Source organism: Lupinus angustifolius, chromosome LG17 (assembly GCF_001865875.1).
Source record: "Lupinus angustifolius cultivar Tanjil chromosome LG17, LupAngTanjil_v1.0, whole genome shotgun sequence".
Lineage (NCBI taxonomy): Eukaryota > Viridiplantae > Streptophyta > Magnoliopsida > Fabales > Fabaceae > Lupinus > Lupinus angustifolius.
In genome coordinates, this window is record NC_032025.1 from 21,127,637 (window position 1) to 21,271,815 (window position 144,179).

A 144,179-nucleotide genomic window follows, 5' to 3' on the forward strand; every position below is an offset into this window, starting at 1 on the left:
AATATATTTATATTTTTGACGCAATTATTTATAACTAAATTTTAATTAAAATTAAATTTTTAATGTGTTATCAAGAACATTGATGAATTAAAGTTTTTTATAGGAATGGAGGTAGCAAGGTCAAGCAAAGGCATAACTCTATACCAGAGAAAATACACATTGAATCTTCTACAAGAGACTGAATTCCTTAGTGCCAAACTAGCCTCTACACCCATGGAGTACAACAACAATCTCCACTCTCAATTTGGAACTCCCCTTCAAGACATTACATCCTACAAAAGATTGATGGGCAAAATACTCTACCTAATCCACACTCGACTGACATATCATGTATAGTGGGTTCTCTCGGCCAATTCTTAGCTTGTCCAACCAATTTGCACTATAAAGTTGTCACAAGAATCCTCAAATATTTGAAAGCATCCCATGGACAAGGAATCTTATTTCAACTAACAATACAACAGTATACAAGGGTATTCAGATTTTGATTGGGCAAAATGTATAAACACAAGAAGGTCAATAACTGGTTGGTATTTCTTCTTGGGCAATGCTTTGATATCTTAGAAAAGCAAAAAACAAAACACTATAGCTTGATCATCTTTAGAAGCTGAGTATAGAGCTCTTGCCATGGCTGCTTGTGAAGCTTAATGGCTGCTCTTTCTATTCAGAGATCTTTGCATTAACCATTCTAAATCTGTGAGCAACTTCTGTGACAACAATTCAGCATTACATATACCTGCAAATTCGGTTTTCCATATAAAGAACAAAGCACATTGACATAGATTGTCATGTCATTTGTGAGAGAGTGCAAAACAACACTATTCATCTTCTTCAAATTCATACATCTCTACAAGTTGCTGACGTTTTCACCAAATCTCTTTCACATTCACCATATCACAATATCATGTCCAAACTTGGCATTACTAACATCCATATGTTTAGTTTACGGGGGTCTGTTGAAAACAATAATCATTCAGCAAAACCCAATGATCATAGCCCAAAAGCAAAATAAAAATTTTGAAGTTTTTAGAATTCTTTCCCTTTTCATAATATTTTCAAAAGTTTTCTGTTGCTGAAATAGTTTCTGTTTTTTTAGTAACTTGTAGTTTTTGTTTTTTTGTTTTTCTGTTTTCAAAAGCTTTGATTCTTCAACTTGTATAAATATATGATTCTTTCATTTTGTTTTGGTAAATTTGTTTTGGTAAGGAAGATATTGAATCACCTTTCATTCATTCAATCAAAGAAGTTCCATTATCGTTTTTGCTCATCTTCTATATTGCAAGATTTCAAGCTTTTCTTTTGGCTATAGAATACCACTTTTCACACATTCCATTGGCATATATGTTTTAGATAAATTAAAATCAAATCATATGAATAAATAAAAATCAAATCATATGAATAAATAAAAATCAAATCAACATATAATTTTGGTCAGTGCTTGAATTCTCAACTAGAAGGTAAATCTCAACAAAAGGTTAAAAAAATTGTACTATTAAGAATATCTCACGTGTTTTGGGCAAGGAATAATTATTTTTGGAGTTTGTGGTTATCCTTCCCAATAAGTGTCACTCTTAAAAATCAAATAGTTGACATTTTAATTTTTACGGGATCTAACAGATCCTTATCCCACTAAATCAATATCTTGTTGGTCCAATAAAAGGTAAATAAATTTTATTGGAACTCAACAATTAGATCAATTGAGGAGAAATGGATTAGGTTAGACTATGTTTATCGTTTTGATAATTCAAGTAATGTTTGTAATATAATGGCTTGAGTGTTTCCAATAAGCACATATAGATGATATATTGTTTCTTTAAAAAACTTTACTTTAATCATACTTAATATTAATGCCTAATATTAAAGTCATTATTTTTAGCTTAGATAAGTTACATTTGACTTATTTAATAGACAGAAGATTTTCAATAAAGTCTTCACCCACGGATTTAACCTTATCCCCACATTATCTCACCACCAACTTCTAATAATATTCCATCAAGTCCAATGGATCAAATCTGGTTTGAGTTAATATAAATAGAGTAAATTATATTATAGTTACACCTTATCATTTTCTTATAGTTACATAAATCTTTTATTTATATATTTACATTATATTGGCTCCCTTTAATAGTAGAGATATCTATAATATTTTAAACGGTGATAAGTACAATTAGTTAAACAAAATATGGTATATTGTGAATATAAGTTTAAATAGTATACGAGTCAATATCTCTTCATAATTTTTAGTTTGTTACAATGTAGTATAAGAATGATTTAAAAATATCTTATTGGAATTGTAACGAACCAAAAATAATAAAAACACATTGACTTTTATATTATTGGGAGTTATATCCATAATATATTATATTTTATTTAACTTAATCACATTCACCATCATTTTGTTTAAAAGGTCACACTTATTTTCCGTAGAGGGCTAATTAGTGTAAAGTATATGCATAAATTAAATATGAGTGGTTTGTGTAGTTACAAAAAAGGGACAAGTCATTTGTGTAATTTCGTTAAAAATCAGGGATACTGGTGTAATTTACTCATACGTGTATATATATATATATAAGTGTAACATCTTTGCACTGTCAGTGTAAAGATGTATATAAAGACACTACATCTTTTAACATTTCATTTGTATTACTTTGTTTGAAGAGTCGATAATGATTAAACATGAATGATCGATAATACACAAACCATTTATAAAAGTCATATACTGTCAATGCACATATGTTAAATTTTACGGAAATTGTTGACTGCACTTTAAAACGTCTCTGATAGGGGTGAGCAAGACCTGACCCACCCGTAGACCCGTCTCAACCCAATGACTTAGGGACGGGTCTCACCAGTCCAAATAAATAAGAAAGGACAGACCCGATTAAAAGGGACAGACCCATCGTCAAAAATGACGGATTCAGATCTATGTCCGGGTGACCCGACCTGTCCCTTATAGTTATATATCAAGAATAGTTGAATAAATACGTATCATTATCTATTATGTTCAACCCACATAACTCAAATACCTACAAGCCCACACAACATATCCATACTAGTTAAAGATGAGCATGCAATCATGAATCTTGATCAATAGAAAACCAGTTAATTTTTAGTTTTTATGTACTTTGTGTGAACTTTAATTTAAGTTTTATTTTTTCAGTTAATAGCTAGTTATTGTATTCACTTTTGCATGAACTTTTGAGTATTGACATGTTGTTGTCATTTCAGTTCTCATGTGTTTTTTTTTATTTACAAGAATACTTCAACTTATGTCGACACTTGACAGTTTAAGTTGTCCTAAAATTTTCAACGTATTCTATAATTTTCAGTCACTTGATTGTGATAGTTTTTAATTTGAATGATACAATTTATTGTTTGTAATTTATATACCGATGGATGTGAGATGCATATTTTAGTTGGGTTTATATACAGATTGCGATAATTTTAAAGATTTTATAAAAAAATCTACATTTGTCATTTTGTCATTTTTCAATCCAGACATGTCCCTCTATTCACCCGTCTTATTTTGGACCTGTCACTCACGCGTCCCATCCTAATTAGGGACGAGTTCAGGTGTAAAAATTGACCCATCAATATTTAGAAATGGGTAGAGATATGTTTAACCCGTCCCAACTCAGTTGAACTGGAATAACTTCGGCCGGTTCACATAAAATTAAAAAAATAGAACATTATTCTAATGTTTTGTTTTACTTCGTCCAAAAAATGACGAGACTTCAATGTAATTATACATAATTATTAACTATATAAAGTTTTATATTTATATATAATTATAAATAAAAATCATTAATTATATATAAAATCACCCGATTTCACCAGATAATTTAATAATCTAAACCTACTCTCTTTTTGGTTTCCCGCAGGTATCCTCGTACTGGAGGCAATCCTGCCCGAGCCGGGAACCTTCACAGGTACATGAGGCTAACTCTTCCAACGAGTATATTTTTAAAATATAGGACTCGAACCCGGTACTTTAATCTAAACCTAGGTTTCACATTATTACAAATATTACATTAAAAAAATGATGAGGTGATATTTCCAATTTCTCCTAGGCGCGAAAACAATGTGAACAGCTATATGAACAGATCAAAAAGTGTTACTAATAATTAAGAAAATAAATATATAAAAAAAAGGAAAAGAAAAAGAAAAAGACAAACATGAAGTGGTTCCTTAGATAAAACCATTGTTTTGTCTCTCTCTCTCTCTTTCTTAATCACTGTTATGTTAGTGAGAGAAGAAAACGTATGCATAGTTTGATGATAATGGCTCTTCTTACTTTCACTTTTCTACAATGAAGAAATCTTTCATTCTCATAAGAACATGTCTCTCATAGAACAACAATCCCAACATTCACAACAACGTTCTCCTTCAATCCTTGATACCCTTCTATGTGAAGAACAACATATATTTGAGGAAGGAGAAGATTTTGTGACAAAAAATGATGATGGGTCTTCATTATCAGTGACAAAGTTTCAATCTTTGCATTTAGTTTTGTTGGAGAATGATTTGTTATGGGAACATGAAGAGCTTGTGTCATTAATTTCAAGAGAGAGAGAAACCCATTTGACCCATTTGATTTTTGATGGATCCTTAAAGGAACATCGTGTTGAAGCTGTGAGTTGGATTTCTAAAGTGTGTGCACATTTTGGGTTCTATGCTTTGACCAATGTTCTTGCTGTGAACTACTTTGATAGGTTCATTACAAATCTCAGGTTTCAGAATGATAAACCATGGATGACACAACTTGTTGCTGTTACTTGTTTGTCTCTTGCTGCCAAAATGGAAGAAACCTATGTGCCACTCCTTTTGGACCTTCAAGTATGTTTTTTGATGAAGTCTAGTTGTTTGTTAATATGACAATGTTGTCTTGTTTCTTGTGTTTTCTGTACTTGTCTATAAATGTAGGGTTTTTTTTTGTGTGTGTCTTTGTTTTGAATTTTGATTTGGTGGAAGAATTAAGGTTTGTGTTTTAAGCAAAGATTATACAGATTGTGTTTGTGTACTAGTATAGGTGTTTAAAAGTAGGGTAATTTGTGTGTTCTTTATTTGGTTTAAGGAATTAAATTGTGTTTGAAGCATTTTCTGTGTAATCGAATCGGCTACTACCATCGGTGTTTAACTGTAGAGGGTTTTGTGTATGTTTTTCGTTAGATATGAGGATTAAGTTTTATGTTCGGAACGAAGACTACAGATTTGGTTTGTGTACTAGCATTGGCGTTTTAATGTAGGATGTTTGTGTTTTTCATTAGGTGGAAGAATCGAGATTTGTGTTTGAAGCGAAGACTATACAGAGAATGGAGTTGATAGTGTTGTCGACTCTTAAATGGAGGATGAGTCCAGTGACCCCAATTTCCTTCTTCGAACACATTGTCAGAAGACTTGGTTTAAAGAGCCGTTTGCATTGGGAGTTTCGGTGGCGTTGTGAGCGAATTCTTCTTAATGTCATAGCCGGTAAGAAATAGAATTTTATTGTTTCTATCAACGCTAATAAAAAAGACAGTTAATTATAGATATTCATACTTAAACGAATTGGAGTCATGCGACTAAGATTACTGATATATACAACGTCACAACTCACGTTGATTCTAGATTCAAGTGTTACGAGTTATCTCCCTTCTATGCTGGCTGCTGCTACAATGATCCATGTTATTAAGGAGATTGAACCATTTAATGCAACTCACTACATTGATCAACTTCTGGGTTTACTCAAGATTAGTGAGGTTTGTCTCTTAAATTTCATCGATTCCGTCTTTCTACCTTAACAATGTTTCTCGAATTTTCAAATCTGCTATTGGTTTGATTAATAATCGGAAAATGTTGCTGACATTACAGGAACAAGTGAGCCAGTGCCATAAACTCATACTGAAACTATTAGTTTGCAACGAACGCATTCACAACCTTCGCCAGAAACGCAAGCGCCTATCTGGACCAAGTAGCCCAGGTGGTGTCATTGATGCATCTTTCAGTTGCGGTAGCTCAAATGATTCATGGACCGACACATCGCCAGTCTCGCATTCACGGGAACCACTGTTCAAGAAGAGCAGAGCTCAGGAACAGAAGATGCGGTTGCCTTCTGTTAATCATGTGTCTATTGATGTTCGTAATATCCCCCGTAAATAAGGACCTTAGTGTTTACTGCAAACATGGTAGCTTTCTTTTGCGTAAATTGGTCAGTTATGTTATTGATATGCAACTATATTATGCTCATAGTTACATACATTTCTGGCCCAACAGTTGAAAATGAATGAGCCGATGAGCCGATGAGGCATAGACTGAGATTCTCTCTTCCACCTTGTCATCTGAGGTGAAGCTGTGATCTAAAGTTGAGTAAAAGATGAGTTGTAAACTTGTAATTCTATCTGTGATTTTTCTTTTCAGTATGATTTTTGTCACTAAGCAACATTAATAGGAAGTGGTATATAGATCGATAACCATGATTAAAGATGGGGGGATTGTCCTTACTCCATAGTGATACATTAGTTAGATCGATAAACGAAGCTTTTGTAAAAGATCAATTCACCGACCCAATAAGAAATAACGTCGGTTATCCCTCTACGTAACGAGTTGTTGTCTTGTGAGAGCTAGTTAGCCTACCTTCCCAATGCCTAACCAGGTGAGAGCTTCGTGCATTGACTTGTCGTTTTATCTGTTATCCGTCTCGGTCTATGTCATACTTATGGTTTCTTCTAGTAGTTCTTTGTGTTACTTTCTCTAAATAGGATTGTTGCTATTTTGGTCTCAATGTTCATTCTAAAATTCTCTTCAATTTGGCAATCTCAGTTCTATATTCTAGGTCACACATATACTATATTAGTGGGAAAAGGATTGCAATTTGTAGTCTTTTTAGTATTCCTATAGTCATAAAGAGCAACTTAGTATACCGGTTCCGACTTGTTAGGGTCTAGGAGAGTAAATATATGAAACTTTATTCTCGTGAGCGAGACAATTTCTAGTATTTAAACCTTGTTCTCTAGGTAACATTTCTATAAAAATTATACCTAAACTTTGTAACTATTGCCACAAGTATGAACACATTTGCGGTCTTTCTGGTAACAAATAATTTAATTCAATTTTTTTGTCGCGCCATATCTTAATTCAAGATGCATGTGTATTACAACAACCGAACCTTAATCCCTAGCTTTGATAATTGAAGATGCATGTCATTATGATAAAATCAATTTACATCTAAGTCGAAAATTTACTCAAGTTAATCTACCTAGAGATGAGATTTCATTCTAGCATGTTTTAATCTTATGTTGAATAATATAATATTTATGTACTGTCAGTATAAAAATTTATATATACTCAATATATGATTTATTATTCATTTGTATTACTTTTTTTTAAGAGTCAATGATAAAAAAGGAAATGCATTTAGCAAAGGGTTGTTTTAAGATAAATTTTGTTGCTGTTGGGTCACTTGACCTTAACAAATATAGGTAATGAGTGATTAAAAGAACACTTTTTTGGGTTGGTGAATTCTCTCTCAACCTTTAGGACTTTGTCTGAATATTGTGTTTAGAAACTCATAATTGAACAATGTTGACAATAGAGTTTGTCATTGGAAACAAGAGAAAATGAGTTTTCTTTAGTCAATAAAGACACTATACCTAAAAAAGATCAAAGGGTATAGACTAGTCAGCACTAAACCAATTTTCTGAAAATGACTACCCAAATATGAACAAACCTCTTGATTTTGGTGAGGTTGCTTTGTTCCTATTGTGGTCCTGTTTCTTTGCTTTTTCACTTTGAGTTGGTCATGGTTCCCTGTATGTTTCACATATACTATTTCACACACGTTGTGCTACTACATGCATCACTAACTTGTCATTAATTGAAAACTATATTTAAATTAATAATTAATTATTTGCATGATCAATCATAATTGATGACACATATGTGAAAGACTCATGTGAATATGTATATATGTAAAGACAATCGATAAAATCTTAACAACATATTAAAAATTTAATTTTAATTAAAATTTAGTCATAAATGATAGTACAAAAAACATAAATATACTTATCTTCAAATATGACGTGTTGAATATGTTTGCACACGAGTTTTTCTAGTGTTATGATGGCTTTGCTAGAAGCCACAATACGAGGAAAATTTCAAAGTGAGAGCAACATTCCTGTCAAACAATAGTTCTTGGTGATATGATGAGTGGAACTAAAGGGCTTTTTGGAAGTTGGATTTTGGAGGGAAAAGAAGAGAAAAGGAAGGCTTGAGAGTCATCTCACAAGTATATTTCATAGTTTTCAAGTCTTCCATTTCCCTTCCTTCCCCTCTAAGATCCGACTCCGAAACAAACCCTAAAGAGTCAAATTTGATGGTTACTTAGTGCTTTCTCAAATCTTTAGAAAGACTAAAATAAGTTAGAAAATATTTTGATTAAATGGTTATAAGATTATTTTTGGACCAATATTCCTAGTTTGGGCAAAATAATTATCTTTCACATATTTACCCAGGAACCCAAAATCTCACCAAAAAAATACTGTAAATAGTTTTCTAGGATATGTTAACAAGTATCATAAGACATTGTATAAGAAAAATAATAGAAGGAAACTAATGTTAGAAAACTAAATCCAACATTTCTCTTTATTAAACAATACTTATAGGTAACATGCACCATAGTTTTATTCTCAATTAGGATTGGAGGCAGGTAGGAATGGTAACATGCATGAGTATGCATGAGTAGTAGCTACCTACTACTTATTCTACACACATGAAAATTTACCAGTATCCGCTTGTACTCATGGATATTTACTTGTGGGTTTTAGCCGGTATCGATAGGTAGAACAAGTACTTACAAATATATGTTAGGTGCTTCGAAAATTAATTTTTTTATGGGGTTACTTTATAGATATTTTGTTATTTTGTAAGTCACATACTTGTTACCAACATAAAATGACAATGAAAATAATATTACTTGAGCAAAGTGTGCAATGTGCACTACTAAGTTAAACAATACAAATTTAAAACTTAAAATTCAATAAAATACCAAACAAATTTTCTATATTGTGGATGCTCGCTAGCACAAATATCACAATATCTGTACCTACCTATATATATTAAAGGTAATTTGAAAAAGCTATTTTTATAATCCGTAGGTACTCGTTTGTGACACATGTTCATATAGATTTTACTCGCAGGTATGTGAGTTTGTTTTTTTGGTAGGAGGTGATATAACTTAACATAAATCATGTATAAGTTGTTTGTGCTAGTATGTAGGGATCAAAGTAAGAATAATTGAATATGACCAACATACAAGTATATGCACTATGGTAAACATTGATAAGCATTTTGCTTATGCAAGTACTATTATGATCCTTGTGATTTACTTGGAAAATGCCAAATTCATGTAAACCAATGCTCTTTATATATTCATGCACCATCCAATTTATATCACCCTTGGTTGTACAAGCTATTCTATTGGCTTAATTTTGGTGGATAAATCTTTGAGGAACAAAGAACATGGGTGTAACTTCTAGCTTAGAACCTTAACTTTTTTATTTGGATTTAATATGTATATACCGTTAGCAAATCATCTACCATTAATTTATTAATTATCATTGACTTCTAAACAGAAGTAACAAATCAATGGTGGATGATGTAACAATCTTTGCACTGTTAGTGCACACATTTTAAACTCTTTTTATTTTATTTAATAGTTTAATATCTATATGTAAAAATTTATATACAGTCAGTATATAATCCACAATTTATATGCATTACTAAAGGATAATTGAGAAAAAATGATGAACATCTTTTCTCTTTATTTAATTGTGGGCTCAAATGGAAAACCTTAGTATGAAGAGGGGCAAGGGTATGGTACAAAAAAATATTGTCTATTATGTTGTGACTTACTATAATCTACATGGCTAAGATGGTAAGGTTTCAACCTAATGCCAAGGTTACAAATCAAAATTAGATCCACAAATAGAATTATTGATGACATTATTCCATGATTAGATGAATCCCCTTAATTATGTGTCTGTCTTAGTCTCTTTAGGTTGTCTTTTTTGTCTTCAACTATTCCTAATTGACAATTTTCCTTACAGGAAATAAGAAGTGTCAAGTATGCAACTACAAATATTAATCTTTTTAAATAGGGTGCAGACTGGTCTAAAAATAAAATAAAAAATCGATTCAAAATAAATTAAAACTACAAAAATTGAATATGATTGAATTGGTTTTTTGAAAACCGGTTCAATTTTTGGTTCAAACTCTAGGAACCAGACCGATCAAAATCGGACCACATTAATTTGGCTTATTAGGAATAAACATCAACAAAATTATGCGTTTAAATGTTTAACAGTTAACACATCAATTCACTGTACCAAGAAATGCAAATTCAACAACTAATTAGTCATATAGTAGATTGAATAAAGTTCATTTCATATGACTAAAAATGTTAGCTTGTTAAGTAATATATTCTCACACGTAAGTAAAATGTTCACACAATAGAGATGGTATTTATTTTGTTAAATATAATTAATTTGTTAGAGACAATCATAACTAAGGAAGAACATCTTATTTTGAATATAATGTTATTATCCATGACCCTAATTATGTTGTGGTATTTGATATAGTAACATTTTATATTTATACTAGAGTTATTTTTTTGTTTACATTAACATGGTGATAGGAACAAGGTTGTAAACTTGTGACATTACGTTTTATAGTGTATTTAAACATTACTGTGATAAAGTCATGACAAAATTAACATTAATGCATGTAAAATTGTCGCTTTATAAAGTACGTGACTTAATATTTTAGTCATGTTTATGAGCTTTGAAGTGTATGTGCAATGACAATATCAATATAATGCATGTAAACCATTTATATTATTTGAATCAGATTCAATGAAATGTCTTAATATAAACAACCTAAATTGGACCACAAATTAATTATGTGTTTGGATCAGATGATTTTTTTGGGTTACATCTAAACATTTTTTAATGTTTTGGTTAAAAACAATTCTTGGTTTCCCTGCATCCTAGAAATTTAACTATTCTTCTAACAAGGGCTTCTCCAAATCTTCTCTACATTTGTCTGAACTACATAAGCAATGATTTTATGATTATTTTTTATAAGAGGGGTTTTTTCAATTTTTACTTTAATGCATTCATTAAGAATGGTTAGTATAAGATTATGATATGATGCAAAAGTTAAAGATAGAGATTATCCAAGAAGAGCAACTATAGATCACATGTGAGGTACAAAGCTAAAAAGTGTGTACTAGTCTTTTGTTTTCTACACATTTAGACACCCAATCCATTCCAAAAACTGATCCATCCACCAGATGCTTGAGTTGAATTTCGAATCGAGTTTAATGTGATTTTTTTTGTTTAAGTATTTTTATTGGAGGCAATCCTGTCCGAGTCAGGAATATTTATAGGTATGTGAGATTAATTCTACTAGCGGATATTTTTTTCATTCATAAGACTCGAACCCGAGACCTTGCTTAAAGGGAATCAAGCATGTACCACTTGAACCAACACCTATTAAGGATACTTAGTTTAATGTTAATTAGTTTTAGGTTAAGGGTGACTCAATTTATATTTATGAACTTTAGAGCATGTGAAGAAGTAAAATTTATATTGTTAATCATCTAGAATGTGATTATCTCACCAACTTCTATTCTTATGAGCAATGCTTGTTGGGAGTGATAATCACGAGAGATTAGTTCATTATCCATAGGGTGAAGGGCTACCGGTAAAAAAAAACACCTCATCACCTTTGTTATAATTTCCATATTGCTTATTCTTTTAAGTTACCCTTCATTCTTGTATTTATTACTGATAATACATTTGCTGAAGGTGATATGTTGAATGGAACCTTTTGATAAAATATATATCAAATGTTAGATTATAAATATTGATCAAGCAAATAGTAAATGATAAATAAATTCTTGAAATGTAAAAGCACACACTTAAATAATCAAATCAACAATCAAAACATCATAGACATTATATTAGTCCATATTTGCTCATAATCATAGGTCAACTAGTAATAATAATAATAACACGATAAAAGATGGCGGACAAGAATCACCTATCTCATTCCCTGTTTTAAGCCTATCACATTTTGCCACATGAATAAAAGAAAAATTATATAACAAAAAAAATCATATTTTGATTAGCTTGGAACATGAAATGGGACAGCGTTCGAGATAGGTGATTCCAGTCCGAAAATGCCATACATTCCAAAAAATAACATTATTTTTTAGATATAGCATCTTTTGAGGCTTGAATAGTGGATGATACAGTAGCTATGGCACTAGCGAGAAGACCAACACCACCACCATCACTTTTGGAATGAGATTGGTGAATCACTTTCACATTCCTCTCTTCTTGCCCTTGTTTTCCTGCTGAAGATCTATAATCCATTGTTTCCACTTTTCTTTCCATTGTATCTTGTGCATTCATAGTATCATTCTAACATAAGAAAAATTCATACAATTTCATTCATAAAATACCAATAAAAAGGTATAATAATAAAAAATAAAAAACTAGGGTTACATTACCTCCTTAGCTTGTTCATTCATGTTAACCTAGCAAGTTAATATTGAGAGTGCTTTCTCTTAAGGTATTATGGAATTTAATTTATATGTTTAAGTTACAAAAGAGGTTATTTGTTCTTTTTCTTAAACTTCCTATGACACATAAAATTTTGGAGTTTATAACATGAGTAGGAAGTTGAATATAAGGTCTACAACAAACGATTATGTAGGCAGAGAAAAAGGGTCTTCATACAATAACAACACCACACATTTCACACCACAAAACCTACCCTTTTTTGTAGTACCAAGTTCCCTCATAATCTCTTTCGGGTATATAGTTGTCCCTCACAATAAGTATTACTCATAAAAATTGAACTCTTGATATTTTGATTATTTTAAAGATCTAGCCTGACCTTACCCCACAAAACCTACCCGTTGGATCAGTGGACCCAAATACCATAGTAGAAAAAAATAGTTGAGATGGTTATTGGATTTTTTTATCTAATATGGTAAATGTTATATTACTTCAAAATAATTATGAAATTTAAGTATAGTTAATTACTTCAAAATAATTATGAAATTTAAGTATAGTTAATTTATATTTCGGATTATTTTTCTTACAAAAATTAATTATTATACAAATTCCTTGAAAGACTTTTAGGTGCTTTACTTGACATTAAATTCTATTTCATTTGCATTTTGAATGTTTTATGCTTTATTGTATCATCTTAATGGTTGGGCATGTTTGTTTCACGTTGCAAATTATTATTGCATTTTTTTTGTATGTCAATTTATTTTATGCTTAACATATTTTCATGTTATTGTTAAGAATGATTCCTTTGTAATATGCAGATTGTTAGATATAAAAATATGGCAATTTTTATAAATGAATCTATTATAAGAAAATTACCACATGTCTTGGTTATTTATACGCTTTGTAATAATTATTATATATCATGCATAAGTGTTTTATTTTTATAAGAAATGAGTAACTGTTATAACTTTATTCATTCTTGTATTTATTTATTTGAATGACGTAGATTTATTAAATTATATTGGATATATAAAGAAGGTGAGTTTTCAAACCTTTTTCAAACTAATGACTACTTTACCATCACCTTATAAAGTTTATACGAGATCTCTTTTAAATTGATGTAATATTTCATTTTGTCACCTTAACATCATGAATAAACAGATGCAAACAATAAACACAATAACAATAAATATTCAATTAGTTTGAATTTTGTTTGAGTTCCTTATTACTTTAGAAATTGCCCATTCATATCGAAGGAAAACTTAGAAGTAGCTCATCTTACGAGGCTCTCACTTAGTGAAGTTTGAGGAGATTAAATGTATGCAACCTTATCATTCCTAGCAAAAAAAAAACTATTTCTAGAATTTGAACTCGTAGTTACTAACCAACAACCTTACCTCAAATAAACAAAAAAAAATGCAAAATAGTGAAGGGGAATGACAAAATAAACAAGCACCAATATGGAACAATAATCTACCTTACTGGAAATTCATGTTAAAGAAAGTAATTAAGAGTGTAAATAAACTATGGTATAAACATTAATTAAAGAATGAATTAGTCAACATTATTACAACAACAATAATTGAGTTTATGCCCTAGATTTTCCAGGGGAAATATAATATGTTCCATTTCCATATACTAATTGATCATATAAAATACAACAGATGAGAAAGATAAGGATTCAACATTACTTGCTATTTATCTCCCTCTTTGCATTTTCTGCCATAGACTTCGGTGCTATCTACTGAAATAAAGTATTCTCATTCTTCTTTCCCCTTACTTTTTCCTCTACAGATTTTGGTGGTATCATATGCTGAAAGAAAGTACTTTCATTTTTCTGCAAAAACCTGCAATGGATTTAATTGTCAAACAATCAGCAACAAATCCCTATACAGAAAAGGTTAAAGTAACTTCACCTTAAATAGAAAAGTAGATACTTCAATTTATTCACTTGCCAATGTTATATATTAGAGCATCCTCAGTGGTACAAATAGAGTTAAAATTGATTTTCTTCTTAATCTCTAGCAGGAAGTTATTTCAATGATGGTGCAATTGAATTTTGGAGGGTAATGGAGGGAAGAGAGAGACTTGAGAGTCATGACATACATTTGTTTAATGGATCTCAATCCTTTCCATTTTTTCCCCGATAAAAACCAACTCGCAAACAGACCCTTAATCTCTATTAGAATATTGCTTCACTTATAGTGCAACCATGAGCTTGTGCAAAAGGTTATGAAGACAAAATGTGTTAAGTACATTAGCTATTATATATAAGCAGTATATATCAGATCACTTTTTTTTTATATCAGAACATAAATAAGATTTCAGAAAGGATTCAGAACAATAGAAACTAATATTGCATATATGAGATAGGTTTGAGCTTTTACTTGAGAAAGTCGAGGAATATCTGCTGCAAGCTATTCAATGTTTCCTCTTCTATGTTTACATATGCCAAAAGTTCAGGTAACTTAACTGCAAATCCCAGAAATTCTATTAATGTTTTGCAGAACACAATATGAAAATTTCATCAGGCATGTGGATCATAAGTGCTGATCTAATACTCATAGTTGCAGTGGCCAACAGATACAAATACTCCATGGATTCTATATCTATCTATCTATATGAAGAAAGCATGTACATTTTGGCTATGGGGATTCTTGTTTGTACTTCCTGGAACTAGATAGCAACCATTAGATGATAAGAACTGTCAGAATTTCCGACGTACAGCAAAAGTTCGGGTAAACAAAGCAATCATCACAAAATGATTATGTAATTTTTTTTGTTAAAGATGAGAATCACCTAGATGGCACTACATCAAAAGTTCAGGTAACTTAACAAAGCAATCATCAGAAAGTTAACGATTATGTAATTAATTTTTTTTGTTAAAGCTGAGACCTACCTAGATGGTACGGGCCTATGGCGGATAGGGGATGGAGAGCATTGGTAGGGATCAAACCACCACAGACCTCTCAATGCATGTCCACCTCTTGCCAATTGAGCTACCAACAAGGGAGAAGTCTATGATTATTTAGTAGATAATAAATTCAATGCAACTAACCAGGAAACATTAAATCATAAGATGTCGAAATTTCATACTTCCATAAGATAAAGCTAACAAGCATTCTTGTAATATTAAATCAAGAGAATCGACAAAAGAAATGAGGACAAGAAAAGAAACATATCCCAAGACAAAATGCAAGTGCAGAACATGGGTGTTGCACATGCTTAGAAGCAGGAAAGAAGAATAAACATACCAAAGAGGCGTAACAAATGTTCAGCTCCATATATGCTTGATGGAGACACACCATCAACAATTGCTTCACTATATTGCTTGCGTTCCTTCTTGTATAGCAGCATTATAGGCAATGCTCTATCAAAATAACGTCTTATCCCTTTCAAGCTTTCTCCTATTGAATCAGCCACCCTGTATCAAAGGACACAGTACACCCCTTTATCATTAGTACAAGTATGGTACCAGGGTGTTCACCACCTAAAGTTAAGAACTACAACTAAATGCATGAGGAATAACAAATAAAAATAGATAGCTGGATTATAAAAGAGGATTAATTAATTATCAATAATTTCTTACATGTTATCCTTCTTTGTCTTGTAATCAAGGTACTTCGTTAGAATATCATCAATAGTTGGTGAACGAGGAAGTTTTACGAGCTGCAGTTGCAAATATCAACAAATTAACACATGTTGGGTGGCTTCATGTATTAAAATAGGGTATAGTTTTTAAGGATTTAGCTCCTCTGTAGAGAGGAGTGCACATAAGAGGAATAATTTGAGTGGCACGTTAAATTGTACTAGCACAATGTTACCCATTAATTTTAAAGGAAAAGAAACAGAATAACTCGAGGTTATCTCTTTCAGGTGAACAGTAACCTTTACATGAAGCATGCAACTAAATCTAACTCTACTGAAGTGTAATGTAGGCATGTATGAGATGACAGCAAATAGAAAGAGTGAATTTCATAGTTCCAATGTACCTTATCCTGCTGAGTAACGAAGGTCCAATCATCCATAAGCTGTTTCTTTAATGTTGTAGGAATTTGAATCTTCACAAGCTTTTCAACTGTCACACCGCCCTTCCGATAATTGACACCACTCTGAAAAGAATATTTTCAATTAAAGGGATAGTGACAAAAAGAAGAAATTCCAAACAATCAAATACCAAACAAACAAGAGCGTATTTTGAAGGAAATAAAGGTTTAAAATCTGACTTCTTCATAATCATATTACTCATAGCTTCAACCTTACTCCTTTAAAATACCTAAATTTATTGTGATATGTTGTCTTTATCATCATATGAAATGTGAAACAAGAAAAGGGAAGCAACACAATTAATTTATATAATCAACGATAAGGAGAAATTCAATGCAAATGGGAAACCTTCAAGGATATATTAGAATTTCAATATAAGAACATGTAAGCAGTATAACTAGACAATCATATAAATTGGACCTCAACTCCTGAATCGTGCTTTTGTTTCTTCACTTTTGAAACTGCAAAGTTTGACAAATAAGACTAATTAGAACAATCAAATTTGAATATTGAGGAAGCAGATATAACATCTGTTTGAAATTCAAGAAATTAACAACAATGTGTGAAGACAAGGAGTGAATTTGAGAAGTTCAACTTGTTAATCACCACATTCAAAAGCAGGGCTTAAGGAAAATAAAGACATCAATGTGCTCATTGTGTTGGGTTTTATCATAGAAAGAAACACCTATTGAGCTAGCCCAGGCCAGGCCTAAATAAAAGAAAGAGGCTGCCCAAGGCCTAATCATAAATTTCAAAAACAAAAAATTAAAATAAAATAAGGACCTTTTTCATAAAAATGCATATGAAAGTAATATGCAATGGGGACACCCAATGCACGAGGTTCTCACCTAGTAGGATCTAAGCAGGGTTGATGTGCGTAGCCTTGCACTCACAAAAGAAGAGGCTGTTCCATAGATATGAACTAATGACCTCCAGCTCACAAGGCAAAAAACCTTACCGTTGCCCCGAGGCTCACCACCAAAAAACAATACGCAATTGATGCAGCCAAAAAAGTTAAGTTTATGCGGGAACAGGTTTTCCATATCGGAAATTAAGGTAAGTTCGTACAGTATTTAATTTAATAATTAAATATTTCCAAATATCAATTATTATATGCTGGCTGGCCAGCGGGATTTTTTCGCAATTCGAGTGCCTAGCCCAAACATTAGTTGGGCTAAAAAGTGAGGCAAAATGGGTTTTTCTGGGCCAGAGCTGTGTTTTGCCTCAGGCTCTTCATAGACATCTAATGCAGGGTGATATCATTTATCAGTGGAATGCAGTTTTTAGGATGTGCAATCCTGGCTTCCATTGGTGATGCAAACGCACCAACTATTGTTGCAATAACAAAATATAATGCTAAAGCAATTATAGAAGCACTACTTGAAAGAGGTGAGCACAAATCAATCTCATATGAAGGCTTTCTTAGTCAAAATATGTTGTCTATGAAACAAGTTGCAATTGCCCTCTATTATTGAACTTTCTCAGGGATATATAGGTAATATGAATGTGTGTATGTATATTAGATTATAAGCAAGCAAAGTGACTACCTTATTTGGTAGGACATTAAAATCCAAGAGTAAAACCTGAAAAACTCTCAAGCCTCTTTTTACCCTAAATGTTCCAAACTTACTTCTTGAAACAATGCTTGCTTATGGAATCTAATATCTTATAGCTTCAAAAAGTGATAGAGATAGGATTTCAGTGATCATGAATAATAAAGACATCAGAAAAAATCCACAAAAAGGAAATGGAAGATGAAATTTGATGAATACCATTGCTCTTGATGTCCTCTTTATCCACTTTTGCATCTATAGAATCAAAGCAAATGTTAGCTAACAAATAAGTGTTCTAAGTATTGCCAAGTCCAATAGCTAAGGAAAAGGATGAGAGAATGAGGATTTGGTGCTTGCACAATAGTGTATGCATATTGTCCAGTATTTTTTTTATCAAATATTGTCTAGTATTTAAAACAGGGGTAAACTGATTTTAACTGAGTAAGTTACTATAGAAGGCTGCAGATTCTGAAAAAAATCAGGAACATGTTAAATGTTTTAGTGCCTTCTTGTGCATAAGGTCCAGAATTAATTTTTTGGACAAAAGTAACACTATTATTTTTCCCAAGAGTAGTTTTGAATCAATAGTACTTCTGAATGTTATCAGAACACACTATGTTGTTTAGACTTTATACTACACTTGACATCCAAGCACCTGATAGATATTGATGGGTTGATCCATAATCTGGTACTTTGTTTCCTATTGAACAGTTTAGATGTCATTTTCCCAATAAAAAATTAACCAATAAAGAAAATATTGACCAATATTTTCAGAGGTTAGTTGAAAAAGGCACTTTTGAGAACTTCATTACTTACTCGTCACTCACTAAGAACTTAAAACTGATATTAATCTAATGGCAAATGCCACTTCCAGAAAAGGAAAAATTGGCTTAAGGTATACACATCAGGAATGTATATATAATAGTAGATATCAGCAAAGAGCCTTTGCTAAAGCGAGATTCAACATTTAATGCACAACCCAAATCTAGAAAGAGTAATGAATTAGAAAATGCTTTATATTTTCAATCATGATCCCCTTGCAAAAAGAGAGATTTCTTATGCACAAACTATATAAGCAAATGTTCCAAAAAACTGTCATAATACATTATCACTATTTGAAAGGGAGCATTGCTTACCCACAGAAGTTTTGGCCTTTGGTTGACCTGAACGCCCGGACTTCACATTTTTATCTACATTTTGCTTTTTGTTTAGGGCTCTCCGTTTCATGACATTCTCTTCAGTATATTTCATTAGACGATCCCCACCTACCCATTCATCCCAACTGTATGAAATATGTTAATGATTCTGTGTAACCTTTATGAATGTTATATATAAACATACCAAATATTTATGGGAAAGTAATAACAATCAAAAGAATTCTCTATAAAAAAGACTATAGATCAAGAAATTAAAAGACCCTATAAACATATTGTTAAAAAAGTTCTGACAAGCACCTCCTTTTGCATCAACTTCATTGCCATTTAACATAAGATACCGACTTTGGAATTTCTCAACATAGTATCTTAGGTTTTTTTACTTAAACCTTTTTACCAACTTTGGATCATAACACGGTACACAAGAACAACCATAATACTTCAGAATACGTACTGTGAACTGAAAGGTTGAAGCATCTTGATTAATATGATACGATTTCTACTTCAGTATTTTAATTACTAAGACAGTTGAAAACTGAACCTGATGATGAAATGAAACAGAGGAAAGAGATAAGAAACTCGCCTTTTATTCCAACCCTGCAAAACAAAATACAGAAAAGCAAACAGAAGTCAATAGCATATCAAGGCATCAATATAAAGTTTCACATGCTAAGTGATTCAAGATTTCAAATCAGTCCAGCAAAAAACCAATTTCAAAAGTTTAAAAAAAAGATGGCCCAATTCACGATGCTCCCACATAGTGGGGCGGATTTGAAACACATGACCTTCAGGTTACAAGGCAAGCAATCACCCTTTTGCCGAGGCTTGCCCTCTTATTTGAAAAAAGTTAAAACTAAGCAAAAATACTGAGATGAAGTAACAAACACTAATGGGAGAGAAACATTATGGTTGAACTTACAAGGTAGTGAACAAAGTATCTCCATCCATTCTTTCTGATTTCAGCCTTTTGAACCTGATGATCAAAGCATAAAGTAAATAATATTTACAAGAATCTGAAAAAAACACTTATAAAACAATAGAAAATTATTAAACAAAAACTATCGAAAAACATTTTAAGCATCTTACAAGTACCAGTGCTACATTATCAAGGGTTAACAATTCTGTGAAAACGATTAACTAACATGAAACTTAAATCAAAAGAACCCTAAATGTACTTTCAATTCAGCAACTTACACGAATTCTGCTTACTAGAATTGAAAATCGTTAATCACAATTCATTAAAAAATTACACGATCACGAAAAAAAACCAAATCCCTATCACGAAAAAGAAATATAGAAAAAAAGAGAGAGGCTAGCATGAAATGAGTACAATGCAGTGAATGAGTAAGAAACTGCGTAATTACGTTTATTAACAATAACAGAGAAAAAAACACAGAAAAAAAATGAAAAGTGAGAAATGAGAAAAAACACAATGAAATTGAGAAACCTTGGCTTCATAGATTCGAGGACCGTGATATGCGAGGATTTTATCGCCGGAAGAATAGAGTTTGGAATCGGCGGCAGAAGCGTCGCCGGAAGTGGTTGAATCATGTTTGGAGGAGTTTCTCATTGTTCTCAGAATGGGCGCGGGAACAACAAATTGTGTTTGATTATCACTTTTTTGGACCTATATATAGTTATATACACATACTAATGATGAGTTTCAGCAGAGTTAAGTTACATTATTTATGTTTAATCTTAATTATTTATTTTCTTAAATTCAACAAAAATGGGTGAAATCTAAATGTTGTTTCAGATTTTTTTCTCTCTCGTCACTTAAGAAAATAAATGTCTGAAATTGAATGTAACTTACTTTGAGTATAAAGAGATTTTCCTCTATACTAATAGATGAATGTAGATTCCACTTGATAAAAAAGTTAGCTATCGATTTATGTAAATATATTAAATCATAGTTTAAATCATTCAATTAGTAAATATAAAAACTGAATAGACTGTCGGTGAATCCATCAAATTGATATTCAATTTATTTAAAAATTATTTTTTAATTAGAACTGAAATACGGAAATTATAATTTCAATAAAGTGTTTTAAAAATTATTTTTATTAAAACAGTTTTTTAAACTTTTTTAGCAAACACTTTCATTTTTTTAATTTTCAATAGGCATATGATTTTCAAGTCTGATTTGGTGATACTTGGATCGAAGGCAATCTTCGAAAAAACTTGAGTATCCAAAAGCTCATCGAAAACTTCATCAATTATTAGTCGGAAAACAATTTTTAATTGTAATGGCATTTAAGTTGCGATAGTCTATGTAAAAACATCAAGTGCCATATTTTTTGCGAACTAGTAAAACCGGAGAGGAAAATGGGCTAGTACCACAAACAACTTGCCTTCTTGCAACATTTCTTCTAGTAGTGTTACCATGGCCTCTTGTTGGAAATGGGGGTAGGAGTATAGTTTGACAATATAAATGGCAAATGGGCAATAGTCGTGAGCGTGCTCGCATAGCTCGCAATTTTTGTGGGCATGACATACAAAATTTGTTGATTTGCCTGTTTCGCCTGCCAAGCCTGCAGACATTTCCTTTGAGAAATACGGGCGATCCATATATATAATTTAAGGAAAAATAAGAAAATTTCAAATAAGTTATGATGTAATGTGGTTTTTAATCTCTAAAAAATTGTAATCTAATGTGATTAGTTAAATTTCATATAAAAAAAAAGTTTTGTTAATTTTTTATCTTCAACTACTTTATTTAAATTAATTTTATTTATTATATAATTTTTTAATCATTCAACAATGTCCGCGGACCGCCCGCATGTCCGTTAGCCAATGTTGGCATGCTCGCGCCCGCTTAAACTTTTATGGGCATTTGTTGGCACGGGCAAAACTAGTCGGACAACTCGTTTTGCCATCTCTATTTAACAGTAACAAGGGATGTGTTTGGAAGGAGAATGATTTTGTAGTGATGAGGTCTAGTAGAGGTAGTCTTTTTGGTGCAGTGAATAAAACTGAAAAATCATCTAGTAAGGTTTGAATTTATTTTTATATGGTTTTTTTTTAGAGGTTTAGTAAGTAGTGAAGAGAAAGTGGGTTAGGTGTATGGGAGAGAGAAATGGGGTGAGAGAGACACAAAAAAATGTATGCAATAACATCTATGTGTGATAAATGCTGCAATTGATAAAAAATGGTTAGGGTTGGGGCAAAGGATGTTTTGCCCATTGAAGTTATAGGTTTTTGGTCATGAGTGAAGGTCATAGAGAGAATAACAAAGTTATAGGTAACCAGGTCCAAAGTACTCAGCCACTCCATACCCAAAACAACATCTGCTTCATGTGTGGATAAGAGATAGAATGGTATGTAGAATAATTGTTGTTGCATATAGATTAGAGTCTCTTTGCATAGGCCAGTGTAGTAAATGCGTTCATCATTCCCCACCATCACTAGAAATTTGAGTGTTGGGGAAGTAGGTAATTGTAGAAATAAAGTAATGTATGGCTGCATCATATTGTGAGAGCTTCCAATATTACATTATCCACCAAAACAATAATAATATAACCATAAACCTTGCCTTGAAACTTAAGAGTTTTAGGCAATGGATGACCTTGAAGTGCTTGGTTGGATAAATGGAAATGGATGACATCTGAATTATCATTGTCAATAGTGCCCATTGTTGGCTTAAGCATTTGAAATGAAGAACTTGACATATTGAAACCCTCAATAGGATCCTCAATCGAGAACAATAAAAACTTAGGCTCAAAGTGATGTCCAATGATGTATTTTTCATCACAATTGTAACGATATCCTTGGGAGCGACACTCCTGCATTTCAACTACTATCAAATGCTTGACAAGTAGCGGGGAGGGCTGCTGATAGATGTTTCCACTAGGAACAAACTTTGTGGGGTGCACTTGTGGTCATGGAAACCTACCATGGTTAGTGTGTGATGCTGCTAGTTTGTTCTCAACTAATTTAGCTAACCCAATTGCATGAATTATTGAAAAACATTGTTGAATGACTAATTCATGTCCAATTTCTAGGTTCAAACCATACATGTGACAATTTAACAACATTTCTGGTGTTAACCCCACAACCTGATTGGACAAACGTTCAAAATTGATCTGATATTTAGTAAATGTACTAGTTTTTCTAAACTTAAGTAATTCCACTTGAGGGTTGATAAAAGCAAATGGTCCAAAATGAATCAGTGTCCCTCAGTGAAACTCTCTCAACTAATAAGTTGATTAATGTGAAATATCCATTTATACGAATTTAATGCATTTCCTTTCATGGAAAATGCCACAAGTTCTAAACGTTGAAAATTGGATACTTTATATAAATTAAAATATTATTCATCTTGGAACAACCAGTCTTGTGTATCTGTACCATCAAAGGATTGTAATTGTAGTTTTGGGGGTTTAATCATACTTGAGGTGGAAAAAACCCGAAGCCATAAGATGGGGAAGGTAGTGGCTATGGTTGAGATCCAAGAGGAGGAGGCTATGGTGGTGGTAGTTGTGTTTTGTTTGTGGTTAAGCGAGTCAACTTATCCACTAACCTGATCAAAATTTTTTCTGGGGGGCTTCTATAGAAGTTTGTAGCAAATCTTGACGTTCAACGATGTGTTGTTGGATGAGAGGCTACTTTTTACAAAACTAGTAAGTTTAATGTTTGATCGGAGTGAGTGAAAGAAGAAGGAGAGATAAATTTAGGAGGTATGAGAACAATAATTAACTACTAAGAAATTAACTAAATAATTCTTTTCATTAATCCAATTGGAAACACTTCCCAAGTGAATGGTATCTGCAATACTAATAGAATATGGGCCTACTACTTATGGCCCGTTTAATTAGATAACAATAAAATAATGAACATTAAAGGGGAATTGTGATCCTTCATAATTACATAATATAATCTTAGAATTTGTTGGAAAGGTGAGTATTTCTTCTCAATCTCTCACTCTAGACTATAGTATTATTGGACTCAAATAATAAAGATACTTTGATTTGTATATTATTTGTAGTATTGGGCTCAAACAATCCATCAGAGTCACTGCACATATAACTATAAAAATAATTATTAATTTGAACTACACATTTACGATCTCCATAAATCCAAACTCATACTTTTAACATGACATCGAATATTGTGACACTAGGTTCTAAATAACTTTGCAATGTCACATACATAAGTCTCAAAATTATGGACAAAAAAAGTCACATGACCTAGGAAGCTTAATTAAACATAACAAATACAATTTCCATTGGAAAATAAGGAATTTGGGAGGGATTATTAAGTTTTATACATATTTGACATGGAGGGAATATCAAGGAATTGGAGGTAAAGAACAAAAGCAGGTGAAATTTAAAAAACCTCCACAAATTAAATAAAAAACCTAGTGATATGACAATGTTTTGTAAGATGTCACCTAATATTACATTAAGGATTTAAGCCCGAGGTGTTATAAATGGTTATATGTTCAAAGATATAAGATTAAGTGCACCCAAAAAGTAAAGTATTGAAAAATTATGAATTAGTATTTTTTAAACATTTGTACATTGTACAATACTCTTGTTTATAGGGATGATAATAAGTGTGAATCGATCGTGGTAGTGTATTATTTGCACCCATCCAGTTGTATTATTTTTGAATTAGACCCACCCAAATTTGTGCTTATACCCATTTAGTCGCGGGTTCTTAGGTACCTAGCGAATCTACGGGTATTCACAAATTCAAAAATATTAAAAAATAATTGTGAGTAATTTATGTAATTGTCTGTTTGTTTTCTACACTCTTATATTTTATTTAGGCAATCTATAAGAAAAAAAATTTAGAACATAATTTAATGTTTTAAAACAATTTAAATTGGCTATTAAATACAACTCATTTTACTTAAACAAACATAAAAAACAAAGTCTCTACTTCAACATTGTGATAGAAAATTGATTTAGGAAGAACTCTTTAGTCAATGTAACATTAGATTACTCTTGAATTAATAACATCACATCACATCAAACTCCTTAATAATATAACATCACTATTTAACAACATATCAATCACATTTATGAATTAATATAATATTACAATTATGGAGTAACAATATAGCATTACAATTATGATTAACATTATATTATAATTATACTGCTATGCATATAGATTCGGATACACATAGATCTCAATACCTCATTATCCAGACCTAGAACTATCCAACAGGAGTGTCAAAATCTCAGGTCTTAATTATCTATATGTCCAAAAACACGAACTTAGACTCGACTCGTTGTTGGTATTATTTGTGAGTATCCATTGCTGTCACTACTTGTACGTTGATACTTGGTAAAAGATATACCTTTTCAATTTATTAAAAATTTAAAATGTGCGCCAATTATAAAACATAATTTTCCTAAATTTAAATAAAAAATTATGAAGGATAAACATATTATTAAACATGATTACTTTTATTCTTTAAAAAGAATTTTATGTTTAAATCAACAATTCCAAAGGATAAACAAAATAATTACATTTTATAGAAAAAACAATTAAGTAAATATTGAAATGAATATTTTTTGGGGAAAGTAATTGAAATTTTATAATAGCACAATATGTTAGTCCAAAAGTTGTTATGTAATGAATATTATATAATTCTTGATCTTAATGAATAACAAATGAATAATATTAATTCTTGATAAGATCCAACTTTGAAGATATTATCTTTGTTTTAAGATAATAAGTTTTTTGCATGTTTAATGACTACTGTGTAGTCTCAATTTTTATTCAATGATCTTAAGCATTTATCACCTAATATTGCAACAATAGAAGTGAATTCTTAAAAAACTTAACAACTAATTTAGACAAGTGAAGAATATAACATGTAAAAATTTAGTTGAGTGAAAATTAGACTAGTGAAAATCTGACGAGTGAAAAATCAGAAGATTGTTATAATTAGATATTTGGTGTAAATTTGAGATATTTTTAAATAAATTCTAATCTAGTAACAAGACTAGTGAGTGAATTTTATAAAAATTGGAGAAAAACAACTAACTCAAGTAAATACAAAATTAAAGAGAACACACAATTGAATTAGGGATCAATGTGGTAAGTGATTGCTAATGTTTAGAATATATGATGAGTAATATTAAAATTAATTATGTCATTTCCTTCACTCAATTATAAAATAATCATGACATGACAAAGATTTAAGTGATTCTCACTTCACTCAAAACAAAACCTTATCCTCAATTTTAAAATATAAGCCTAAATAATTAAGCTCAAAATATATATTTATTTAGACAATTAAAGAATAATAACTAAGATCACATATATGGAATTCTTAACAGTTGAGAGCAGAACAATGAGAATGACTACACACACCCTAACAATTTTTACTAATGACAAATATAACAAAAGAAAGAAAATAAACTTGTCTTTTTTTAATTTTTTTGTTGGCCCATAATATAAACATCCCCATACAAAAGGCTATGAACTTTCTGAGGCACCTAAGTAGATTAAAAAAATGTACCTCAATTTTGGTAGACAAGGTTATTATTGTGGCCCGATTTTTTTATTGGAGATGACTCTACTACTTAGGAAGATGTGAACCAAATTTCGATCTTTCCCAAAATGTTTAGAGTCTCCATTATGTTTTTTTTATGGTTAAAATATAGAAAACTTACTTTTAAGTCCAAATTTGATAAAATGGTCTTTAAGTAAAAAATATGAGCTCATAAGTCAATTACGGACTGAGGAAGGTATTAGCACCACTTCCGCCTAACAACATGAACTTTGATACCATTAAACAAGTTTATTTATTAAAAAATATTTAATTTTCTATTGTGTATCTAACATGAGTTCATATTGCTCTACGTATTCATATATGCATTAGGGAATCAAAATTATATAGTCTACGTAAAGTATGTTTGACTGGTTTGATTTGCTTTCTTTTTTATTGATTCGAAAAATATTTATAAGATAAAATTATTTCAATTTAATGAAACTAATAGCGAAAAGGCAATGTTGATAGTAGAGTTTCTTCCATTTTCAGATAAGTTAGAGATGACGCAAAATATAACCGGACTATATAAGTTCCATCAAATTTATTTAATAATAAAATGGAAATATGGGTTATGAATTTTAAATGTAATTAATAGTGAAGAGAAGGTACTTGTCGTAGATGGAATCAATAGTAAATTGACGACCTTGGTCGTAGGTGTATTTTTCGCTTGAAACAAAAAGGTAGAGGCGACATTGACAATAATTAGGCTATTCAATTTTCTTAAATTAATTAGGCGATACATTTTTTAATTATTTTTAAAAATAAATAGAACCAATAGTAAAGAGAGGATATTGATTATAGACCAATTTTCTGCTAGAGGTAGAAATGAAGAGACGACACGGGTCACAATGACTATTTAAATTCCATAAATCATTTCTATCACTCTTAATTATTATTATTTTGGTCAAAGATATTTATTATTATTTTATATTTATGTTTTTTATTATTAATTTTTTTAGAAATAAATATATTAATTATCAAATATAGAAATATTTTTATTTGGAAATTTAAATAAATAAAAAAGAAAAAAATCAATCAGGAACTGAAATAAAATAAAATTAGATAGAGAATACATGTATGCCATGTGTTCGCATTTGATTGGTTGTGGATGGGAGACAGATGGCGTTGGTAGTGTACTCTTTCTTTTCATTTGAAATAAATTGATACATCATTTTCTAATTAGTGTGTTTATATAATAATTTGATTGAGATTGAAATCATTTATCACGAACCATATAATAATTTCTCATTTTTGAAATCCATCACAAAACATCACATATATAAGATGTCTTCTTATCATTGATCTATCATACACTAATCCAAAGTAACCACAATTATTTCCTCTCTCACATAGTCACCCACAAAAAAATGGCATATGAAAAAACTTTACAAGTTCTAATGGTGTCCATGCCTTTACAAGGCCACATCAACCCCATGCTAAATCTAGCTAAGCGCCTCATCTCAAATGGTGTTCATGTTACAATTGCTACTACAGAAGATGCTCGCCACCGCATGAAACAAAACCTACAAAACACAGAAGTCCAATTTGAGTTCTTCTCTGATGGTCTTGCCCTTGACTTTGATCGTTCAAATACCGAGGCGTTAGTCAATTCTCTCAAATTACAAGGTTCCAAAAACTTTTCAACTCTCCTTACCAATCTCACCAAAGTTCATAACTATTCTTGTGTCATTATCAACCCCTTTGTACCTTTTGCTATTGATGTTATTGCTGACCATGGCATCCCTTGTGCACTACTTTGGATCCAAGCTTCTGCTTTGTATTCCATTTATTATCGCTACTACAATAATATAGATTATTTCCCTAATTTGGAGGACCCAAATGACAAAGTGCATTTGCCTTCGTTGCCAGTGCTTGATGTTAGAGATCTTCCTTCTCTTATGCTTCCTTCAAGTCCTCGTCATTTCTATAATCTTCTGAATGATTTATTCAAATCTATCGATAAAGTAAAAACGGTTTTAGGTACTTCATTTTATGAAATTGAGGAAGACATAGTGAAGTCCATGTTTTTTATAACACCAATTTATCCTATTGGACCCTTGGTTTCACCATTTTTGTTGGGAGAAAAGGAAACTAATAACTTTAAACTTGATATTTTGAGTGCTGAAGATTCATGCATAGAGTGGCTTGATAATAAAACACCTTCCTCAGTTATATATGTATCATTTGGTAGCATAACAGTATTGTCACAAAAGCAAATGAATAATTTTGCTTCGGCTTTGATGAATAGTAAAAAATCATTCTTATGGGTGATTAGGTCACATGGTTCTAATAATTCTAATAGTCCTGATTTGCCACTTGAGTTTTTGGAAGAAACTAAAGGAAGAGGTTTGGTGGTGAAATGGTCTCCTCAAGAGAAGGTTCTAATGCACCCTGCTATTGCTTGTTTCATAAGTCATTGTGGGTGGAACTCTACAATTGAGACTTTGGTTACAGGAGTGCCTGTTATTTGTTATCCAGATTGGACTGACCAAAGAACAAATGCTGTGCTTATAGAGAATATGTTTCAAAATGGAGTAAATCTGAGATGCGATGAAGATAGGGTTGCAAGTACTGAAGAAATTGAAAGGTGTATTAGGGGAGTGATGGAAGGGCCAAGTGCTCTTAAGATAAAAAAGAGAGCAATTGAAATAAAAGAATCAGCAAGGAAATCATTACAAGAAGGTGGGACTTCCCATCAAAATTTAGATAAATTTATCAACGACTTGAAAGCTACCAATATAGTCAAGGCTTAAACATTTATATGTCCATCATTTCAGACATAAAATTATGGTATTTAAAGAATACAACAGGAAATAATGTCCTCCAAGGTAGTAGTTTTTTTTCATTTTGTAGGAGGAACTTGTCATAACATGTAGTGTGTTTGGAGTTCCATAAAAAATAATGATAATATTGATTCAAGTTACTTGTTTTTCTAATAAGGTTATCACTATGATTTGTAAGTAATGATATCTACTAAATACTAATATTACATTAGGCTTTATGCCCGAGCTAATTAGCCACAATTATAATCGCCAGAAATGTTTAGTGAAGGTTTTTAAAAGTCATACTATTATATTCTATAGTGATTTTAATGTGGAGGGTTTAAACCTATACACTTTGAGGGGATTTCAATAAAGGTCGAAACCCTCACTTAATAAATAGCATTGCCATGAAACATTTTCTTATGGAGACCTCATGTAATTTTCATAGTTGATGCAATTTTTATATTATTATATATTCGTAGAGAATTTTAAACTCAATTTAATTTTTTAACTTGAAATTTCGTAATTCTAAATTTAAATTGTAACATTTCAAAAATTACTATATTTTTGTAATTAATGCTTGAACCTCATATTATAGTTTTATTTTTTTTTGATAAATAAAGACAATGATATAATCAATTTAGTTGAAGAAGGTAGTTCAATGTTAAGATAAAAGATAATAATAGAATACTATTTTTATTGTTATGATTACAATTATTATTAATATACAATTATGTGTGTTAAGATATTATTTGATTTTGCATGATACAATTTGTATATACGTTATTTTATTTTATCTTTATGATTTTATATTTGTTTTCTTGTATAATCAATATTATTTTCTTAAGTTTATGTAATAATAGAAATTGATTGATATTTATCATTAAATTTTTAATTGAAATATGTGACTTGTGATAATATTTAGAAGTTGACAATTGTTATCAAGTTTTTAGATCAATTAGAATGAAAGATCTCAACTCTAATAAGAATAAGAATTATGATTAGTCGAGATTTAGGAAAGTATAAAAAGAAGGATATGAGAACATTTAGAATCTAACCTCCAACTTAGCATAAAAGATGGAGGAAGAGGAAGAGAGAAAAATAGAGGAGGCAAAATTAGGGAAAAGGTAGAGATTCTTGATCTTATAGGTAATATTACAACCCTAAAACTCTATAATTTGGTATTGGGAATTGTGAGTACATCTTTTCTACGTAATTTATGCCACTCTGTGTGCCATGAGTCTGTGATTGATTAAGAAAATACTTAATACTTAAATTTTAATTTAAATGCATTTTTCTAATCAATCACAAGCTCATGACACATAGAGTGACACATATTGTGAGACATCAGATGTACACCATGAGAATTAATGCCTTGATAAAATTAATTCTATATGTCCATTTATATTTCTTCAAACACGTTGAAGTGAGAAAATCTTATTGGTTCAATTGCCTTTGAACTATTAAGTGGAAACAAAGAATATCATACATAATTATTATATTGCATATTACACGATTAGAGTTCATAGGTGTATATATTAGTGATATGGATATATAGTTAGGATTAAAAATTATTTATTGGTTACATAATCACTTCTTTTAATTTCGATGGTGCAAAAACGATCCAACAATCCATATTAAATATTCTCATTTCTCACAATAATATTTTTTCTTAATTTAGTCAATTTAAATCCCAACAATCCATAATTGGTTGTAAGCATTATTTTGAAATATGAACCGAACATCAACCTGGAAGAAGTCTCGTATTAGGTTTGATAGGTTAAACCGTCTGCTCGGACCGGGAGATTTCATATATAATTAGAGTAAACAAATTTTATATAATTAATAATTATGTATAATTATTTTGAAATAATAACTTTCCATTTTCTTTCGATCGGAGTAAAACAAAACATTAGAGTAGTAATCTATTTTTTTAAAATTTTAAGTGAACCGTCCGGTTCACTTCCCGGGTCATCCCGGTTCAACCGGGTTTAACATTGTCGGAACATAATTTCTCCTGTTCAAAGCAGCACAACCTCTCATTTGGTTAAGACTACAAACTAGAGCTGTTTTCGACTCCGATCAGCGGTCGAACTGCTTGGATCGTTCGGTCTAGTTATCACAACACTGATTGTAAGACCCAATTTTAGTTGTATATTATTTTTATTTTTAAAATGAATTATAGTGGTTGGTGATTCTTAAGGGTATCTATGATCCAATTATGTTGACTCGTGATTATTGAGGGGATCTAGGATCCAATTTTAGTGGATAATGGTTATTGAGTGGGTTTATGACCTAATTGTGTTGAATCTTGATCGGATTTTCGGATCTATTGATTAACATGGACACATGCAAATGAATTCTCCATCGCGTGAAGACAAACTTAATTTTTAGAAATGAAGTAAGACATTTACTTTAAACACAAGGCGCTGGGTGATGGGTAGGCACCTCTACCAGGCTTGGTATGTGCACACCTTTAATCATGGACCGAGGATTTGACAATTGATGTCAAATATGTAAATTTGATATGTTATTATTTTTGCGTGACATATCTTCTAATTGATATTGTATAAGTTATGATTTATATTAAAAGATAATGTATTATGATTATTAATCTTTATTACTATTCTTTATGAATATTTTTCGTACTCGTGAATGCTAGCAATTTTAAAGTTTCAATGTTTTAAAAATAATGTTATTGAGATTTTTGTCTTACTATGTTTGAGTTTTCTGATATTTCTAGGTGACATGTCTAAGAAATTTGAGTTTAAACTATGTTGAAGATCAATTATCAGACAATCATGCCCAATTCTTTTATTTTTTATAAATTAGTCTTTATTTTATAAGTTATTTTAGATTATTTGTATTAAGTTAAAGATGAATTGTAGACTATGTCCTACCTTTTAGTTTAGTGTATAAAGTTATTATAAAAATTCAATGTATCTTTACAATATATTATTTAATTTAATATTTAATTAGATTTAAAGAAATATTTTTTATATATAATATGATAACTTTTAAGCTTTCAAATATTCCATTATTATTTATTTATTATGAAAATTAGGGTGTTATAAAAATACTCATAACAAAATTGATATTTAATTCTCTACTTATTTTGATTATGTCAAGCTATATTCTTCTTATTTAATCATTCAAACTTAGTACTTATTCTTTTGTCTAATATTGGTGGACCCTATATACTACTACTACTATTATTATTATTATTATTATTATTATTATTATTATTATTATATTTAGCCAATAGTGGCATCCTCTTTTCATGGGGAACAAAATTGGATTATAATCTTTAGTTGGTTCTAGTATATGAAGAGTTAAAAACATAACTCTCTATTTAAGAGTTATATTATTCAAAATAAAATAGTATATCCTTTTATATTATAAGAAACATTTTTACAAATAGACTATATTTGTGCATATTTTGATGTTGGTTGAAAACTTCAAATGAAAATACGATTATCATAATTGCTCAAATTTAAAACTAAAAAAAAGTTATATCATATGAGCTCAACGTGACTTGAAAAAAGTCACTTCCCTTTTTCATTGCTTTGATAACAATATGAATCCATCTGTATATTAAAAGAACAATTGTCCTTCTATCAATGTACATTGTATCCTCTAAATTAATTAACTTTTTCAATTGCATATTAATAATATATGTAATATAAGTTATATAACTTTAAAGTGCATTTATACATGCATATGTACTGCACTTTCTGTTTTTCTTTTATTTCATCTACATTATCATATGCTATATATATAATTAAGATATTTTATACATATAGATCTATATAAATACACTTTGATTGTTTGAGTTAATGAATTTAGTTTTTGCCTTTGTTTGTTATTGACATGTATATAACAAAAAATTATAAATTTTTAGAAGACAACCATAGAGCTAAATTGTTTATCGGAGAAGAAGCTTATATAAACCTAGGTGAGAGAGAAACAATAGACATGTGATATTAGAATGTAACATTATGGTCTCGAATAACAATAATAAGTCGGAGGGTCCTTTAACTAAAGTGATTAATGATGTGTCAATTGTCTAGAATGCTCTAAACCCCCTCATTTAAAACCTATGGGTTGAACCACCTGTATTTTAATTTTCCTGGAGACAAATGTAAGGGAGAGTTGTACAAATTTAGATTATTCATAAGCAACATCAAAAATTTAGATTAATGGTGACTTCTTGGTCCAAAAATGATGAACAAATAATGAACAAAAATGATGAAGTTAGGATTAAGGGTGAATTCTTGGTCATATAATGAGGAAAAAACCATTTTAACTGGAGTCAAACAATATTGTTATTATTTTTGATGAATTCGGGAACAAACTACATGTTATGACAACTTCCTCCTACAAAATAAAGAACAAAACTACTTTAGAGGCCATTATTTTCTGTATTCTTTAAATACCATTATTTTATGTGTGAAATGAAGAACATATAAATGTTTAAGCCTTGATTGTATTAGTTATAATGAAGTCGTTCACAAATTTATCTAAATTTTGATGAGAAGTCCCACCTTCTTGTAATGATTTCCTTGCTTATTCTTTTATTTCCATTGCTCTCTTTTTTATCTTAAGAGCACTTGACCCTTCCATCACTTCCCTAATGCACCTCTCAATTTCTTCAGTACTTGCCACCATATCTTCACCACGTTTCAGATTTACTCCATTTTGAAACACATTCTCTATAAGCATAGCATTTGTTCTTTGGTCAGTCCAATCTGGATAACAAATAATAGGCACTCCTGTAACCATAGCCTCCATCGTAGAGTTCCACCCACAATGACTTATGAAACAAGCAACAACAGGGTGCATTAGAACCTTATCTTGAGAAGACCATTTCACCACCAAACCTCTTCCTTTAGTGTCTTCCAAAATCTCACGTGGCAATTCAGAAGCATTATTAGAGTCATGTGGCCTGATCACCCACAAGAATGATTTGTTGCTATTCTTCAAAGCTGTAGCTAAATTATTCATATGTTGTTGTGACAATACTGTTATGCTACCGAATGATACATAGATAACCGAGGAAGGTGGTTTACTATCAAGCCACTCTATGCATGAATCTTCAGCATTCCACATATCAGCTCTAAAGTCATATGTTTCCTTTTCTCCCAATAAAAATGGTGAAACTAATGGTCCGATAGGGTAAATTGATTTTACTGAATCCATGGACTTCAATATCTCTTCCTCAATTTCATAAAATGATGTACCTAAAACCCACTTTAGTTTATCAAAAGCTTGGAATAAATCATTCATATAAACATTATAATGAGGAGGACCCGAAGGAAGCATGAAAGAGGGAAGATCTCTAACATCAAAAGCTGGAAACGAAGGCAAGTGCACCTTCTCTTTCGAGTCCTCCAAATTGGGGAAAGAATCAATATTCTTATAGTAGTGATAGTAAATGGAATACAAAGCAGAAGCTTGGATCCAAAGCATTGCACAAGGAATGCCATGGTGTGTGATAACGTCAATAGCAAAAAGTACAAAGGGGTTGACAATGACACAAAAATAGTTATGAACTTTGGTGAGACTGGTAAGAAGAGTAGACAAGTTTTTAGATCCTTGAACATTGAGAGACTTGATGTACGTGTCACCATTTGAACGATCAAAGTCAAGGCTAAGACCATCAGAGAAGAACTCAAATTGAACTTTTGAGTTCTGAATGTTTTGTTTCATGCGATGGCGACCCTCTTCTGTAGTAGCGAGTGTAACATGAACACCCTTTGAGACAAGGTGTTTACCTAGATTTAGCATGGGTTTAAGGTGGCCTTGAAAGGGCAATGTCACCATTAGAACTTCTACTATTATTTCTTTTGCCATTTTTCTTGGTGAGTAGGTAACAAGAGATAAATATTGTTGTGGTTACTATGGACTGGTGTCTGAATGATATATACTAGGAAGACATGTCTTATATGTCATGATTTGTAACGGTTTTCATAATTGAGGAAGTACTGTATGGTTCTTGATGAATGTTCGTTTTAATTGCACTCTAATCAATTAATACACAAAGTAAAAGATATATGAATTTATTATATTCCAAATTTAAATATTATATTCCAAATTTAAATATGATTACGTTCATGTTTGTTTTGTACAAGAATTCAATTACCATGTTGACTATTAAATATAAGCAAGAAACATGAATGATGAATGATGTTTTTTGTACAAGGATTTAATTATCATGTTGACTCTCAAATATAAGTAATAAACATGAATGTTGAATGATGTTTTTTGTACAAGAAATCTATTATCATGTTGACTCTTAAATATAAGTAATAAACATGAATGATGAATGATGTTTTTTTGTACAAGAATTCAATACATCGTTTCCTTAAAAAATATCGTTTCCTCAAAAACACCTTCATATTTAATTATGACGTTGACTCTTAAATATAAGTTATATACATGAATAATTGATGATGTAGTAACTCTGTATAAAAATTTATATTCTCAATACATAAATATTACACTTTTTCATCCAGTCATTTAAAAAAATATGATAATATCATTTGGTAAACTGATAAGAATATTTTAAATTGATTAAAATAAATAATTAATTATCTTTTTGTCATGTTGGGTTATTCATTAAAACCAAGTCAAAGTTAGGAGCAAAATCTTCTTCACAATATCTATTTTTAATTATTAAAAAAATATAGTGGAATTTTTATAGCCTGATTATGATTCACACTGTCTCCAACTTCTTGCCAAAAGCGGATAGAATGTCTATGTTCAATATCATCTCTTCGCTATTAATTAGTTCCACTAAATTGAAATAACTATTTTTAAGTCGAACAAAAAAATTAAATCAAACCAATTAATTAATATTTTATCTAGAACTACATATTTTTTATTCCAATTGCATTTAGGGATACTAGGAACAATATGAATTCTTACACACAAAATAAAAATTAAATATTTGATTTCTTATAATTTAATTTTTAATCCATGCAATTAGTTAAAATACTGTTTTATAATGAGCGAGTAGGATGCTAATACTTTCCTTGTTCCATAATCGACTCCTGAACATAGAACTCTTATTTTAAAGACCATTTCATCCTAAATTTGATATAAATAGAGTTTTATATGTTTTAACTGCAAACAAATATAGTAGCGACTTCGAAAAATCGTGTGACAAAAAATAGGAGCGCAACACCTTGGTTCTTCATATAGGATTTCATTAGCACCTAATGGTCGTAATACCATTTCATTATTGGCTTGATGTCTGTAATGCGTAAATGCATCTCTAATAGTGAAAGATTAAGATGACAAACTAAGGGGGAGGTGAATTTGTTTTCTCAACAAGATCAAACATTTCTTCACTAAAAATGTTAGATTATGTTGCAGTGGAAATGTTGTCGAAAATTAACCTAGTACATACTCTAACAATAAAGAGAGTAGGGAGAAGAGTAGAGATACACCAATAATTTAAACTGGTTCACCTTCTTATCTACAAGCGGAAAGACTATATAGTGGATAAATGAATGAAGTTTTATCTCCATAAGCGGAAAGACTATTTCAACGATTTGAAACTATAACTTCATGAATATTAGACAACATTTACGTTGTGCTATGCTCACCTCGAAAACTTAATAACTTGTGTTTTTTTGGTCAATTTATATTAACTTGAACAACATGAACAAAAATTCTTCCATTTTTTAAATTATTGTTTCTTTTTTGTTTAATATTTATGTGAGAACATTTTCAATCCTAAAATGTTTATCTCTTCATTTATCTTTCATTCTCATTGGTCAGAAAAATAGAAAACTAACATATATATAATTCAATTTTTTTCTCACCAATAAAAAAGAAGTAGTGCATGAAGTAATACACACTTTGGAACCGTAATTCTACTAAACTTAGAATTTGACTTTCACTAAACAAAACCATCCACCATTTTCCACCAGAAAATCATATAATCTTTAAGTTATCCTGAATAGAAGGCAATTCTACTATAACCAATTATATCCACTATATTTTGAAGAATATCTTTTTAGGCCATAAACAAATACATTTTACTTGATGCAACCAGTTATTTTCTCTAGGTTTGAAAAGTTTGAATATAAAAAAATAACACTTCATAATTTTCAACACTTAACTTTTTGGGTGTAGTTAATCTTATACCTTTCCAACTTTTTTAACCATTTGTAACAGCCAGAGCTTAAAGCTTATTGTAATATTATCATTAGCTACAAATCATAGTGATAACCTTCTTAAACAAAAAACAAAGAAGTAGAAACAACATTGTTATTATTTTTGATGAATTTGGAAACAAACTGCATGACAACTTCCTCCTATAAAATAAAGAAAAAAACTATCTTAGAGGCCATTATTTTATTGTATTCTTTAAATACCATTATTTTATGTGTTATACGAGGAACGTATAAATGTTTAAGCCTTGACTGTATTAGTTTCAGTGAGGTCGTTGACAAATTTATCTAAATTTTGATGAGAAGTCCCACCTTCTTGTAATGATTTCCTTGCCGATTCTTTTATTTCTATTGCTCTCTTTTTTATCTTAAGAGCACTTGGCCCTTCCATCACTTCCCTAATACACCTCTCAATTTCTTCGGTACTTGCAACCCTATCTTCATCACATTTTAGATTTACTCCATTTTGAAACACATTCTCTATAAGCTTAGCATTTGTTCTTTGGTCACTCCATTCTGGATAACAAATAACAGACACTCCTGTAATCAAAGTCTCAATCATAGAGTTCCATCCACAATGACTTACGAAACAAGCCACACCAGGGTGCATTAAAACCTTTTCTTGAGGAGACCATTTCACCACCAAACCTCTTCCTTTAGTTTCTTCCAAAAACTCAAGTGGCAAATCTGAAGCATTAGAATTATTAGAACCATGTGACCTAATCACCCACAAGAATGATTTATTGCTATTCTTCAAAGCTGTAGCTAAATTATTCATCTGTTTCTGTGACAATACTATTATACTACCAAATGATATATAGATAACTGAGGAAGGTGGTTTATTATCAAGTCATTCTATGCATGAATTTTCAGCATTCCACATATCAGCTCTAAAATCATTGGTTTCCTTTTCTCCCAACAAAAATGGTGAAACCAATGGTCCGATAGGGTAAATTGGTTTTAGTGAATCCATGGAATTCACTATCTCTTCCTCAATTTCATAAAATGATGTACCTAAAACCCATTTTACTTTATCTAATGCTTTGAATAAATCATTCATATAAACTGTGTAATAACGAGGACTTGAAGGAAGAATGAAAGAAGGAAGATCTCTAACATCAAAAACTGGCAACGAAGGCAAGTTGACCTTCTCATTCGGGTCCTCCAAATTGGGGAAATAATCTATATTCTTGTAGTAGCGATAGTAAATGGAATACACAGCAGAAGCTTGGATCCAAAGCATTGCACAAGGAATACCATGGTCCGCAATAACATCAATAGCAAAAGGTACAAATGGGTTGATAATGACACAAGAGTAGTTATGAACTTTGGTGAGAGTAGTAAGAAGAGTAGAAAAGTTTTTAGAACCTTTGACGTTGAGAGAATTTATTAATACATCGATATTTGAACGATCAAAGTCAAGGCTGAGACCATTGGAGAAGAACTCAAATTGAATTTTTGAGTTATGAAGGTTTTGTTTCATGTGGTGGCGACCATCTTCTGTAACAGCGAAGGTAACATGAACACCCTTTGAGATAAGGTGTTTACCTAGATTTAGCATGGGATTGAGATGGCCTTGAAAAGGCAATGACAAGATTAGAACTTCTAATGTGTTTTCTTCTGACATCTTCTCTTGGTTAGAGGTAAGAAGAGAGAAATATTATTATGGTTAATATGACGAGTGATCTATGCTAGGAAGACATGTCTTATATATGTCATGATTTGTAACAATTTTCAAAGTTGAGAAATTACTGTATGGTTCATGATGAATGTTATTTTTATTTGCACACGAATCTTTTAATACACACAAAGTAAAAGATATATGAATTTATTATATTCCAAATTTAAAGATTATATTTCAATTTTAAATATGATTATATTCATATCTTTTTGTACAAGAATTTAATTATCGTGTTGACTCTTAAATATAAGTAACACACATAAGTGATGAATGATGTTTTTTGTACAAGAAACCAATACATCGTTTCCTTAGAAAGCGTTGTTTCTTTAAAAACACCTTCATATTTAATTATCGGGTTGACTCTTAAATATAACTAATATACATGAATAATAGATGTACTAATTAGGTATAAACATTTACACTCATAATACATAAATATTACACTTATTCGTCTAATCATTTAAAAATATGATAGTATCATTTGGTAAACTAATAAGAATATTTTAAACTGATTACAAATAAATCATTTATAAGCTTGATTTTAAAATAAATCATCTAATAGACTTCGTTTTTCACACAGATTGTGGGTTTATTATAAATAATTTGAATATTATATTGTGATAGTATATATTTCCACTTATATAAGTATTATTTGTTAAAAAGAATATGACTGGAGGGATTATTCTTGTAATATAATAATTATTTTGGTTTAAGGGTAGAAAATAAAGCAAAAGAGTTAAATTAAATCTTTTTTTGTATATATTTATGGGAGAGTAAAGTACAAGGAAAGGGAAGAGGAAAATGTCGAGTTTCTTTCATTTGTTTATTTAGATAGAAATTTTGAAGAGAGTATGATTTTATTTTTTGATGAAAAAGTATACTAGAAGAAATTTGACATATAATGACTGTAAAAAACAAGTGATAGTAGACACAAAATCGTTGATATAGCCCTAACAATCTATATTTATGGACATTTTTCTGCATCCTCAATAAGTCACTATACCTTCATTTTTATTTTGGTAGGTGTAAGTTTTGGGCTATATCAATAGTTTATTTCCCTTGTTATAAGGTTTAGTAGCAAACATGGTTTAAGATATGAATGAACCATTGGAATGTAGATATGGGAGAAAAAATGGTGAAATATGAGACGAAAGGGGGAGAGAAAAGGATGGATATATGAAAGGATAATAGAGAGGGAGAAGTAAGTCAGATGTTAAAATGGATTCAGTTTAAAATGTTTAACGTGATTGACAAATCATTGATGGTGATTAAAAGGAATAATGATTGTATAACATAAATCATTGATATTTAATGTGTTTGATGAGCAAATCATGTATGGTGATCAAAAGGAATGTGTAAACTTTTTGGAGGGGAAAATTTTATTGAGGTGATAACATATATCTTAGATGACGTGATAATGATTTTTTTTTGTTAAATAGTAAATAGATTTGTATAGTCATTTGCTAAAGAGAAATGTTGAAATATAAGGTATAATTGACCCCAACTGCTATAAGAAGATTAGAACTAATTACCATTTTTAATATCTTGGACCATTTAGATTTTAATATGTCAGGATGCTCATGCCACATTTTCTGGAATGTAAAAGGAGACACTATGCTAACATCATTATTTGAGGATCAAAACAATATAGGGTGATAATCTGAAGCAATTCTAGGAAGAGTACAACATCTAACCATATTCCAAGTGTTGATCCAATCATCATTACACATGCTTCTGTCTAATCTCTTCTCAGTTAAGGCAAGACCACTTCTTTTATTGGACCATGTGAAATCAACCCATCTAGTATTTATGTGAACCAGGTTTGCACAATCAGAGAAATTTTTGAAATCTTCACAAGATAATCTAGAAGGAAGTCTAGCTCCCCTGCACTCATTAGCCCCCAAGACAACATTGAAATCGCCCAAGCAACACCAAGGACCAGAGTTGGCCACAATTAAATTCTAGACATCAAGCCAAAGCTGTCTTCTGTTCATATAATGAGTATGAGCATTAACAACACAAAAATTTATGCTTTTATTTTCTATTTTAAGAGAGAAAGATATTAGTTGGGATGTTATGACCATAGTTGTAGGAGACAGACCAAATTTACAAGCACCCCACAAAGAGGGAAATTGAGTCCCTTTGTCATTAAGAGCAAAGATGAAGAGACCTAAGCTATTCCAAAAAGAAGTCTTGATAGATTTCAGATCCACCACAGGCTCAGCTATAAACAAAATATCAGGCTTATTATTAAGGCAAAAGTTCTTCAAAACTAACCTAGTCTTGAAATTGCTCAAACCCCTGCAATTCCAGTACATGACTTTCATTAAGCAAGGCTTATGGATCCACCCTTTCGGGTATTATGAACTTTTTCAGATGACTTTTTCTTCTTCAATCTCTTTTTTTGAGATTTTGGTTAGAATAACAATGTAAATTTCTTCCTCTTCTTCCTTGTCCTCTGCCTATAATCGACCAAAAATTCTCATATCATTTGCAGCATTGGTGCTAGTAATTTCTTCAAATTCCTGAACCACAAAATTGTCACATTGAAATTCTCTAGAGTTACTAAATTAATATCACTCCTATTATCAATATCCAACTCAATGAAGAAGTCATTGTCTTTGCTCATCTTTGGTTCCTTGTCTTGGATGACATCTTTTCTAGCTTTTGTTTTAACTTTCTCCTCGTGAAGCACTTTCTTAATTCTTCTACATTGAGATTTTAGAAGACTGATAATGTTACATCCTGAGTAGAATTCATGTATATTTTCATATTCAATCCCCACAAAAAATGCAAAGCCTTCTCGTTCCACCAGTATCTGCTCAGGCATATCAGCTTTCAGATTAATCTCCACTAGAACCTTAGCAAAATGCCCGAAAGATATATTATGAGTAGCATCATCTAAAGATATGGGTGTTCCAACACCTCCAGCAATTGAGAATATGATTCTTGGACTCCAGTATTCTTGTGGCAGACCGAGAATTCTCACCCAGCATTGACTATGCGTTTGCTTTTGAATACTCGGATTGAAATCCAGAGTCCAAAGGAAAAGTTTAAGGAACCCTGGTTTGAGACTCCAAGAGCCTATAGCGCAAACCCTTCTCATGTCTTCTATAGAGGAAAATGAGAACTCATAGAAGCCTTTCCCTAAAGAAACCATGTTCCACTTACCCACCATGTTCATAAAGAGCCGAGTTTCATTTTCAGATATGTGAACTTCATTGGGTTGTCTCCTTTATCTAAAACCAGTCTTCCATGAAGGTGATTTTTGCACCTTTTAATCCATGCCCGATATTCCTCCTCAGGGATTTTTATTGCTATTACATCACCTTTGATGCAAGGTTGAGAAAGTTGAGATATTGAGATCTCACAAACCTACTTCACTGCTTGCAAAAAAAAAAAAAATTATTTTGTTCAAAGATTGTTGGAGGTTGAAGGACCAGATTCTCAGAATCTGTTAGGAAATTCCAAGGGACGAATGTTGTTGCTTGATTCATAATGATGAGGATTATTGGAGACCAGAAAACAAATAATGAAACCCTACCAAAGCATCTCTCTCTAACTTTCTCTCTCTTATTCTCTTTCCAAAATATATAGATGTAATTAATCTGAGATCACTTGAAATTGTCGTCAACTTTACTATGCATTACAAAAATTGGAGGAAGAAAAATTAATGATAATTGTAAATTACTGCATGCTTCATGATTATTATTGGTATCGATCACTTTCGAATCATTTAATGCACACAAAGAAAAAATATAGGAAATTTAAAAGTGATTAGAATTATGTCTCGCTTCTTGTAATCATTTTTATACAGAAATGTTCAATGCTTATTTTAATATTATCACTATTTTGAAATCCTAGTGATAACCTTATTAAACAATAATTAAGGAACTATAGAGGCAAGATTGTTCTTATTTTTGATGAATTTGGAAATAAACTACAAGCTATGACAACTTCCTCCTACAAAATAAAGAACAAAACTACCTTAGAGGCCATTATTTTGTGTATTCTTTAAATACCATTATTTTATATCTGAAATGAGGAACATATAAATGTTTAAGCCTTGACTGTATCACTTACAATGAAGTCGTTGAAAAATTTATCTAAATTTTGATGAGAAGTCCCACCTTCTTGTAATGATTTCCTAGCCAATTCCTTTATTTCCATTGCTCTCTTTTTTATCTTAAGAGAACTTGGCCCTTCCATAACTTCTCTAATACACCTCTCAATTTCTTGAGTACTTGCTACCCTATCTTCATCACATTTCAGATTTACTCCATTTTGAAACATATTATCTATAAGTATAGCATTTGTTCTTTGGTCAGTCCAATCTGGATAACAAATAATTGGCACTCCTGTAACAAAACTTTCAATCGTAGAGTTCCACCCACAATGACTTATGAAACAAGCCACAGCGGGGTGCATCAGAACCTTCTCTTGAGGAGACCATTTCACCACCAAACCTCTTCCTTTAGTTTCTTCCAAAAACTCAAGTGGCAAATAAGAAGCATCAGAATTATTAGAACCATGTGTTCTAATCACCCACAAGAATGATTTATTGCTATTCTTCAAAGCCGAAGCAAAATTATTCATCTGCTTTTGTGACAATACTGTTATGCTACCAAATGATATATAGATAACTGAGGAAGGTTGTTTATTATCTAGCCACTCTATGCATGAATCTTCAGCATTCCACATATCAGCTTTAAAGTCATTAGTTTCCTTTTCTCCCAATAAAAATGGTGAAACCGAAGGTCCGATAGGATAAATTGGTTTTAGTGAATCCATGGACTTCACTATCTCTTCCTCAATTTCATAAAACGATGTACCTAAAACACATTTTACTTTATCAAGAGCTTGGAATAAATCATTCATATAAACTCCGAAATGAGGGCGACTTAAAGGAAGCATGAAAGAAGGAAGATCTCTAACATAAAAAACAGGCAACGAAGGCAACTGCACCTTCTCATTCGGGTCCTCCAAATTGGGGAAAGAATCTATATTCTTGTAGTAGCGATAGTATATGGAATACAAAGCAGAAGCTTGGATCCAAAGCATTGCACAAGGAATGCCATGGTCTGCAATAACATCTATAGCAAAAGGTACAAAGGGGTTGACAATGACACAAGAATAGTTATGAACTTTGGTGAGTCTGGTTAGAAGAGTGGAGAAGATTTTAGAACCTTTAACATGGAGAGAATTGATTAATTCATTGATTTTGTTTGCACGATCAAAGTCAAGGCTAAGACCATCGGAGAAGAACTCAAATTGAACATTTGAGTTGTGAAGGTTCTGTTTCATGCGTTGGCGACCATCTTCTGTAGTAGCGAGTGTAACACGAACACCCTTTGAGACAAGGTGTTTACCTAGGTTTAACATGGGGTTAAGTTGGCCTTGAAAAGGTAATGACACCATTAGAACTTCTACTAGTTTTTCTTCTGACATTTTTTCTTGGTGAGTAGGTAATAGAGGAGAAATATTATTGTGATTACTATGGATTGGTGTATGAGTGATCTATCCTAGAAAGACATGTCTTATATATATGTCATTACTTGTAACAATTTTCTAAATTGTGGAATTACTGGAGGGTTCATATGAATGTAGGCGAGAAAACTTGATATATTATCTATAACTTTTTGAAGGACCGCACAAATTAAATAAGGTAAAAAATATTTGAAAAAAGTTTTCAACAATTATGATAATAAATTTATAAAACTCTAGGTGGCAGTTGTTATCAGGAGCACATCTGTTGTTCCACACTTTGTGTCACTCTATGTATCATGAGCTTATGATTGGTCAGAAAATATTTAATAATTAAATTTTAACTTAAATATATTTTTTCTGACCAATCACATGTACATAGGACATAGAGTGACATAAAGTATGAGACATCATATGTGTACCCATGCCCTCACTATGTTTACAAGAAGTCAATACATATTTTCTCTCCAAAATATATTTCCTTAAAATTACCTTATCAATATATAATAAAACATCTAAAGTTTTATAATCACAATACATATATGTTACAATCATTCGTGTAATCTTTTCAAAAATATGATACTATCATTTGGTAAACTAATAAGAATATTTTAAACTGATTGAAAATAAATCATTTATTAGGCTTCCATTTTTAAAAAATAATTTATTAGAAATAAATTGATTTTTATTAAAAAATTAACTACAAAATTATTAATTATAAATAATTGGCTATATTCATGTAATTTTGTTGATGAGCAAAATAATTTTATTAAAAAGTTACTGAATGTACTAAAAGTGGCACATGGACATTACAAACAAAAGGAAGAAAAGAAAGATAAATATGTTAATAAATATTCAAAAGATAACCTAAGCCATATTTTCACTCTTAGTGAGTCAATTGTATCCTTGATAAAAATATATCTTCCAACCGTGTAAAAATTAGTATCCAACATGATTAGACATATATACATGTGGTTTATCTTCATTGGTATCAGTTGAATTCACAAATAATATTTTTTTATTACAGAAGACTATTTGTAATTACGAATAATGTGAATAAAACTTGAATTTATATATTTTATGTTTAATTTAGTATATTTTTCTGAAATATTGACTAAATACTAAGCTAGATGTACAATAAAATAAATACATGAATCAAATAAAATAAAACTTCATTCATATTGAAAATTAACATTGTGTTTCAAATATACAATATTGTACAAGCTCACCTAAAATTAGAATACTAGCACGTAGTATTCAAAATTCTTTTAACTATCTAAAAAATTACAAATAAATCTTATCCTACATAATTGAAGCTACCAACTACCAATAAGATGGACTTGTGTCAAATTTAAATAGTTCAACATATTAAAAAATGGTAATTAAATACTTCTTATCATATGATAACAATAGCATTATTCCCCTAGTTGGAGAGGTCTTATATCTTGTACTTCAATATATTATTTATCAAATGGAAATTAACAAATAAATGGGATTAAATATTCATGATATCAAATTAATAGAAAAGATGTGACATCATGTTCAGATCGTTTGGAATGGTCTTGAACTCCACTAAGTATTTCAAAATTTGAAGGAAGAGAAATTGATGAGTTTTTTTATATTTCTCATTTAATACATGCAAAGAGAAATATAACTTTGTTGTAAATTTAAAAGTGATTAGAATCATGAGTAGCTTCCTACGTTCCTTTTGACACATTATATTTTGTGCAGGAATTCTATACATTCTTTCCCTCCAAAATGTGTCCTTAAAAAAAACTTTTCAATATATAATAAAATATCTAAAATAATATGGGTTTGATTTCAATATATTTCTTATAAACATGAACTCAATACACTTTCTAATAATAAGTACTTGTTAGAATTATTAGAATTCATCAAGAATATCTCTTTACATCATAGACAAATATATTTTACTTGATCCAATCAGTTATTTTCTCTTGGTTTAAAAGTTTTGAATATGAAAATTAAAATAGCACTTTCATAATTTTCAATACTTTACTTTATGCTTTATGCGTGTAGCTAACCTTTAAACTTTTCAAATTTTTGTAGCCATTTGAAACAGTTGGGGCTTAATGCTTATTGTAGTATTACCATTATTTATAAATCATAGTGATAACCTTATTAAACAAAAAATAAGGAAATAGAGAAACAATGATAGGCGAAAAAATTCAATAATCGGGCACAAGGGGTGCCAACCCAAATACAAATAAAAACGAACACAATTAAACAACACTTTTGATATGTGATATACAAGACCTAGGGTCTATGCACCACTGTGCAAAGTCATAAACAAAACGACCATTTGTGGAACAAAACCAAGTCCAAGATCGAATCTGAATCAAATCCACCACCTCGGTAAAGCTAATCTCTTTAGCCGATATGATTACGTCATTTATCATGAGCCAGATCAACCATACCACAATAAACCAAAGCATTCTCCAACAATTTCTACCTTTTGGAACTCTATAAAAAGAATCATGCATCACCAACATATCTGAAATAGAATTAGGTAGAAGAATTGTAATCTGTAACCAAGAGTAAAATCATTTCCACACTGAAGATAGAAATGAACAAGCTAGAAGAATATGATTAGTTGACTCTATGTGCTCCAAGCAAAAAACACAATTCAACTCCAGCCCATCCATAATATGCCTTCTTTGAAGCTCGACCTTAGTAGCCAAGCACCCTCTCATCGTTTTCCAAACAAAGCAGCACACCTTCATCGGAGCACAACTAATCCAACACCTGTTAAGAAAATCGTCCCTAGCAGATGTGTCATACTCTAATTGCGCCATGTATGCTAATTTGACTCTATAAACCCCAGAAGCATTTAGGAAACAAACTACATGCTATGACAACTTCCTCCTACAAAATAAAGAACAAAACTACTTTATAGGTTATTATTTTGTGTATTCTTTGAATACAATTATTTTATGTCTGAAATGAGGAACATATAAATGTTTAAGCCTCGACTATATCACAGTGAAGTTGTTGACAAAAACATATAAATTTTGATGAGAAGTCCCACCTTCATGTAATGATTTCCTTGTCAATTCTTTTATTTCTATTGCTCTCTTTTTTATCTTCAGAGCACTAGACCCTTCCATTACTTCCCTAATGCACCTCTCAATTTTTTGAGTACTTGCTACCCGATCTTCGTCACATTTCAGATTTACTCCTTTTTGAAACATGATCTCTATAAGCATAACATTTGTTCTTTGGCCAGTCCAATCTGGATAGCAAATAACATGCACTCCTGTCCCCAAACTCTTAATAGTAGAGTTCCATCGACAATGACTTGTAAAACAAGCCACAACGGGATGTATTAGAACCGTCTCTTGAGGAGACCATTTCACCACCAAACCTCTTCATTTAGTTTCTTCTAATAACTCAAGTAGCAAATCAGAAGCATTAGAATTATTAGAACCATGTGACCTAATCACCCACCAGAATGATTTGTTGCTATTCTTCAAAGCTGTAGCAAAATTATTCATATGTTTTTGTGACAATGCTACTATTCTACCAAATGATATATAGATAACTGAGGAAGGTGGTTTATTATTTAGGCACTATATGCATGAATCTTCAGCATTCAACATATCAACTTAAAGTCATTTGTTTCCTTTTCTCCCAACAAAAATGGCGAAACCGATGGTCCTATAGGGTAAATTGGTTTTAATAAATCCATGGACTTCACTATCTCTTCCTCAATTTCATAAAATGATGTACCTAAAACCCATTTACTTTATCAAGAGCTTGGAATAAATCATTCATATAAACTCCGAAATGAGGGGGACTTGAAGGAAACATGAAAGAGGGAAGATCTCTAACATCAAAAACTGGCAACGAAGGCAAGTTCACCTTTTCATTCGGGTCCTCCAAATTGGGGAAAGAATCTATATTCTTGTAGTAGCGATAGTAAATGGAATACAAAGCAGAAACTTGGATCCAAAACATTGCACAAGGAATGCCATGGTCCGCAATAACATCTATAGCAAAAGGTACAAAGGGGTTGACAATAACACAAGAACAATTACAAACTTTGGTGAGACTGGTTAGAAGAGTAGACAAGTTTTTAGAACCTTGAACGTTGAGAGAAATGATTAATTCATCGACTTTTTTTGCATGATCAAAGTCAAGGCTAAGACCATTGGAGAAGAACACAAATTGAACTTTTGAGCTGTGAAAGTCATGTTTCATGTGGTGGCACCATCTTCTGTAGTAAGGAGTGTAACATGAACACCCTTTAAAACAAGGTGTTTACCTAGAATTAACATGGGATTTAAGTGGCCTTGAAAAAGCAATGACACCATTAGAACTTCTATTATTTTTCTTCTATCATTTTTTCTTGGTAAGTAGGTAATAAGAGAGAAATATTATTGTGATTATTATGGATTGGTGTATGAATGATCTATTCTAGGAAGAAAATATAGCTCCATGGCATGAATATGGATTGGTGTATGAATGAGTTCAATATAATCCTTACAAACATGAATAATTTTTTTTTAAAAGAAAATATAGCTCCTGACCTTGGCACGATTAAGATGAAGACACTAAAATCGCAAAAAGAAAAAAAAGAAAGAAGACCATGAAGACATAAAAGATTCAAACTTCAAGATTTTTATAGATTAAGTCTTCATATAGGTACGTCTATCCTTGTACTCACTATTTATATTTAGTAGTAATGCTCAAAGAAATCGAAATCATTTTTAAAGAATTGGAAATGTCTAAAAGCAAATAAAAAATGTTAATGATGAGTTACTTGAGCTGAGTAACATGTTACCTGAACTATGTGGCAGTTTATAACAAGTTACTAGAACTGTGTAACATGTTTCTTGAATGAGAAAATAGTTACAAAAGCATAATTGATTGATGTAACCGATTAATTAAATGTATTAATCGATTATACCTTGGACAAAACGTTTGGTCAATCGATTACACCTTGTGACAATCGATTATACAGAGTTGTTTAAAACCAAATTTTCAAATTCAAATCAACAACTTTAATCCAAAGTGAATAGGTTTCATTCCAATTATGTCTCCTCTTCATGAAAAGTCATTTTGGCTGATTGAAAGCCTATTTAAAGGCATTATGACATCCAAATTCATAATACACCAAATACACAATCATACAAAAACTTTCACAACTTAGTAAACAAAATTCTACGCAATTGGTTAGCAACTTCATTCCTAAACTTTCAGATTTTCAGAAGTTGCTTCTAAATTGAATTTGCTATAAACTTTCAAAGATTAAGAGTGTTGTATACTAAGTATATGTATTGTGAGAATAAGGATTGTAAGTTCAAAGCAGTGACAAACTTGTAAAGGCAATCCTACCATTGTTATATTCTTCATCTTGATTGTAAAATTTTAATCACAAGGGTGTATTCAGAAGAGGAAAATAGTTCACTTAGAAAGGGAATTTTCCAAGGGTAGATAAGTTGTGAGTGTGTAAGGTACAAGGGTCTAAGGGATAGAATTTATAATTACAACTAAAATTATCTAGTGAAAAATCTCTTGTGTGCAAGAGTATTGAATGTAACATTTAGTGGACAAGAAGGTGATCCAATATAAAAAAAATTGTACTCTTCTTCTACCTTATTCTTGTGAATTACTTTTGCTTTACTCAGTTGAATTATGTATAACCAATCCGATGCACATATACTTTGATAACATAGCAGAAAAATCAGTCATTTCTTCCAATAACTAATTCACTCCCTCTTAGTTGGCATCTTGAACTAACAATTGGCACTAGAACTTATTTTGAGTAGTCTATTCTCAAATCTGATCATGTTTCGAAGATGACATCAAGATCATTTATGGGAGAAGGTTCCAACATCAATCGTTCTCCAAGCTTTGTTGGAGAATTTTATGAGTTCTGGAAAATCAGGAGGAGAATCTTTATAAAATCTCAAGACCTTGACATATGGAATGCAATTGAGGAAGGACTTTATAAACTTTTAACTGTTGTTAGTAGTGTAAGTTAAGTAAAGCCAAAATCCGCTTGGAATGATGAAGATAAAAAGAAAGTGCAATATGATCTCAAAGCAAAGAACATCATCATTTCAACACTTGACATTGACGAGTTCTTTAGAGTATCAAACTGCAAATCTGCTAAAGAAATGTGGGATACTCTAGAGACTACACATGAAGGAACTGAGGAGATAAAAAGGTCAAGACTGAATACTCTCTCCTAGGAATATGAAATGTTTCGTATGAAGCCTGGAGTGAAAATACTAGATCTCCAAACGAGATTTACTCAAATTACAAATCATCTAATTGCACTTGGTAAGATATTGTCAAATTGTGATTTGAACTTAAAAGTACTAAGATCACTTTCAAGATAATAGCAACCCGAGGTGACAACCATCTTAGAAAATAAAAGCTTATTTACGATGTCATTGGTTGCTCTCTTTGGAAAGTTGCAAGAACACGAGTTGGAATTGACCCAACTTGAATAACATAAAGAGCAAGAGAAGAAGAGAAAGAATATTTCTATCAAAGCTAAAGTTGATATGTATGAATCCTCAGTAGATGATTCAGAAAAGGAGCATATGGAAGACATGAGCAAGCTGGTGAAGAAGTTCAGTAAATTCCTGAAAATAAATAAAAATGGTAAGGCTAGACAACCAAAGAGATTCACCAAAGGCAATGAAGTTTCCACTTCAAATCAAAGCTTCAACAGTTTTGAATATGGAAAATATGGTCATATGAAGAAGAATTATCCTACATTGAAGATGAATCATTTCAAGGCAAAACCTAAAAGAAGACTGATAGACGGACTTACATTGCATGGGAGGATAATGAATCAAGTTCCACTTCAAAACCAAAAAATGAAGAGCATGCTCATCTCTCTCTGATGGCATCTTATCATTATGATGATGAGGAGGAGTATTTGGCAGTCGCAAGCGATTTATAATATTTGTATAGCGGTTGTTCAAAACATACGACAGACGATAAAAGAAAGTTCTTTGTCCTCACTCCAAGGAAATGATTAATTTTCATTAAGAATATCTCTTTACATCATAGACAAATATATTTTACTTGATCCAATCACTTATTTTCTCTTGGTTTGAAAATTTAGAATATGAAAAAAAATCACACTTTCATAATTTTCAATCCTTTACTTTTTTGTGTGTAGTGAAAGTTATACCTTTTTCAAATTTTTGTAGCCATTTGAAACTGTTGGGGCTTAATGCTTATTTTAATATTATCATTATTTACAAATCATAGTGATAAACCTATTAAAAAAATAAGGAACTAGACAAACATTATTGTTATTATTTTTGATGAATTTGGAAAAAATTACATACTATGACAACTTCCTCCTACAAAATAAAGAACAAAACTACCTTAGAGGCCATTATTTTGTGTATTCTTTAAATACCATTATTTTATATATGAAATAAGGAGCATATAAATGTTTAAGCCTTGACTGTATCAGTTATAGTTAAGTCGTTGACAAATTTATCTAAATTTTGACGAGAAGCCCCACCTTCTTGTAATGATTTCCTTGCCAATTCTTTTATTTCCCTTGCTCTCTTTTTTATCTTAAGAGCACTTGGCCCTTCCATCACTTCCCTAATACACCTCTCAATTTCTTGAGTACTTGCTACCCGATCTTCATCATATTTTAGATTTACTCCATTTTGAAACATATTCTCTATAAGCATAGCATTTGTTCTTTGGTCAGCCCAATGTGGATAACAAATAACAGACACTCCTGTAACCAAACTCTCAATCGTAGAGTTCCAACCACAATGACTTATGAAACAAGCCACAGCGGGGTGCATTAGAACCTTCTCTTGAGGAGACCATTTCACCACAAAACCTCTTCCTTTAGTTTCTTCCAAAAACTCAAGTGGCAAATCAGAAGCATTAGAATTATTAGAACCATGTGTTCTAATCACCCACAAGAATGATTTATTGCTATTCTTTAAAGCCAAAGCAACATTATTCATCTGCTTTTGTGACAATGCTATTATGCTACCAAATGATATATAGATAACTGAGGAAGGTGGTTTATTATCTAGCCACTCTATGCATGAATCTTCAACATTCCACATATCAACTTTAAAGTCATTAGTTTCCTTTTCTCCAAACAAAAATGGTGAAACCATTGACCCGATGGGGTAAATTGGTTTTAGTGAATCCATGGACTTCACTATCTCTTCCTCAATTTCATAAAATGATGTACCTAAAACCCATTTTACTTTATCAATAGCTTGGAATAAATCATTCATATAGACTCTTAAATGAGGGGGACATGAAGGGAGTATGAAAGGGGGAAGATCTCTAACATCAAAAATTGGCATCGAAGGCAAGTGCACCTTCTCATTCGGGTTCTCCAAATTGGGGAAAGAATCTATATTCTTATAGTAGCGATAGTAAATGGAATACAAAGCAGAAGCTTGGATCCAAAACATTGCACAAGGAATATTATGGTCCGCAATAACATCTATAGCAAAAGGTACAAAGGGGTTTACAATGACACAAGAATAGTTATGAACTTTGGTGAGACGGGTTAGAAGAGTAGAGAAGTTTTTAGAACCATGAACATGGACAGATTTGATTAATTCACTCATTTTGTTTGCACGATCAAAGTCAAAGCTAAGACCATCGGAGAAGAACTCAAATTGAATATCTGAGTTGTGAAGGTTTTGGTTCATGCGTAGGCGATCATCTTCTGTAGTAGCGAATGTAACACAAACACCCTTTGAGACAAGGTGTTTACCTAGGTTTAGCATGGGGTTAAGGTGGCCTTGTAAAGGCAATGACACCATTAGAACTTCTACTATTTTTTCTTCTGACATTTTTTCTTGGTGAGTAGGTAATAAGAGAGAAATATTATTGTGAGGTGTATGAGTGATCTATGTTAGGAAGACATGTCTTTTATATATATATATATATATATGTCATTATTTGTAACAATTTTCTAAATTGTGGAACTACCGTAGGGTTCATGATGAATGTAGGCGAGAGAACTTGATATATTATCTTTAACTTTTTGAAGGACCGCATAAATTAAATAAGGTAAAAAATATTTGAAAAAAGTTTTAAACAATTATGATAATAAATTTAAAAAAATCTAGGTGGCCGTGGCCCTCACTATGTTTACAACAACTCAATACTTATTTTCCCTCCAAAATATATTTCCTTAAAATTACCTTCTCAATATATAATAAAACATTAAAGTTTTACCATCACAATACATCTATGTTACAATCATTCATGTAATCATTTCAAAAATATGATAGGATCTTTTGGTAAACTAATAAGAATATTTTAAACTGATTGAAAATAAATCATTTATAAGGCTTCCATTTTTAAAAAAATTATCTATTAGAAATAAATTGATTTTTATTAATAAAAATGATTTAATTAAAAATTATTAATTATAAATAATTGGCTATACCCATGTAATTTTGTTGATGAGCAAAATTAATTTTATTAAAAAGTTACTGAATGTACTAAAAGTTGCACATAGGCATTACAAACGAAAGGAAGAAAAGGAAAGAAAGATAAATATGTTAATAAATATTGGAAAGATAACCTAGGGGATTTTTCAGTGAATCACCATAAACAATAGTTTGTTTGTACAATTTCTAATTGATTCAGAGCCATATTTTCACTCTTAGTGAGTCAATTATATCATTGATAAAAATATATCTTCCAACCGTATAAGAATTAGTATCGAACATGATTAGACATATATACATATGGTTTATCTTCATTGGTGTATCAGTTGAATTCACAAATCATATTTTTTTATACTTACTGTTACAGACGACTATTCGTAATCTATATCTATACTATATATAAAGGCAAAACATGGTATAACTTCCACCATGTATAATTTTCATTTCTTATTTTGCCCTTCACATTATTTAATTTTTATAGAAAACCATATATTCCTAATTAACCACCAACAACACATTAATTAACCACATCTCTCACCTTAAACTAGATATTACCATAAACACATAAAAATTATAATATAAACTACATCAAATACAACAAATATATTCTAATTATAAAAATGACATATATAAAAATTAAATACGTAGTATCATACAATATTGACCAATAGGCACGAAGTGCCCGTACACACTAGTTACAAATAATGTGAATAAAACCTGAATTTATATATTTTATGTTTAATTTAGTATATTTTTCTGAAATATTGACTAAATACTAAGCTAGATGTACATGGATCAAATAAAATAAAACTTCATTCATATTGAAAATTAACATTGTGTTTCAAATATACAATTTGATATATTATTTATAATTTTTTGAAGGACCACACAAATTAAATAAGATAAAAAATATTTGAAAAAAAAAGTTTGAATATAATATCTATATCTATACTATATATCTATACTATATATAAAGCCAAAACTTGAAATAACTTCCCTCATGATGTAATTTTCATTTCCTATATTGCCCTTAACATTATTTAATTTTTACAAAAAAAACTATATAATCCTAAGCAACTACCACCAATACATTAATTAACTACATATCTCACCTTAAATTAAACATTATCATAAACACATATAAAGTACACCAAACATAACAAATACATTTTAATTCAAAAAAATGAAATATATAAAATTGAATATGGAGTATCACACAATATTCGCCGGCAGGCACGTACACACTAGTGATAATAAATTTAAAACAAATTCATGGTGCAGTTGCCCTCACTATGTTCAAATCATGAACCACTTCCTCCAATAATTTTGACATGAATTTTTTTTGTAGAAGAACTCAATAAATATTTTACCTCCAAAATATATTTTCTTAAAATTACATTCTCAATATATAATAAAACATCTAAATTTTTATTGGTTTGAGTTCAATATAATTCTTATAAACATGAATAAAAAAACTTTTTAATTAAAAGTATTTGATATTGCAATATCGAATGTTCAAATTTAATCATCATTGACTCATACTTATAAATAATACACATGAATAATGAATTATGAGCTCATTATATATAAAACTTTATAATCACAATACATAAATGTTACAATTAAAAAATATGATACTATCATTTGGTAAACTAATAAGAATATTTTAAACTGATTGAAAATAAATCATTTATTAGGCTTCCTTTTTTACAAAAATAATTTATTACAAAAAATTGGATTTTAATTATAAAACCATTAATTAAAAAATAATTAATTAAGAAATTAATAATTGGAAATAATTGGCTATGCCCATGTAATTTTGTTGATGAGCAAAATAATTTTATTAAAAATGTACCAAATGTACTAAAAGTTACACATTGTTGGTGCAGCGGAAACGGTCATTGTCAGCATTGGTCACAAACAATCAAATAAAGACATAGGATAAATAGACGAGAATAAACAAGAGAATTTGTTAATGGGGTTCGACCAATCGTGCCTACGTCCCTGAGAGTTCTGAGCGGCTACCAAGATATTATTAGAGAATAAGGATTACAAACCCTAGCACACCCATGGGCCTACCTGCCCATGAGGTGTTTCTATTAGGTGCTTATATCCGGTGCACATTACAACAAGGGACCTGAGTCCAATATATAACATTGATATTCTACTTTATTCTAATGTAGGCAATGTGGGACTCATACACTAATATATTTCAAACATCCCCAACAATCTTCACCTTGATTAAAATAGATGAATATATCGGTCCTTAGGAAATCTACACAAGAATCTCCACCTTAGCGAATATATGAATCCACCTTGCTCAATGTCTAATTTTCTTTAATTACTCCCCTACAACATAAATTTATGAGTATCCTTGATGATGTTACCAAGAGCCTAGCTCTCCAAACTTGTACTGTAGCTTCACGTATCACCATCAAATGAAACATGCCGCCTAGCCACCTATTGCTAGGAAGTCTTTCGATATATATTAGAACCTCTACACAAAAGTTCACCAACAATCGTCCTATTCAATACTCAGTCAAACTGAACCTTGGAGCTTCCTTGGAAAGCCTCAACCGCTACCACCATTGTCTACTTCGACAATCCTAGTTCTTAAGAACTATCATACTCCACTATAAGGAGTATACCCACAACACACACCTTTGCGTCAATACTAGCTAATGTTTATGTCACATCTTTACATCCAAGCCAATGCCCATGTCACACCTCTACATCTCTACCAATGCTCGTGTTACAACCTGTATCAAAGTCAATGCCCATGTTACACCCTACATCAAAGTCAGTCAGCGCATCTGTGCTTTTATGGATCTGCTAACAATTAACATCCTTCACTATGATGTCTCAGACACGCCATTAGGATATTCCACTTCTCATCTCAAATGAGAATATTCTCTCAACATCTAGAGAGATATTGTCAGCATGTGTCTTTAGGTTAAACTCAACACATGAGTCCTTATCTCCACCTTGATCCTAACCCAATACATGAACTTATGGGGTTCTGGATCAACACATACATCGCCCACACCACAGTTCTGCCATGTTTCCTTCTCCTTCAACTCATTTACTCTATCTTTATCATTACCTTTGATGCACCTTGTCTAGCCATCACGCCTTCACCCTCTTTAGCCATTACCTGACGTCTAGGTTAAGAGACGTCTACCAATTGGCTCTGATACGAATTGTTGGTGCAACGGAAACGGTCGTTGTCAGCATTGGCCACAAACAATCAAATAAAGACATAGGATAAATAGAAGAGAAGAAACAAGAGAATTTGTTAATGGGTTCGGCCAATCGTTCCTACGTCCCCGAGAGCTTTGAGCGGCTACCAAGATATTATTAGAGAATAAGGATTACAAACCCTAGTACACCCGTGGGCCTACCTACTCATGAGGTGTTTCTATTAGGTGCTTATATCTGGTGCACATTACAACAAGGGACCTGAGTCCAATATATAACATTGATATTCTACTTTATTCTAATGATAGGCAATGTGAGACTAATACACTAATATATTTCAAACATCTCCAACACATAGACATTACAAATGAAAAGAAGAAAAAGAAAGAAAATTAAGTTAATAAATATCCGAAATACAATCCAATGGACGTTTAGTTGGTCACCATAAACAATAGATTGTTTGTGTAATTTCTCATTGATCCAGAGTCACATCTTCACCTTTATTGAGTCAATTGTATCCTTGATAAAAGTCTATCTTCCAATGGTATATATTTTTTTGGAAAGAGGTGAAACTACACCCCAAATATATTAATAATAAGACATGAAACCAAGAGCATTACAATGAAGTGAACCTATAGTTTGAAAGACCCAACCTATTCCTGAAAAAATCTTCCGAAAGAAAATTTGGAATAATTTTCCACCAATTAAAAATCTTATAATGAAGACCATAATTAGCAAGTTTATTAGCAGAACTATTACCCTCCCTATAAATATGAGTGATAATACAATCCATATAAGATAACAATGCTCTGCACATAGTTCATTTGTTTAGAAGCTTCTAAGGAACAATTGATTTGCCATTGAATATGTCTACTACTAAAGTATAGTCACATTCCAACCACACTGTAAACCAACACTTTTTGTGCGCAAATTGAATAGCCATGATAGCCGAATTGAGCTTAGCATAAAGAGCATCATGAATACCAAAGAAATCAGCAAAACCACCCATGAATTCCCTTTTGTGATTTCTGAAAAGCCCTCCCCCTATAGCATTGCCACGATTCCCTATAGCAGCTTCATCCGTATTGATTTTGATTCTTCCATGAAATGGAGGTTTCCAATTAACTTCCACAATCCTAGGAGCTTTGTTGTAATTTATAGGGATATTCAGGGACCTAAGAATGTGGAAGTCTTGAAGGGAGTTATTAGCATTTAGCTTTGAAATATTCTCAGACGTGGCTATAGCCATCTTGATTTTAGAGATAGCATTTGAGAGGCTAATTTTTGTATCCTGGAAATGATCTTGATTCCTACAGTATCAGATTGTGCTTATGGTGTGAACAATACTAGCAACCAGAACCAGATGAAGTTGAGGGCTCCATTGTCTATTACAAAAGGATAAAATGCTTGATAAAGATAATTTGTCTATTTGGATTGAGAAAATTGTACCCAACCAATTCCAAATGTTCACAGGAAAAGGACAAGTTATGAAAAGAGGACTCGTAATTACGAATAATGTGAATAAAACCCGAATTTATATATTTTGTTTAATTTAGTATATTGTTCAAAAATATTGACTAAATACTAAGCTAAATGTACAATAAAATATATACATGTATGAATCAAATAAAAGAAAACTTGAAAATTAATCACTACGCTAAAATTGATATTTAACAACGTCCAATCAACAATGCTTATATGTTGAACGTTGTTAAATGTAAGGCGGAAGAGAATTAACAACGCTTATTGAAGCTATCGATATTAAATGTGTTATCTTTAATAGCGCTTATTGAAGAATGCGCTATTAAAATGTCATACTTCATATATTTAACCACACTTCTTCGGTGAGAACTGTTAAATGTATTATTTTTAATAGCGTTTATTTAAACATGCGTTATTAAATGTGTTATCTTTAACATTGCTTATTGAAGTAAGCGTGGTTAAAGATCATAGATTCATATATTTAAAAACACTTCTTTGATAATCGTTGTTAAAGGTCATACATTCATTCATATATTTAATAGTACTTCTTTAGTGAGCGTTGTTAAACACTTGTTTTAGTGAGCAAAAATCTTTTCAAATTCAAAACAAAACCTCACACCCAATAATACACATATCACTCAGTTTATTATTTCTCTTACTTTTCTTCTCCTCCATGAGTTACATTTTATTCCTCTTTTGTTTTTAGTTTCTCTTCAAGCAAGTTATCGATTTTTAGTTTTTCGTAAATCGTTATCTTATTTTAGTTCATTTATTTCTTTTTGATTTAGTCTTCATGCTTGTATTTACACCATAAATAACAAGTCTTTGATGCATTTGAATCGTTATTTTTTAAATAATTAGTTTATTATGATTAATTTGGTGAAAACATTTCACTAATAGTGTGATCTTTGTTTATTGTGAAGTTATGCAACTATGATGTTCTAGGTTTTTAGCTATGCTTCAGTGATTTAGAACACATGGTTTGAGTATAATAGTAAATGTTATTTCTCAATTGCAGCTAATTTTGTACATTTTTTATAACTTTTGCAATTGTTCAGAGATATCATCTTATATTTGTATTTGCAGTTTACATTTATCATTGAGGAACACATGAATACTCTGTAAGGACTTGTACATTGGAGGAGAAAGAATGAACAATTTGCGTAAGATCTCATTACTCATATGTTATTTTATAATATTGGAAATTATTAAGGTTGAATGTAGCTAAAGTCGTTAGTGATTTAACAAATCTATTGTAAATGTGGTAGAGTTAAACATGTTTGTCATGTGTTTGATAGAATATCTGGGAGATATATTGTCTTATTTAAAAAGTAAACATTTAACGGCGCTTGATTTAGTAAGCGTCTTTTAATGTCCACTTTCTATAGCGCTTCAAAAAATGTTGTTAAATATAACTTGATATACTACTGTGCTCACATAGAAAGCGTCCCAAAAATGTTACAATAAAAACATGTCATATCAATTAAATTTTTTAACAATTCATTGTTATTTCTGTTTTTCCTTTATTATCATTGGTGTGAAATAAAATTTGGGACAAGACGTAGGATATTGAATATGTGTTCCTAACCATATTCCTCCTTTTGGGAGCTCAAAAATCTCATCCACTTTTATTAGAATGAGACTCATCTTCGCTACCGGAGAAACAAGTAATACCAAAAAACATAGAAAATATGATATACTAATCTAAGGAGTTCAAACATTGATTCTTGTGGGGGCCAATAGAACCACGTGTAACATTGTATGATTACTTAGCAGTAACGAATAGAGTTTAATATATATACATATTATCAGTGTGTGCAAAAAATTATAAATAGTTAATACATTATTACTATTCATTTGTATAAAAGTGTATGATAGATGATAGATTAAAAATGTATAAAATTCCGTGATTTTTCCGAACTCGGAAAACCCACAGGAATAAAAGCTGATGCCATAAGCTTTGGCAACACTTTCAATATAATAAAAAAGGTAGCTAATGATTTTGTGAAATTTGCATATTTTAAAATGGAAATTTATATTGAATATAGTTTTGAGTTTTCTAAGTTACCTGTAACACCTTGTTTTAAAATAAAGTTAGTATTCAATGTTTACAAATGTTGAACTTACCCAATAAAAAGTTCAAAAACATATTCATTTTCTCGTATCTTGAGCTTAAGTTTAAGTTTCTCTGAACTTCTGTGCCTTAATTTCATTAATACAATTTTGAATCTTTGCTTATGAATTCAAACAATTTCTATTTGTGAACTGTGAGACACATAATTATCAATAAGTAGATTAAATGATAAGTTCTTGTTGGTAAGAAATTGAGTGTAATATTTATGCACTTGTATAAAAATTTATACATAGTTAATGCATCATTCACTATTCATTAGTATTACTTTTTTGAGTTAATAATGATTAAATATAAATACTGGATGATATAGTGATAATGTATAAAAAAAAATTATAGCATTGGTGTATACATTTTTTTCCCCACTAGAGAGAGTTAGATCCCTTGTGAATGAAAACTCAACATTTTTTATTACTAAATTAACAAGGCAATTAGCAAATCTATCAGCAATTTGTTAGGGTTTGTTTGGGAGTTGGATTTTGGCGAGGAATGGAGGAAAATGAAAGGCTCGGGAGTCATCTCACAAGTGTATTTTATGGTTTACAAGTCTTCCTGTTCCTTTCTTTTCCCTCGAAAATCCAACTTTCAAACAAGCTCTTAAAAACATAAGAAATAGACCAAACATCATTGATGTTAGTCATATTTACATAATTCTTTCATCCATCCTATGTACCATATATCGAATTCATGGCACTTTGTACCACGTATTGGGTCGTCGTAAAGAAAATCTTATAAAATTAATATAAAAAGTGACAAACCGCGTAACAAGTATCTATGATCTTGGTTACAATTGCAGGGGAAAAACATAAGAGAATAATGTTTAAACAGAAAACCAAGCATTATCAAACAGAACCTGCTGCACTATCAGATTCATCACCCTTCACAATAGACATGTCTTCCACTTCACTTAGTGACGAAAGCGAAGGAAGAAGTCTCAAATTATGCAATTGGAGTGATGCCGAAGTGCTACTAGAACTATCCTCATGAGGCTCTCGCTGTACTGCGCCGCGCTGAAGCTGCAACGCATACTCTAAGTCCCACAGCACATCCCTCATGGTTGGCCTATCACAACCATCTTCTTGCAAGCATTTTTCGAATGTTTCGCTGAATTTACATAGCGAGTTTGGGTTTATCTGGCCCTTGATTGAAGGGTCGATGATATCTTCTAGTATCCCCTTGTTTTTGCAAAGGATTCCCCATTCGGCCAAGTTCGCTTGGTCCCTTGGAAGCAAAGGATCAATAGCTGATCTTGCACATAACACTTCTACAAGAACCACACCAAATGAATAGACATCAGATTTTTCTGTAAGCTGTTCTGACCTGAAATACTCGGGATCAAGATAGCCGAAAGTACCTTTAACACCTGTGCTAATATATGATTGATTTTCATCTAGAGGGCCTGTTTTCGAAAGGCCGAAATCAGCAACTTTAGCAACATAATTCTCATCAAGCAATATGTTAGACGACTTCACATCGCGGTGAATGATTCCCCCTGATGCTCCTTTGTGAAGGTAATGTAGGCCTCTTGCAGCTCCAATGCAAATTTCAAGCCTTTGCATCCAAGACAAGGTTGGTGAATTCGTGTTGTACAAATGATCTCTAACTGTCCCTTTTTCCATGTACTCATAAACCAGTATCATCTCGTTCCTTTCATCGCAATAACCGATCAACGAAACAAGGTGCCTATGACGAATCTTCGACAAAACCATGATCTCGGTCTGAAACTCAGGAAGGCCTTGACCTGACCCTGACTCACTTCTTTTCACAGCCACTTTCAGCCCATTCTTAAGAACTCCCTTATATACACTGCCGAACCCTCCCTTGCCAATTATCTCGTTGGCATCGAAGTTACTCGTAGCGGATTGAATATCGATCAATGAAATCTTCAGTCCAAGATTAATGTTGGGAAGAGGGGAGCCTTGGATGGTTCCTTCAGTCAATCTACTATGAGAACTCCCTACTGCAGTGACATGAATCGGTAACCAATCCGAATTCTCAGCCGCCTTTTGTTTCCTCGTTTTAAGACGCCATACAAATCCCACTACCACAACACCAACCAGAACTAAACCACCAAGAACTGCACCTATCACCACAGCAAGATGCTTATACTTATGCTTAGATTCAACCTCCAAGGGTACAGAATCTGATGAATTACTCAACTTCATTATTTCTAGTCCATTCAAAAAAGCACTTATTCGGTTTTCGGTTTTATCAGGCCCTACACTAATCTTCATTACACCAGAATCATCAGAGTGAACAACATAATCATAATAATAAGGAGAAGGCAATGGTTCAATCAGATTTCCATCACTATTATTATTTATCTGCATAACAAAGTTGTCATAAATGTATAGATTGAAATATGCAAGACCAAACTCTGAATTCCAAATGTCACAGAAATGAAGCCGAAGAAAATGATCGGTATCCTTATCGACCGCAAAACTCCAAGTTATGTTCAAATTAGAGCTATTGCTTATAATTTGCTTAGCAGTTTGGTACACAACATTTGGTGCAGTAAACTTATTAGAATTTGGACCCTCAGAATCATCACCAACATGGTATTTGATTAAACTATTATACGGGGTACTATTCTTCGCATTTTCGGGATTTAAAACATAAGCATCATCAGAAAACCAGTTTCTCCATAAATTATCAATACCCCTTGTCACATTTTCACCACCAACATTAATCCTGTATATAGTCTCCAACAATTGTGCCTGCATACTCCTAGGGTAACTAGTTAAGCCGCGATTAGTACCATAACCAAAAATCGCAACCTTATCCGGGACCAAATAGAGGGGCAGCATGAAGAATTCTATAGCATTCACAAAGGCAAATGATTGTAACAAAGGTGTGAAAGTGATTTTAAAGGTTCCATTAGGGACATGCAATAAAAACTCTTTTACTAAAGGCATGTTAGTATAATTTCGAGCATCGAAATTTCGTAGCAGCCAGAAATTAGGTACTGAAACATTGAACTTAGCTGAGGAAAGATTGCTTGTCGAAGAAGCAAACGCGAAGAAATGAAGCCGAATCATGTAAGTGCCTGTTGTGTCTATATTGAAGCCATACCAAGAATGATTTTGAGTGAAAATTCTTGCTGTTTGGTAAAGAGAAGAAAGGACTAATGATTGGTTAGTATATATTTTGCTTTTGCTGCTAAAACTAGCTTGAGAATATGATTCTCCAACAAAAACATGGTCACTTTCTGGTTCTGTAACATTGTTATTTGAGCCACAATTTATGAAGTAGTTGTTTGGAATAGTGTAACTGAGTGAGATGAATTGTAGTAATGATAATTGGATAAGGAAAAGAAGTGTGAATAGAAAGTGTTGAATTGTGTTGCAGATAAGAGTTGCCATGAAAATATGTGTGGTGCTTGAAAACTTGGTGATTTATTTTCAGATATGATTATTGATTCAATGAAAACTAGGTTTTGTACTACCAAGGTATCCCTTAACCTTTTTACTAAGCAACTAATCTCTTTCGGCGTGCGTGGTTACCTCTCCCAACAAATGTTGCTAACACGATTCGAACTTTCAGATCTAATGGATCTTACGCTATTAGACCGACACCTTGTTAGTAGGGGAAGTGTAGTTGAATGAATATATATGATTCCCACAAAGGGGAAGACTTTGAAGGGTCAAAGTCTTTGGCTTTGATTTTTCTTTCGTTTCTTCCTTTTATGAAAAACTCTTTTCTTATTTTATGTAAATGTGTTGCATTCATTTTATAGTATATAATTTCACGTGTATAAAAGTATAAATTTGTATGTACTCAGAAGGTAAAAGCATATCCAATTAATACATTATATTTAGATAATAAAGTTTCTTTATATACAGATAAGTTATCTCATTCAATCACTAAAATCACGACATGTGTAACATTTAATCATTTTCTATATTAATATTTCTAAACAATAAAAAAATAGTACATATATCATGATTTTAGTGGCCGTAGGAAATAACTTATTTTCTCATCGTACGAGAAAATATTTTATTATCTTATATTCATTTATGTTATAATCTCTATGTAGTTTATGAAGGGCAACTAAATACACGAGGCTACTACTTAGTGAAGTTTAGAAAGGATAAATGCACATAGCCTTACCTCACCAAACTCGCCCTCTTTATATATGTAGTTTATCAAATTAAGGTAAATATATTTTGATGGAAAATAGATAAATATGTTTTTATTTATTTATTTAAACAAACTTGTTATAGAAGAATATTCCTCCTCCTTATGTTTTGTTTTTATGTGTACAATCTCTTCCTTATATTAAACTTGGTGTTAAAAAAAAAGAAAATATTGTCTTGAAAGTTGATTTATCAACTACTAGTATTATTTTAGGCATGAAAATTGAAAAATGTTGCTCACGCTAAAAGTTGATTGGTTTAGAGAACAAGTTGGTAATAGAATCCAAACATGTCCCTCTATGAATGGATTTTTTATGAGACCAATAGGACAAAATTGTGATAAGTATAGAACTTCATACGAAAAGCCAAATTAAACAAAGAAATTGAGCATAATAATAGTTGGAACTTATTACAAATGATGCCTTGTTTTCAATGTTTTTCAGTGACAATTATGAATCTTCACATTCTAATAGGATAAACACTAAAGAGGATGAAAAAACTATAATTTTTATAATGAGATTCGGACGTCAAAGGCAAAAGAAGCCTTGAAAAGGATGGATAATAACAAAGTAGTTGGACTGAATAATATAAATATTGAGGTTGAGAAGGTTCTCAGAGAACGATATTAGTTTGTTTATAAAGTTGTATTAATGAGATTCTGAGGTCTTAAGAATATGCTTCTAAAGAATATGTTAAACATGTTAAGGAAAATCATTTTAATCTCTATTTTATCAGAACAAATGTAAAAATTATCATTTTATATGCAAATCCATATCTAACTTATGATTTTAATTAATCTATTTTGCATTATCACTTAGTTTAAATTAAATATGAGTTATTTGTTGTTTTGCACACACTTAATGAAAAGAGTTGGGATCAATATAATGAAAGAAATGGTTTGCATTATCTCTTATTATTTTGTACGAGTTAGTCATCAAAGTTATTTATATAAATAGATGTCGAATGTCCTCATGTAAATACACAATTTGGATGAGCAAAACACAAGCTACATTCATGCTTACATAGTATCATTTGTGTATTATTACCTTTGCTCTTCAATAAAAATATCTTCGTGATTCTCTATTATCGTGATAGAGTAGTTAGCTAATCAGACGCGAGCCCCTCCTCGGACAAATTCCTCCTTTTGCTCCTCAGCGAATTATTGAAACTATCATATTGGAAGATCAATCAGCCAAAATAACCATTAGCAGCTACAATATTATAGATTTCTTCCTCTTGACCAAATCTGTAACCTTCGTTAGCAAATTCATTTTCTGTGGTTTCCCTGATCAAACTAGAAGTACCAAGAAACCGTGCATAGCACTGAATAGGGAGTCGTCGAAGGCACATTAGCATGGCGTACTTCTCCTGTCCAAGTAAGGAATCTTATTGTTTCTTATACCACAAGAGTAGGTACAATCTCCAATCAAATACATCATTTGTATTTCGAGAGACAACTTAACCTTATCTTAGATAGCTAACCTTTACATATTTAATCATTTGTGATAACAAGGATCGATTAAAGTCAAATAGTAACCTTATCGAAAATGGTTTGCTTATCTTAAATCCATCATTTAAATTAAATGAGATAGTATTTAAAGAATAATTAATTAAGTATAATCAATAGATATTTCTGCTGGGATCGATCTTTTTATTACTTGACAACACATTCTTCTACTTATGATTTAAGTGCATTAAAGATACCATAAATTCTACATTCTCCTTCCCTCTTTTCTTGTCAACTACTCTCTCTCTCTTTGATTCTTTTCACCCTCATCATTTAATAATTCATATTAAACCCAAAACACTCTTTTTTTTTATCAGTAAAAGAAATAATTTTATTAACAATGTACCAAACGTACTAAAAATTGAATCCAAAACACATCTATTATTTATTCATGTCAGAAAACACATATTCCAAATATTGAAAAAAATAATATCTAACAATGTTATAAAAGAATGGTAAAATTGATAAACATTAACAAAAATATAAGTTAAATTGACACTTTACTTAAATAACCTAATTTTAAAACAAGGTATTATCCAATGATACAATTGATATTTAATTACGAGAAGTAACATATTGAGATGAATATCCACATACCTCGAAATTTATTAGTTTTTTATCGGTCGACCTAGTTCAAAGTTTTAAACCTAAAAATAAAATGAAGTAGAAAGAAATAAAACCTTTCAAAAATTGCTTAGCAAGAAAAAGTAGAAAACAGAAATGTTTATATGGCTGAGCTTCGCCGTCGTCACCACATAAATTCAAACACGTTAGTTGCATGTGTCTCTTTATCATTCAACTTTTCATTTCTTCAAAATCCTTCACTGTCTTAATACTCTGAAGAAACCTTCGTTTACGTTAATACGATGTTATTTTCTCGCTTATCAAAAAACCTCAGAGGAAGTTTCAACGGTTGCCGGTGGTTTCTGTCCGTTGGTGACCGGAACCACCACCGGTTGGTTTCGTCGCGTGATTATGAGTTATCTAGAAATTCGATTGAACAGGTATTGTATTTGTTTTAGTTATTAATGTTTTTTTTTATAAGTTTTGTTAATTAATATCTCGAATTTTATAATATAGTTTTTTGTTAATTAGAATTGTTTCGGTGATTTGACATTTGGAGACAATGCGTTATGAATTTTTATATTAATAAGTGTAGTTGTTGCGCCGAGTCTGTTGTTGCTCGAGAGAGAGACTCGGCGCGACAGTAAGGTTGCTGTTTAGTGACTGGTATAAATCCTATGAACTGCCTCTTGGCGCAATATATCTATCCTCTCCATATCTCACTAGGTGGTACTCAAGGTAGCTCTGTTAAGTATAGTTGTTGCTTGAGGGTCATACTCGGCGCGATGGTGAGGTTGCTGCTTAGTGACGAGAGGTACGAGTTCAAATCCTATGAACCGCCTCTTCGTGCTTGTGATACATCTATACTCTCCATATCTTACTAGGTGGGACCTTGAGTACTGGGAAGCTCTGTTAAGCATAGGTGTTTCCCACCAAATGTTTGAAGTTGAAGTGACATAATATAACCGATGCCTGCTTACAGAATTTCTTTTATCTCCGTCGATGTTTATAAGTTGATTGCTTTGAATCTCTGACCTTTCTTGAGGTTTATAGGTTGATTATGAGGTAATATGGGGTGTCACTGTAAGCTGCAAACAAAAAAGGGTATATGTGTATTTTGGATAAATGTTCAGGGAGTAAGTGTAATTTTTGCATTTCCTTTCGAAATAGTTGTTGGAATATTCTTCTGGTGAATTATGAATAGTGGGGAAAATAGTTGGTGTAATGTCTTAGTATAATAGAACTATGCTGTTAAATCACTCACGACATGATGAATTGTATATTGAGTTTTGGATTAAGTAAACATATAGCAGTAGGAGCAAGATCCTAGGAAATGGAGAGATGCAGTTCGGACAATCCCATTTCGGGATTGGTCAATCTCAATGCATCTATAAATGAACATTTCTCAACAATGTAAAAGTTGGCCCATCCCAGAATGGGATTAACCGAATTGCATCTTCCATCTCAGTATGTAGGATAACTCAGCATCCATTGTCTAGACACTAACAGTAATAAGGTTCCAGAAATATGGAAGAAATACACAAATAGAAGAAAGAAATAGAATTCGGAGAAGTAGAGAAGAAGAGTCCTGAAATTTCAGAGTAGGGATGAAAACTGATCAGTCCACAATGTGCCAATTCTCCTCTTCCTCTCTCCTTATATCATGTACTCATTTCATCACCTGACTCATTGCATGCAAACACATGAAGTTGTTTTGTGATCACTACACTAAGCCATGCTTGTAATTAGAGTAATTAGGCCTAATACCCTAACTCCACTCCAAAAGCTAGCTCATAGAGGGAGGATTGCCCGAATTATTATGAATGTTTCTTGGTTCGTATTCTCAACGTACAATGGATTTCATTGCTTTAACACTAGTCCTAGAAAACATTATTTATGCTCGGAATTTTTTTTGTTTCGAGGCCTGTTTAGGAGATTTAGAAGTACCAGAGAGTTCGATTTTTTTAATGGTTTAGTTGTGGACTTATTTTTGTGTTTTGCTTCGTCATTAGTTTGTCTGAAGAATTTTTTTATCCTTTGGTTTTGTATTCTTTTATTAAAAAGGGATTGCAACACTGAGTGTTGCCTGTGCATTATTCTTGTCTAGTGCAGGTCATGACAAGTTCAATTTTTTCAAAGGGTCTGCCAACATTGCATAGTAGTAGATATCATATCCATCATCAAAGCAGCTCCCTAATTGAGGTTAATTTTTATAATTATTTCTCCTCTTTCCTATGTGCAATGGTCGGAATCCCAATTTCTCGGAGAATGTGTTTGTTTTACTGATTTGAAGTCATATCATATGTAATTGTTTTTACATGTAAACTCCTATGGTAGTAGAATCTCTTACAGAGAATGTGTGAATCACAGTGTATAAACATTCCCCTAATCATGTTAGTACATGTTATTGTACCGGTGCACACATTTATTCAAAAGGAAAAATGCATTAATACAATAAGGATTTCAAACTGAATTATTTATCTACTGCTGTATTCATATACTGGTCCCGGCAATATCTAGGAACTTTTTTGATTTTGACCAAAACAGATAATTTTACTCAAGGAAATATTCAGAATCTAATCTAATGATTCTTATCTGAATTTTCACATTTCCCAATTATTTAGTCATTCATAATTCTCTATTAAGATTCATATACTGTTTTCAGGATGAACTTGATCCATTTTCACTGGTTGCTGATGAACTATCACTTGTCAGTAACAAGCTGCGAGCAATGGTAGTCGCTGAGGTATCACACTGTTTGGAGCTTACTTTATAATAACTGCATGGAGTTAATAACAGAGTTCTGGATGATTTGTTGTACAGAAATCAGGTGTAACTTATGGTGAAAATTGGGTATTATGTTACAGGTTCCTAAGCTTGCTTCAGCTGCTGAATATTTCTTCAAAATGGGGGTGGAAGGAAAAAGATTTCGTCCTACAGTAAGCATGTTCCCATTGATATGCAGGCAGATCTTGCTGTATGCTTTTGCAGAAATGTTTGCTTTAGTCTGTATTGATATTCATTTAATGTATTCTTGCAAAGTTGTGAATTTATCAACCATCACCTTGCCTTTTAAGTTTCCCTTTAGAATTACTATAAGTTGGTTACCACACCATACACACTGACACGTAAATTTAGGTCTAAACTGTTACAATCCATTGTAAAATGAATTTGCATTAAGTGGAGTTGCCCAACAAGTATATAAACCACATCCTAGGAATTGAAGCAGGCTCCACAGATGTTTGCCGGAACAGGTGTTAAATGATGAAACTACATAGAGACGTGAATTTATGAACCATCACCTGCCTTTGAAGTTTCCTTTGAAATTACTGCTAGCGTGTTACCGCATAATACGTAGCGACACATTATCTCTGTTCTATCACATGCTAATGTTTAGACAATTCTGTAAAATATGATGATTCTGACCCCACCTAGTGGGATCAAGGCTTGGTTGTTGTTGTATGTAGAATATCATCTTGTTGGGATCTGGCTCTAATGTCATGTTGAGCAATTGGGCCTAGCTCCTCCCTAAAACTAGCTTGTAGGGGGAGGGATGCCCGAGTTTTATAAATGACTATCTATTCATGTATTCAACGGATATCAAACATTTAGTAGAAACATTTAAAGTGGAATTTACAAATAGCTAGAATTTAACTTATGTTTTGCTTATTCTGGTATTTATGGGATCAGGATGCCTTCCAGACATACTATTTAGAAATTTGAGATGCACTTATTTACTCGAAAGTAAATTTTGAAGCACCATGTCAAACTGTGTTATAATTCACATACTGTTCTACACATTTATCTTTCATTTAAAATTGTATGTACTCCGTTGATATATTGTATTTGTGTTATGCACTCTTCTCTTATTAGGTCTGCCTTGTGCTCCTTGCGAATATTCTTCCAATAAAATGCACCCCCATATTAAGTTATTTTTTATTGGTTTTTATTCATAATCCTTCACTTTATGGTGATAATTAACTGATACTTAACGGTTAATATCTTTGAGTGTGCATATAGATATAGGCGAGGAAATGTACATTTCATGAGTTGACTCTGATGTATTCATATGATTTGTCCAGCTTAATTCTTTCATATACAGGATTTGGGTAATTGATGGATGCTTGTGCAGGTTTTATTGTTAATGTCAACTGCACTAAATCTACCAATACCCAATGCTTCTCCTCCTATTGAGCTAGACGATACTTTGGCTACTGATCTACGTTCAAGACAACAAAGCATAGCTGAAATAACAGAGATGATCCATGTTAGTCCTTCCAAAAATTCCGTTTATATATAATGCTTTCATGATACTACTGAATAATATATTTAAGAATACATATAAAGTAACTTTTCTTGTCTAGCACTCATTTAATTGGTGTCTTATGTTTGTACTTTGTTTAACTATATGGCTGATCGGTTGATGATAATTGCACACAATGAAGTACAAAGATGAATGCATGAAAATAAATTCTTACAATATTGACTCACATGTTCCTTTTTCATATCCTAGACTCCACCTACTACACTTCTTCCTACTTCATTTGACTTGTTTGATTCTGTTCAAGCTATGTTTACGATGGATTACTGTCTTCGCTTATTGTATCCTTTTTAATATTGCAATTTGTTGTTTCGGTTTCTTTCTGTCTCTCGCTTCTTACTTGTATCATGGCCCATTCTTTATTCAAACGTACATATGATATTCACATTTGATTGTGATTCCTTGGCTCTGGAATTCCTAAGAAAAAGAAACACATGCCTAATTGAAACTTGCCAAATTTATTAATTGGTAATCTGATTCTGAAGAAAGGACTTGTACTTGTCATAAGTCTGAAGAAAGCATAGGATTGCATTCATGGTCTCGATCTGTTTCTTATTATGATTGCTGCAGTAGATGAGCGAACACACAAGATTAGATCATTAATGAGGTATTTGGAAGAAAGTTAGAGTAGCGACAATTGAGATGACAGCAATTCACTTAGAGTGGCTTGGTCATGTGAGGGGAATGAACAGAGGAAGGTCAAAGAAGACTTCATGAGGAACAACTACTGAAACACATCTAACTGAAAATGGATTTCTTGAATTTTTGGTTTTTGAAAGAGCCCAATGGCACCATTTGACTTTGGTCCATGAATCCAACCTGACCAATGGGAATCTCCATTTTTCACATGGTTGGAAATGGGCTACAGAATTTGTAGTTACTCTTCCTCAAATTTAGATTTTCAGAACTGGGGCACTCTTTTGGCATCCCTGCCCATGTTTTTCTGGAGTTTCTATGGTAGACATTCAGAGGGATTGGCATGCTTTGTTGCATAGCTCTATCTCCTAGTTTTGCTGTTTCTTAATGTTCTTTGTGAAGATGTCTTATCCTCTCCTTTTGTACTAATTCTAATCTCATCTGATGTACTTCTTTGATTGTAAATGATAAATATCGTTTTGATAAACTCTAGTAGATGCTGTGCCTGACCTTTCACATTTTTGGAAATGATTATTTGGAGCTAGTTTATGTTTTCTTCTGTCTATGAGAAAGATCCTTATTGAAACACAGACTGATGTATAGATATCTTGCAATATTATGATTCCACTTTTGTGATGTTAATATCTTCCCATTTAGATTAAGAGGTTTAGATTGTTGATAGTAAAGTTCCAACAAGAGCATAAGGTAATCGTGGCTAAGATGAGTTGTTGTGCAGGTTAGTGACCATACGAAAAAAGATAAGATCAGGAATGAACGTATTGGAGGGGCAGTAAAAGACTAGGAGTGGTACCTATTAAGGAAAAGATGACACATAAGATGGTCTGAACATGTGAGAAGATGACCCATAGAAGCTCCTGTTAGAAGAGTTGATAAGATGGCAGATACCGCCATATATTTAGAGGGAGAGGAAGACCAAGAAAAACTCTAGATGAACCATTAGAAAAGATTGAGACCTAAATGGCTTAATGGAAGATTTATTCTTTTATATAACACGATGGCATCGTTAGATGCTATACATAACCGGTTCTAAGCTTGGATAAAAGGTGAAGGTTATGTTAGGTCTTCAGCGACCAACATAAAACTTTGTCGAATTTATGTGATATAGTGGCATCATTTGATTGATGTAGCTGACCCACCTAGCAGGAAAAGGTTTTGATTGCTGTTTTAAATTTGTCTCTGATCACTTAAAAGACAGACATTTATGATTAGTTATGTAAAAGAAAAATTGTAAAAGAAACTGTAGATTTATAGAAATAGAGAGAAGAGAGAACTGAAACTATAAACTGATTCTATTAATTCTGTTTCAGAGTTTGTTACAGCTGTCTATTATAGACAATATGTGTGCATACAAGCTTAAGCCCACTCTAGTAGTGTAGCCGTACAGGGTCTATCCAAAATAGCTACTATGGTTAGTGTCTTCACTAGTATCTACACTACTCTAATATAGATGATAAATGAAATCTTAATTTCGGCTGGTGTTATCCTATCAATTAAAATTATTAGTGGTGTTTTGTGTTTAGAAGATGTAAGTTAGTTGTTAATTCTTTAGGGTCAATATCAAATTTACATTGGAACTTTGTGCTCAACCTGAATATTTGCTTCTTGGCCTAGTTGTAACAAACAGTTTCAATCTGCAACATAGTTTGTCCCTTAAAGTGTTTTAGCACACTCAATTGATCTATTCATTGCTTTACCTTCTGAATCTTTCTGTTCAAGTTATATATTGGTTGTTTCCTTTATGATCTCTTTCTTTTATTTCTCTTAATAGACAATCAAATTAGCAATTTATAGACTTTTCTCTATTGCTTCTGGTTGTTGAAGTCATTTGTACCATGAAAATGCTCTATGATAATTCTGAAGTACCTTTTTTTACAGTTGCAAGACAAAAAATCCATTATTACAATTATAGACTAATGTCACTATTTTGTCACAGGTGGCAAGCCTTCTTCATGATGATGTATTGGATGATGCCGATACCAGGCGTGGTATTGGTTCATTAAATGTTGTAATGGGAAATAAGGTATTTGTATAATGCTGTTTCCTTCTGCCTGTATCTTATTTGCCCATTTTCAGTGACATTTTCTATGTGAATGTTGTCGTATTGGGGTGGATGTAGCTTGCCTATGTTTTTTTCTTACTATATAATGTGTTACTTTGATGCAGTTGTCAGTATTGGCTGGAGATTTTTTGCTTTCTCGGGCTTGTGTTGCTCTAGCCTCTTTGAAAAACACAGAGGTAATCTAAATGGGTAATATGTTGTACTTGTATATGTATGTTAATTTGTAAACATGTGTGTATCTGGTTCCGTTGATACTGCGAATAATTATTCACATATCATCTACCTAAGAACTGTGTGTCTGTAGGTTGTATCTTTGTTGGCAAAAGTCGTAGAGCATCTTGTAACAGGAGAGACCATGCAAATGACTACAACATCTGATCAACGGTGTAGGTATGCTTCTGAGTTGTGTTTCTGTCGCATGCTCGTGTGTTTCATTTTAATAGAAAGTTAAGGTTTACTATAAATGATTTGTATCACTAGTAGTAATTTATGGTTTCTCTACAAAATTACTGGCTTCTTCTACTAATTATGGAAGTTCATTTGATTTTCCCTTGCGCAAACACATAATTTTAGGTCAGTGTTAATTCGTAAGAGTTAAGAATACATTGAATCATACATCAATGGTTTGTTTAATTTCTAACAATTACTTATGTTTTCAGCATGGATTATTATATGCAAAAGACATACTACAAGACTGCCTCCTTAATATCAAATAGTTGCAAGGCAATAGCCATCCTTGCGGGGCAAACAACAGAAGTAGCTATGCTTGCTTTTGAGTATGGAAAAAATCTGGTGCGTTTCTCGTTGATTTACACTTTTAATAGTGTGTTTAATAATTAATAGTTAAATGTTTTGCATAAAGATATATGGGAATAAGCATTCAAGATTTGTCCATGTACCTATTATCAATGTACCTAGGTAGTATAATTGTTATTAGTTGCATTTACTTCATGAATATAAATATCAACATGCTGAGTGCAAAATCACTTAAGCAATTCACAACACTTTTATCTAGTCTATCCTTTCATTTTTTCTATCTAAAACCCATGAACATGATATCAGATTGGTACCGTCCTCCATAACCTGTCCTATCATTATTTTGTTGGGTTCTGTAAGATTTCGAACCCTTACCTCAAATATGTCAAAATATTGTCTAGATTACTTGAGTGCTCTTCAACCAAGCTGATCTACTATTTATATACACTTCCAGGAATAAATATAAATTAAATTTACAAGGAGATTAATGATAATGGTACTCCCTAAGTGCATGACTGACATTTTCCTGGATACATGAATAAATAAGCACGTGAATCTAAATATTAAATGATACAACTCCCACCATTATTAATTCTAACAAGACAGTTAAGTTACTGACAATTCTTAGGCTAACATACCCCTCAAATTGATGCGGTTGGTTAGGGACAAGCTTGGTGTTGTGACCCGATTTCCAATGTATCATTATCGGTTACATGACTTGAAGGGAGAAAGGAAATTGGAATTATTCCACCCCATTCCGAATAATTTGGAGTAGCCACTACGTTTTTGCGAGCAAAATATAGAAAACTCTCTTTATGTCCAATTTTGGATAATATGGTCATTAAACTAGAGTTGAGTTCAAGAGTCGATTACGGACCGTTGAAGGCATTAACACCCCATCTATCTGTATTAAAACAATAGTTCGCTAATTGCATGAATTAATCATACCTTAAACTTGCTTAATTAGATATTTAATTGTTAAAAGAAAATAATATACTTTTTATTAGGGTGTCTAACAAGAGTTTATCATCCTCCTATGTATCCTCAGGTGCTATAGGGAAATCAAGACTACGTAGTTCTGAGTAGAAAATTGTTGATGTGTTGATTTAGTTTTAATTAATTGAGGTTGGAATAAAAGAAGCAGATGGTAGACTACCCTCCCTAGTTCGGGTGATGGCAAATGCAGTACTGATGACCACGACCACTTCTCAATCCGAATGAGAAGGAAAAAGATGTTACTAATTGCGACCGTTCTTCCATTTCTAAATTTAATATGACAAAAAACATTTCATAATAATAATCTAATAATTAATTCTATATTTAACAAAAAACATTTTGTAATAATAATCTAATAAATAATTAAATAATTAATAAAAATTATTTTCTGGTATCTTCGCCATGTTCAATAGCCTTGACTTCTGGGCATAGCAATTTTCTTCTCACCATGATCAGCTTCATATCAATCATCTTCTATAGTAATTAATTAAATTCTGAGTATTCCTCCGAGGTGTGGCCACTGGGCCATGCATCTCAGAACTTTCTACATTATCCTCTCTTGTCAAAACTTTCACCATCCAATGTCGGCACATCTCCTGAAAAATGTCTCTCATTGGATTCCTTATTTCTGCTACATTCTTAATGAATGATTCCTCAGAGGCCTCCTCAACAATGTTTACTCCTTGAATACGTTGAATGGAACCAAGCTCTGAACAATTTAGGAACCCTTCTTGGGATAAGGTTTAAGACTCCTTGTCTTTGGAGATGAGCAATGAGATCATCATAAGACATTGGGGTGGGATCAAAATGTAATGCTATCTCCTCCTGAGCTGGGTAACTCCGGTTCGGTTCTGGTTTGTGTTAGGGGCTTGACATGTATTGGTTGATGGTATGGAAAAATAGGATTGGTTGATTGTTTGGTGGTAGAGCAAAATGGGGTGGTGTTTGATAGTGGTGGGTGCTATATATTATCTTTGACAAGTGAAGAACCTCATAGAAGCATATGACAAGCTGATAGTAAAACAAGAGGAATGGTCAGATAATTGGAATGTCGTGCTCAACTAATGCAAGGTAATTCACACTATGCATGCATTAGCCAATAGCACCCACCAGTATCAATCATCACCCTGTTTTGCTCCTCCATCAAACAACCCTCAAACATAGTCATATCAACCCTGCCCAAACACCAGCCAGTCCTATTTTCCCAGACCACCAACCAATACATACCAAGCCCCAAACACAAGCCAGAATCGGGTTACCCAGCTCAGGAGAAGAAAGCATTACATTTTGATCCCATCGTGATGTGTTATGTTGATGTCGTTGCTTATCTCCAAAACAAGGAATCATAAATCCCCTCGAATCGCCCGGGCCTTGATTCAATCTCATTGTATCTTGTGCTGCATCATTGTTAGCAGAAACCCATTACCCAATCATGGGAATCAGGAAGTACACGATGTTGACGTGGCTATTGAGGAATCTTTCTTTTAAGAATGTGGCAGAAATCAAGAATCCAATGAGTCATATTTCAGCAGCCTGCATTTATTGTGGCTGCCTCTTTACGTCATTAGTCATTACAGAAGCCATCCTTCATTGCCCTTTCTGTTATTTTTTGGGTGCACTTAGATGTGACAACCTAAAGCTTGAGAAGCTTTAGCTTGAAGGGGAGTGTTGGAAATAACAATAATTAAGTCTCAGTTCATGTACATGTAGATTATTATTGTACCTAGGTAGTATTATTGTTATTATTTGCATTTATTACTTCAAGAATATAAATATCAACATGCTGAATGCAAAATCACTTAAGCAATTCATGATACTTTTCTCTATTCGCTCCTTTCTTTTTTCTATCTAAAACCCTTCAATTCAACAATTCATCTTGCAAGATTTTAGTTGATCTGTCTACCCATCTGTGCATGTTATTTATGTTTCTGTTTTTGAATTTTTATGTATTGCATAAATTAATTCCCTCTCCACTGTTTTGCAGGGTTTAGCATTTCAATTGATAGATGATGTGCTTGATTTCACAGGCACGTCGGCTTCGCTTGGAAAGGGTTCTTTATCAGACATTCGCCATGTAATTTCATCATTATTCTTGTTATAAATTTCAGCAAGTCTTGATTTTGAGCTTTCAATTATAATTTAAAGATTATTTGATGAAAGCATATGAGTTCTTGGTAAAATATGATACACTCTGTCAGCAGTAAAACCAAAAAAATTCATTTCGTCTATCTTCATTTAGTTTTTTGATGTCTACTTGTTGCGTATATGCTTTTCATTGAACATCATCTATGGTTACATTTGAATGAAATAACAATCTATATAGTTCAGCATATTCTATTTGGTGTTGATGAATCAGGTAGGGATCATGTGTTATTTGAAATTGCTTGGATCACGTAGGGATCATGAATCTTTATCGCAGTTGCTTTTGCGGCTTTTTTCTTTCGACATTATACTCAGGCGATACATTGCGTTACTTCTAGGCAACAACCTAATATTTTATTAACATTATCATATTGTTGATCCATATCATAGAGATTTGACAAAGTTTTACGTTGGCTGTTGATTTCCTAAGCACTAATTTATCTTGACCTTGTTTTTAACAGAACTTAGAATTTATTATTGCATCAATATTAATCTCCAAGTGAAAAACCTCTAAAAAATCATTTTTGTGTATATTTTGGTTTGCCTTTTATTTTTAATAACACCTAGTTATAATTTGCTTTAGAATACTCACCTGGTGTTGGCCTAAAAAATTATTGCAGGGAATTGTAACAGCTCCAATGTTGTTTGCCATGGAGGAGTTCCCTCAGTTGCGTGCGATTGTAGAGGAAGGCTTTGAAAATCCGAAGAATATTGATCTTGTAAGTTAATATGATGTTCTTTGCTGCATGTACTCTACATAATCCAAACCAACATTCTTAAGTTTGATAATCCAAACCAGCATTCTTAAGTTTGTAAGTTAGTTTGGTTTTCCATAATAGAAAGTAATGGAAAATTAAAATTTCTAGTTTCCTTGAAGAATTGTTAAGTTTGATAATCCAAACCTAATTATGCAGAACTCAGATATGTTGCTTGAGTAGCACAAGTTCTGGTTTGTCAATTAAACTGTTTAACATGATTTGTTGCTGTTGATATTATATTCATTTCATTCATCTTTTGAAGTCATTCTTGTTAGAACCTTTCTGCATGCCTTAGTTTATAACAAAACACAATGAGTTCATTTGATCCATAGAGGCCCTTATAGGGAAAAACTTCAATTGTGGTTGCCATTGCTTTATTTTGGAGTCAATTTTAGGATGCACCTCACACTTTTAAGGTCAGGAATGCAAACATCCGGGGGGCGCTAGGGACGTATCGGTCCTTTGGAAAACTAAACATGGTTCTATAAAAATACCATATACCATAAGAGGGTGAGTTTCGATGCAACAGTAAGATTTCTTGTCTTGAGGATCACTGATCACATCTTATGTCCCACAACGTGTGCTACTTGTCTTGAGTTGTGTCATGAGTTGTGATTGATTGAAAAAATGTATTGAAGTTAAAATTTTAATTATTGAGTATTTTTCTGACCAATCACAGCTCATGGTACATAGAGTGACACATATTGTGGGACAGAAGATGTGATCCCCTTGTCTTGTGACCTAGAGGTCATAGGTTCAAATCCCGAAAACAGTCTCATCGCCTGTGAGGGTAAAGCTGCGTACATCTACCCTCCTCAAATCCCACTAAATACGAGCATCGTGCAATGGGCCTCCCTTTTCGATACAAGCTTTCTAATTAAATTGTATATTTTTGTATCTCCATGTATAGACATTGGAGTATCTTGGCAAGAGCCTAGGTATACAGAGGACAAGGGAGCTAGCAGTGAAACATGCTAACCTAGCAGCAGCAGCAATTGATTCCTTACCTCAAAATGATGATGAAGAAGTGAAAAAATCAAGAAGAGCTCTAATAGATCTTACTCAAAGAGTCATTACAAGAACAAAGTGAAAAAGAAGCCTCATTTTTTGTTTGTGTTACACTAAAAGGAAGCTTCTCTTAGTTAATTAAAAACTGTTTTTTTTTCATTATTCAATTTTTCTACAATTGTTCCTTGAAGCCCAAAGATGTGGTGGAAATAAGCTGTTTGTAGAATCAATGTGCTTTATTTGTGTTTCTTGATTATTTAGATTAATATATTTTTGGTCAATGGACCAATGAATTTACCTGACATAACAGGTTCAGGGTATCATTAAATGAGTTTTTTTGGTAGCATTTATAAATGAGATTAGTTATATTTATAAACCAAAAAAAAGACCTAAGTTTATGGAAAATTACATTTTAGTCTTTTTATAATTTGTATGTTTTGACTTAAGGGGGTTGCCAACATGTGAGGGATTATTTTTTAGATGGAATATATTAGCATTTTGTACTGAAAGTATTGGGCAAAAATACCATTTTATGCCTTGTTATAATAAATTTATTGCATGAGTTATTTTGAAAATGATTTTTATTAAATAAAAACAAGAGCAAAATTTTCTCTCCTATCTTACACTATTATTAATACTGAACCAACTACCATATTAGTGAAGTTCTGAGCTGAATGTTGTGGTTCATTATGAGGTTGTCTTTTATGACCTTGAACCGGTATATTCTGTTGCATTTAGTCCAAATGGTGAGTATATGGCCACTGGGTATCTCAGTAATTTAAATTGCGGATCGTATTACTTGATGTAGTCACAATATTACGGTTGTGGTGATCGTTACAACCGCATCATACTGCATTTGCTATATGACTCCAAATCACAATGATGTGATCACATTTGGACTGCATTCAGCCATATCGGATTCAAAAATATATTTTTAATCACAAAATAATTCACACCATAATGACTGTAATCTAAATTGTAATGGTTGCAATAATCACAATCACAGTAACTGTTACCGTATTCGCGGCCAAATAATTCACACTGCATCCTTCAATGACAATATGGTCATTGAAGGATTGAAAAATAGTGAGAACATACAATGGCAGTGGTAGCACTTTTGAGGTATGTTGGAATAAGGAGGGTGACAAGCTTGCTCTGCTTGTTTTGCTGATAGTGCTGTTTGCCTTTTAGATTTCAGAATGTAAGACACCATGTTCTTCTGGTGGAAGTGATGGTTTTTTTTGTACTACCAAGGGTATTTTTTATCTTTTTTAGTGAGGAACTAATCTCTTTTGGGGTTCATGACTGTTTTTTCAACAAATGTCACTCTCGGGAATCGAATCCTCAACCTTGAGATCCAATAAGATCTTACACAACTAGACCAATGTCTTGTTGATACTTTGGGTGGTTTAAGCCATAGACATAGTTATATTTATATATACAAATGAATAGTAAATATTAAACAAGAATGTACAGATTTACTTGGACATTATCCTGTATAATAATTGCTTTGATTCCTTGTACAATTTGTTGCTTTTCTCTCTTTGCACTGGAAAAATTCTTAGGAGCTCTAGCTAATGTGTATCACCTTAATAATGTGGGTCCTTCAGTAGTAGTATTTCTTGGGAAATGAAAAATGATATATTTTTCTACTATATCCTTCTACTAATTTTTCTACCTACAAAAAAAGTGAGATATATCACGAGATGATACTTTATTTATTAGTGATTAATTTCCAAGTGACATGTCACCTTTTGTGAGTAGGAGGATTTAATAAGAGGATATATCATTACTCGGGGAGGGTGGTTTTTGGAAAATAATAGGGATATAAATCTTAGATGAGTGTAAGATCTATCACTATCAATGTAATAATTTATACATACTCAATATATCATCCACTATTTATTTGTATTATTTTTTTCCAAGAGTTAGTAATAACTAAACATGAACAATATTGTAATAGTGTATATTATTCGCTATCATTGCATACATTTTTTTTTTCTAAGATAGATTTTTTATGATATTATTATAAAATATGACCATATTTGTTAAAAATTTATATTATAGGGTTATTTGGGAATTTTAAACATTGAAACAAAGGAAGTGAATTATTATCCAATTTCATAATATACAAGAGTAGTTCATTCTTCAAAATCTCATGAATTTTTAGCTGCTATTCTTCTCCCATTTTCATTTTACATATGATCAAGTTCACCAATACTCTCCACATGAACATGAACCATTCTCAAAGTGGTGAAACCGATTCCGGTCTCTCATTACGATTTTACGCCCAGTAATCTTAGATATCATCTTCATCACAGCGTGACAATCCAAGCATACGCGAAGATTCTTTACGATTTTGATTGCAGTTCCCGGTCGAGTACTGATGAGACCAAATGCCAATGCAAGTTTCTCACTGTGAACTTCCAATGACTGCTCCTTCTGTTGTTCACCTATATCATGTAAAACAATATCTGTCTTTGGTGTATAGCCATTGGCCTTAAGCCAATTGCTTATCTCATCCAGCATCAAATATATATCTCGGCTCTTTCGGTGTCTTAAATCACCAGCAAGAAACTCATGCACCTTGTTGTTAACTTCGATTAAGCTACAACCGGGTTCCTTTTCGACTCCACTGTCTTTCATCAATGATCTCGCCTTAGCCACACCAACCCAATTGCCAGCAGCAGCATATATGTTAGAGATTAGAACATAAGTCCCGGAACTAGCGAAGTTATTACTTAGAATGAACTCTGCGATTTCTACGCCAAGAGAAACATTGTTATGAAGTCTGCATGCCCAAAGTAAAGTTCCCCATAGGACAGGATCCGGATCTATCTTCATGTTCTTGATGAGGTCATGAGCTTCTTGAAGATTCCCGGCACGGCCAAGGAGATTCACCATACATCCATAATGCTCGATCTTTGGTTCCAAGTTATAAACATCCTTCATCGAATTGAAAATTCCCCATCCTTCAGTGACTAAACCAGAATGCCCATAAGCAGTCAAAACAGCAATGAAGGTAATATCAGTTGGTTTGATTCCGATGCTACACATGTCGTGAAACAACTTCAAAGCTTCTTCACTAAATCCATGAATGGCATATCCCATAATTATTGAATTCCAAGCCACGACATCCCTACCCTCAATATTATCGAAAACCTCACGCGCATCGTCCAAGCTACCACATTTGCAGTACATATCAACCAAAGCGGTACCAACACGAACATTGATACGAACACCATTGTTGTCGATGTAAGAATGAGCCCACCTACCACACTCAAGAGCACCAAGCTGCCCACAAGAAGATAACACAGACAAAACAGTTATCTCATTCGGCTTAACTCTTTCTCTCAACATTTTCCTAAACAACGACAACGACTCATTCGGAAACCCATGTTGAGCATACCCATCAATCATAACATTCCAACACACCACATCCCGATCACCCTCCATCTCCTCAAACAAAACCCGACCCTCCAGAAGCTTCCCATGCTTCGCATAACACGTAAGCATAGCCGTCAAAGAAATCAAACTCCTCTCAGGCATTTTATCAAACACCTTCTCCGCAGACTCAACATCACCCCCTCTACCATACCCATCAACAAGTCCTGTACAAACATACAAATCCGAACCAAACCCAAATTTCAAAACATGGCTATGAATCTCTCTGATGGTTTCAAAGGGGCAACCTTTGAGAACAGAGGAAAAGGTAAAAGCATTGGGTTCAACACCATGTATAAGCATTTGAGTATAATAATCAATGGCTTGGTGTGAAAAACCATAAAGGTTGTGGCTTTGGATAATTGAAGTCCATAAGAAGACATTGGGGTTATGGGTTTGGTTGAAGAGGGTTACAGAGTAATGGAGGTAGTTGAAGGAGGAGTAAGAGCGTTGGAGCTTGAAATTGAGGATAGGGTGGTGGTGGAGGTCACGGCGGAGAAGGGTGGCGTGGATTTGGAGAAGGTGGTTGATGGATTTGGAGTTGTCTATTAAGAGGGCAAGCTTATCCGGCGGAGGGAGATGGGTGGTTGACGGTGGTGAACGGTTGTTGGCGGAGGAGAGGGGAGGTATGCTGAAAAGAGTGGTTGAGGGCATCCTACTTGTTTCCTATGTGGCTGCAAATATTTTAGATAACATTCTTTCTATAATAAATCTTAGCAACGGATATTGTTTCAAGTAGTACATGTTTGGTTAAGCAAGGTCTTTGATTTGAGTCTTGTGGATGAAAAAATATCCGCGAGAAAAGTTAATTCCACATATCTGTGGATGTTTCCAGCTCAAAAAGAATTATCTTTAATGCGAAGATACTTAAACCAAAAAAAAATCTTATTATGTTTTAGGTACAGTAAGAAGTAAAAATTGAATAAAATAGGTGATTAATTTATGAGGCTTATGATATTATTTAGAGAGTTTTAAGAGTTCTACAAGTGCTTTCTAATATATATAAGACATTTGGGAAGATACTAATTCGTTCGGGGAAGATGCTAGTTGAGTTTCAAACTAGAAATTGCAGTAACAATAATGAGTAATCGATTACTCTATCATTGTAATTGATTTGTGTTCAATATTGTCTAGCAAGGTAATCATTTACTCACTTGTGTAATCGGTTAGTGTTACAATTTTTTCTTTACGTAACATCTTCCTCTATTTTAGGTAACTTGTTATTCTGTTTAAGTAACATGTTACTCTATTTCATGTAATATGTTACTTGGTTTTCTAAAAGTTGTTTTTAGAATCTTATAACTCATTTTCATCCTCTTACAAGTTTATGAAAACATTTTTACAAATATTCCTAAGAACATTTATGATATAAAATGAGAATTGACTTAATAAGGATTATATTTATTCTAAAAAGCAATAAATCTTATCTAGTAATATGTGTTTGTTTTCCATTTATCAAGGTCTTCAATATTTTTTCTTCTTTTTATTGATATTTGTGTATGGATTTAATATGTATAACTGACAGTATAAATGTTTTTTACACTGTTAGTTAATCATCCACCATTGATTTATTAACCACAATTGACTTTAAAACAAAAGTAATACAAATCAATGGTGAATGATATGCTGACAGTATAAAAAACTTTACATTATTAATGCACAGATTTTAAACTATATGTATATTCATCAAAATCTAGCCAAAATTAAAGGATAATTCACAAGTAATCTAAACCAAATTTATTCCTCTAATATTAAAGGAGATGTATCTATGAGATCCTTAATTTGGTGAGACCGTAACACAATCATATTCAAATATATAAATATGGAATACTTGATAAGAATTATGCATGAGTGACATATTCCATAACTTGTGTTCAATCAAAATATTTGTACAAAAAGATAACTGGTATGAATAATAGTTACCAAAAAGTTAATAAAATTACATAAATTATCTTATTATTTAGTACAAAAGGATAACGGGTATTATTTAAATTATTATTATCTTATTATTTAAATGACTTTTACTTGAAGTAAATTATATTATTTAAATGGCTTTTACTTCATGGCAAGGTTAAATTTTTTAAATGAAGATTTTTTATAAACTATGAGCGAAGTCCAAGTCTTCCATTGATTAAAAATAGGAATAAGATTCCACTTTTCTACCTCTTCATGTTTCCTCCTTAACTTTTTGGAGTCCCATAATGTTATTTTTCATTCTCCACCCAACAAAACATAAAACATTGAAATTCACACCTTAATCATGAAAAGCATAAACACCAATCTTTATGAGTAATATTCGAACTTATCATTTTAGTGTCCATCATCAATCTCAATCAACTTCACTACCTTAACAAAAAATTGTTCAATTATTAACTTATGCCAAAAATAACATCAACCTATCATTTTAAATTGTGATTGCATTATTCATCACAATTATAAGATACCATTGCCACTAACTATGACAATTGTTGAAACTAATAAACTGCAAAAATTAGCCGTAACTTATTTTGATACTACCAAAGGTATTTTTTTAACTTTTTGGTAAAGAATTAATCTCTTTCAGGATTTGTAGTTGTTTCTCCTGATAAATGTTGCTTCCAAGAATTGAAACTCTAACTTTGGGATCTAGTAGGACCTTACACCACTAAATCAACACATTGTTGGTAATTAGCCATAACTTTGGCTACATATTGTAATTTAAAGGCGACATAAAAATATGGAAAAATAACAATTTTGTTACAACCTCTTCATTCTCACAAAAAAGCAAGAAATTTTTTGATTCAAAGCATGCACTACAATACTATAATGTAATTCAAATTAAAGTAGTGGTCACAGACAAATCTAGTCTAATAATCTAAATAAATAAAACTACAAGCATGCGAATTGACACCACTACAAGAACAATCATGAATTTAACAATCATTACATGCATGAAACTACTTTTTTTCCCTATTCTTCTGCTTCTTCAAATCCACCACTTTTTCTTTCTTAGCATGCTTTGTACTTTGTGTCTTGTTGCCACTTTTGGTACCACATTTTATCATAACATTCTCTAAAGCCACTGTTTCAATAGAACACTTACAACCACTCATGAATAAGCCACTACCTTTGTAAACAAATTGTTTCAAAACATCATAATTGTTCTCATCTCCATGATGATGTTGATGGTCATAAACCTTGTTACCCATTTTCACATTTTTCCTAGTACTATTATTGCAACTAACATGATTCTTATTAGGGTTACTACAACTCTTATTAGGGTTACTACAATTCATATTAGGGTTCCTACAATTCATACTAGGGTTACTACAATTCTTATTAGGGTTACTGAAAAAAGGCTTTGTTGTTGTGATTGTACTATGAACTTTAAGATCTCTCAATCCTATCTCATGCATAGGGACCAAACCAATGCGAAAAAATTCCCAAGATAATGATGATTTTCTACCACTTGTTTGTTTCTGTTGAGATTTTCTTAGTTGAGGTTTTGGACTTGGACGTGTGTGAAATTGGTTTTGAATTATGGGTTTTGAAATTGAAATTCTTGGGGTAGTGTTTATTGTGGATATAGTGGTAGAGGTTGAGGAAGTGCTACTACTACATGAAGAGTTTTGGCTTCTAACACTACTACTTCTACTACTACTATTGCTTTGAAATTCTAAGGACTTATCATAACTAATTGTTTTTGGTTTCCCACATGTATACCCACACCGAAGACAATCATATTCGAGCCGGGAACATCCACAGGTATGTGGGGCGGCTAACTCTCCCAACGGATATTTTTTCCATCCACAAGACTCGAATCTGAAACGTTGCTTAAGGGGAAGCAAACATGTACCACTTGAACTGAGACATGTTGGATTATTAGAACTAATTGATTGAGAATGGTTAAGTTGATGATTACCTTTATGATGATCATCATGTTTGATTAATAAACCATACTCAGATCTGAATGAAGGACACAATGGAAGGATTTGACCTTGAAAGAAAACATCATCAGCATCACACATTTGTTGTTCTTTGAAAAAGAGAAAATCAAATTCTTCTTGTGCTTCATTGAGATAATAAGAAGAGTCTTCTTTTCTTAATTTTTCTTGGTCTTTTTTGTTGATCATAGTGATTGGAACATCACAAAGTAACAATGATTCTTCTTCTTCTTCTTTCACATGATCCCATTTTCCTTGGACAATGTTTGTTGCCATCAAACAAAAAGGAAGAAACAAGTTTGGTTTGGTTTGAAAGATGTTTGTTGATGTAGTGGGAAGGGAAAAATAAGATTATGGTTTAAAAATAAGGTGAAGATATATTTAAATAAGGGAGGGTGGATATGTGGGTGACAAAACTTAGAGCTATGTATAGAACTATTGATATAAGTGTTTTCGAATTTTTGATTTTTTTGTATTAATAAGAGTATTTTTGGCTTTTTAGATAAGAAATTAATTTATTTCGAGGTATGAATGTCATTTCCGGGAATCAAATTTTTGACTTTTTTTATTATCATGAGGATCTAGACCTTATACTATTAGAGTAATATTTTTTTGTTTAAATTAAAAATATGATGATAGAAATTATGTGTTTATTATGGTTTTGAAAGTGTACTGTTGCGGCAGATAAAATGTTTATGTAAATAGAAGATATGCATATCGAATATTTTATTGGAATTCAATATAAATTGTTACGATTAGAAATGAGAACAATTAATATTGATTAATTGATTTTATTTGAATGCTGAAAATTAATTATTAAAAATATAAATGTAAATGATTTACTTAAGTAAACTTAACTAATCCACCTAATAATCAATATATGTATGATTCTCCTATTCAAATTTGATGTCTCACATTTTTATACGAGAAAATTGTTTTAATTGAGCCATTATAATCTGAATATTATTTATTTTTTTGATATATGAGATTTTGTATATCTCAAATCATATTAGATTCTAACTGCTTTTCTCCTCATTGTAGAAAAGGGAGAAGGTTTGTGATTTAAATTAGAAAAAATATTTGGATTGAGTTAAAAACAACCATTTACAAATAAGTTTTTTTGGCTTCTAATTATATTTTTCAATTCACAATATTATATTTGAAAAGGAAAGAAAAAGAAAACAAATTTGTCACCTTTTGCATCAATCATCTACTGATCTACCCATCATTGTTACTTAAATTTTAATTGAGTATTCAAATAATTGAATTAAAATAAATGATGAGTGTATTTTTTTATTTTTAATAAAAGAAGTGTATTTTCCTTGTTTGATAGTGAAAAAAAAGGAACCGAAACCTTTTGGGCCAACAACTAGTTGAACCAATAGCTCTCTACTATTGTTTTTACAAATTGAATTACAATTGTAGCTTTTTTTTTTGTTTCCCACGTATTCTCGTATTGGAGGTAATTTTGTCTGAGTCGGGAATATACATAAGTATGTGAGAACCACTTGAATCAACACTCGTTGATAGTCGTAGCTTTGAAGAGGATAATAATTTATTATGTAAGGTAATCATAATTTTTTAATTTAAATTAAAAACGTAACCATGATCTGTTTTTTTATCACATAAGATTATGGTTGAAAACAAGTTAAGAAATATTTGTGAGTATCAATTTCTCTCTTAATTATTATAAAGGCAAAAGATCATGTATTTCTAAATTTCCTACAAAAGCATCAAATATTTCCTTTCTAAGGATAAAGTTTTGATTCTTACAAGTATTATTTATTTAAAGAGACAATCACTTATTCTAAAAATGATTAATTTCTCGTCCATAAGATAAATAATACTCTTAGTTATACAAAAAAAAGTGATAATGATATCATTTCAAGTAAACTAGTATGCATTTTTAAGAGAGCAAGAGAGGGTTTTGATGAGTGAATATTGTATCATCGTAAATCATATTAACTACTATTAAGAGATTGATTTTTTATTTTTATTTTTTTTATCGACAATTATTAGTATGTTAGGATCAAATGTAACATTAGTTTTGGTGATTATTAAGAGATTGATTATTAGGACTAATGTAACATTGTCATTTGGCTATTATTACCAAAGGGGACACTCATGGTGCCCAAATAAATACTACTACGTTTTAATGAGATTGTCACAAAATATATAATTTGTCTCAAGTTAATATCACAATAATAAATAAAAGTTATTTGAAAATTGAACGTTGTGATTATTAATATTTGTGATTGAGCTAAAGAAATACACATTAAATATAAAAGATAGAGAAGAGCATGTGTATTAAATGTCAAATACAGTAGAAGAGTAAGATGTCAACTTGAAACCAATTTTAAGATAAAAGGAAAATTCCTTGCCTAATGATTAATAGTTTGTGGTGATTTTTTTATAGAGAATATTGGAATATATGATTAAGGAGTAAATTATATAGTGTTATACGACTATGATAAATGACAATCCGACCGATTAGAACGGATCATGACAAATTATATTTAGTCCCTTTTAACCCGAATCTGATCATAGAATCAATGAAACTCGACTATATTCGAACTCGATCATATCAAATTATACTAGATGATCTAGTATGGTCGGATCTTACCACCCCATGTAGAAGTGTATTTGATTGAGCAATGAAAACATGTTTAAAAACATTTTTCATTTTTGCATTGAATATAAAAAAATGAATTAAATATTTTGAGTGTTTGTTATCATAAAAATATGAGTTTAATCTAACCATAAAAGTCTAGTGTATATTGATTCTAAATTTTGAGAAAAAAATACAAATTAATAATTTAATTAACTTTCTTTTTTTTTTGTTACAATATCAAGACTTAATCTATATTATCATGTGATTCAAGTTATATATATTTGATTTTTTTAAATAAGATATTGAATTCGCATATATTCTTGTGAATAAAATACCTTGTTAGGAGAGTTAGTCCGAGATTCTTCAGACTTAGACAATATTGTCCTCTTATGGAACTCGCCAGCTAAATTCGTCGTTACTGTATTAAAGTAGATTGGATCAAAAAGCTTTGATTAAGTGATTCAAATTATAATCGCTTCCACAAATTCTTCTTAAGCTTCAGAATAATCAACGAGGTTCTTCGTTTTTATAATCCAAAATGAAAGGAAAAATGGTGAAAGGAAATTGGAGCTTCAGAATGAACAAGTTCACCTTCCCTTACGTTTTCCTCTTATGTATTTTCTTCTTCCTCGCTGGATTCTTCGGTTCTACTCTTTTTTCTCAATCTCAGGTTCTATTTCTATGTATTCTCTTCTTAATCATCGTTTTTTCACATTTTTTAGGAATTTTATTTGGAAATTTGTGTTAGTAACTGATCGCTGTGAAATTCGTAGGATGGTGGACATGGATTGAGACCGAGACCGAGGTTTCTTGAATCGACGGAGTATAATTTGATGACTGCGGGAGATTCTGGTGATGATTCCATTACTTCGATTCCTTTTCAGGTTTGATACCTTTTGTTTCTTCAAATCTTCCATAGAAATGTTGTTATATGTGATACTAGGTTAGTTCTAATGTTGTTGTGTTAGGCATATCATATATATCGTAGATATTACCAACAAGGGGTTGGTTTAGTGATGTAAGACCCTACTAGAAGGTTAAGGGTTTGATTCATGAGAGCAACACTTGTTGGGAAAGACAGTCACACTTGAAAAAGATTAATTCCTTACCCTACCCTTGGTAGTATCAAAAAGTATATATCACAGAGATTCGACAAAATTTTATTATTGGCTGTCGATTGCCAATTCACTTTTTATTCTGCTTAAGATTAACTATGTATATCGCCAAGCACACAGGCAGGTTTCACTTGTTTAGTAGATGAATGTAGGTTAATTTTCATTTCATACACGATTTCTAAATTGTGAATTGTTGTTTGACGAAAGATCAATGTTAAGCATGTTATTCTATTGGTGGGTTGACTAATTGACTTAGATTAACTTTGGTTATTGATGAAGATGTTGAAATATATATTTTTACTCATTTTACTTAGGTTTTGAGCTGGAAACCTCGAGCTCTATATTTTCCAAATTTTGCAACTGCTGAACAATGTGAAGGCATAGTTGATGTAGCAAAGGCAGGTCTCAAGCCATCATCCTTGGCATTACGGAAGGGAGAAAATGAGGAGAATACCAAGGGAGTTAGAACGAGGTAGTGTGTCTGTGATTGTAGAATTCTTAGCTCTGCGGCTTCATTACAATCTGGACAAAGTAGAATAATTAGCTGTATGAGTTTTGACACTATCACTAACTGGACAAAGTAGAATAGGCAACTGTATTTCTTTATGACAAACTAGACAAAATTCTTAGTAAGTTGCTCAAGTCAAAACTCGCCATAAAATTTATCATTGGAAGGACTAAGGTAGCAAACTTATATAATATGCATAGTATTACTGTAGGCTAATCAAGTTTAAAGATTCTTCGCTTGTCCAAAATTTATGGTATATTCTGATTGGGATTATGGTGAATCTGGCTGAAATTTTCAGCATCTCTGAAATTAAGCTGCATTCAATTTAATTCCCTAATATTGTCTCATATATAATTTGCCTATAATCTAGACCATGGAATTTGGATCATGATATTAACACATGATTACCTATATTTTTGTTGATAGTGAAAGAATAGGACATTTTGGTAATGAAGACCTTCTCCTGAAAGTTAAAGTTTTAGATGAAGACAATGTCACACAGTTCCTTAAGTTCATATCATGATATTGTTTTTTTAATTTAAACAGCTCTGGAGTATTTGTTAGTGCTTCTGAGGATAAAACAGGGATTTTGGCTGTCATCGAGGAGAAAATTGCTAGAGCCACAATGATTCCCAGGGCTCACGGAGAGGTAAACCCCCATCAAACTTTATCTCTCTTTCTCGGTGCAAAGGTGAAGTTGCTTGTCTTCTGACCTGGAGGTCATGGGTTCAAATCCTAAAAACAATCTCTTCACTTGCAAGGATAAGACAGTTTTTTTTTGCACAAGGGGTCCATGAAAGAAACTTTTTTCCTGTGTCTCTGGCCTCTGGATTTTTCATTTTTCAAACCACCATGTCTGTTTTGGTTTTACATATATTTTATGCAGAACTTTTTCTCTGTTTCAATTTTCCTTGCTAACATCTTAAATTGAGAAAATTGCTAGAAGCAAATTTATATAGTGCAGAATTGTTTCTTTCATTAGTGCAGCCTATTACCATTATATAACCTTAAACATCAGTCCCCATTACCGAGACTCAGGATTATCCATTTGTTTATGGAAATGGTGTAATTTTTATTGATATAATAAAATTTAAACTTAATGAGGGCGGGCTAATGGAAATCGATAAGATTATTTCGTAAATTTATATTATTTGTAAGTTCCTCATGGCTGGTGAGAAACTTAAGTGTATATGATATTGAATGCCAATGTGGTTTGCTAAGTTTCCATGTTTAATATATATGGATCTTCTATGGCCAACCTGCCAAACACGTGTTTACAGTAACACAATAAAGTATTTCTTTATTCTTGTGAGCCAGCAGAGTAATATTTCTTTATTCTTGTGGTGAATCAGAATTAAGTTACTACACTGTCTGGCACGTTTTCATGACCCAAATTACCAATAGCATTGCTATGGCAGGAATAGAGTCACTGATGCCAAATGATGATGCAATCTACTGTGGTATTTGAAATTTTTAATTTTCTAATTTTCTTTTTATGAGTGAAATTCTAAACTTATGTCTAGGCTAAAAGCATCATTTCGAGCTGTTGTCTTCATCTTTAATTAACCATAGTCATACATTTTTAACGGAAGGGGGGAATAAGTCTAATCACTTGTAATGTTGGGGAATACCTCACCCCCTTACACATGTTTTCATAAATACAAGTAGTTGGAGAAAAACGTCACACAGTTGAAACCACACACAAAGTTTAACGTGGTTCAACCTAACCGCGTGAGGATCCTCTGCTGCAATATTTTTGGTGCAGCTCTCTTCTGCAGCAATGGTAACCACTGGATGTATTTTATGGAGAGAAATTCAAAGGAAGAAAACACTCCCCCTCTCCAGCAAAGATGACCCAAACACACCCCTCTCTCCCCAAACAACCCAATCCATAAACGCTGAAATCAGTCTCAGTACCACTGTAGTTTGCCGCTACTGTTATTGCTGATCCACTATGATGTGTTTGATATAGTGTATGCCTATTATGTATAGATTCTGCAGCACACAACTGTGGCATTGAAGGCCTGTAAAACAAGCGCATGTCAACATAAATGTAGAGAAAAGATTCTTAAATGACATCACTCTTAAGAGTCAGTTTGCGAGTTGAGTTTTGGAGAGATAGAAAGGGAAATTGAAGGCCTCAGAGTCATCTCATAATTGTATTTCATGGCCCTCAAGCCTTCCCTTTCCATTCATTCCCCTCCAAAATCCAGCTTGCAAACAGACAACGATATTGCAAGTCGAAATAAAATAACTGTAGATAAATGGAAGGGAAGTGATACAAAGACAAAATAATTTATATAGAGATGCATAGCTATATTGAAAACATTAGAATTTAAGCAATTCCAGAAGTGGACAATCCAGAACTATTATAGAACATTTTCCTCTAATCTGATCTGACCTACAACAAAGAGAAGTACTTGTGCCCTCAATAGCCTTCCCTATGAAACTCATTTAAAGCTATCCAGCAAGTCCATGGCAAGGTTAAACGCAATAATAATTGCAAAGAACCAACATGTGATATTAAATGGTATACAATGAACCAAAAACAATATTTGAAAACAACATTTAGTTTCACAAAGGTGTTGAGGTGAAATGACGGCGCTGTTCAAGTGAGTTGGGCAGGGCGATAGGCTGGAGCTGTGAAGGATGGATGTGACTGGTTCAAAGACTCTGGCGAACAGCGTTTATGGCTTGGGACGTATTTGGGTCGATTTTGCTGGTGAGGGAGTGTTTTTTTTTCTTTTATTCTCACTGTCAGATTCTTCTAATTGTTATATTTGCTGTAGTAGAAAGCTACACCAAAATGTTGTGGCAAAGGATCTAAATCTCATCTTAACATCCCTACATCCACTTATTTGAAGAGTCTTCTATCACATGTTTACAGAATAATATCTATGGACACTCTCAATATCCTCCATCCTAAAACTCATCATTATCCTTACATCTCCAATAAGCCTCCCAATTTGTCACGTCCTCATAAGAGTCATAACAATACCAGATCCCCAATAGCAGTATATAACTCAAAAAACTTGCTTGACAAACAACCTTTATGCACTCTTTGATTTTCCTAGTTTCCTGTTTAAAATAGATCTATCTCAGATCTTGCATATCTCTTTCCATACCCTTCTATGTAAATCACAAATCTTTTACAAATCTCAATATTAAATGGAAGATATCAACCTTCCAATAAAAATATGAAATTATCAATACTGATCTTAAAATGAAGAATTTTGGCCAGTTCCATCATTAAATATATTAGTTTCCTGTCCTGAGATTTATATTATCTAGAACTCAGGTGCTTTATGATTTTGTTGAATTTGTAAGCCACTCAATTTCTACGTGATTTTAAATTGTTTGAGGAATCGCCATGTTTCAGGCATTTAATATCCTACGCTATGAGATTGGGCAGAGATATAATTCTCATTATGACGCGTTCAACCCTTCTGAATATGGTCCACAAAAGAGCCAAAGGGTATGTTTCAACTATAACTCTTGCATTATGATTTGTAAGTTGTTTCAGTGATGAAATTTATGGTTATCTGTAATGAGGATGGATGCTGCCTATTGTGTAGAATTGAGGGCTAGACATTTTCTAACAAATTTGATATTCATCTAAAGTCTACATGTTGGGGTTTGAAAGTATTGGATTCTTTTCAGTTATCACGTTACAAATCCAGATCATCATACTGTAGGATTCAGTAGGAGAGTGTGGGTGAAATGCTGTTGTTGTGTCGTGTAAGTGACAGTCCAATTTAAGTTCATAAATATCTAGTTGAAGTGTTAAACTGTGGCATTTTTACATGTCAAATGATAGGCGTGCTATCTAATTAGCAGTGAAGGGACGCTTGCAACCTCAGATTAAAAACCAATGAAGTTATTAAGACTTGTACTTGAAATATGGCATAATACTGTTTCTGTGAATGCCCTTCTCATATTGAATCACATGTTGCTTAACATTATATTTTTGGTATTCTTCCTTGTTTGCTTTCTGTACAATTTTGCTCTTGAGCCTCTGCGGTTTATTTGTTTTAGAATTAATATCATTTTGTCCTCTAAAGATATAATAAGTGCAATCATATTGGTTCTCCGATTATACTTGCAGTATTTATGCCATGAAAATGGTTCTTAAAAGGATGAAAGTCTGATAGCAGTTAATTTCATTTAATCATTATGACCAATAGTGTATATGATGTCAACTAGAACTAATTTATATAATGTTTGGTTTTGCTCAATAATAAAAACAATTTTTCAATTAAATCAGAAGGCTCCGTTATTGTTGTGTTGTGTTAGAGGCATAAAACCATTTATTTGGCTTCACCTAACACCTTAAGCTGTTGGGTAAGTTGGTTCTTGACATGGTATTAGAGCATCTATGACCAAGTGGTCAAAAGTTTGTTCCTTGCAATCCCCATTCTCAAATAAATAAAAGAAGTTTAATTTCAGCATAAGGTTGGTCCTGTGCATAGTCTAGGCTTCAAGCCCAAAGGCGTATTGCGTGAGGGGCCATGTTGGATACATAAAACCATTTATTTGCTTTCACCCAACAAGTTCAACTTTTGGAAGAGTAGATTCTTGACAGACTCTATTGAACACAATAAACTAATCCAAACACTCATTTAATGAGTTCATATTTTAAACTCAGTTTGGTTAACCATGCAGATGGCTTCATTTTTGCTGTATTTAACGGATGTCGAAGAAGGTGGGGAGACCATGTTTCCATTTGAGGTAAAACCAAGTTTGTCATTGCATTGAACTTCCCTTTTTCTATGTACTCAAAGCGCATTATTATTCTGCAGAATGGCTTGAACATGGACGGTAGCTATGAGTATGAGGACTGCATTGGTTTAAAAATAAGGCCACGCCGAGGGGATGGACTTCTATTTTATTCCTTGTTCCCTAATGGTAGTACAATTGACCCGGTTAGTATTTTTCTCATTCTCATTGTTATGATCATTGTTTACTTGTCTGGAAGCTTGTCCCGCAATGCGGATGAATGAAGCTTCTAAACTTATCTTGTGTCTTTTCAATCAAAGTCCAAATGTGGGTACTCTCTGGTATCCAACACCAACAACTAAGCCTTAATCTTATTAGGTGAGATCGGCTACATGGATCAAACGACACCATACTACTCTGTCATAAATTATTTTCATCGACAAGTATTTTTCTAATGTGGAACAAATTCCTAGGATTTTGAAACATGCTTCTTGTTTTAGCAAACTATTAAAGGTTTCATTTATAATTAGATTGTTCATGTCAAATTATTTTATACATATGTTTAGTATGGAAATTAGATGAAGTTTTTGTAGCTCCTCGTAGTTATATTATCTAATAAAAACATATATGCTTTTCATTTTTTCCACCACATGTGTGGAAGCTGTGAAAGGATGTGGTGACTAAAATAAGTAGTAGCATTATAGACATCAAAAGAAATTTATGTAAATTGTCCATCTCAACAAGTGTCGCTCACATATTGGATGAACTAGTGTTTGTGTGACCTGAATTCTGATTTTTTGGTACTACCAAGGGTATCCCCTCACCATATGGGTAAAGAACTAATCCCCTTCAGGGTATTTAGTTGTTCCTCTCAACAAATGTCGCAACTCAGAATCGAACCCTTTAACTTTTGGTCATCCTGATAATTTAGCAGGGTCTTGTACCACTAGATCGACGCCTTGTTGGTACCTGAATTCTGATTGTTTGACTTGTTGTGTATTTATAATTCAGCTTTCTATGTATTGTTTGGCAGACATCACTCCATGGTAGTTGCCCTGTGATAAAAGGTGAAAAGTGGGTGGCTACAAAGTGGATAAGAAATGAAGAACAAGATGGTTAGATAATCTGCATCTATAATCCAGAATCAAATTCATCCACTATAGTCTTCCTTTTGTAAGGTTATTACTTACACTTTTATGGTCACTTAAATGTTTAGGGCAAAATTTTGATCTGATTCTGAAATTGCATGAATAGAGTGTAAATTTTGATAGGATGCATGCACCTATAGGTGACCATTAAATCTGATATAAAATTTCTATCAATAAAACTTTAACTAAGGGCAATAGTTAGGATATTCACATCTCTAAGAACATTAAGATTCTAATCCATTAAACTCTTCAAACTTTATAACACACTATGAAGACTCAATCCACATTATTTTATTTATTTCAATTATTTTAATAACCTCCTATATGTAAAATTGATACCTAAATTTTATTTTACATATGGTTATTACTTATGAATTCCATTTTTTATTTGGAATATTAGGTTCGTTTTATAATACCAAAACAACAATTTAAATTTATAAAAAAAAATGAGAATATGAATGCAGTATTTATGTATTAAAATTATAAAATATTATTTATGTTCAAGGGTAATATTGGTGTAGTGTTAATTTAGTTTATACAATTAAAATAAAAATAGAATATTGATTTCATTGGGCGAGATCGACTATATAGATCGATGTAAACTGAAAATCTAAAATTAAACTTTATTATCAAGTTAAGGATTACATCCTAAATGTCTTTCTTCCAAAAGGGGAAATGTGTTCTACCTCAAATTTAAAGGATGGTGGCTATAAATGGTGAACACCACTAGAGATTTACTCAAGAGTTATTGATCCAAAACTGAAAAACTTGAGAATGGGTGGCATAAACAGTAAATGTTCTGAATAGAAAATAAGCATTACTTTATCATTCTTTATGCATTTACTCTTCAATCTCTATAAGGAATTACTAGTTTATCTATATGAAGTTACATTTATATCCATTCATTTAGTGATGGAGAAAATTTGTAGTAAACCCATTTGTTAAACAAATATGTAAGATGCCTCAAAATTCAAAATCGAATCTCGATCTTATATATATGCGAGGAAGGTAATCAAAAAAGAAAGAAGATGAGTTTTTCTTTCTTTTATCACTTAGGAGTCGTGCAAGATAAAACTCATGCACGATTTTGAATAAGAGAAAGAAGTAAGGAATCCTCTTTTTCATTCTGAATCTCCCACTCCAATTGTTGCCTTTCTTTCTCTTACTTCAAAATTAGTTACTTCAGCCACTCGAATTTTCGATATTCCTTTTTATTTATCATCAAACGAATGACATCTTCTAAAAATCCTAGCTATTTTTAGCATGATAAAGGGTAGGTTTCATTTAGGTTCTCAAATTTGAACGATACTTCATTTTTTCAGATGAGCTAAGCCGATAGGATGAAGTCAAAAAAATTTGCATCATGAACTATGTAACATGTATATAACATCAATTTGTGATAAGTTCTACTATTCCAGCCCTTAAACTTCATTAGATAGATTCTAATCATTTTAATTTTTTGGGTGAAAAAAAGAACCAAAATCTAAACAACTCATTTTTTACACACATTTGGATATACATAGAATAGATCTGAACATAAAATATACAACTCTTCTTTACACCTAAATAGATAACTACTATGATGATCTAAACCACTAACCAATATGTATCTATTCCAAAATGCATTTTTATGAATTTTTGGAATAAATATTAATACACAAATTAATCATGTGCCATGAACTAGATTTGAATTGGTGATACGAGGATTTTTAGTCCTCTAATCCACGGGCTGAGCTATCATGACCATGCTTGGCACAACATATCCATTTAAGAGATTACTTGAATATATGTAAATGAATGTATATGAACTAAATAAAAATTACTTTTATATTTTAAAATTTAATTTGTTTTTTCAGTAGTAGTATTACTTTTATATTTTAAAATTTAATTTGTTTTTTCAGTAGTAGTAATAGTTATGTGTTGTTAATTATTAATATGAGGATTGCTTACTCATTGCTCAAGGATAAGATGTTTGTTTGTATATTTATCATATAATATAAAAAATTTGGATGTTTAATATATATATATATATATAAACATATTTGAGAGTGAACCCGAATATTTTTATCATTCACATATGGAAAAATAATTTGAGAGTGAACCCGAATATTTTGGGATAAAGGGATTTGAACCCTCACGATTTATAAAGTTGATGGATTTTTTTATTATTTTAAATTTCATTGTTAACGGTATTCACATATAGAAAGATTCTACCTTTGCTCTTGTATGATTAATCTACTCTTAAAATCATATTATTATGGAATGAATGATTTGATCAATCAATAAGCAATTCCTCCTTCAATAAATAGAGATTTTTAATTTTTATTAATCAATTAAAATAATATTTCACTTGGTTAGAATTTTATTAGCCGATTTGTTGCCCAATATTTTAAATTGTGGTTATGTTACGCTGTGTTTATAGGTAATTGTAGGAAAATGTTTCCATAATTGAGATGATACTGTTGTGTATATTCCCAAAAATGTAATAATATTATGCTCTGAAAAGTGCAATTTAAGAACATTAATACTACCTGTTATGTGACTATGATATGGTATGTATTGGTTTGGCCTATACATTTTTTTCATACTACCAATAATATATTTTTATCATTTTGACATTTGGGTAAGAAATTAATCCCTTTCGGGATTAGTGGTTACTCCTCATAACAATTGTCGCCCCTAAGAATCGAACATTTGACATTTTTGATCATCTTGAGATATAGCAAAGTCTTACACCACTAAACAACACCTTATTAGTTTTGGCCTATATTGTTGTTGCTCAATAATGTTGTTTTCAACAATGACCAATATAAGTCTCTACATGTTTGGTGGATTTAATCAAGGTAGTCTCAATCTTGGGGTCAATGTGATTGAGAAATATAAGATTAGTTTATATGAATCATATCTTCAATTTTATCACTTCAAACTTTTGTACTAATCTCTCTCCAATGGTTCACAACAACCATTTTGTGTTCATATCAAATAAAGATTTGCATATCAAAAAATAATAAATAAGTAAAAAAATAATACATGACTTATGCAATTTATTTCATTCTTATTGGTCTGCTTGGGAGTTCGTTTTTGGAGGGTAAGGGAGGAAATGAAAAAGCTTTGGAGCCATGAAATACATTTTAAGATAACTCTTAAGCCTTCCATTTTCTTCATTCCTCTCCAAAAATTAACTCGCAAACATGCCGTAAGAGTTTTATAAAATGATGAGTAGAGAAGCTCATGTAATCTAAAATCTTCTTCAATTATTATTATGAACAATTGAAAATTCTCTCTAATAAAGAGGACTTTGAATTATTTAAACACAATCAAACAAATAGAAGAAGAAAAACTCAACACTCTCCTCCCTTATCTTTCCTACAAATCCAAACAACTCTTAATTATTCATTAACAAATTTATCAACAACAAATAAATCTACCCCTTATGGTCTATTCGCGAGTTGAGTTTTGGAGTAGAATGACGAAATTCAGAACCATTTCATCAGTATATTTCATGGCTTTCAGGTCCTTATTTTTCTTTCATTCCCTTTCAAAACTCAACTCGTAAACACCTTATCGAAATTTCCAACCATTAGAAAAACTTGCACTCTTTGTTGCCACTTAAAGCACTGAACAATCCACACGAATTTTCCCATTCTTTGCATTCTTAACTCCAACACGACCCAATTTGGTAATGGCAGCAACAAAGTTTTGGTTGAAAACATTGCTATTAGAAGCAAAAGAGTTCACTGTGGCTCTAGACCTTTGATCACTGAAGAGGATTTGGTCAGAGGTAAATAGACCCTTACCTTGTTGAAGGTTCTTGTAATAAACATTATCAAATGTTCTAGGAGTGTTTGGGTCCATGTTTATGGCTATTCTTGGGTCCACATTTTTTGGACACATTTGTTGTAATTGGGTTGCATATTGTTTGTTTAATGATGGGTCCACTTGAGTGTTGTATATTCTATTGGAGAATCTGTTGCAGTGGGAGAATCCAAGAGTGTGTGCACCTGTTAAAAGTAACATATTCAACATTGGTAATGGAAAATAACATCTTCCATCTCGAGATAATTATGTATTTATGTATCCAGTCAATCAACTTTCTTCGAGTAATATAAAAATGTTATTTTATGTTTGAGTAAATACCTATTTTAGTCTCTAATATTTTTCGACCATATCAGTTTAGTCCTTCAAAAACGAAAAGATCTAAAATGGTCCACAAGAAGTTTAAATGTGGGTCAAATTAGTCCTTTTCGGCATGTTTTACAACTCTTGGTATGGACTAATTTGACCGACATTTGAAATTTTTGGGAACTATTTTAAGTCTTTTCTTTTTGAAGAAATAAACTGGTAAGGTCGAAAAATATGAGGAACTAAAATGAGTATTTACTCTTTATTTTTAGAGTAAACATGCATTTCAGCAAAATGATCCCCAAAAATTTTAAATGTGGTTCAAATTAATCATTTTCAACATATTTTACAACATTTGATAAAACTAATTTGACATATATTTGAAATTATTTGATTTATTTTGAATTTTTCATTTTGTGAAAACCAAACTAGCAAGGTTGAAAAACATAAGGACCGAAAGAGATATCTACTCTTATTCTTAATTAAGTGACACTTTGTCATTGGATAAGAGAGAAAATAGAAACACGAATGAGAACATGTGATATCAGATCGATAGAGAATGAAGAAAATGGGCACTACCAAGTACTATGTCAAGGTATATTCTTTTTGTAAATTTTCTTCCGTGTAAGAAAGTAAGTTGTTCTAAAATTTCTCATTTTTTCTTTAGGAAATGAGATTTCGTCTTAACTGGTTTTGCATGTGAATAGAGAAGTATTTAGTTCATGTAAGTAATTACCCCTTCTTATATGAAGAAAAAACAAAAAAGTCTATATTCAAATAAATATTGTTTTAAAAAGCTACTAGACATAAAATTGTGATTCTTTATAAACAAACCATTTTCATGAAAACTTATTCATTTACAGGTCCTTATTTTAAGGGTGAGATTAAGAAAATTCATAATCTAAAATGAAATTAGAAATATATAGGTGGACAATATCGGAACTATATAAAGTATATTAACAAATTTATTTTAATATACTTATTTTGTTATGAATAAATGTTTAGTATGTTAAGTTTCATTAGTATTGAGAAAGGTTGGGTGACTTAGAGAAGAGTTATATTAATAATTAAAGATTATCCACTAACGAATACATAATTTCTTGATGCAACTTATTATAATTCCTCTCTATACTATTAATCATATTATTTCAAAATTATTGAAAAAGTTTAAATACCTAAATCATTAATTCAAATGTCTAACTTTTTAACTAAAGTAGTGTCAATATATTAGTGGATAATAATGTATCAAATTCTAAAAAGTGTAATATCTATGCACTATATCAATATCCACAATTTATTTGTATTACTTTTTTTGAAGAATCAACGATAATTGAAATTAAATTATAGATTATTAACTAATAGTGTATAAAACTTATACACTACCAGTTTATACATTTTTTATCAATCATAATTCTAAACTAATAATATTTAATCTAATATAATTAGGGTTGGTTAGAGAGTAATAGTTTATAGATAGATAATACAAGCACTATTTAATATATATGTCTATTTTAAAATAAGGTGTCACTATTATATGAGTTTTTCTAGAATTATTCGCTTTCCAAATATATAAATTCATTCAAATGTATTTTAACACTCTTAAAACAGTTTTTTATACATATGATGAGAATCTAATCTAATAATACAATAAAATAATTCAAGTTTCTATCAATTATCTTAACAACTTTGTTGGCTAGCTCATGTAAGTTTGATTTAGTGGAGCCCACTATCATTTAAAAGATAAAATTATGCATATGATGTGTTATAAAGTGCATCAATAGCATTATGATTCCTTAAATAATAGTCGGAAAAGATAGATATATACAGTCTTATCTCGTAAACATATTATTACCTGATAGGGCAATCATGTCAGTTTGGGTGAGGCCATTTGCAGCAAAGAGAGAATTGAGTTGATTCAAATTGAATCCTGGCTGAGGAAGTTTTCCATTAACATCTGAAGCTCTTGAAACTAACCCATCAAATCTTCCTAATTCAACTGAATAGGAAGGTCCACCAGCCTGTAGTTATATAATTTCATCATCTCATTAATTTCCGAGAAAAAAATGTATATACCGACAATATAAAAGTTTTATAATTGTTAGTATATCATTCATCATTTATAATGACTTTTTATAAAAAGTAATATAAATGAATGATGTAATAAGTAATAACAATGCATAAATATTATATATTTAATTTATTTATTAATGAGTAAATACCCATTTTAGTTCATCATATTTTGATCTTATGAGTTTAGTTCTTCAATAAAGAAAAGACCTCAAATAGTCTCAAAAATTTCAAATGTGGGTCAAATTAGTTTTTTTTAGCATGTTTTATAATACTTGGTAGAGACTACTTAACCCAAAAAAGACTAATTTGATCGGCATTTGAATTTTTTGGGACCATTATATGTCTTTTTTTAAAAACTTAACTGGTAAAGTCAAAAAATATAAGAGACTAAAATGATTATTTACTTTTTATTAATTAAGCTCCTAACTATATATTACAATATTACATATCACAATATTTTGAGTCATATGGAGTTATTGATTAGAGGGTAAATTTGTTCAAAAAACAAAAGGTTATTACTAAGTAACTACTAAGTCACGAGTTCAAATCTTAAAAAAATCTCTTCATTTACGAAATAAGACAGCATATATCTATCGGTTATAGAGTTATTTGATCAAGAAAACCAACCAGTGCAATAACATCTCTGGTTGCTAAGGCTAGAATATCAGCACATGAGACTTTGTTCTTGCACTGTGGGACAGCATCTACTGCAGCTTTTGCTTTGATCACTGTGTCAAATCCATCACCTGCTAATGATAGATTATCTGAGCTATCTTTCTCTGCTTTGTTGTTTCCTGTGGATGCTACCAAAACTGATGCATCACAACCCTGTAACCATAAATCGGTCGGTTCAATGTATGAGGCTCTCAGAATATTATTTTTGTGGAAAATCTCTTTTTAAGATTTAAATATGACCTTTAGGTTATTGATCATTAATCTTATCTTAAAGGTGAAATTTGTTAATAAATATCCTAGAAATTTAACAAAGTTTTATATTAACTACCATAGGCTTCAAAGTATATATATAAATAGAGATGGTTGTGAAAGTGTATATTTAAAGTTTCACCATCAACCCAAAATAATGGTGGGAGTCATGAGGTGGTGGACTTAAAGAATGGAGTGTTGGAAGTTGTGAATTCGAGTCCCATCATCGACAAAAAATGAGAGTTATAAGGTGGTTTAAAAGAGGATAATAGTAAAGTCTCACCCACAACAAAAATATTAACATATTAACAACTAATATAGTAACACTGTCAACAAATCATTCATCGTTGATTTGTTACATGAACATAAAAGGTAAAAGATTGATTTATCAACTAAAAAAAGGTAAAGGATTAAGAATTAAATTAGTAACATCATTAATCAAATAAAAAAGCAAAAGTAAATGATTCTTCTACACTTTGCAGTTAATCAAAGGTGTTGAATAATTTATTACCTGGACAAAACAATCATGAAAGAAGAGACGAATAGTAGCAGGAACAGTAACAAATGTTTGTTGAAATTTCTTTTGAACTGTTTGTTTAACAATGTTTTCAAGATTTGGACAAATATTTGCATAGTGTTTAGTACTAAGCTGAGCAGAAATATGATATGGATAAATACACAAACATATTAATGAGAGTGATAACATAAATATAAGATTAAAATGACCCATATGGTTATATATGAAGACTAGAGAATGAAGAGATTCTGAGATGCAAATGAGTGAATGATGCTTAAGGATATATATATATATATATATATATATATAAACATATATATATATATGTATATGTATATGTGTGCCAGTTGTCATAGTATCTTTTGACTTTTATGTTTGTTTTTTCAAGACCTTTATGTAACTAGCCAACTTGTTACATTTATATTATAATCATTAATCAAAAAAATTGTTTTACAAATAAGAATGAGTAATAGGGGGTTAAGGATTTAACTTGTATGAGATATCACAATGTTAGAGGAACTCTAGATACACTCTCTTACTAAGAGTATAGAACGTTCTCGTAAATTTTGACTAATATTGGGTATATAAGCAGTGATTTCAAATTTAGAGGTTAAGCGTACTTTGACAACTTTATGTAAGGCAGAGTTTGGTTTTTTGGGGGTGATAGTGGAAAAGTTGACAGATAAATCATCCTTATTGTCATTCTGAGGAAGAGTTTAATTATAGGGAAAGTGAAATTTCCACGGCGATGGCAAAACCTTCTCATATTATTTGAGTAATTAAACCTTCTCATATAATCAAATGATTTTGTTGATCCATTCGAGTAATTAAACGTTTTACAATTAGTAAACTAGATTTATTATCATAATTTACATTTTCTGAAAAATAGATTTATTAAAATCATCAACATAAACGAGTCCATAAATATACTCCCGAAAAATGAGTGGGTATAGAAAGTGCTATTGGCGAGGAATATCGAGTTTTAAATATATTTGATATTCCTCCATTTTTTACATTAAATTTGGTCAAAGGATCATAACTCATTAAATTCTTAAATAATATATAGTGTGATACAATAAAAACAATGTATTATTATTATATATTTGAATATTCAAATTAGAATAAAAACAAATATAAATAGATACTTAGCTAGAAAACGAGTAATAAAAAACTATCAATCTACTCTTTTTCCTAGCTTTTTCCATCTAATCATGTCACTTAGCTAAAAATCCTTTACTTTATCAATCCAATCACTCTTTTGAATTTTGGAAAAAAAATATATTTTTATAAATATATTCTTTCTTGTACACATTTATTCCATTCCATAATGAAGAATAACTATAATAACAAAAATCAATCAAAAATATATTTGTGGCAAAAGTTTTTCCCACATATAATTAGATGGGATAATCATTCAAATAAAAAGAGAAAACTGATTACTTTTTGTTTACCTGTACTTGGAGCTACCAAGAAGAGCCCTATCCTTTTATTAATTCAACCCAACTGTTTTTTTTTGTTTCAATCATTCAAATAATAAAAATCAAATATATTTTTATTCACCATTCTATTAGTACGACATGTTGTTTTTTCCATTCATCCTCACGCTGAGCTATTTTTCCACAATACCTCCCTTATAGTATCATCACCATTCACCACAATAGAGTTTAACCATCAAGTTAGAGAGTAAATATAAAACTAAGGGTAGGAAAATATTATATGAAAACATTAATTAATTTTTTCCATAATGTTAATAGTGAAAAAGATGGATTTTAAATCAAGGTATTAAATTAGATGTAGCATAAAATATTCTTAGAAGTACTTTAAAGGAACATTACTTTTTTGTTTATGTGTCCCCATCTAATAGAGTTACACCAAATAATATAAATATAACTTTAATTTCCAAATTAAATGATATATTTCAATTAGTTCAGAACATTATTGGGGACACCACAGGAGACAATAGACCTTCATTCAATGATAATTTGTGTAGCGACAAAAAAACACCTTTGTGTATGGGGTGTACTTTGAATCATTTGCATGAGGTGTTACTTTTTTCAATTTTGAAGGCAAGAAATAGATGGTGTGATAAATGTTTTAATAAATTAATTAAGTTATTGAAAAAACATAAACCAGGATCTCTCTAAATATTATTGTCCTTATGTTCCAAATTAATCAAATTCCACCAAATATTATAATTTTTTTTGTTTCTATAATTTTTATTTTTAAATATGTGGTAACTTTCAATTAAATTGAAACACAATAAAACATAAAAAATGTGATATGTGATCTCTATCCGAAAAAATGCTTCCAAAGTTAATATACTCTCAAAAAGTAACTATGAGGTGAAGAATATACTATGTCCTTCCTTTGGGTATAGAGTATGAGAAAATATACAAGAAAGGGTATAATGAGTTATAAGGGTGCCCACATGTGAGAAATCACGCTACAACCAAGTGAAGAATGATGATTAGTTTTTTTTGTTTCCAATAGGTATCATCGCACTGAAGGTAATTCTGTCTGAGTCGGAAACATTCACATGTATGTGGGGTTATTAACTCTTCCAACAAGCATTTTTTCCATTCACAAGATTCGAACTCTCGAATCTGTGACTTTGCTTAACGTGAATCAAACATGTATCACTTGAACCAACGCACGTTGGTATAATAAATCTAGTTGTGAAGAGCACAAGGAGCTCCTTCATTTACAATAATTTCACTTTTCAAGCTATTGTTTACTAATCTATGTGTGTGATTTCAAATGTATTTTTTACCTAATCTAGAATCCTTCCATTGGTATTGCTGAGTTTTAAACTATTTATTTACACTTAAAAACATAGGTAAAATTTGACTCAATGAGGAATGATAATGATCATTTTATCATCACCATTTTTTAAAGAGTGGGGTAATAAAGTTGTGGACAAAATTGACTACTTAGGAAGACGTGTGAAAATTTAACACCACCAGAATTTGGAATGGCATGCAAATTTAATTTCCTTGGCCTCTCCTATGGGATCGATACATGTTATATATCTTTAATGTTGTCTTATTCTTTATTTTAACTCAATCAGATATTGTCATATAAATAAATAAATAAAATTTAAAAATAAAACGTAATATTTTTATATTATTTATTAAAATTTAATTGGTCTAGGATAACGAATGAGATAAATTATTTTGTCCCTAGGCACTAAGAGAAATAAAGTAAATTGGCGAGTTTGGTTTCATGGGGTCCTACTATATTATTGAGCTTTTATGATAAAATGTGGTTGAAATAGATGTGCACTCATAATTTCTATGATGTATTGTAGGGTGATCTAACATTTTCTGTTTAACTCAGAATAAATGTTATTGAAAAAACAAAATAGTTTATAAAGTAAGAGAAAAAGATGTATATATCAATATTGTATAAAAGTTTTTTACATTATCACTGTATTGTCTACCATTCATTTTTAATCATAATTGATTCTTAAATAAAATGATAAAATGGATGTGGATGATGCACTAACTATATATAAATCTTTGCATTATTAGTACATAGATATTATTACACCCATAAAATAATGGTGTAAGATTTTTTATACAATTATTATATCATTTATAATAATGTGTTAATTGTTCTTAACCCTTAAATAAAATTATCATACATGAACAGTAGACGATATATTGGTCGTGTTAAAAACTTTACTACAATAATACATAAATATTAAACTCTCCTTAATTAAAATTGTACCAAAAAGTTTTTCTCCAAATATCAATTTTATTCTAATAAATAAAGAAACAGTAGAATTTGCAATATAAATTGATTTAAATATAAATTGTTTCAAAAACTTCGTAGAAAATTACCAAGACAAGTATAGTTTGACTGGTTGAAACATTGTTAATTACATTCAGTACATTGGACCCTAGATTATTTTATAATGTATTATTCAGTATAATATATTATGCCTTGCCTATAAGATTCTTTAGGACATGTGGTGAGACAAAAAACATACATCCTTGTCTGATATTGAGAAGGGTAATGTTTGTTCAGCCAATAAATAATAGAATATTATACACATTTAAATTATTAATGTGAATGTGCGATAATAATTGTGACCAATTTTGATTCAAGAAAAAAAAAAGTACAGGTTTTATAAATTGTTATTACCATCATTCATTATTTATTATTCAAAAAAGTAATCTAAATGAATGATAAATAGTAATAATTGTATATAAATTTTTATAATAACATTATATAGATATCATTGCACTAATTTAATTTAGGGTAAAGATTCTAATCAACATCCTCATTTTTTTTTTCATTTTTCCTTATACTTCATTTCTTAATTAGGAAAGAAAAAATATGAATGGATAAATATGACTGATTATTTATCAAATAATTATTAATTTTGTGTGACGTATAGTATATCTTTATGGGACTTTTATAATATGATAGTGGTACCCATGGAATTATTAGACAATGAAGAGAAATATATAAAATACTGCATTATTCTTGCAATAAAGGTTTTGGGTAGTATGATTATCTTTCACGGGCAATTACTTTTAATGGGTAGTTGGGTACATATATTCCTTATACTAAGCAATTTCGTTGGAAAGATGGGTCATCTTATAATAGATTTTTAAGTTTTTTTTAAAAAAAATATGTATAAATCGGCCAATTTAGTGAAATACCGGCTGGTTCATCGGTTTTGATACTTGGCCGGTTCAAATATATGTACCGTACTGGTTAGGGGACTGGTTTACCAGTTTTTTGGTTGAACCAGCCGGTACGGTACAGTTTTTACATCATTGATAAAAGTTATTTCGAGATGAAGAGAAACCAAGAAAAATTATAGATAAAATGACTAAAAATATTTAAAAACTAATGTTTTATAAGTAACATGATTTATGACAGAAAAATATAGTTTGATGTTGAATAATTGTATAGTTAGTTGATGGGATAAAAATCTTGTTCTAATAAGCAATACGTAGATGAGAAGAATTATTATTTTTTAATTTGTCTGAATGTGCTGGATTAAATATAAAATCTTATTTACTTAAATATTTAGAATACGACACACAACTGTAATATTCTCACATTATACAATATATGCCATTATTGTACCTGTTACATTTCAAGAAATTGATATTCACATTAACCCTTAAATATTCACATTAGGTATGAAAAATAACAACAACTTGATGGTGATTTCAATTTTTCCTTATTATAAAACAACTTGGTGGTACTAACATGATTTTAGTATAGTGATATAAGACTTTCACTAGATCCTCAAATAGATTAAATTGTTAAGAGTCCAATTTTTGTAAATGATATTTATTCTATAAAAATTAATTCATTATTCATAAGATGAGAAGATAATCTTCGTTATAGATAAAAACCAACTTTGATTACAACTTTTTAAGTAGCCTGGCACAAGAAATTATTGATTTCATTCTTAAACATTGCACATGGCAAAATGACAATAATTGCTACAGAACCAAATACAAAAATCATAGAATCCCAGAAGGATATGTAGAATTATTATTTTTAAATGTCAATTAAAGAATAACAAATATAATCCCCAGAACAATATTAGAACTATTATTATTATTTTCTAAAATTTCAATTAAAATTTAAAGGTTGCTAACATGATTTACAGATTGTTAACAAAGTTTGATCTAATTTATAAAATATGATTCGTATTATATAGTTTAAGACTTTAAGTTATCTTTCAATATTGGAACTTTAATTTGTTGATGACTAAACTAAAAGTGCATTTATAATACTTATAAGTTCTGAGATTTGTTTTCACCTTTGTGATTTCTCAGGATTCAACTCACCCAAAGCTTTATTCATAAGAAAATAAGTGATTCACATAATAGGGTGAATTTTTTATTTTCTTAGAATGCAGATGTTTGATATTAAGGAAGACACTTTATGCATTCTGTGACTTATATCACTTTATGCTAAATAAAGTAAAGATTAAATAAAGATAAATACTATTATTTTTGTAAACACAAAAATTTCCAAAATTTTGCTTTTAGGACAATAAAATATATAATTATTGTATGCAAATAACCTTAGTAGTTAGGATAATAAGAAATTATTATATGATATAAAACTAATATTGTCAACTAAATTTTTATTATTAATGATATATTAATAATTTAAAACTAGATAAATTTATGAGAGTAATATATATACATTATGAGCGTAAAGATTCATACAGAGTCAGTACATCATTCATTGGTATTCCTTGTATTTAAAAGTCAATGATAATAAAAAATGAATGGTAGATAATACAACGACAATATAAAAATGAATGATAAATTTAAAAGTCAGTGCATAAATTTTTTTCTCTAAATTTATTTCAAATCAACCTTAGAGATTTGATTATAACTAGAATATGATATTTATACACTGTCAGTATAAAAATTTATACATAATCATTATATCATATATCTTGATCTCTATTACGTTTTTTAAAGTGTCAATAATAATAAAAAATAAATGATAAATAATGAACTGGTAGTATATAAAACTCTTATAATGTCATACGTATGTTTCTTTCACTTATAACTATTAATCAAGAGTCCTAAACCTTCCCTTGAATAGTATATAGTAAATAATAATTCAAATATGGAGGCTTCAACCTACTAAATAATTGGCTGATAATATTCTTAATTTCATTATTTCATATATTTTGACTTTTCAAGATCCTTATGCTCTTCTTCTTGGACTCCTTCAGTCCAATCTATCGTTTGGTTTAACTTCTTATCCAATGTGGGAGCAACTTTTGTTCACTAAAAATGAAATAGTACTTCATCAATTTCTTAAACTTTTTGCATTCTAGAAACAACATAAGTGAAAATATATAAACCTACAGAAAGATGATTTATTAATAGTGTCATAAATACGTCTTTATTATAATTTATATGCGACCACTTGAATCCATTAATTAAAGTATGCTATGTTTTAAATAATTTTTTATAAAATTATAGTTTATTTTTTAGCAATATTAGCCATATTCTCTGATGAATTTATTGAAAATATTTTTTATAATTATTATAGTTTACTTTACTCATTAATTTCTTTCAATTTTGAAAAAGATACTTATTGATTTTTTAGAATATGGTTCTCACAGTCCATAGTTGAAAACTAATTATTTACCGGGCGTAAAAATTATAAAAGTAAATTTTGTCTTTACTAATAAATTTATTTCCATACACAAAATTAGGATTAAACATGTAATATCATACTTCAGAAATCGGCTACTTACTAATTATATTCAACTTTTAATATTCGACCAAATTTGTCTCTCTAAAATGAGAAAATGGAGATGTATCTATTTTTGGTTTATTGTAATGGAACACTAACCCACCTCTTCATCTAATGTACCATTAAGGAATTTTGTTTTCACATTCATTTCATTTGATGAATGACAAACTTATAGAGGATATAAGTGTTAATAAACATTTTAGGTGAGACAATTATTGCAACATGAACACATGTATCAAAATAGTCAATGCTTTTTTATGTGTGTAAACCCCTTAAAAAACAACATACCCTTAAACAAACTTATTTAGAGTACCAACAGGCATTGGTTCAAGTGGTACATGCTTGATTCTCCTTAAGCAAGAACCTGGGTTCGAGTCGTGGATGAAAAAAATGTTCGTTGGGAGAGTTAGCCCTACATACCTGTGGATGTTCCCAGCTCGAACAGGATTGCCTCCGGTGCGAGGATACATGTGAGAAACCAAAAAAAAAAACTTATCTAGAGTTCCATCTACCTTGGGTTTCCTTTTGAAAATTCATCAAAAACCTAGTGGTTTAGAACCATGTGAGAACTCTACTAACTTCATGTTTTATTCCCCATTATTGAGTCCATTTCTTCTTGTAAGCTTCCTTCCCAAAAGTTGAATCTTGAGAGTTTATTGCATCTTCAAAAAAAAATATTATGAATTATTATCTATAGTATAACATATTGGTCAATAATTGTCTATGGAATCTCTTACTCCTTCAAGCAGGATTAGGAAAAGGTAGAATTCTGAAGTTTCTAATTTATTATTGATTCTTAAATACATTGGTTTCTAGCATATGTGGATTTGTAACTTGTAATTGAGTTAAATCTATCTTCTTTAAAGTTAACATCTATAGACTTCTCATATGGTTCTAATGCATTGGTTACTATATTTACAAGATGGATATTATAATCATGAATCTGATTCACTATTTTTAGTATATCATAGGAAAAACATTAAATTCTCATTTCAACTAATTTATTTCTTTTGGATGAAGAAATTTCACTATTGCCATAGAACCTCAAAATGTGAAATAGTCAGGTTGGTTTTGGTGAGAACATTGGCAACAGTGGTTACAAGCAATCAAATAAAGTACATATAATAAATAGAAGAGAAGAAGACCAGAGAATTTGATAACGAGGTCCGATCAATTGTGCTTACGTCCCTGGGAGCGCTAATCAACTACCAATATATTATTAGAGAATAAAAATTTCAAGCTCTAGCACACTCATTAGCCCAAGTGCTCATGAAGTGTTCCTATTTGATGCTTATATTGGTGCACATTATAACAAGGGACTTAAGTCCAATATATAACAGTGGTCACTCTACTCCATTTCAATACTAGTCAATGTGAGACTAATACAATAACATATTTCAAGCATCTTCAACAACACACACAACTGTAATATTCTCACATTATACAATATATGCCATTATTGTACCTGTTACATTTCAAGAAATTGATATTCACATTAACCCTTAAATATTCACATTAGGTATGAAAAATAACAACAACTTGATGGTGATTTCAATTTTTCCTTATTATAAAACAACTTGGTGGTACTAACATGATTTTAGTATAGTGATATAAGACTTTCACTAGATCCTCAAATAGATTAAATTGTTAAGAGTCCAATTTTTGTAAATGATATTTATTCTATAAAAATTAATTCATTATTCATAAGATGAGAAGATAATCTTCGTTATAGATAAAAACCAACTTTGATTACAACTTTTTAAGTAGCCTGGCACAAGAAATTATTGATTTCATTCTTAAACATTGCACATGGCAAAATGACAATAATTGCTACAGAACCAAATACAAAAATCATAGAATCCCAGAAGGATATGTAGAATTATTATTTTTAAATGTCAATTAAAGAATAACAAATATAATCCCCAGAACAATATTAGAACTATTATTATTATTTTCTAAAATTTCAATTAAAATTTAAAGGTTGCTAACATGATTTACAGATTGTTAACAAAGTTTGATCTAATTTATAAAATATGATTCGTATTATATAGTTTAAGACTTTAAGTTATCTTTCAATATTGGAACTTTAATTTGTTGATGACTAAACTAAAAGTGCATTTATAATACTTATAAGTTCTGAGATTTGTTTTCACCTTTGTGATTTCTCAGGATTCAACTCACCCAAAGCTTTATTCATAAGAAAATAAGTGATTCACATAATAGGGTGAATTTTTTATTTTCTTAGAATGCAGATGTTTGATATTAAGGAAGACACTTTATGCATTCTGTGACTTATATCACTTTATGCTAAATAAAGTAAAGATTAAATAAAGATAAATACTATTATTTTTGTAAACACAAAAATTTCCAAAATTTTGCTTTTAGGACAATAAAATATATAATTATTGTATGCAAATAACCTTAGTAGTTAGGATAATAAGAAATTATTATATGATATAAAACTAATATTGTCAACTAAATTTTTATTATTAATGATATATTAATAATTTAAAACTAGATAAATTTATGAGAGTAATATATATACATTATGAGCGTAAAGATTCATACAGAGTCAGTACATCATTCATTGGTATTCCTTGTATTTAAAAGTCAATGATAATAAAAAATGAATGGTAGATAATACAACGACAATATAAAAATGAATGATAAATTTAAAAGTCAGTGCATAAATTTTTTTCTCTAAATTTATTTCAAATCAACCTTAGAGATTTGATTATAACTAGAATATGATATTTATACACTGTCAGTATAAAAATTTATACATAATCATTATATCATATATCTTGATCTCTATTACGTTTTTTAAAGTGTCAATAATAATAAAAAATAAATGATAAATAATGAACTGGTAGTATATAAAACTCTTATAATGTCATACGTATGTTTCTTTCACTTATAACTATTAATCAAGAGTCCTAAACCTTCCCTTGAATAGTATATAGTAAATAATAATTCAAATATGGAGGCTTCAACCTACTAAATAATTGGCTGATAATATTCTTAATTTCATTATTTCATATATTTTGACTTTTCAAGATCCTTATGCTCTTCTTCTTGGACTCCTTCAGTCCAATCTATCGTTTGGTTTAACTTCTTATCCAATGTGGGAGCAACTTTTGTTCACTAAAAATGAAATAGTACTTCATCAATTTCTTAAACTTTTTGCATTCTAGAAACAACATAAGTGAAAATATATAAACCTACAGAAAGATGATTTATTAATAGTGTCATAAATACGTCTTTATTATAATTTATATGCGACCACTTGAATCCATTAATTAAAGTATGCTATGTTTTAAATAATTTTTTATAAAATTATAGTTTATTTTTTAGCAATATTAGCCATATTCTCTGATGAATTTATTGAAAATATTTTTTATAATTATTATAGTTTACTTTACTCATTAATTTCTTTCAATTTTGAAAAAGATACTTATTGATTTTTTAGAATATGGTTCTCACAGTCCATAGTTGAAAACTAATTATTTACCGGGCGTAAAAATTATAAAAGTAAATTTTGTCTTTACTAATAAATTTATTTCCATACACAAAATTAGGATTAAACATGTAATATCATACTTCAGAAATCGGCTACTTACTAATTATATTCAACTTTTAATATTCGACCAAATTTGTCTCTCTAAAATGAGAAAATGGAGATGTATCTATTTTTGGTTTATTGTAATGGAACACTAACCCACCTCTTCATCTAATGTACCATTAAGGAATTTTGTTTTCACATTCATTTCATTTGATGAATGACAAACTTATAGAGGATATAAGTGTTAATAAACATTTTAGGTGAGACAATTATTGCAACATGAACACATGTATCAAAATAGTCAATGCTTTTTTATGTGTGTAAACCCCTTAAAAAACAACATACCCTTAAACAAACTTATTTAGAGTACCAACAGGCATTGGTTCAAGTGGTACATGCTTGATTCTCCTTAAGCAAGAACCTGGGTTCGAGTCGTGGATGAAAAAAATGTTCGTTGGGAGAGTTAGCCCTACATACCTGTGGATGTTCCCAGCTCGAACAGGATTGCCTCCGGTGCGAGGATACATGTGAGAAACCAAAAAAAAAAACTTATCTAGAGTTCCATCTACCTTGGGTTTCCTTTTGAAAATTCATCAAAAACCTAGTGGTTTAGAACCATGTGAGAACTCTACTAACTTCATGTTTTATTCCCCATTATTGAGTCCATTTCTTCTTGTAAGCTTCCTTCCCAAAAGTTGAATCTTGAGAGTTTATTGCATCTTCAAAAAAAAATATTATGAATTATTATCTATAGTATAACATATTGGTCAATAATTGTCTATGGAATCTCTTACTCCTTCAAGCAGGATTAGGAAAAGGTAGAATTCTGAAGTTTCTAATTTATTATTGATTCTTAAATACATTGGTTTCTAGCATATGTGGATTTGTAACTTGTAATTGAGTTAAATCTATCTTCTTTAAAGTTAACATCTATAGACTTCTCATATGGTTCTAATGCATTGGTTACTATATTTACAAGATGGATATTATAATCATGAATCTGATTCACTATTTTTAGTATATCATAGGAAAAACATTAAATTCTCATTTCAACTAATTTATTTCTTTTGGATGAAGAAATTTCACTATTGCCATAGAACCTCAAAATGTGAAATAGTCAGGTTGGTTTTGGTGAGAACATTGGCAACAGTGGTTACAAGCAATCAAATAAAGTACATATAATAAATAGAAGAGAAGAAGACCAGAGAATTTGATAACGAGGTCCGATCAATTGTGCTTACGTCCCTGGGAGCGCTAATCAACTACCAATATATTATTAGAGAATAAAAATTTCAAGCTCTAGCACACTCATTAGCCCAAGTGCTCATGAAGTGTTCCTATTTGATGCTTATATTGGTGCACATTATAACAAGGGACTTAAGTCCAATATATAACAGTGGTCACTCTACTCCATTTCAATACTAGTCAATGTGAGACTAATACAATAACATATTTCAAGCATCTTCAACAACCTTCACCTTGATTGAAATAGACAAATATCTCGCTCCTTAGGAAATCTAGACAAGAATGTCTACCCTTAGCGAATATTCTGCTTCACCTTGTTCAATGCCTAATTCTCTTTAACAACTCCACATAAGAGTCTACTCCCCTTCAGCATAAGCCTTTCTGAGTATCTTTGACGATGTTACCAAGAGCCAAGCTCTCCGAACTTGCAATGCAGCTTCCCACACCGTCATCTAATGGAATGCGCCGCCTAATCATCTATTGTTAGGAAGTCTTTCGATATTATGGAACTTCTACAACAAATTTTTTCAGCAATCGTCATATTCAATACTCAGTCACAATGACCTTGGAGCTTCCTTGGAAAGCCTCGACACTACCACCATTCTCTACTCCGACAATTATAATTGAAAAAAACTATTATATTCCACCATAAGGAGTATACTCACATCACACACCTTGTGCAACTGCCAATCAATATCCATGCCACACATTTGCATCCAAGCCAATGTCCATATCACACCTTACATCTCTACCAATGCATGTGTTACACCTTGCATCCAAGTCAATGCTCGTGTTATATCCTACATCAAAGTCAGTTAATGTCTCTGATTTTGTGGATCTGTTAACAATTAATATCTTTCACTATGATGTCGTACATATGCCATTAGTATAATTCACTTCTCATCTCAAATGATATCTCAACATCTACAGAGATATGGTCAACATCTGACTCAACACCTTTGTCTTTATCTCCATCTTAGTCTATTTTTACTAAAGATTATTAAACATTCATGACTTTGTCTATTTTTTGCTTCATTGTGATTAGTTTGGCACAGACTTAGGGACATGTTTGAGGACAACAAATCTTCATCCATACCTTATTAGATGAGAGTCTCATAAATTGAACTGCCCTTTTTCTTTATGCCATAAAATTAGCCTACATGCACTTGACGTTCTATAGTTAACTAGTCTGAGTCACTCATTTGATCAATCATACACCAAAATGGGTGTGAACCATTTTGGCTTGGCTGGTTTAATCGTAAAACCAGTGACACAAGTGATTGGATTGATTTGACTAGGCTGACTTAATCAATTTTTTGAAAAATCACTAAAACAATGTTGTTGCTTTCAACTTATTTATAATTAAGTTTTTCATTTTTTATAGTAATTTTTATTTTTTATTATCTTATAACAAAATCTTAGTTATTTAATTGATTTTTAAATTTGTTTATTTAGTTTTATTGCAATTAAAGCGTAAAATTTATGTTTGTAATGATATTCTTAGTAAGATTTTGTTCTATTAAAACATTCATGGTTGTTTAATTGAGCACTTATGTGATTATAATATTTTTTAGATTTTGAATATAAAGTTATTAAATAATATTATTTAATACTATTAAATTCTTATAATTTTTCTATGTAAACTAAATCCACATATCTAACTATTGACATTCTTCTGTGATATAATTATAGAGATGATAAAAATGTAGAAGAATAACTATAAACTATTTCGATAACAAAAAAAACTATAAACGATTTCTTTCTAAAAGAAACACTAATTGTATGGGGGCATTTCAACTTCAAATCCAAACCACATTCAAATCAACATCCTAACAGATAAAGGTCTTTAGTTTGGTAACGAAATTAATTAATTTTTATTTTTGTGATAGTACAAAATAATAATAAAATAACCCGCGGATCAAAACCATTTATTTTATTCATTTATAAATAAAAATAATTTTAGATATATTCTATATTCTACTACTCTCATAGTAGCTTGATTGGTTTTGGAAATTAAATTAAATATTCTAGTCTGACTCTTCTATTTGTCATATCAGTGTTCTCAAATTGAAAGAAACGTAAGCACTTTTCCTTCTTTTAAAAATCTTATCTTTTTGTTCAAAGGGAATCTCATTTCTTATATCATGCTAGTCCTGATTAACTTTAATATTAATATATACATGTTATTTATTATTTATTATATACTTGTTTTTTTGTCCATATGTAATGTAAGAATTACTGAATTTTATTTATTTATCAAATATTTTTACTATTTTTAAATGTAATATAATGAGTGAATTACACACTTCAAAATTTTGGTGAAATTAAAAATTTACACTTCATTTTGTTGCACTTTTATAAATCATTTCTATTATATACATACATTACACTGATATTCACTCACAGGAGATGAGTGTAATATTTTTAAAAAAAATTTTGATGAGTGTAATTAAGTTAAACTCCAATCATTAATTAGCTAAGATAAAATGATCATTTGTAAATTTGGATCTAAAATTTAATTATGAGATCACTTTTTTGTGTGTATTTAAGCAACATTTTCTTATTGATGCATTTTGTAAGAATCAAATTAGTTTTACACAATTAAACATATTTTTGTTTCCCTTTATACTTTATGTCACTTATCATCCAGGAAGGATATTGTGATAAAATAAGTTTTAATAAGTTCTCTCTCTTTATTACTCTTAAACATTTACAAAACATATTAATCTTACAAAACAACAACTATTTACTATTTGAATAATAAGATAAACTAAAATATTTTATTATTTCTTAGTAATGGAATTTTATTATAAAAATACATTATTCCAATAATGTTTACAATAATATCAGTTTTTTAATATAAAATATGAATTTTTTATTTAATCTTAAGTTGTGCATCTTATTTTATCGATAGTCACCCCAATCACTCTTAAAGTAATGACAAGTGTAAGAAAGTGAAGAATGAGTAATATATGAGACAAACTAAGGAAAGAAGAAGATTGATTTGAAATCAAGAATGAATTTAAATTATATTAAATCAAATTGAATTGAAATGAGAGTTTACAAAGTCATTTATAGGTAAAATAAATGAATAACTAGAAATCATAAAAGAGTAACTAACTAATAGAAATCTGTTTAAAATTGATCTCTCACTAAGTGAGTCGAGTATCTCGCTAAGTGAGGTCTTTAGAGTGACAATTTCCCAATCGCATACTTTTGTCTTGATGAGTGAGGTTGAAATTGCTTAACAAAATTTTCTAGTTCGTTGAGCGAGTCTCCTGAATCACTTACTTAATAAATATTGCAAAACTATTTATTCCAGCCATGCTCATCGAGAGTGAGCCTCGTTGAGCAAATGTCTCATTCTTGCTCAAGGGGAGAGCTACTCTTGATGAGCAAATGTTTTGTTTTTCTACATTTTTATCTTGTTTGTCTAATAATAAGAAAATGATGATCTATGCAATATTGTTTCATTTAAATCATTTCTTTGTTCTAGTCTTATATCATTAACAATAAACAATTTAAGTGTTTAAGATAAAATAAAGTTTATTGAGTTTAAGTTTGTAGGTACTTTGAACAGTCATTTATAATACAAACAAATATATCTACTAATAATAATGGTCATAGAGAAGAAATGATACAACTTTGTTTAATCTCACAAAAGATTTCAAGAAAATATGGTATACTATGGACCAAGTCTAAATAGTATAAGAGGTATATTCATTATTTTTGATTCGTTACAAAATGTATCAATAATTCAAATGACATGTTGTTGAAATATAGAAAAGAGAAAATAATTTCATAATCAAATTCTATATGCAAACATACAAATGATCAACTTATACTACCTAATGTATAATTAATTAAGAGTAAATTATACCGACTCTTCTTAAAGTTTAATTAATTACACTCATCATTCATTTTTTTTGTTTAAAAGACTACATTTATCTCCTCATGTATGATAGTCAATGTAACATATATATACATATATAAATTAGGGATGTTTTCTTTACATACAAAAAAAAATGAAAAATATAATTTGTTTCATTAAAATTTAAGGTTATCATAGTAATTTACTTTAATATAATTGATATATTGGAGTTACAAAATATATTTTTTGTTTAAACAAATATAATGTTTTTTGTTTAAACAAATATATCAATTATATATTTTTTGTTTAATTTAGAGTAGTTTTAATTTAAATTTAAAATCAGGATTGCAATACAATTGCTTACATGGATCAAATATTTGGTTTTAATTCTTCATTATCCAACTTATATTTTTTTAAATAACACATGACATATCTCTCCTCTCATAATGAAATCATAGCTTAGGTAAAAATTCTTAAAAATCGAATAACCATAATCTCTTTCAAAGATCAATATTTAATCTCATATATGTATATATGGCCCTCTCATAATGACACTCGGTTATCATTTCTACAACCCCATTCTTCTATGGAGTCTTACAAAATATAAAGAACGGCCTAAAGATAACTTTTGAGCACACTCTTAATCTAAAATAGCTTGAATTCTATGTTTTACAACTTTAAAATTAATATGTGTTTGTTTCCTAAGCTCATAATATTAGGACAAATCCATCTTGCATTTGTAAAAGATACCAATATCAATAAAGCAAAAAAAAAGAAGGTTAAAGATCGAGAAAATAGGAAAGCATAATTTAATCGAATATAGGTAACTTTTATTACTTTTTAGTTGAAAATCTTGTCTTTGATACTTCATTTTGAATTTGATATCACTTAATTAATCAAGGCTATAGTGTTTTTCGAAGTTAAAAGAGATAGAAATTGTATACTAAAATAGGTTCTGAAAATGAGTTTACCATAAAACTATGTATCCTTACAAAATTTCTAGAATTCAGAAAACTAAGTGCATTGTGTGATATTGTGCTTAAAGTGTTCTTTATAAGGATTATATCATCTTAGATTGGGTGTAGAACTCCTTAGTCACCCTAAAAGTCTTCTTGATCTATTGAATTAGAGTGATTCTTAGAATCACCATAGGGTTTATGGTAAGTGATTGTAAAAAGAAGTGATATGCTTTCTTTTGGGTAATAATTGTTGGAAATATATTTGTATATTTCTATATTTATGTTCAAGATTCAATCTATCATTAAATACAATTAATGTAATCGTATTTATTTTTATCATATTTGTTATTTAATTAAATAGATTATATGATAAAGTCCTTGATTAAAATTAGAGATTTGTTATTATAATAAAGATTATAATAATGAGAAACATGTCTTTTATAATTTTTAATCTAACTTGTTCTTGATCGTAGAGTAAATGAGAATGGGACATCATTGACTCGAGTAGATTAATATATATGTGATAGTATTTATTAGATAAATATTAATAAACCTCATTTATTAAATTGCACATATAGATGATGCATATGTGTATATAATCATTGAAATGACACAACTGAGAATTCCGAATGGTTAAGATTACCTTAAATTGTCAATAGGAAATTCTCAAGCAGAAATAAATAGGTTCCTTTGATGTGAAATTAACATGTTATTTATCATTCTTTGATTTCGCATACATAATATCTCAGGATGTCATTTGAATGAATATTTGGTATGATTAAGTGCTTGTAGAATTCATGATTAATCAAGAATGAATTCATCAACTCTTGATAATGAACTCGAGCTTTATAATAAAATAAGACATTGACCAAGATATTACAATGAATAATAAAGAAATGAGTTTCTTTGAGTCATCATGACAACTTATTAAAGTTTGACAATTGTGTCATACTTTAAAGTTAGCACAGAGCTGTAAAGATGAAAGAAAATATTTTAATTAATCTTATAGTGGTTTTTGAAAGTAAATTTTATATATTATTTCATGCTAAGTGATCGTTAAAGAGTGTTGTTAGACGTCAACTTTGATTAGTAAATTATTTTAGTTAATTACTAATAGTTTAGTATTGAACCTACGAGGTCACATACTGACTAGTGTTCTAATCTTTGCTTTGTAATTATATTATTTGATAATTAAATTAGAGAATTTAATTTGATCAAATAAATAATTTTATGAAATATTATTTTAATTCTTTACTAGCACCAAAAATTTAAATAATAAAGAAATAATATTCTAAAACGTTTATTTGTAGCTGAAAAATAAAGGAAGAGTTATTGTATTGTTTTATGAAATAATATGTGGTAATTGGTTTAAGTACTACTTTTCCATAGGTGTACTCCATGTGAGGTTTGTATGAACACTTTATAGTAAAACAATAAATCCTTAGAATTTGAAAAGGGATTGGACATGGGCTTCCCTCAGAGAATGTGAACTAGGATATATTGTGATTGTGAATCTTCTCTAACCCTTCCTCTTTAGGGGCAAGGTAGCATAGGAGATTTTATTAATGTTAGAGAGAATAAGATATCGTCTAGTATAAGGAGATGTATTATCTCCTCCAATCACTAAAATTATGATATGTGTCATATTTAATCATTTTGTATAAAAATATTTCTAAAACTAAATAAAATATGACACATGTTATATTTTTACTTGTTGAAAGAGATAAGTTATATCTCCCGATATGATGAATATTTTAATCTATTAATGTTATGTCTCATGAGCCCACTTTGTTGATAGTGTTGCTTGTTTTCATGCAAAACCTAGAAAGGATTTTTCACATCATACATTTTTGGGTATTGAAGATGGAGAATAATAGTATGTTAAATGTGATTGGTATTGGCCTTGTTTATTCAAAGACCAACAAAAGGAAAACCTTAATTTTGAAAAAATGTTATTTGATGATGATGATTATGTTAATACTTTTAGAGGTGGATGTTGGAAACAAAGACATGATTCTTTGGTTTATACACATATGAGTGAGAAATGACTTAATTTTTTTGGTGAAAAAAACTTCCTTTTAGGTTTGAATGATGCAAAACTGGAGAATTATGCTCATTGTTTGGCTGTGAAACATTATAGAGCCTCCTTCTAGAAAATCACACGTGCATAATTTGGTGCACTAAGATATTTATGGTCGAAGATGAAATCTATTGATGGTCACCAACAAGACGTTGATCTAATGATGTAAGATTTCACTAGATCCACATAAAGACTAAAAGGTTAATGATTTGATTCCTAAGAACAACATTTATTGGATAAGATATCACCACACAGTCCGATAGCAATTAGTTTCTTATCCATAAGGTGAAAAAATATATGTGGTGCACTTTACTATGTCACTTATATGGATGACTATTGTGGGAAAGTTTTGGTCTATGCCTTGAAGATTAAAGACCATGTATTTGATATCTTATTAGTTTTCAACTTCTCTTGAGAGAGACTTGAAGGAAACTTAAATGTATTCACACTAGTAATGGTGGTAAGTGTTATGGACCATTTGATCGATAGTACAAGAAGCATGATATGAGACACTAAAAAATGTCTCCCAAGACTTCAAAACTTGATGGTCTAGTAGAAGAGAATAATGTATCTTCTCATATCATGAGGTAACTTATTTCCTCTAGCCAGTAAAAATGTGACACATGTGCTGTTTTGTTTATTTTTAAAAACATTTTTATAGAAAATAATGAAACATGACACATGTCATGATTTCACTAGTAGAAAGAGATAACTTATCTTCTTATACCGGAAGATACTCCATTCCCCCGGTAGAAAGGTTGAACAAGATTGGTTATGGATGATGGTGATAAATTACTTAAATGTCTTTGGATGTGATTTTTTGTGCATGTGCCCAATAATGATGAGTGGTTCAAGTTAGATAAAAAGACAATGCAATGTATATTCATTGGTTATGGTGGTGATAAATTTGACTACTAGCTTTTTTATCAAATTGAGAATAAGCTTATTAGAAGTTGTGATGTTGATTTCTTGAAGGACCAAACTATTGAAATTATTGACAAGGCAAAGAAGTCATAGTTCCCTAGTACTTTTAAACTTGTTTGATTTTAAGTCAAATTTTGATATTTATGTTTGATGTAGTTGATTTTGGCAACCATGATATTATGGTAAATCATAATCCAAATAATCATATCAATGATGTTGTTAGGTAGATGAATATTTTTAATGGTGAAGTTGTTGCGGAACCAACAATGTTCACTTAGAATATGAATTGAACATTTTTTATGTTAAGTCTCGTGGTTTTTGAGATTTTCCATATTTTTGGTGTTTTTTTTATTATTTGCATTGGTTGCTTGAATGTTTCTTTTTATCATTGTTGATTATAATTCTAACACATGTTGTGTCAAATGGAAATGTTTGTTAATCCATTAAGTTTATTAATTTATTTATTTTGAGTTTACTAATTTTTCAAGGAACTAAATTGATACAAGTAAAATTTTACCTACAACTACCATGATACATTTAAAACAACAAACCCAAGAGTTAGTAAAATTCATCCATTATGACATTTTAAAAATAATAAGGGGACTTATAGAGAATATTGATACCATCACTATATGAATAGGAATCCTGTAATGTCTCTTTCTACCCGATCAAATTTTATCAGAAAATATAAAAGTATAAAAAGACTGTATACACTGATAATGTATGAGTTTTATATAGTGGCATTATATCATTTACTATTTAAATTTACTCACTATTAAGTATTAACTCTTAAAAAATTAGTACAAATGAAAAGTAAATAATGTAATGATGATATATAAATCTTTACATTAAAAGTACATAAATATTAGATAATAAAATATTTTCTCATACCAGAAGATTACTTCTCTCCTTAAATTCACGTAGTGTTTGACATGTGTCTTCTTTCTCTTCCTTCGAGTAGTTTTCATTTTAAAATATATTATAAAAGAAAAAATAAGGCACATGTCAAACACTCTGTGGGTTTAAGGAGATAAATTATCTTCTGATACGATTATTCTCTAAATATTATACTCATAAAAGTATTAGTTTCTAATTATATTGAAGCTGCTTTTTTTAAGTGTCCGATTATTTCATAATCACCCCATCATTGTCATTAACACTAATTTTTCTAGGGCTGTGTTTTTAATCAATCAACAATTTATGCACCAATATTAATTTGTTGGTATTGGGTTCTTGCTTCAATCATCTAGGACTTAATTATGATATTTTAAATTGATTAGAAACTCATATGGAACTAAACTAATTTTTTATAATGTAGTTAGAACTCCTAAACTAAAGGATGTGTAGAAAAAAGCTTATGTTACTTATAAACATAACGTCCAAGTTCAATCCATAGATTTATCTAAACACTAGAACATATCTCAAATCGGAGCACATCTGCTCCCAAAAAGTATGTTATTGTATATTGTTTATTGACATTATGCGTTTGGGATGCAAAATGCAGTTCTGTAGCGTTCAGCAGAATATAATCTAAATTATCAAAAACCAGATTTAAGGTCAAACTTTGAATATCTTGGCGTCTCTGATCAACATATGTTGGGAAGATACCTTAGAGATAGGAAACTTATTATGTAATATATGAAGTGATAAAAAAATTTAGATGATAAATATACTCCCGTATGGAAGAAGAAAATACCCTAAAAATGAAGAGAAAAAGAAGGGCAAACTAATATCTTAAATTCTATGTAAGATATGTGTAGGACCAGACTGCAACCGGTGAGGTGAGCCTCTAATCACTGGGGAGTTCCATTGTTATTGTTACATAGGTATGAGAAGAGTGGAGAGCCACAAGTGAGACACCACGTCTTGAATCAAAACCTTAAGACATTAGTTTCACGAGTTTTTCCTTCTTATAAGCTCTTTCACTCCATCCATTGTGAGACTTCACACTTAAATAAATCCAACAATATGAATATTATAAAATACCTATACATGGGTCCCTTGATTTTATTGAATATGAAATTCACATGGGACCAAACAAAAACACAAGCCCTTATATAGGTTAGGCTTTTCAGTAAAACAAAGGACCCACTACCCCATAAGAATGCACCTTCATGCCCCGGCAAAGCGTGCTTCAGCACCATCTCCATTTCTCACACTCCTTCCTTTATAACTTTCTTGTATTGTATAATTCAAATGTTTAATGCATCTTCATTAGGGTCATACCCTACATGGATCTAATCTACTCTACTCTAATATGTGCTTTATACTACTACTTCTCATCATGTTTGGGACTCCAACTAGAAGTAACCTCATGAACCTGGTAATAATAAAATGAATTTTTTGGGTTTATTTAAGTGTGAAGTCCCACATTGGATATACGGAGAGGAGTGAAAGAGTTTATAAGAAGTAAAGGCCCATGGAACTAATGTCTTAAGGTTTTGGTTCATGACGTGGTGTCTCACTTGTGACTAATGAAACTCCCTGGTGGTTGGAGGCTCCCCTGATGTGACTTTTCATTAGTCGAGATTCCCTAAGGGTTTGTCTAGGAGTTGAATTTTGAAAGGAAATAGAAAACTTAAAAATTATCTCACAAATATATTTTATGGCTCCCAAGCGTTGTCTTTCTCTCCATTTCCTTCCAAAATCCAAATTCCAAACAAACCATAATAAATACCCAAAAGGTAAAAAAAAAACTTTAGGTTAAAGTATCCATGGCATGCACATCTATTAGTAAATTTAAATCCAAGGTGGTAGGTACTCTATAACATAAACATTATATTAATTAACATGGCACACACATGGCCAGTTATTATCTACAATCATTGAGCTTGGTTTTGCTCCTAAAAAAACCCATCAAAATTGAACCTATCTTTGTAAAATATAGGTACAAAACATCCAAAATTGATGATTCTCTCTATGCACTTATAACAACATTGATAAAATCCAACGAAAGAATTAAGAATGAGATAAACCCATGATTTTTTGTCCCCCCATTATTTTATGTATAAGAAATGAAAACTTAATAAGTGTTGGGTTTAAGATCTTGTGCCAGTTAGAAGGGGTACCCAGTTATGGTACGGTTAGGATCTATCTGTCTGAGCCAGAGAAAGATGCCCCCATAAGGTAACAAATATATGTTGCTCCGTGTTTCGTACTCTCGTGTTAATAAAAATATGTTATGTTAATTATAAATTTAAAACATTTATTATTATTGTTGTTATTTTTGCTTCATTATCATTATATAAGATAATGAATTACATATGATTTATAATAACAAGTTTATGTTCTATATAGACACACTTCAATTATATAACAACACATAATTAATATGTAATTTGTTTATTAATTTTAAGTAACCTCATGCAATTTAGCTTGAGGGGAATAGTATTATTATGAGCAAAAAAAGTTAGGAAGTATTCAATATAACAATAGCCCTTATTAATTTATATGGTGGTAAATATTGAAATACAAATCTCTGATTTTGGTAGAGAATATTAAATTGGTTCTTTCGTACTAATTCGTGGTTTTTTTATGAACTGATTCCCTTTAAGGAACGAATCAAATTTTTACCTTCAATGAAAAAATAATTGGTAATATACACTCATTTACATGAATGAGTTACAACAAACATTTCTCCTATAGTGAAACAAAAATTGATTCAAACTTACAACCCTTACCGTACTAGTATTTGACAGGGTAACATATCGTATATTATGTACCTACACCTATATAAAAGAGAACCACGTATCAGATGACGACTTATTAATTGTATTACCCAAATGAGACAACTGTCTTATAATATAGAAAATTTAGGTGCATGTGATTCACATAAGCAAGCTATGCTGTTTTGTTGATGATTTGTCTTGAGCAAACCAAAACCTTGTGATCCACAAAAACTATATAAATTTTTATTAGTGCTAATAATGCATATAGTTATTATTTATTTCTCACTTTCTGTCACATTTAATTTAATAAATCTTCATTGCTGAACATGTCTTAAGCATCTAGTCCACAAAACTTGAATCACATTGGTCAAGGCACTGAGATTTGTTTGGCATGCTTCAAACCTCATGGAATAATAGCACTTTGGTTTCTGTGTCTTTTTTTTAACAGAGAATCTTAAATTCTACAACACTTCTCTTATATTCTATTTAACCTCAAACACTAATTATCTGTCTTTTTCAATTTAAACAACTAAACAAGGTTGTCTCTCAAGTTTGTGTTATAAGAAAGTGTGAAGTTTCTTGCATTTTCTTGTGTAAGAAAATTGTGTGTATTTTCAGCTCATTGAATTCTCAACAGGTTAGAAGCTATATTCAATTTGTTACAAATTTTGGAAATTATGTTATGTCATTTTGGTGTGTGATAATTTAATTTCATATTACAATATTGGATTTTTTTGGTAATACCAAAGGTATCGCGTCACTTTTTATGGGTAAGGAACTAATTCCTTTCGGGTGTGTGGCTGTCGCTCCCAACAAATGTTACTCTTAGACATCAAATTCTTGATTTTTTGGTCATCTTAGGATCTAACGGGACATTACACCACTAAATTACAATATTAGATTGATATAGAACAGATATGTTATGCCATATTTTATTATAAAGTCTGATATTTCATAAATGAGGAATATGACTTAGCATCATGGCAATAATAAGTATCATTTAGAAGTACCTTATTTCATTCTAAAACTTTACAATAAAATGAAATAAATGAATTCCTTGTGGTCCTAACTCTAATGATATTGTTTTTCAAGCCTTTTTTATATGAAAAGAAAAGAAAAGAAAACAGTGTCTTGATGATGTAATTAGATATATTGCAATAATTGAAAGTATAACTTAAATAATGACATCATTTATGCAATATACATAAGAAGTTATTATCATGGTTAGGAAAATTTAACAGAAAAAGTTGACAGAAGATATTTTTTTGGTGGGGTTCATAAAATTGTGGTCCAAAGTTTTGGAAGTAGAGAAAGAGAAAGGGAACATATAGATTATATTAAAAGGAAGTTTAGACCTCAGTCTGTGTAAGGTCTTGTTAAATCTCCAGAACGACCAAAATGTTAAGAATTCGATTCCTGGGAGTGACACTTGTTGGGAAGAACAGCCACGTATCCTAAAATGGAATAATTCCTTACCCAAAAAGATGAAAAAATAACATCGGTAACTCCAAAAAAACTGAAGGTGATGCCATCATATTCACTTTGCATAAGTGTTTCAATGCTATTATATCAATGCTTTCCTTGAACCATACTATTTTCTACATAGACAACTTTTCATTCATCAATTACATTCTATTAGAATCTTACTTATTTAAGCTTAACTTTGATAACTTATGTTAAGGTTGAGTGATACCATGAAGATTCACATGTGAGCACAAATTTCCACTACCATTGATTCAAAATTGTTGAAGCTAAACAAAGATCAAAGATCATAGATGGAGAAGATTGTTAAGACATGTGATAAAGAATACATGAGAATGGCCATGCTAAAACATGAAGAAACTTTCAAAGAACAGGTACTTCTTTTTCTTTCTTTACGATAGTATTCTTACTATAGTCATCTGATACGTGATTCTCTTTGGTACGGATACGGGTATGTAGTACGCAGTATGTTGCCTTGTCAAATACCAGTATGGTAGGGGTATATTCAGTAGGGTTTTTATTTTTTCTTTTATTTTACTTAAACTGTATGTAAAAATCTGGTTCGGTTCTTACAGGGAACCAATTCACAAAAGAACCACAAATTAGTACGAGAGAACCGATTCACGGTTCTCTATCAAATGAGAGAATTGTGTTTCAACGATTCTTACATCAATCAGCATCATTACAGTATTGAGTATCCTGAGATTTCTTTTACAGGTCTACGAACTTCATCGATTATATCGTGTCCAAAAGATACTAATGAAGAATATGGAATCAAGAAGAGGTAATGAAGTATGTGAATCAGAATGGTACTTCAACAATGCCATTAGTTTAACTCAAAATGTTCATCATAAAGGTGCACAAGGAAAGCCTCAAATGAAATTTGATCTTGAAAGGCCTTCTAAGGAACACATTGCTGAATCAGATGATGAAGAACTAGAGAACATAGATGAGGCTGAGATTGAGCTTACACTAGGCCCTTCAAGATACAGCCATAGGAAGAGATTTTCGGCACGGCTCGCTTCGGATTCACATAGCTTGTGTTCTTCTTCTGATGGATCGAAATCCAACCATATAAACACGACAAGATGCAGGACCTATAAAAGCAGTTATACAACAAGGCAAGAATCAAATGGAAGCATGATACACCTTGTTCAGGTGCAAGATTCAACCTCAGGCTACCAAAATGGAATTAGAAACAGTTTTGGCATTGAAGAACAATTAAGACAAGATAGATTTAAACAATCACCTTGGCTTTTACAAGTGTTGAATCTGAATATGACTTGAAACAACTTTAGGTCAATATGATGGACAAGAATCTGATGTCCGAAACTCTGTCCCAAACATGTCAATTAAAAAATTAAATATTCATTATTTTTTCTGTTTTTACTTTAATATCATCGGTCTGAGACAAAGTTTGGGACATAGTTTGAGACATAGTTTTAAGACTAACTGCTTGAATGATGTTTGTTTGGAATGTTCTACCAAGTTGTCTAGTGTGGTTGAGTTTGGTGATGTCTTGTATAAAGATAACTTTTTTAGCTTGTAGTAACTATCTAATCTCATTACTATTCTATAGTACAAATTAAAGGCCATTGATATTTCTTTGTTCCAACATAGCAGTCACTCATATTCATTGCCACTAAAGTCATGAAAACCATCCTTTCATGGATTATAGTGGAAAGCTACATGTAAAGCTTATGCCATTTCTCATAATAATTTAGGCACTTAGCACCCTTTGTGAAAGGCAAGGACACAATGATATATCCTATATTTATTTGATCTTAAACCCAAAGAAAAAAAATCATTTAGTAAAGATTTTTATTTTATTTTTTTGGGTATAAGATCAAATCAATATGAGCATTATGACGTTGTTCGATCTATGTAGCTGGTCTAATCAGGTTGCCCGTTGTGAAAGAAAACGAAACAATTTATCATTGAGTCCTAACAGATTGTGAGGCCTTTCTCACAAAGCACTTAATCAAATTGAGGCTAGTCCAATTCCTAGAGGCATAAGGGAACCAAGAAAAAGCATAGGTGAATAGTTAAAAAAGACTAGATCATAATTTTTCAATTAACACGATTTATGATATAATATTATAATATCGATCTATCAACTTAGTCGATCAATATAATCAATCTTATCTAGTGGAATAAAAGTTTGATTGTTGTTGTTGGTGATAGATGTAATAATATTATTTCTTTTAATTCCTTAAACACATCATCCACATTGAAGTTTGAGATGTACCATAAAATGGACACAAGATTCTCTTACAAAATATTTAAAAACCTCTTAACATGTTTTGATTTGTTTATGTCTTCCTAAAAAATATATATGTATATAACTTACTAAATTTAATGTCTTTAGAATATTCATGAATATAAATCAATCCATGATCCCTTTCCTTATTTGATTATTAGGCTCAAATATCAATATTGACACTACTAGGTTGTGACTTGAACTCTTATTAACTTTCTAACTAAAAGCTTTTTATCCCAAAGGACTCAATAATTTAGGACAGACCCCACTAACTGATGTTATCAGACATTGTATTGTTCCAGTGATTTTATGGTCCTTAGGAAGACATAATGTAGCTGTACTGTTACAAGTTGACCTCCCTAAGGGTGGTGCACGAGGCTTTCTCTTAGTGAGGTTTATAGATGATAGATGTACACAACTTTATCATAGAGGACTTTAACCTTTTAGTTCACGAGACTCCTACTTAGTAGGGGACGAGGATCAGTTATCCCCAAACATGTCCCAAATCAATCATAGTAAAACAAAAATAGACAAAATCATGAATGTTTAAATTTTTTAATTGATGTGACATATTATGATTAATTTGGGACAGACTTTGATAATGACAATTGTCTATGTTGTTGAAATTGTACGGAAAAATATATATTATTTCCTTCCTCTTTTTCTCCTTGATCATGGAGACAAAATTATAAATATTGAATTTGTAAGGCCTTTTCTGTAACTATACAGAATTATTTTCAGTAAGCTGTCACAATTTCAAACATCAGAAAAATACTTCAATATTCTTCATGTTTCTGTATCTCGTACTCTCCAATATTTAATTAATGCTTATTCATATAGTATAGAAATTATTTTTTTTGAAAAAAAAGAAACTATAAATTTGATACTACTATCCGATATTCTTAATATATTTTTTTTAATAACTCTCAAACATCCAAACTACTATACAAAAACATTTTAAGAGGAAGAAAAAAAACATACGACACAATATTGGTACCAAAAGAGAAAAGACAGAGTATAGATGGTAGAGGAAATGCATCTCCATAATATTGGTCATGGATGAAAATTTATTACTACTTTCTTATTTGTGGGCAATAAACATTAACTTTTTTATCGCAATATAATTTTCATTTTATATTTAGTAGTTTTTAAAAAATATGATCTTTATACGAATTCTTGCTACAATAATTATATATTTATTATATTTTATGATGTTATGTATGTATATTACAAACTTATCCTATCTTGTATCTTCAAAAATATGTGATACACATAATAGTACACGTGTTTTAGAGTGACTTATAACTTTTCTAATAGAAAGAACAGTGATCCTTCCAATGACAACCAATGTTAAATTTATTGAAGAATATATGATTTGAATAACTGTTTCAAACAAATTATAACATAAAACCATGATCATTCATGAGCTAATTAATTTACCTATCAGATATTTCAAATGTGAATGAAAAAGTTTCTCATTAAACAAAAATAGATAAATTAAAGAGCATATAAGTGGATGGACCCATAGACTTGATGCCTAAGGTTTTGGGTCAAGATATAGTATCAAATCCACTTATACGCTTCTTTTACTTAGCCCATGAAAAATTGTTGTAACCCATGGATGAAGATCTCCCGACATACCTTGTACATAAAACTATAGATGTAGCCATAAGTTATCTAAATGGGTCATTCAAATAATAATGTAGATTTTATTATTCTCAATAATTTATTTATGTAATAAAGCTTTAGTGTTGCTCTTGATTGTTCAGGAATTAGTTCAGCAAGAATTATGAACTTTGAAACTAGAAAACAAAGCGGATCCACATACACTTGAGGATGTACATGACACTCTGAAATATATACTACCCTTGTATTGAGCATCGAGCATAATTGTAAGGTTGTTTGCCTTATGTATTGAGCGATCATATAGTTTGTTATTTAGTGATCAAAAAGTCATGGATTCAAATCTAATGAAACAATTTGTCGCTGGTAGGATAAAACTACGTACATTTTACAGGGGATTGTGTAACTATGCCTCATCCCCATTAGAAGAGAGTCTCGTGTACTTGGGTTGTCCTATGTTACCCTTATACTTGACATTTTATCCTCCCCCATACCATAATTACATGGTTCATAGTACTAGTTACGATGCACAATACTAATTTTATGCGATTAGTCACTTTTTATATTATTATTACAATTTTTGTTTTATAAAGAACACAATACATGATACGCTGAATCCGGTACATAGTCATGGTATTTCGGGATTGTGTAACTATGCCCTATTGCCATTACAAAGAAGTCTCGTGCACTTGGGTCCTCCTATATTACCCTTATACTTGACATTTTATCCCCCATACCATAAGTACATGGTTCACAATAGTGGTTATGATGTGTGGTACAGTTTTATGCCGTTTGTCACTTTTTATATCATTATTATAAGACTTCTTTTATAAAGAATGCAATACATATTATGTGAAACATTGAATCCAATACATGATACATGTGATTTCAGATTCTATGTAATTCATCATAATCCTATGCACTGTTTCTAAATAAAACAATGTGTCGCAATTGGGCTATAACTGGTAAAATTGAGTAAAAAACTGATTTCAGGGTTAAAGCTGATAAACCAACATGTTTGATGAAATTAATTGAAAATGATAAAATCATAAAAAAAAGCTTGTAAGCTAGGGTATTACAAGACAAATTGGGTGGAATTACTTTCAAAGTTATAGATGACAAAACGGATAATGCCTATAAACAGACAATTTTTGCGGATATGATATACAAAATTTGTCTATTAGCCTGTTTTGCCCATCAAATCCGTAGACAATTTTCATTGGGCAATGGGGCGACTCGCGAGCATAATTTAAGAAAAAAATAAAAAAATTGTAATGTAAATTTTAATCTCTAAAAAATTGTAATTTAATATGATTTGTTCAACTTCATATAGAATATCAAAGTTTTTGTTAATTTTTATGTTCAACAATTTTATTTAATTTATTTTTATTTCTTATATGAATTGTTTAATTATACAACAATACTCGCAGACCACCCATATGTCCATGTTAAAATGGACAAGACATTAAGTTTTGTCCGTTAAGATAATGTGTTCATGTCCGCGTCTACTTAAATTTTTGTAGGCATATAAAACAAGTCAGACGACCCATTTTACCATCTCTAATCAAAGTATAGCTTATAATCTATCTTTTCTAAAATTTCCCTTTAACAAAACATGATTACAAACTTATTTTTTGGTAAAATAAATCTATTAATCAGCTTATAATCTCTTCGCATACCTCATCTCTTGGCTAATTTATTTCTCAGGATCCTTAATGTAACTATGTATGAATTGCATTAAATTAATAGCATAATATTTATGGACTGATAATTAAAGATTCATACACATTCAACACTCAATGCATCATTTATTTAAGTATTATTGGTATTACTTTTATATAATAATCAATCATAATTGAAAAAATGAATGATAAATAATATACTAACAATATAAAATGAATGACACATGCATCTTTTTGTCTAAAATGAAATTCAATAAATCAAGAGTGTAATATTCATGCACTAACGATACATGTCCAAGGCATAAAAAAGCTATTTACTTGAAACTTTATTTTTAAAATTCCCATTTTCCAATTTCCAATTTAATGGCCATAAGGCCCTTCCTCCAATTGAATTTCTCTCACAACTTTCTCTTCCGTTCTTCTCAATCTCTTCATTCTTTTCATTCTTCTCTTTTCAAACCATTCTTCCTCCGCCACCTCGCTTCTTCCTCCGCCGCACCTTCTCCGCCGCACGCTCACCACCTCCGCCGCACATTTCCACCTCCGCCCGACACCCTGGCGCACAAGATTGGGAAAGCCACGCGCCGCCCTGGCGCTCCATCAAAAGCTAGGGTTTATTCTGATGTTAACGTTGTTCGTCCTAAGGAATATTGGGACTATGAAAATCTCACTGTTCATTGGGGGTAGCTTCTTTTTCTCATTTTTAATTTTCATTATCTGCAAATTTATTTGTTTCATTTTTTTTCCTTAGAAGAAATTTTAGGGTATTTTAGCCGTACAATGTTACTTAGTGTATAAAAAGGTCACGGATTCTGGAAACAGTCTCTCTGCTTGCCGAGTTAAGGCTGCATACTGCATATATTTATCATCCCTAGACCCGACCGAGTCTCGTGCACTGGGCTGCCTTTTTGTGTGTAGATTTATTGTTTTTTTAGTGTTGCTGTTATTTATTTATTAATTAATTTGTTGTTGTTGTGAGTGGCAGGGAACAAGATGATTATGAGGTGGTGAGGAAGGTGGGAAGGGGAAAATATAGTGAGGTGTTTGAGGGTGTTCACCTCACCGATAATGAAAAATGTGTAATCAAGATCCTGAAACCTGTCAAGAAGAAGAAGGTAAACTTTGTTCTGAGCACTTTTGATAATGAAAATTGTAATTACGTGTGGGTGGTGATGTTGGCTAATGTTCAGTTTAGGTATATGGAAGTAAAATAATAATCATAGACAATCTTATTAGAAAGGCTAGACCTAACTCAACCCGAAAAGCTAGCTCCACCCTCGTCATGCCCTGGACTGGACATACGGAGCGTGAAGTTTATAGGACTAGACATGTGCGGGTGGCCCATTGGGAGAGTCAGGCTCTGATACCATATTAGAATGGCTAGACCTTAACATGGTGTTAGTGTGTTTCTTTCAAAATTTATATTCCATATGTTTTTGTTTTATACATTGAAACTTATCTGCTTCTGTTGCTGGTGTACACAACACTAGTTTACCATTTATTCCTCCTCCTCACTATTCTTCCAGTAGTAAGATATCATCTACTAACTAGGACTATATCTGCTGCAAACAATGAATCACTAATTTTAGTTTGGTTTTCTTTGCAACACTGATTAGAATGATAGGTGTTAATTTTAATGAAAGCATGTTTTTTCTTTTCTTTGGCTCTTGAGGTTGATCTAAAAGACCATGACGTAAATGGTATTTCTCTCTTGAGTTTTGGATTTTGATTATTGGATGTGAATGGCAAGTGTAGTGCTAAGGTGTAGCTTTAATTAGTTCCATCTGGTTACGTAGAATAAAGGTGCTCTAGTAGCAGAAGGCTTTTCAGTAATGTATTTCTTTGTTTAAACATTGAAGAGTGTTAAACATGCTTCTGATTTAAATGCAGATCAAGAGGGAAATCAAAATATTGCAGAATCTTTGTGGAGGGCCCAATATTGTGAAGTTGCTTGACATCGTTAGAGATCAGCAGTCGAAGACCCCAAGCTTTATATTTGAATATGTTAATAACAACGACTTTAAAGTGCTATATCCTACATTGTCAGACTATGATATACGATATTATATCCATGAACTTCTAAAGGTGAGTTAACGCTCTAATGTTGATCAAATAACATCACGAACATGACATCTCTATCACTTTTTAAAGTGGTTTTTTCTTCTTGCATCTCACTGCATGTGAGATATAGTAAATAAGGTTGTTTTTTTTAATAATGTGATTTTATTGTTGGATTAAGCTTGAGACATTGCTGCACACATTTGGCGAATACTTCTGTCTTTAGTGTAGTGTGGATTATGGATGGAAAATACATTTTGAGTGTAATCTGGGGAGCTGATGTCTCAGGATTGTAGAACTTAATTCTGCTCTATAGTTACTCTTGCAATGCAAGACATGTCACCATGTTGTCATGATTATACAATGAGAATTCAAAAACCAGTTCCTTTCTTCAAATCATTTGTTTAACAAAGCCTTCTCATCAGGATGGCTTATATGAAGATGCTCCTCTAGTCATTTATATGTCCAATAAATATGATTTGTCTTCGGCATCAATGTCTTTGATATGAGATTTCAACTCAAATGATATTTTAATTTTTATGTTCATTGCTCTCAGTATTATCAATCCTTTTTTTGTCATTCAATAAAGACAATCTTTGATGGAGGAAGTACATATCACTCAAGTTGGTCAAATGTTTACTTAATGTATTATACTTGGAGCTCATCTAGGAAGGCTTACATTGCAAATAGTGCTTGCTAAAGACACTGCATGTGCATATATATGACTGCTTATGTTCGTGCCGTTTCCTTATTGGCATATTTAGTTATACATGCTCATATATCCTTGTTGGTGTATGCATTGTACTACTTTGTTCCATGTGTGATCTGAAAATGCGTTGGATACTTGGATTTGTTTACCAATCCAACTATTTATAATTGTTTGTGGTCATTAATTAAGTTGAGAGTGCTAAGTTATTTGAAACTTTTTCAGGCACTGGATTATTGCCACTCACAAGGAATCATGCATCGGGATGTAAAGCCACATAATGTGATGATTGATCATGAGCAGCGTAAGCTTCGCCTTATAGATTGGGGCCTTGCTGAGTTCTATCATCCCGGACAAGAATATAATGTCCGCGTTGCCTCAAGGTTCTTTTGCATTTATGTTTCTTTTGTTGCTTTTCTGGCCAACCTGTAAATTGTCATAAAATAATTAATCAGGCAACATTTTCTTAGAAATGTAGTGTCCGAAATAAATGATTTAGTTTGTAAGTTTGTGTTTCCCTCCCTTTACATGTCTATGCCATGCAGCTAAAAAAAACAAATATGGTTTACTCCACAATTGGTGGATATCGGCTTGTTATTTTTGTAAAATAAAGTAACTAGATTATGGTTCTGAGTTCTCTGCTCCTTGAGGCTGTTGTTTTTTGAGGCACACCATTTCTTATATCTTTGTATGTGCTTTGCTTGTAGATATTTCAAAGGTCCTGAGCTTCTTGTTGATCTTCAAGACTATGATTACTCACTGGATTTATGGAGTCTTGGTTGTATGTTGGCGGGGATGGTAAGCAATGCACTTTCCTTTGAATACAATTTGTATTGGTTAGGCTTTATTCTTGGTTCTTATATTTCATAGGTAAACTTTAAATCTTTGGCTACTGCATGATAAATTAATTTCAGTTTTTGAACTCAATGTATTGCTGAAGTCTCCCGCTTTGCTTATCCAACATGTGTTTTTACAGATATTCCGTAAGGAGCCTTTCTTCTATGGGCATGATAACTATGATCAACTGGTCAAAATAGCTAAGGTAAATGAAGATAGTGAGGTGGAGTTTGTGGAGTTTGTGCCAGATTGTTGGGTTATCTGTGTTTGGGTTCTAACTCATTGCTAGCATGTTTTAAATTTGTAACCTGATTCACATGAGGGATTTTGTTATGTTGCAAGTGTGTATTGTTCATGTATCTTGCAGCCTTTCCTTTTTTTAAGGTTTTTCTACTTTTGGCGATTTCTACGTGCTAGAGTTTGTCCCATTGGTGGTTGTGATAAAATGCTCTTTTTGTAAAGAATTGGCATGTCATTGTTGTCTTTTAGCAATTCCTTTCATCTGTTTCCAACACCGTGCATTATTTTTCTGGTTCTGATTTTGGATACAACAATCTACGTCTTTGTTTATCTTTTTTAATAATTATCCATATACTTGCAAAGTCAATATGACTTCTTCTGAAGTAGATTTAGGGATGCAAAGGATGTTTTCTCTGTTCTTAGCTATGCTATGATGTTGAAGCAACTTGAACCTTGAAGAGACTGGGAAATTGATAATCTGCTTTTTCCCCTGTTTTAGGTTCTTGGAACAGATGAACTAAATGCATATTTGAACAAATACCGCATAGAGTTGGACCCACATCTTGAAGCACTTGTGGGAAGGTTTATTCTCTCCTCCCGTAGTTATATATGTTGCATTTGTTCATTAAAGTTATTATTTTAACTAAGATTACTCTCTAATATTGGGACAGGCATAGCCGGAAGCCATGGACAAAGTTCATTAATGTAGAAAATAAACACTTGGCGGTTCCCGAGGTAGTATGGACTGTAATTATCTTTATTTTAGTTTAACACATATTGCCATTGATTCTCATTTTAAATTTACACTTTTTTTAGGCCGTTGACTTTGTTGACAAGTTACTACGGTATGATCACCAGGAACGACCAACTGCAAAAGAAGCAATGGTAAAAACCCAATTTCTCTGTATTTTCAGTATTGGTTTATGTTCTGTGATATATTTAAATATATTGTTTTGACTTTTGAGCATGCGTATCATTTGGAATATCGGGGCTTCTAATGTAACTTGTTGGCTTTAGCTATTGGTTGAGCTGCTCTCGCTCTGTTTGAAATTTTTTTCCTCTCCATTTTGTGGTAAAATCCCTGTTAAGTAGGTCATAGCATTGCAATTTGGCGCATTCTAACTTATGTAGCATTGGTAGTTCAAAATGGTCCCTATTGGACTTTTAGAACTTTTCAACTATATCTTTCAATTATCTCTCAAAATGGGTTTATACATGTGTTTTGTTCGGATTATATCATAAACCGTTGATACCATTCCTATCACAGAAGTCTTTGGACATAATCTGAACTCATGTAGTAGTGTTTAGTAAATGAATGCCTAATCCTGTGCAGGCCCATCCTTATTTCAATCCAGTCAGAAACGCAGGAAATAGCAGAACTCGTGCACATTGAGTTGCTGATGCTTGTTCTTGGTTTACATAGCTGAACTTTGAATTCTTGTGGAACTTGCTTTTATGAGATTTCTCCTCTTATTTTGTTGTAAAACAGTTCATTAGATCTTTCACTACTTTTGTTCTTTGTTTGGCTTGTTCCGTTTCTTGTTTTTCGGAAAAATTCAGGTCTCATATTCGATTGTGTGATAAATTTGGAAAAGAATTCATGAATAAATTTCAGTGAAGTCATATTCTTGTTTGTTTGAACTCAACCACTTAAGTCAAATGTCATTGCTCAAGATTCTTTGAAGCTTCTTTATTGATAACAATTAGGTACAGTTAGTAGTAAAAGTTTTGTTGGATGAGTTTTCAACCTTCAACACAATCCCATTTGAAATGTTGTAACCTGTATCTGTGAGTGGGATAGTGTATATATTCACCTTTATAGGTAAGAAACTAATCACTTTCGAACTGTGTAATTTGATTACAGACCGAGTTTAAATTGTTATAAACATGGTTGGCTTACTTACTTAGATCAAATATTACTAAATAGTACATACAATTAATAAGGATGCTTAAGCATAATGTCACATGTTCAATTTCAAGCTTGAAAGGGATTAATATCTAATATTGATTTTGTGGTAGATTGATGAACGAAAAATACAATGTGTGCAAACTATATATTTAATGAACTATTTGTGACAAGATATCTATTTGAATATCCACAATGTTTTTTGGAATGTCCAATTCACATAGAGATGTTAAATTGTGGGTGTTGTATGATTTATGTGTCCTCTTTCCATATTTTTCAAAAACAACTCATATTTCTAAAAATGTTTATATCAACTAAACAGCATAATAGAATTTTCTCATCACACTCATGGCACACACGTCCATAGGAAAATGCTCAAAATCATACAAACTTGAACACCACCAAACATTTTAATAATAATAATAGTAATAATAATAATAATAATAATATAATAATATAAGTTGGACTAAATCTCATTTGGGTTAGGTAATAATTTAGTTTTTTTTCTTCTAGCAAATGTGTATTCTTTTCTCCCAAAATTCCATGTTACATATTTATATCTTCAATTTTAGATTTGATCTTAACCAAAAGTGTCATAGTAGGAAATTTCAACCTTTTTAGCAACCAAAATTATCACCATTTATCTAATTTCACAAATCAAATCTATTTTTTGAGAATGTGATCCAACAAAACCAACATGTCCTTCCGCTTAGTTCCTAATGTATTTAGTTCTTCTTTATCTATGCATCATTGATATAAATTTGTCTAGCAAAAATGGGTTTTTTCAATGATTTCCTGTTTCTACTGCAATAATTTTTTTAATTCATTGTCAAATAATGCATATTCAGTTTTAACTTGTTTTTCTTTTAAATATAATGGATTTCGATTTATTAGTTTTAATAAAGTATAAGTAAGAACGCGAGTTTTCTCCTGTAAAGAAATTATATCTGATGACATCTTAATTGGTAGGTGAAGTGAGGGTACACATCTGTTGTCTCACACTTCGTACCACCCCATGTACCATGTTCAATTTCAAGCTTGAAAGGGATTAATATCTAATATTGATTTTGTGGTAGATTGATGAACGAAAAATACAATGTGTGCAAACTATATATTTAATGAACTATTTGTGACAAGATATCTATTTGAATATCCACAATGTTTTTTGGAATGTCCAATTCACATAGAGATGTTAAATTGTGGGTGTTGTATGATTTATGTGTCCTCTTTCCATATTTTTCAAAAACAACTCATATTTCTAAAAATGTTTATATCAACTAAACAGCATAATAGAATTTTCTCATCACACTCATGGCACACACGTCCATAGGAAAATGCTCAAAATCATACAAACTTGAACACCACCAAACATTTTAATAATAATAATAGTAATAATAATAATAATAATAATATAATAATATAAGTTGGACTAAATCTCATTTGGGTTAGGTAATAATTTAGTTTTTTTTCTTCTAGCAAATGTGTATTCTTTTCTCCCAAAATTCCATGTTACATATTTATATCTTCAATTTTAGATTTGATCTTAACCAAAAGTGTCATAGTAGGAAATTTCAACCTTTTTAGCAACCAAAATTATCACCATTTATCTAATTTCACAAATCAAATCTATTTTTTGAGAATGTGATCCAACAAAACCAACATGTCCTTCCGCTTAGTTCCTAATGTATTTAGTTCTTCTTTATCTATGCATCATTGATATAAATTTGTCTAGCAAAAATGGGTTTTTTCAATGATTTCCTGTTTCTACTGCAATAATTTTTTTAATTCATTGTCAAATAATGCATATTCAGTTTTAACTTGTTTTTCTTTTAAATATAATGGATTTCGATTTATTAGTTTTAATAAAGTATAAGTAAGAACGCGAGTTTTCTCCTGTAAAGAAATTATATCTGATGACATCTTAATTGGTAGGTGAAGTGAGGGTACACATCTGTTGTCTCACACTTCGTACCACCCCATGTACTATGAGTGTGTGATTGGTCAGAAAAAATATATTTAAGTTAAAATTTAATTATTAAGTATTTTTTTGATCAATCACAAACTCATAGCACATGGAGTGACACAAACTATAGGACAATAGATATTCTGCAGAGAAGTGAACACTCCACATTCAAAAGACAAGCATCCCCACATCAATAGAAAGGTAAAGGAACATGTCAGTGGTAACGGAGAGTATATCTTGTCACATAAATAGTGTAATTCAATGTGTCACTATTGGTGATTAGTTGACCAAATATATTAAAGTTAAAAATTTGATAATTAAGTATTTTTATAACTAATTATAAATAATAATACATTTTTTAGAATAGAAGATGTTCACCGATCTTAATACAACAATCTTATAGAGGCAATAGCCCTAACATTTTTAATTCTAATGATTAGATCCACCTATAATATTTCCTCACAAGGCACATGTTCAAACCCTTCTCATAATTGTCTATGGTTATTAATATGTTATTGACTTCTCACATTTTGAGTAATGATACTCTCCAGTAATGACCAACAGACGTTGGTTCAAGTGATACATGTTTGATTCTCCTTAAGTAAGGTCTCGGGTTCGAGTCTTGTGGATGGAAAAAATGTCCACTGGGAGAGTTAGCCTCACGTACCTGTGGAT

The 144,179-nt window shown here is 31.1% G+C and overlaps 14 protein-coding genes and 3 pseudogenes across 16 annotated transcripts; 6 read left to right on the forward strand and 11 right to left on the reverse strand.

Annotated features, from left to right (window-relative positions):
• On the forward strand, positions 4,205 to 6,395 carry LOC109330463 (cyclin-D3-3-like). Its single transcript, XM_019564643.1, has 4 exons — positions 4,205 to 4,833; positions 5,265 to 5,466; positions 5,605 to 5,735; positions 5,848 to 6,395. Exons 1-4 carry the CDS (start codon positions 4,336 to 4,338, stop codon positions 6,133 to 6,135), a joined length of 1,119 nt encoding a protein of 372 aa, XP_019420188.1. The 5' UTR covers positions 4,205 to 4,335; the 3' UTR covers positions 6,136 to 6,395.
• Positions 12,169 to 12,685, reverse strand: LOC109330636. Its single transcript, XM_019564887.1, has 2 exons — positions 12,548 to 12,685; positions 12,169 to 12,458 (listed from the first exon to the last, which is right to left on the reverse strand). Exons 1-2 carry the CDS (start codon positions 12,566 to 12,568, stop codon positions 12,240 to 12,242), a joined length of 240 nt encoding a protein of 79 aa, XP_019420432.1. The 5' UTR covers positions 12,569 to 12,685; the 3' UTR covers positions 12,169 to 12,239.
• Positions 14,140 to 20,907, reverse strand: LOC109330635 (annotated as a pseudogene).
• On the forward strand, positions 28,170 to 29,624 carry LOC109331075 (UDP-glycosyltransferase 84B2-like). The gene has a single exon (XM_019565350.1). The coding sequence runs from the start codon at positions 28,189 to 28,191 to the stop codon at positions 29,572 to 29,574; it is 1,386 nt and encodes a 461-aa protein (XP_019420895.1). The 5' UTR covers positions 28,170 to 28,188; the 3' UTR covers positions 29,575 to 29,624.
• On the reverse strand, positions 34,026 to 35,436 carry LOC109331101 (UDP-glycosyltransferase 84B1-like). Its single transcript, XM_019565396.1, has one exon. The coding sequence runs from the start codon at positions 35,434 to 35,436 to the stop codon at positions 34,150 to 34,152; it is 1,287 nt and encodes a 428-aa protein (XP_019420941.1). The 3' UTR covers positions 34,026 to 34,149.
• LOC109330966 lies at positions 38,005 to 39,390 on the reverse strand (annotated as a pseudogene).
• Positions 43,450 to 44,899, reverse strand: LOC109331087 (UDP-glycosyltransferase 84B2-like). Its single transcript, XM_019565361.1, has one exon. It carries the CDS (start codon positions 44,890 to 44,892, stop codon positions 43,504 to 43,506), a length of 1,389 nt encoding a protein of 462 aa, XP_019420906.1. The 5' UTR covers positions 44,893 to 44,899; the 3' UTR covers positions 43,450 to 43,503.
• Positions 47,922 to 50,643, reverse strand: LOC109330968 (annotated as a pseudogene).
• LOC109330969 (UDP-glycosyltransferase 84B2-like) lies at positions 52,374 to 53,762 on the reverse strand. The gene has a single exon (XM_019565230.1). The coding sequence runs from the start codon at positions 53,760 to 53,762 to the stop codon at positions 52,374 to 52,376; it is 1,389 nt and encodes a 462-aa protein (XP_019420775.1).
• Positions 61,756 to 64,596, reverse strand: LOC109330516 (probable receptor-like protein kinase At5g24010). The gene has a single exon (XM_019564729.1). The coding sequence runs from the start codon at positions 64,539 to 64,541 to the stop codon at positions 62,022 to 62,024; it is 2,520 nt and encodes an 839-aa protein (XP_019420274.1). The 5' UTR covers positions 64,542 to 64,596; the 3' UTR covers positions 61,756 to 62,021.
• LOC109331974 (solanesyl diphosphate synthase 3, chloroplastic/mitochondrial-like) lies at positions 67,689 to 80,309 on the forward strand. Its single transcript, XM_019566803.1, has 12 exons — positions 67,689 to 67,826; positions 69,499 to 69,588; positions 70,052 to 70,132; positions 70,254 to 70,325; positions 71,519 to 71,653; positions 74,298 to 74,384; positions 74,528 to 74,599; positions 74,728 to 74,813; positions 75,083 to 75,215; positions 78,160 to 78,249; positions 78,938 to 79,036; positions 79,986 to 80,309. The coding sequence occupies exons 1-12, from the start codon at positions 67,689 to 67,691 to the stop codon at positions 80,163 to 80,165; spliced, it is 1,263 nt and encodes a 420-aa protein (XP_019422348.1). The 3' UTR covers positions 80,166 to 80,309.
• Positions 82,245 to 84,200, reverse strand: LOC109330495 (pentatricopeptide repeat-containing protein ELI1, chloroplastic). Its single transcript, XM_019564688.1, has one exon. The coding sequence runs from the start codon at positions 84,179 to 84,181 to the stop codon at positions 82,295 to 82,297; it is 1,887 nt and encodes a 628-aa protein (XP_019420233.1). The 5' UTR covers positions 84,182 to 84,200; the 3' UTR covers positions 82,245 to 82,294.
• On the reverse strand, positions 86,278 to 87,844 carry LOC109330679 (rho GTPase-activating protein gacK-like). The gene is made up of 2 exons (XM_019564941.1): positions 87,390 to 87,844; positions 86,278 to 87,194 (listed from the first exon to the last, which is right to left on the reverse strand). The coding sequence occupies exons 1-2, from the start codon at positions 87,724 to 87,726 to the stop codon at positions 86,464 to 86,466; spliced, it is 1,068 nt and encodes a 355-aa protein (XP_019420486.1). The 5' UTR covers positions 87,727 to 87,844; the 3' UTR covers positions 86,278 to 86,463.
• On the forward strand, positions 90,497 to 97,756 carry LOC109331802 (probable prolyl 4-hydroxylase 9). 2 transcript variants are annotated; one of them, XM_019566522.1, is made up of 8 exons: positions 90,497 to 90,731; positions 90,835 to 90,945; positions 91,491 to 91,648; positions 92,231 to 92,333; positions 95,064 to 95,159; positions 96,347 to 96,412; positions 96,484 to 96,606; positions 97,434 to 97,756. In XM_019566522.1, the coding sequence occupies exons 1-8, from the start codon at positions 90,600 to 90,602 to the stop codon at positions 97,518 to 97,520; spliced, it is 876 nt and encodes a 291-aa protein (XP_019422067.1). In that variant the 5' UTR covers positions 90,497 to 90,599; the 3' UTR covers positions 97,521 to 97,756. The 2 variants fall into 2 exon arrangements, with proteins under 2 accessions (XP_019422067.1, XP_019422068.1); XM_019566523.1 differs by lacking the exon at positions 95,064 to 95,159.
• LOC109331800 (peroxidase 73-like) lies at positions 101,135 to 105,429 on the reverse strand. The gene is made up of 4 exons (XM_019566521.1): positions 105,176 to 105,429; positions 104,368 to 104,568; positions 103,523 to 103,688; positions 101,135 to 101,549 (listed from the first exon to the last, which is right to left on the reverse strand). The coding sequence occupies exons 1-4, from the start codon at positions 105,392 to 105,394 to the stop codon at positions 101,158 to 101,160; spliced, it is 978 nt and encodes a 325-aa protein (XP_019422066.1). The 5' UTR covers positions 105,395 to 105,429; the 3' UTR covers positions 101,135 to 101,157.
• On the forward strand, positions 130,280 to 131,844 carry LOC109330668. 2 transcript variants are annotated; one of them, XM_019564930.1, is made up of 3 exons: positions 130,282 to 130,603; positions 130,947 to 131,396; positions 131,451 to 131,844. In XM_019564930.1, the coding sequence occupies exons 1-3, from the start codon at positions 130,523 to 130,525 to the stop codon at positions 131,514 to 131,516; spliced, it is 597 nt and encodes a 198-aa protein (XP_019420475.1). In that variant the 5' UTR covers positions 130,282 to 130,522; the 3' UTR covers positions 131,517 to 131,844. The 2 variants fall into 2 exon arrangements, with proteins under 2 accessions (XP_019420474.1, XP_019420475.1); XM_019564929.1 differs by having other exon boundaries at positions 130,280 to 130,603; positions 130,947 to 131,844.
• LOC109331881 (casein kinase II subunit alpha-like) lies at positions 136,139 to 141,281 on the forward strand. Its single transcript, XM_019566650.1, has 10 exons — positions 136,139 to 136,477; positions 136,780 to 136,909; positions 137,685 to 137,879; positions 138,784 to 138,941; positions 139,266 to 139,356; positions 139,535 to 139,600; positions 140,135 to 140,217; positions 140,307 to 140,370; positions 140,452 to 140,520; positions 140,969 to 141,281. Exons 1-10 carry the CDS (start codon positions 136,158 to 136,160, stop codon positions 141,026 to 141,028), a joined length of 1,236 nt encoding a protein of 411 aa, XP_019422195.1. The 5' UTR covers positions 136,139 to 136,157; the 3' UTR covers positions 141,029 to 141,281.

Coding starts and splice junctions, on each gene's coding strand:
- LOC109331881 (XM_019566650.1), top strand. CDS start 136,158: ATGGCCATAAGGCCCTTCCTCCAATTGAATTTCTCTCACAACTTTCTC. Junction 139,601..140,134: donor AACTGGTCAAAATAGCTAAG/GTAAATGAAGAT, acceptor CCCCTGTTTTAG/GTTCTTGGAACAGATGAACT. Junction 140,521..140,968: donor CAACTGCAAAAGAAGCAATG/GTAAAAACCCAA, acceptor AATCCTGTGCAG/GCCCATCCTTATTTCAATCC.
- LOC109330969 (XM_019565230.1), bottom strand. CDS start 53,762: ATGTCAGAAGAAAAAATAGTAGAAGTTCTAATGGTGTCATTGCCTTTA.
- LOC109331974 (XM_019566803.1), top strand. CDS start 67,689: ATGTTATTTTCTCGCTTATCAAAAAACCTCAGAGGAAGTTTCAACGGT. Junction 67,827..69,498: donor CTAGAAATTCGATTGAACAG/GTATTGTATTTG, acceptor TGTCTAGTGCAG/GTCATGACAAGTTCAATTTT. Junction 74,385..74,527: donor ATGTTGTAATGGGAAATAAG/GTATTTGTATAA, acceptor ACTTTGATGCAG/TTGTCAGTATTGGCTGGAGA.
- LOC109330679 (XM_019564941.1), bottom strand. CDS start 87,726: ATGGCAACAAACATTGTCCAAGGAAAATGGGATCATGTGAAAGAAGAA. Junction 87,195..87,389: donor TTCTCAATCAATTAGTTCTA/ATAATCCAACAT, acceptor CAATTAGTTATG/ATAAGTCCTTAGAATTTCAA.
- LOC109330516 (XM_019564729.1), bottom strand. CDS start 64,541: ATGGCAACTCTTATCTGCAACACAATTCAACACTTTCTATTCACACTT.
- LOC109331101 (XM_019565396.1), bottom strand. CDS start 35,436: ATGGCAAAAGAAATAATAGTAGAAGTTCTAATGGTGACATTGCCCTTT.
- LOC109331075 (XM_019565350.1), top strand. CDS start 28,189: ATGGCATATGAAAAAACTTTACAAGTTCTAATGGTGTCCATGCCTTTA.
- LOC109331087 (XM_019565361.1), bottom strand. CDS start 44,892: ATGTCAGAAGAAAAACTAGTAGAAGTTCTAATGGTGTCATTACCTTTT.
- LOC109330495 (XM_019564688.1), bottom strand. CDS start 84,181: ATGCCCTCAACCACTCTTTTCAGCATACCTCCCCTCTCCTCCGCCAAC.
- LOC109330636 (XM_019564887.1), bottom strand. CDS start 12,568: ATGAATGAACAAGCTAAGGAG. Junction 12,459..12,547: donor TGAATGAACAAGCTAAGGAG/GTAATGTAACCC, acceptor TTCTTATGTTAG/AATGATACTATGAATGCACA.
- LOC109330668 (XM_019564929.1), top strand. CDS start 130,523: ATGGAGAAGATTGTTAAGACATGTGATAAAGAATACATGAGAATGGCC. Junction 130,604..130,946: donor AAGAAACTTTCAAAGAACAG/GTACTTCTTTTT, acceptor TTTCTTTTACAG/GTCTACGAACTTCATCGATT.
- LOC109331802 (XM_019566522.1), top strand. CDS start 90,600: ATGAAAGGAAAAATGGTGAAAGGAAATTGGAGCTTCAGAATGAACAAG. Junction 90,946..91,490: donor TTACTTCGATTCCTTTTCAG/GTTTGATACCTT, acceptor CATTTTACTTAG/GTTTTGAGCTGGAAACCTCG. Junction 96,413..96,483: donor AGACCATGTTTCCATTTGAG/GTAAAACCAAGT, acceptor ATTATTCTGCAG/AATGGCTTGAACATGGACGG.
- LOC109330463 (XM_019564643.1), top strand. CDS start 4,336: ATGTCTCTCATAGAACAACAATCCCAACATTCACAACAACGTTCTCCT. Junction 4,834..5,264: donor CACTCCTTTTGGACCTTCAA/GTATGTTTTTTG, acceptor GTTTTTCATTAG/GTGGAAGAATCGAGATTTGT. Junction 5,736..5,847: donor GTTTACTCAAGATTAGTGAG/GTTTGTCTCTTA, acceptor CTGACATTACAG/GAACAAGTGAGCCAGTGCCA.
- LOC109331800 (XM_019566521.1), bottom strand. CDS start 105,394: ATGGGTCATTTTAATCTTATATTTATGTTATCACTCTCATTAATATGT. Junction 103,689..104,367: donor CCAGAGATGTTATTGCACTG/GTTGGTTTTCTT, acceptor ATATAACTACAG/GCTGGTGGACCTTCCTATTC. Junction 101,550..103,522: donor TGACATGATTGCCCTATCAG/GTAATAATATGT, acceptor TACTTTTAACAG/GTGCACACACTCTTGGATTC.